The 109,992-nt window shown below is 50.0% G+C and overlaps 1 protein-coding gene across 1 annotated transcript; it reads left to right on the forward strand.

The window, feature by feature from the left end:
- The first annotated feature begins 4,434 nt into the window (after positions 1 to 4,434).
- On the forward strand, positions 4,435 to 74,185 carry slc5a2 (solute carrier family 5 member 2). The gene is made up of 15 exons (XM_072469432.1): positions 4,435 to 4,616; positions 26,063 to 26,134; positions 26,745 to 26,849; positions 28,727 to 28,786; positions 29,316 to 29,420; positions 29,976 to 30,081; positions 34,635 to 34,715; positions 37,441 to 37,670; positions 41,441 to 41,576; positions 48,892 to 48,999; positions 56,947 to 57,097; positions 57,320 to 57,488; positions 71,104 to 71,319; positions 71,785 to 71,920; positions 73,952 to 74,185. The coding sequence occupies exons 1-15, from the start codon at positions 4,494 to 4,496 to the stop codon at positions 74,161 to 74,163; spliced, it is 2,010 nt and encodes a 669-aa protein (XP_072325533.1). The 5' UTR covers positions 4,435 to 4,493; the 3' UTR covers positions 74,164 to 74,185.
- The last annotated feature ends 35,807 nt before the right edge of the window (positions 74,186 to 109,992 follow it).

Genomic DNA, 109,992 nt, shown 5'->3' on the forward strand with positions numbered 1-109,992 from the left:
GCATGTTTTAACATCTTACCGTTTAAATAATAATCCATTCTGCTGTTATTCCTCCCAAAATGGATAGCCTCACACTTGGCAACATTGAATTCCATCTGCCAGACCCTAGCCCATTCACCTAACCTATCCAAATCCTTTGCAGACTTCCGGTACCCTCTGCACTTTTTGCTTTACCACTCATCTTAGTGTCGTCTGCAAACTTTGCCACATTGCACTTGGTCCCCAACTCCAAATCATCTATGTGTAATCAGTAGTAATCAGTGACCATCAGATTTAGCATAAAATAAAATAAAGTTTGAGTGTTTTGCTCAGAGCTTCTATTTGTGAAGATATTCAAAATGTTTATTTACTTCCTCCAAAATGACGCTTGTGCCAGTGTGGCTGTCACGTCACGTTCCCTCGTTCCAGAAATTATTCCACTGTTCTAAGAATGGGAAGGGTCCATGCCACACCAACCCTTCGCTACATGATCACCTTCATAATCTTCCTCTCACTAACCTTGGCAGTTTATTGTACAGGAAGCATCCAGAAATTAACAGCCTGATGTATTGCTTTTCAATCTATTGCCTAAACTCCTGTTATAAGAAATAATAGGATAACGGTCTATCAGACTACCTAATCCCAAGGTCCCATCCCACCCTCCATCCACACACACAAGACAAACATAAGGTAAGGGTTGGTGAGGAATAAAAACAACAGGGATTAAAGGGTAGGTTTGAGATGAGTCTTCATTGCTGAAGTTGCGGCCTCTGGGAAATAGGTTTACTCAAGAGGTTCAGCTTGGCGCAATTCCATCCTTTGACCACCAGATGGCGGTATACCCAAGCGTTCCAGGTTGGTGCAATTCCGCTCTTCTGCCACTAGATGGCGGTAGGTATGGGTGTTCAGATCAGTGCGATTCCCATCGCTGGCCACCAGATGGTGCTGTACACAGAATGCTCAGATCGGTGCTGTTCTGCCTTTGTACCACCAGGTGGCTTTTGCCACCCTGAGATCATTACAGCCTGCCTGAGTTAACACAGGTTTCTATTTCCTTTGTCTGAACTCTACACTGGAACTCTGGCTGTACTTTGAGGAATATTCTCAGTTTAAGCTTCAATATTGAGCCCCTGACACACACAGTTCAAAGATTACTGGCCTGTGGGAAACAGCTGGCACTTTCACATGCAAGATCTCTTTCCCAGTTCTGATGGTGTCACTGCCCCTTTAAACAGGAAAGCCTTCACAGATTTGGTTAGAATGCCTCTTAAAAAGGTCTGGCAGAGAGAGAGAAGGAGAGAGATTCTCCAGAGTCCTTACACTTTGGCTTTCCTCACAGAACTGAACAAAAGATGGAACTCTCCAGAACACCCGTCTTCTTTCCTGAAATTTTCTGATTGGCTTCACCAACCACAAGCAACAATAGGAGAAGGTTGAAAATTCCATATCCACCAATTGGCTGCTTGCTTATCTATCAAACATCATCACTGGTTCTGCCACAGAACCTAACGGGGAAGTATTGACCTGCCCAACAGGACAGGGGTTTTCCAGCTCTGCCTAAAATCTGTAGTTTAACAGGAATCCCGAATGGTTCAATAAGTTGTCGCAGCTAACCAGAAGACTGTAAATCAAACCAGGCAGCAGAACGGGGATAAAAAGGGGGACACAGGGCAGGCAAAAGGTTTTACAACAATATCCTAACACAACTGCAAGAAACAATGTCTATTTGCTTAACAATGGAATCTCCTACTATGTTTCTTATGATCCAAATGCCTTTTACAGTCTTCAGCTGCTCCCTTTTCCATGATACCATCTTCACCTCACAGTTGTTAAACATCATCTATCTATTGGACAATTCAATAACTTGGCTAGGCTATACCTTTGTGTCCCACCTCTGTGCTCAACCTCTGAATGGTCATTCACCTCTCTCCTTCTAAAAAAAAAAGATTTACATTCAGAATATACCTATCACAATCACCTGAGGTTCCAAAGCTTTTTTTTACAGCCGGTGAAGTACTTCTGAAGTGTAGGAAATACAGTGACTAATTTACACACAGCAAACTCCCTCAGAAGTGTGTTAATGACCATTTCTTCTGTTTTTGTGGTGTTGATTGAGGGATAATTATTGGCCAGATCATGGGGGACAACTTACCTACTCTTCTAAATAATGCACCTGAGAGGACGGATAGGGCCTCAGTTTAATGACTCATCTAAAGGTTGGCACCTCTGACAATGCAGCTCTCCCTCAGTTCTGCACTGCTGTGTCAGTCTGGATGATTGTACTCATATTCTTGAGCGGGCCTTGAAGCCACAGCCTTCTGACTCAAAGTGAGCCATGGCTGACATGCCATGCTTATTTCTTAAGATGTCTAACAACACTCTGTAAAAGGTGCATGCTCCAGTTTACCCTTACTGTTGGTTCTTGACTTTAGGATTTTATAAAGGACAAACTTGCACAGATACAAGGCTTTGGCTCAACCACAAACCTGTTTATTAAAACACTCCTAATGCCCCAATACACAAGATTTTGAACTAGTGTAAATGACCCCTTACAACTGACAGATTAGCCCAATTTAAATCCGTCCATGATTAAACTGAAGCTCCCCGCAAACATACTAAAAAGAGTGACTTATTACTAAAAGCCTCCATTGAAAAACCACAACCATAGTCAATTCAACCCAAATCCCCTCAGGATTTAGTTGGTACGCATACATTATCCTTAAACCTCAGCCCCCCCCCCCCCCCCCCCCAAGTTGTAAGTTACCAATAACCCCCTCAGATTGATTGATAAGTTACATTTCCCCCACACGGCGGGTTCGCCCAGTAACAATTGTAGGTCCACAAATCATGTTGACCATTTCTGACTCTCCTTCATGACTACAATGACAAGCCCTACGGTCTTGGCCTTTTTATTACAAATCTTTTTTTAAAATTTAAAGTACCCAAATCTTTTTTTCAAATGAAGGGCCAATTCACCAACCCCGCACATCTTTGGGTTTGTGGGGGTGAGACCCACGCAAACACGGGGAAAATGTGCAAACTCCACAAGGGCAGTGACCCAGGGCCCGGATCGAACCCGGGTCCTCAGTGCTGTGAGGTAGTAGTGCTAACCACTGTGCCACCGTGCCGCCTTTTTATTACAAATCCTATCAAAATTATCAAAACACATTGCCCGAAGGCATTTTGCTGAGTGGCGAACATATTCCCTGAGATCATCCTGTCGGGTGGTCAGTGCTTAGCACCCTTTAGTCTGTTCCATGCCTTGGCCCAGACAAACCCATTCATTGCTGAGTTGTTTCCTCAACCAAAACAATGGGCCTTCATCCAGGGGAGATATCTCTGGCCCACAGACTGATATGCATGTAGCCAGTTCATTTCTCGAGATCATAAAATCCCTACAGTGCAGAAAGAGGCCGTTCGGCCTATCGGTCTGCACCAACCCTCTGAAGGAGTACCCTGCCTTGGCCCACTCCCCTTCCCTATCCCCATAACCCCACCTAACCTGCACATCCCTCGACACTAAGGGGCAATTTTTATCATTGCCAATCCACCTAATCCGCACATCTTTGGACTGTGGGAGGAAACCGGAGCACCCGGAGGAAACCCAAGCAGACACGGGAATAATGTGCAAACCCCACACAGGCAGTCACCCAAGGCTGAAATTGAACCCGGGTCCCTGGCGCTGTGAGGCAGCAGTGCTAACCACTGTGTCACCCTGGGGCCATTTATTGCACCAACTGTTACAATCATCTCCCAGCTTCTTTAATTGAGTTGTCTGATGGTAGCTCTCTCATGCCGTTGTTGTTATAATGTCCCAAGGTCCTTACATAGTATTGGTTTGGTTTCAATATTGGCATGCTTTGAAGATTAACCACTGACAGTATAGCCTGCCTCTGTGGACTGAGGTTTGGCCTGTTTATTTGCAGTATTTGTGACCATGAGTTTGGGGGTTTTGTATTTCATAAAGTCCATTTGGAGGGGATTCATAGATTACAATGTTCTGGAGAGCTTGTAGAATGTCACTGAATATTCCCCAAAAAGAGGTCCTCAGATTCTTAATTTTCCAATACTTAAGGCAAATATGCTATGCTAAGTATGCATGTGCTTAGCTCACTGAAAAAGGTGAATGCGTTAGTACCAACCTCTGCTAGCAAGAATTATTCCTGACTCATTCAGTTTACACGTATATTGCACTTAATATCATACCACACAATATCATCTAAGCACCAAGGATGTGGCTCTTTCTGATCTGTGCATTTCAGTACCACGTAGTGTGCCATATTTATTAAGTAGGATTATTTGATAGAATCCATTGCTGAGATAATTATTGAAAAGCCTCCTGAGTGGGCATGGTGTTGAAGCGGGAGATTCTTGACACTTGGTAACCTATTAAATGTGTTTGGTTCAATCATTACTTAGCAGTCCCATATTAATAGGCAAGTCCCTCATCCTGTCAGATGTTATCTTAGCCTCTTTCATGCTCGGTGTTCTCCCTCTCTTCATACTAAGCGGACATGAAGGCATCTGCGACTCCAACATCAACCACGTCTCCACCTCAAACTGTGGCCATCAACAATGCAGCGGACATCAGTGTGATTCTCTTGTATTTTGTTTTGGTTATCGGCGTTGGGCTATGGGTAAGTGTTTATTCCTTCATGCTGTTTGCGTTCTGTTTGAAGAGCTGGTGTAGACACGACAAGGCCAATAGCCTCCTTCTGCACTGTGACATTTCTGTGACTGTGGTTCTTCTTGAACACGTCTGCTTCAACGCCCCCATTAACCCGTCAGTCATAGTTCATTGAAATATTTCCCCATTTCTGTTTCATATTGTCCTGATCATGCTGTCTATCAGTGGGTACAGTCCTGTTGCCCCATAATGGGTAGAGATTCACTGCCTCATACTGAGTCAAACTCCACTCTCCAATACTGGGGCACAAACTCACTGCCCCATACTGCATATAGTTGTATTGCCCGATTCAGGGTAAAGACTCACTGTTCCATTGTGGAGTACAGACCCACAGTCCATACTGGGTATTGTTGTACTGGGTACAGACTCACTTTCCTATATCGGGTACAAATGCATTGCTCCATTCAGGGATATAGTTGCACTGCTTTATTGGGTACAGATCTACTGCTCCATACTGGGTGCAGTCGGATTACTCCATAGTAGGGTACGTCCCACTGCCCCATAATGGAGTACAGTTACAATGTCCAGTACTGAGTCCAGACCCACCGCTCACCCATACTGGATATTTACTTCACCTCCGACCGTGTAGAGTTCCACTGCTCCACTCAGGAACAGTCCCACATTGGGGTATATTTACAATGCTTTATTTAGGATAGGGACTCACTGACCTATACTGGGTGTAGTAGCACCGATCTATAACGATAGTTCTGTTGCTCCATACTGGGTTACAGTATGCATTACACTCCTGATTCGTGCCTTGTAGATTATGGACAGGCTTTGGTGAGTCAAGCCACTGACTTGCCAGCTTCTGACCTTGTTCTTGTAGCCACAGTATTTATACTGCTGTTCCAGCTCAGTTTCTGGTCAATGTGAGCATTTAGAAATGGTAATGCCAATGAATGTCATGCGGAGATGTTGGAGAAGGTCATTGCCTGGTACTTGTGTGGCACAAATGTTACTTGCCATCTATCAGTCCGAGTCTAAATGTTGTCCCTGAAATGCTGTTCCAGTATCTGAGAAGTCATGAATGGTACTGAACACTTTGCAATCATCAAAACATCCCCACACCTGACCTCATGGTGGAGGGAAAGTCATTGTAACCTTCTCAAGAGCAATTAACAAAATGCAATGATGGCTGGCCTTTCAATACACACATCCCAAGGATGACGAACAAAAAGCAGGACATAACCATGAAAATTCCTGCGATGATGTCTTGGGGCTAAAATGACTAGCCTCCAACAACTACAGCCATTTTCCTTTTTGCTACCTATGACTCTTGCCAGTGGAGTTTTCTCCCTGATTCTCACTGATATCAATTTTGCCACACTCAGTCATATCCAGCCTTGATGTGAAGGGCAGTCACTCTCACCTCAGCTTTGGTATTCAGGTCTTTCATCCATGTTTGTACCAACGTTGTAGTGAGGTCAAGAGCCAAGTGATCCTCAGGAATGCAAACAGAGCATCGGTAAGCAGGTTTATGCTAAGTGTCACTTGATAAGTATTGTCAGTGACGCCTTCCATCACTTTGCTGAAGATGGGGAGCAGACTGATGGGCAATAATTGGTTGTCTGTGAGCGCCGACACGAACCTGTTGTTGTTGCAGATGGGGGCTTTGTCGGACATCTCAGTTAGGCCGAAATGTTGTCGAAGTTGATTCCACGACTGGAGTGTTTCCACCACCATTGGGCTGATTGAGTGCTTCTTGGGTGGGGATGGGAGTGCAGCCGTGGCTAGGGCCCAGAGGGAGGTCCCCTTGCAGGAATCCTCCTCCGTGAGCACCCACTAGGCATCCGGCTCCGTTATCCACGCCTTTATTCTTTCTGCTGTTGCTGGCCAGTGGTAGTACTGAGGTTTGGGAGGGCTAGTACCCCCATGGATTTCATTCTCTGTAGAACCTTATTTTGGATCTATGCATTCTCTCCTCCCCCCCCCCCCCCCCCCCCCCCAACCCCCCCCCACACACACACACACACAAACACCTTAATTAGTTTGTCCAGTGAGTTAAAAAAAGGCCTTGGGAATATAGATTGGGATGCATCTAAGTAGGAAGTGGTACCAGGGCAGCAGGTTCATTTTGATCATCTGCTCCCTCCCTGCCAGGGAGAGTGGGAGTGTGTTCCATCTCTGCAGGTCCTTTTTAACTGCAGGTCCATTTGTGGACCCCTATCCAGTCGTGGGCAATTTGGATTCCCAGGTAGCAAAGTTTGTGCTGGGCCTGTTTAAACACAGCCCCACCAGCTCTGACCCTCCCCCTTGCGGGTTCACCAGGAAGATCTCGCTTTTGTTCATGTTGAGTTTGTAGCCCGAGGAGGTTCCAAACTTGTTCAAGAGTGCAATGATTCCTTCCATGCTGCTTTGTCACTCCGAGCTGTAGAGGAGCAGGTCATCCGCGTAGAGGGGATAGCAGGCGTCCCTGCCTCGTGCCCCTGTGCAGTTGTCAGTACTTAGAACTGGTAGTGTTTGTCTGTATGCTCGCCATGGGGGCGTTATAGAGGAGTCTCGCCCAGGTGGTGAATCCTGTTCCAAGCCTGAACCACTCCAGTACCTCTATGAGGTATTTCCTTTCAAATCTGTCAAAGGCATTTTCTGCGTCCAGGGAGACATCACCTCTGGTGTTCTCTCCCCGGAAGAGGTCATGATTACGTTCTGCAGGCACCTGATATTCAATGTTAGTTGTCTACCCTTGACAAAGCACATTTGGTCTTCTGCGACCACCTCTGGTCCACAGTCCTCCAGCCTTTTGGCTAGGATCTTGGCCTACATTTAAGTTTAGTAGCGAGATGGGTCTGTCGGAACCTCACTCTGTTGGGTCTTTGTCTTTGTCTTTTATAGGTATCAACGAGATTGAGGCTTGTGCCAGCATGTGCGGCAGTGTGCCCCTCGCCAGTGAGTCTGTGAACATCTCCCGCAGATGCGGGGCCAGCGCATCGTTTGTAGAAGTCCACTGGGGAACCATCCAGTCCCTGCGCCATCCCTTCCTGCATGGAGCTAATGCTCTCCATGACCTCGCCCAGTTCTATCCGTGCTTCCAGGCCCCATTTCCTATCATCCCCAACAACGGGCATGTCCAGTCCATCAAGGAACTACTTCATCCCCTGCTGGGGGCTCCGAGGTTTACAGCCCCTGGTAGAAGACCTCGAAGGCTTTGTTAACCTTGTCTGGATCAGTTACTAATCATAGAATTTACAATCATAGAATTTACAGTGCAGAAGGAAGCCATTCGGCCCATCGAGTCTGCACCGGCTCTTAGAAAGAACACCCCACCCAAGGTCCACACCTCCACGCTATCCCCATAACTCAGTAACCCCACCCAACACGAAGGGCAATTTTGGACACTAAGGGCAATTTTGCAAGGCCAATCCACCTAACCTGCACATCTTTAGACTGTGGGAGGAAACCGGAGCGCCTGGAGGAAACCCACGCACACACGGGGAGAATGTACAGACTCCACACTGACAGTGACCCAAGCCGGGAATCGAACCTGGGACCCTGGAGCTGTGAAGCAATTGTGCGAACCACAGTGCTACCGTACTGCCCTAAATGTGCCTCTGCTATTCCTAATTTGGGCGGCGCGGTAGCACAGTGGGGACGGCATGGTAGCACAGTGGTTAGCACGGTTGTTTCACAGCTCCATGGTCCCAGGTTCGATTCCTGGCTTGGGTCACTGTCTGTGTGGAGTTTGCACTTTCTCCCCGTGTCTGCGTGGGTTTCCATTGGGTGTTCCGGTTTCCTCCCACAGTCCAAAGATGTGCAGGCTAGGTGCATTGGCCCTGCTAAATTGACCTTAGTTTCCAAAAAGGTTGGTGCGGTCACTGGGTTACGGGGTTAGGGTGGAGGTGTGGGCTTAAGTGGGGTTAAGGGATGGTGCAGGCTCGATGGGCCTATTGTCCTTCTTCTGCACTGTAAATCCTATGATCAATTCTATGGTCTTGTGCGATCTCTTTTCTGGCTGCCTGCTTTATCAACTGTTGTGCCGGCAGGCGGCTGGCCTTGTCTCCGTGCTCGTATAGGGTCCCCCATGCCTGGAGGAGTTGGTGCATTGCTCTCCTCGTGGAGAGCAGGTCAAAATCCATCTGTAGCTTTTTCCTCTCCGCCAGGAGCTCTACGGTCGGGGCCTCAGAGTATCCACCTGCAGTATGGAGTCAACTAGCTGTTGCCTAGCCGCCCTCTCCTCCGGTTCTCTTTGTGCTTCAAAATCAGTCGTTTCTCCCCTGATTATGGCCTTCAGCGCCTCCCAGGAGGTGGAGGGTGAGACCTCCCCGTTCTGGTTGTTATTTATATATTCAACTATGGCCTGTGATATTTTCTCACAAAAGGCCTTGTCAGCCAATAAGGCCATGTCCAACCTCCATGTGGGGCATTGGGCACTGCCTGTCTCCAACCTCACATCCATATAATGTGGAGCATGGTTGGAGATTACGATTGCGGAGTATTCCGCCCTAACCAACCCTGGAAGCACTGATTTCCCCACTACAAAGAAGTCGATCCTTGAATATACGTTATGCATTTGGGAGAAGAAGGAGAACTCCTTCTCCCATGGGTGGGTTAATCGCCATGGGTCCACCGCCCCCATCTGCTCCATAAAACGGCCAAGTTCTTTGGCCATGCTGGAGGTCCTTTTCCGTTTTGGGGTTCGAGCTGTCCGTCTTTGGGTCCTGTGCAGATTAGGTGGATTGGCCTTGCTAAATTAAGTCCTCCCCCCCCCCCCCCCACCCCCCCCAATGATGAATCTGTGCGTATCTATGCCAGAGATTTCTGCCATGGTCTTCTTTATAAACTCCGTGTCGTCCCAATTGGTAACGTACATGTTAACGAGGACTACCGGTACCCCATCCAGGACACCGCTGACCATGACGTACTGTCCCCCTGGGTCCGTAACTGTCCTTGGCGACATGAACATCGTCCCCTTATTAATTAAAATGGTTACCCCCTGGCCCTCATCCCATAGCAGGAATGGTAGGTATGTCCCACCCAGCCCTTCCTTACCCGCAGGCGGTCCTTTTCCCTCAGATGTGTCTCTCGGAGGAAGACTATGTCAACTTTCATATTCCTCAGATGGGTGAAGACTCTGGATCTTTTCACGAGGGCGTTAAGTCAACTGACATTCCAGGTGACTATGGTGGTGGGGCGTTTTTGTCCCCTTGTTCCTGTGGGATTAACCATATTCGCTTGGTGGACGTGCCCCTGCACCCTGGGGTTTCCCTTTGTTAGGGGCCGTCCAAAATGGCCACGGTCACTGTTCTCCCCATGAGGTCGGGCCCCTACACTCCAGGGTTTCTCTTTGTCCAGGGGGAATCCAACATGGCCGCCAACTGTGTGTCCACCACATGGATATGCCCCTGCACTCCGTGGTCTCCCTTTGCCCAGGGACCCTTCTAGGTGGTTGCTTGCAGCATCATTTTGTTCCAAGCCACCACGTGTGGTGTTTTTGATCTGTCCTTGCCTATTTCTTTCTCACTATGCCCCCCCCCCATCACCTTCCCCCCCCCCCCCCCAGAGTCCACTCCCCAATCCCCCTCCCCCCTGCTTCTCTCCCCAGTTACATCCCCGTCCCGTTGTCTTCCCCCCCCCCCATTGCCAGGCGCTTTCCCCCTTGCTGGGGGCACGCCGCATGAGCCCTGGTGCTAGCTATCCCGCTAGTGTGGCGGCTCCCCTCGCAGGAGTTACTGTGCTTCCTTCCCTCGCCTGCTCTCTAAAGTTCTTGCTCGCTCTATTCCCTGTCTTACCCTGTACTTGTCTGGACCCCACTCATCCTTCCCTTTATCGCTCGCTACCTCCCTTTTTCAGAATGAGGCCATGTTCTCCCACGTAAAGCAGTCTCTGTGGTGGTGGTTTGATGTTGGTTGTACAGATTGTGGTGGGAGGTGCTCTTTCCTCCCCCTTCCCCATGCTAGAACATTGCGGCCTTACAGTCTCTTTCTGTGGGCTCCTCATCGTTTTCCTTGTTGCCGCTTTTCCAGTCTGCGACAAACCTATCCAACTCCAGAGGGACTGTAAAAAAGTGTTCTTTGCCTTGGTATATGACCCAGATCTTGGCTGGGTACAGCATACCAAATCTTATGGTGCTTTTGTACAACGCTGCCTTTGCCTTGTTGAATTCGGCCCGGTACGTGTCCAGGTCAACCCCAATATCCTGGTATATATCTTATGTCCTTCCCAGCTGCAGTTCTTGGACTGTCTGGCCCAGCGCAGGATTCTCTCCCGGTCTTGTACCGGTGCAGTTTCGCTATAATCGCCCTTGGCTGGTCCCCAGCTTTGGGCTTTGGTTGGAGTGACCGGTGTGCCCTGCCTATTTCTGGTGGGTTGGGGAAGGCATCCCTTCCCACCAGGTTGCCCAGCATTTGGGTCACATAGTCTGTGGGATCCCTACCTTCGATCCCCTCCAGTAGGCCCATGATTTGTAAGTTCTGCTGTCCCGACCGGTTCTCTTAGTCCTTGACCTTTCCTTTTAGGCTGTCTGGTGTCGTGACAAGCCTCACCACATCTTTTTCTAGGGTGACAATCTGGTCACTCTGATCCGTTATGGCCCTTTCCAGCTCTGTGGTCATCGCCTCCTGGGCCTCCAATCTCTTTTCAGCTTTGTCCATGCGCCAGAGCTTTGGCTACTGTGCACTTTCCACCACCTGAATGTCCGATTTTGTCTCATTCCTGTGCTCCCTCAGTGCCCTTGAGAGGAACGTCATCCAGCCACACCCCTGGTGAGGGAGGGCTTCACGCGCGGCTGGTCGGGCCCTCTTGCCCCGGTGAAGTTCGGGTTTCACCGCTGTGGTAGTCACCACTGTTGTATTATATTGTATATATGGGTATTACGATAAGGCCCCTGTACTACAGGTACGGGGGTAGATCCCTGCCTGCTGGCTCCGCCCAGGAGGTGGAGTATAAATGTGTGTGCTCTCCAAACAGCAGCCATTTTGTAAGCTGCTGTAGGAGGCCACACATCTCTGTGCAATAAAGCCTTGATTACATTCTACTCTCGTCTCGTCGTAATTGATAGTGCATCAACCGCCTCGTGCGCCGGTCGGCTCGCCTGTTCGCTGCTGAAAATTTAAACTAAGGCAGGCCTGCCAAGTTAGGGAATTTCCTAATTCAAACTACCCACCTCAGTGGCAAAAATATGACCCTCATTGTGTAGCCTGTGACGAATGGCTAATTGGGTGAGCCACCATAGGCCAGCCAAACCTTTGAAATCTCCCACAGTAACTGTCAGCGCTCCCAAAAAGAAGAGAGAAAATGGCAGAAGTGATTTGGGAAAGTTCTGTCGACATTTCAGGTCATACTTACACTTTCAGTTTATCAAAGTTATGTTCAGATTTCCATTTCAAATTAACGTTAAACTGAAACAGGGCCTCACTTGACTTCTGAATAGAACACTTGGTTTTCTCCAACAATGCTGTACTCTCCTAGTTATGCATGAAGCATCAGCCTAAATTGAAACTGGAGTGAGTCTAATTATTTACCATTCACAGCAAAATAGAGTAAAAGTTTTCTTCCAATACCTACAAGGGAACCTGACCAAATACTCTCCTAACGTTGATGTTAATTTATTAGTGTTAAATGTGTAATTACTTCAAAAAACACAATGGTTCGACTGAAAGGGAAGAAAACCAACTTCCCCAGGAGTTTCCAGGTATCTGGGGCGAAATTCTCCGGAAATGGCGCGATGTCCGCCGACTGGCGCCCAAAACGGCGCCAATCAGACGGGCATCGCGCCGCCCCAAAGGTGCAGAATGCTCCGCATCTTTGGGGGCCGAGCCCCAACATTGAGGGGCTAGGCCGACACCGGAGGAATTTCCGCCCCGCCAGCTGGCGGAAACGGCCTTTGGTGCCCCGCCAGCTGGCACGGAAATGACATCTCCGGGTGGCGCATGCGCGGGAGCGTCAGCGGCCGCTGACAGTTTCCCACGCATGCGAAGTAGAGGGAGTCTCTTCCACCTCCGCCATGGTGGAGACCGTGGCGGAGGCGGAAGGGAAAGAGTGCCCCCACGGCACAGGCCCACCCGCGGATCGGTGGGCCCCGATTGCGGGCCAGGCCACCTTGGGGGCACCCCCCGGGGCCAGATCGGCCCGCGCCCCCCCCAGGACCTCGGAGCCCGCCCACGCCGCCTGGTCCCGCCGGTAAGGTAGGTGGTTTAATTTACGCCGGTGGGACAGGCAATTTATCGGCGGGACTTCGGCCCATCCGGGCCGGAGAATCGAGCGGGGGGGGGCCCGCCAACCGGCGCGGCGCGCTTGTCGCCCCCACTGAATATCCGGTGCCGGAGACTTCGGCAACCGGCGGGGGTGGGATTCACGCCAGCCCCCGGCGATTCTCCGACCCGGCGGGGGGTCGGAGAATGTCGCCCCTGTATGCAGTTCGAGGGTTAACAATCAAGTTTCTTACTGAATGAGGAAGGACATGGTTAATTTAAGAGTAAGGCTATTAATCTTACAAGCTAAATTTCTGAATACTCCATCTGACCCTGTAAATGTTTACGGAGTGCAAGAGTCAAAAGGCCTACATATAATTACAAGGGAAAATTACTGAGGAATTTTAATTGCACAGTCATTTAGCACAACTGTCAGTACAAGCTAAAAATTGAAGAGGAACATTATATCAAAGATCTTGTTTACTCTGTTAGTTTATTGACTGGAACCAATCATCATTTTGCAAGGAACCCAACAGTGCGTGCTCATGTGATCTGCACAGGGCTATTAGAAGGTTAAGTAAATGGAAGTATCTGATTCCTTCTTCCAGAATGCTTTAACATTGCCAGGAGGCTATCATTAGCACTGGCGGAGAGATAGGTAAGGCACAAGACATTAACACTGGTGAAGAGATAGGTAAGCCACGAGTATATAAAAGGGTTTCCAAAAATACAGCTCTCTTAATAGTGATATTGTAGTGCCCTGGATCTGGTGTATTTTCTCCCTTTATTGGGCGGGATTTACTGACCACCCCAGCAAGCGATTTTTGGCGCAGAGGTGACCCGCCAGCCGGATCTACCGGTCCCGCCATTGAGCTTCCCTTGCCGTCGGGAAACCCATGCACCGGCTTGGGACCGGAATGGTCCTGCCCAAAGTGGCCATTGTGTCCTCATTGTACTCCTGATAGATGAAGAGATTGACTAAAAGTTGTGCTTTAATTTCTTTTGAGATTGAGCACGGCATCCCTGGCACCATTCTGCCAGGACTACAAATTGGCAGACTGCCCTTACACTTTCGTTCCCTGCCCACCTCAACCCAATGATTTCAATAGAGAATAAAATTCTCTGTTGACCCAACCTTGCTGGTGGTGGGCTAGATTAAAATTGAGGTTCAGATTTTTCCACTTATATGTATTTCTTCATGGCAGACACCATTCTAGTAAATCTACATCATAATCTTTCTAAGGCCTTAATAATCTTCCTGCAATGTGGAGCACCATAATGCACACAAATCTCTAGCTGAGGTCTTATTACAGATGTACATAGAATCAGCATTATCTCCTTGCTTTTAGGTTCTATAATTCTTGTGAAAAGAGCTAAAAAGTTGCAACCTCACCAACTTGAGATGGTTCCTTTAATGTCCTGTGAACTATATGCCTAGGTTTCACAGCATGGTGGTGTTGTGGTAATGTCACTGGACTATAATCCAAGGCACAGAGTAAATGTTCTGGAATCATGGGTTCAAATCCCATCAGAACTGCTGGTGGAATTTAAATTTAATTAATGCATTTGTAATGGTGACCATGGCAACTATCATCGATTGTTGTAAAAACCCATCTGTCCTTTTGGGAAGGGAATCTGCCTACGTGTCTACATGCTTACATGGTCTGGCCTACATGATTCCTGATCCACAGCAATGTGGTTGGCTCTCATCCCTGTAAAATGGCCTACGAGCCACTCAGTTCAAGGGCAATTAGGGATGGGCAACAAATGCTGGCATCACATGAAAGCAGAAAGAAAAATAAAACTTCCAGTCAGAGTCTGTTTTCAGCTGTGTTTTGGTCAAAATGCTACAACTCACACCTATTTGTATTGAATTGCATGTCACCTTTTAGGCCTTTTCACACCACCACCCCTCTACCTTACCAATAACACCTTGTAACAACCTTTTTTCTTCTGAAGAATTAATTATACCTCCTATTTTGGTATTGTAAGTGTCCTGCCTGTTTGTTCTTGTTTATTCCCTGTCTATCCCTTGCTTTCCCTCTTTCTTTTCTTTCTGCAGTTACATTTTTTGATCCATGGATGTTTAATGGACCTGTGATCTTAAGGCAAAGCAGCCTTCACCTTTAACTCAAACAGGAAGATCCAGAAGCCTGTGCTGTTTTAGACTGGCATCCGTGATGATTCGGATTGATTGATGTGGCTGGTGGGTCAATGAATGGGCCTAAAAGGCAGTGCGCTGCCAAGTAAGAGGTGGCGATAGGACCTGTTCCCACTGATATGGTCCAGAGACTTAAAGAGCTTTCAGTTTTCCTTTTGGAAGCTAAGGGAGAAAAGCTCTCTTTTTCCCGCTGTTTTCTCCAGCAATAACCAGCGAATTCTCACCAAACGGTCATTGTGGGAACCAACTCAATGCAGTAAAGGCTGATGCAAGCAGAGACCAGGGGCGAAATTCTCCGTTATCGGCGCAAAGTCCGCCGACCGGTGGCAAAAACGGCGCAAATCCCACCTGCATCACGCCGCCAAAAACGTCGCAATGTCTCCGGCCCGGAATGGGCTCGCAGCGACACGACGCTATCCGCGCTTGCTCACGCGCTTCACGCCGTGCGGCGTCATGCACGTCGCACGGCGTTACGGCTCATTAAGGATGCGCTGCTTCCCCCACCCGACCAGAACACCCGACTGGATGGCCGCCCGCCGCTCAGACCCGAGGTTCCAGTCCCGCGACATTGAGGCGCTCCTGGACGCAGTAGAGCAGAGGAGGGAGGCCCTGTATCCCGGACATGGCCGCAGAGTCGCCCCACGCCACAGCCGGCGTCTGTGGAGGGAGGTGGCAGAGGCCATCACCGCTGTGGCCCTGACACCACAGACAGGCACCCGGTGCCACAAGAAGGTGAACGACCTCGTCAGAGCAGCCAGGGTGAGCCTCCCCCCCTGCCCGATATCCATATCACCCATATCCCCCCTCCCCCATATCCCCCCTCCCCCATATCCCCCATATTCTCCTCCCCCATATACCCCATATCCCCCCTCCCCCATATCCCCCCTCCCTCATATCCGCCTTCCCCCATTTCCCCAAGTGAATCCAGTCCTAACCTTAACCTCTGCAATACACGCGCAACCGACGGCGAGCATTCATATACCTGTCTAACATTGTTGCCTTTTACCCCTGCCACCCCCCCCCCCACAGGAGAAACGCGCACACAACACCAGGGAGCATGTGAGGACTGGCGGAGGCCCCGCTGATGAGAGGCCACTGACCGAACATGAGGGAAGGGCCCTGGAACTGGCTGGCGGACCTGAGGACCGGGAGGTTGCTGATGCAGAGGTCGGGGGCCCACCAGCAAGTGAGCCACCGACAGCCCGTCCCCATATCCCCCCTCCCCCATATCCCCCCTCCCCTATATCCCCCCTCCCCCATATCCCCTGATCACTGCCTGCGTGACTAACCATGCATGCTTCATTGTGTGTCGCAGGAGCAAACGTCGAGGCACCCATCCCCGCAGATGCAGATCGCCCGCATGATGCTCCTCGGAGACCACGGGAGACAGAGAGACCCGGACCCTCCAGCATGCGACGCCCGCAGGATGCCCCTCGGAGACCACGGGGGACGGAGAGACCCGGACCCTCTGGCATGCGACGCCCGCAGGATGCCCCTCGGAGACCACGGGGGACGGAGAGACCCGGACCCTCTGGCATGCGACGCCCGCAGGATGCCCCTCGGAGACCACTGGAGATGGAGAGACCCGGACCCTCTGGCATGCGACGCCCGCAGGATGCCCCTTGGAGACCACTGAAGATGGAGAGACCAGGACCCTCTGGCATGCGACGCCCGCACAATGTCCCTCGGAGACCACTGGAGATGGAGAGACCTGGAGCAACAGGGAGACGACGCCCCCGTCTCGTGCGGGTGCGACGACGCAGGCGTGTGCCACCCAGCGACGAGAGGGGCAGCCACAGGCCCCCGTCACAGGCTAGCCATGAAACCACTACCCAGGACACCACTACCCAGGACACCACTACCCAGGACACCCCTACCCAGGACACCCCTACCCAGGAAACTGAAATACAGGACAGTGACACAGATTGGATGGGCGGAGACGAACTGCCACCCCAAAGTGCCATGGACTCAGAGTGGGACGATGCGCACGACACAACGCCACTGATGTCACCAACACCCTCCACCATCGCAGAGACGCTCACCTCGGTTGGGCACTTTAGTGATGAGGCGTCTGGTACACTCAATGGTGCGCACAACACAGCCGTCCCGGTACAGCAGGTGGAGGTAGGAGCAGCAGAGGGGCCGGGCGGTCGGAGGGCAGCCCAGCCCAAGCGAACATCTGCCGCCCAGATGGATGCCGGGTTCCTGGAGTTACCACACCCACCCATAGGTCCGATGCAACCACCGACCCGGAGACGAGCGAAGAGGGTGACGGGCGGCTTGCGGCGGCTGCAGTCGCAGGTGGAGGAGTCCACCCGCGTCCAGGAGCTGAGAGTGGTGCCGGTCATGCATGCCACCCAGGTCGACACCGCACGGGTGGTGTCCGCGGTGGAGGCAATGGGTGCGACGGTGTCAGACATGGGGAACGGTTTGCGAGGCCAGGGGCTTTCCGTGCAGGCGGCGTCTGTGGCCCAGGACATGGCTGCCCTCTCACAGGAGGCCATGAGCCAGCGCCAGCGGCAGATGGCAGAGGCGCTCAACGCCATGGCCCAGTCTCAGCAGGCCATGGCCCAGTCTCTGCAGTCCATGGCCCAGTCTCTGCAGGCCATAGCTGAGGGCATCGGCGCCATTGCCCATGTGCGAGACGGCGTCGCACAGTCACAGACAGGGTTTGCCAATCCCTTGAGCTCCATGGCTGCAAACCTGCAGACCCCTGTCGATACCAGCACGGGCCTCCAGGACTGGCAGCGCCAGATGTCGGGGGGGCGTCGGATGGCCAGTCCGTTCGCATCCCCCACCCATGTAGAGGCCTGGGGGCCATCGGGCACCGCGAGGGAGGAGGAGGTGCTGTGGTCCGTCCCGGGTCCCCCTGTAGGGGAGGTCCCGAAACACCGCGACACCTCGGACTCCCCCCCTTCCGTCCCAGGTGCATCGGGTGGGCAACGGGCAGGACAGGCTGGCAGCGCGCCATCCCAGTCGCCCGAGCCCATCTAGGCCAGGACGCCCCAGGAAACGGCCGCCAAAGGGATCCCGTGTCAGAGGGCAGGAATCACAGGAGTCCACCTCCAGTTCTGCTGAACCGTCTGGGGAACCACTTGGACGTAGTCATAGGGTCCCTAAGGCCAAACAATTAGACACTGAGTAAGTTGGCACGGGTGCAGGGCACAGATGAGTTTTAGGGGCTAGGGCATGTGCATGAACTCCTTTGGTTATTAAAGTCAATGTTACACCTACAGAAGCTGCCTTTGTGCTCTGTCCAAAGCGTTGAGCGCAAGTGTGTGTGTGAGGGGTGGTCATACCTCAGCCCTATGTGAGTCTGCCCCTTGCCCCTGGGCCGCCATCAACATCCCCCCGGGCAGAGGACGGGACCGTGCGCTGCAGTGTCACAGCCGCAATGCAGGGATGGTCCGGGTGGATGGTGGTACTGTGGCCATGGGTCAGACATAGTCCAACGATGTGGAGCCAGGAGCTCATCGCAGGGCGGGTTGTCATCATCCTCCATGGCCTGCAATAGAAACGCGTCCACCCGCAACTGTGTGAGCCCGGCCCGTTGTGCCGCCGGTGGATCGGCAATGGGGGGGTGGTGTGCATGCGGGTGGGGTGGGTGGGGTTGGGGAGGGGGGGGGCGGTGCTGGGTGGGTGGATGGGTGGGGGCTGGCGGTGGTCGGCTGTTGCCATGGTGTGTGGTCTGTGGCCATACTACCCGATTCCCACGCCCATCTAGTCAGTGAAGCGGGCGTCTATCAGTCTGTCCCGTGCCCGCTGGTCCAGCCGGTAACGGTGGACAGCCACCCGCCTGTGTCTACCCCATCTGCCCTGACCATTGCCCCCATCCCCCTCATCTGGGGAGGACTGCGCCTCTTCCTGCTGCTCCTCCACTCCGCCCTCCTCTGCCTGCGGCACATCGCCCCTCTGCTGGGCTATATTGTGCAGGACGCAGCACACCACAATGATGCGGCCGACCCTATCTGACCGATACTGGAGGGCGCCCCCAGAGAGGTCTAGGCACCTGAAATGCATCTTCAGCACGCCAAAGCACCTCTCCATCACTCCCCTTGTCGCTACATGGGCATCATTATAGCGGTTCTCCGCCTCATTGCGTGGCCTCCATTTTGGCGTCATCAGCCTCGATCGCAATGGGTAGCCCCTGTCACCCAGCAACCAGCCCCTCAGCCGGGGATGGCGTCCCTCGTACATGCTGGTAATGTATGAGCGCGACAACACGTATGAGTCATGTACACTGCCCGGGTAACGGGCGCAGACGTGCAGGATCATCATGCGGTGGTCGCAGACCACCTGTATGTTCATCGAATAGGTCCCCTTCCTATTGGTGAACACGGCCCTGTTCTCTGCAGGTGGCCGCACGGCGACGTGCATCCCATCGATCGCGCCCTGGACCATGGGGAACCCGGCCACGGCAGAGAAGCCCACGGCCCGGGCATCTTGGCTGGCCCGGTCCACAGGGAAGCGGATGTAGCGGTGCGCCATGGCATATAGGGCGTCTGTCACTGCCCGGATGCACCGGTGCACTGATGTCTGCGATATGCCGGACAGGACCCCACTCGGTGCCTGGAATGACCCCATTGCACAAAGGTTCAGGGCCAGCGTAACCTTGACGGACACGGGGAGAGGGTGTCCCCCGCCAGTGCTACGCGGTGACAGGTGCGCCAGCAGGTGTAGGATGTGTGCCACCGTTTCCCGGCTCATCCGGAGTCTCCTCCTGCATTCTCGGTCCGTGAGGCCCTGGTATGACTGCCGGGGCCAGTACACACGGGGCGCCCTCGGGTGCCTCCGTTGCCGTGGGGCCGCGACGTCCTCCTCCCCCTCCTCGTCCTGTCGGTCAGGTGTCCCTCCAGCCTGGTCGGCTGCCGCCTGCCCCTCTGCGGCAGCCTGCGCCGCCTCTCTGGCACGCTCCTCCTCCTCCTCCTCCTCATCCAGGGCAACATAGACATTAGCGGCTGCCGCCACGTCGGCCAACATCGCTGGCTGATCGGAAAACATGACGGCCTGGGGGCGGGGGCGGGGGGGGGTGGGTGAACGGCATGTCATCATTGCCCATACCCCCTCCTCCCCCCAGCCAGGTGGCATGGACCGCATGGGTCCGACTGTTGGAGGCTGGCACCTGGCCAGGTGGACCAACTCACTTGCCCCCCCAAGTCCCTCCCCGGCATGGACCCCATCCTCCTCCCCGGCACGGACCCCATCCCCCTCCCCGGCACGGACCCCCCCCCCCCATCCCCCTCCCCAGCACGGACCCCATCCTCCTCCCGGCACGGACCCCATCCCCCTCCCTGGCACGGACCCCATTCCCCTCCCCGGCACGGACCCCATCCCCCTCCCCGGCACGGACGCCCCCCCCCATCCCCCTCCCCGGCACGGACTCCATCCTCCTCCCCGGCACAGACCCCATCCCCCTCCCCGGCACAGACCCCATCCTCCTCCCCGGCACGGACCCCATCCCCCTCCCCGGCACGGACCCCCCCCCCCATCCCCCTCCCCGGCACGGACCCCATCCTCCTCCCCGGCACGGACCCCATCCCCCTCCCCCTCCCCGGCACGGACCCCATCCCCCTCCCTGGCACGGACCCCCCCCCCATCCCCCTCCCCGGCACGGACCCCATCCTCCTCCCCGGCACGGACCCCATCCCCCTCCCCGGCACGGACCCCATCCCCCTCCCTGGCACGGACCCCATCCCCCTCCCCGGCATGGACCCCATTCTCCTCCCCAGCACGGACCCCCCCCATCCCCCTCCCCAGCACAGACCCCCCCCCCATCCTCCTCCCCGGCACGGACCCCATCCTCCTCCCCGGCACTCACCCCCCCTCCCGGCACTCCCCCGGAGCCCAGCCCTCTCTAACCACCCCCACCCCCCCGCCACACACACACTCACAAAACCCTACACACACCTCTCCCCCACACATTCAGACTGCGGCCACGCCATCGCCTCTCCAGCGGCCAACCCCCCAGGCCGTCACCCACCTCCACGCTGGTCGGCGTCAACCTTGAGCACAGGTTGACGCCGATTGAAAGGTGGTTTGATTTACGCCGACGTGACCCGTCATCACGTCGGCAGGACTTCGGCCCATCCGGACGGGAGAATATCGGCAGCCCCAAAATCCATTGCCTTGCGCCCACCCGTGCCATTCTCCGAGATGTGCGGCGCCATTGACGCCCCGCCGACTTTTCTCCCTTCGGAGACTTCGGCGGGCGGTGGAGGCAGAATTTCCGGCGGCCAACGGCCATTCTCCGACCCGCTGGGGGGTCGGAGAATCCCGCCCCAGAATCTGACAACTCTCTCTGTAACAGGCTGTTGCGAAGCCTGGAAAAGCTGTAACGTATTGTTAACTGCAAGGAAGATCATTACAGGCTACAAATCACAGACTTTAAACATGCTCATACTTTGAAGAAAGTGCACTGAAGAACTCATCATCTGAAGCAAGGACTCTTATCTTTTGACCTTAACCCTTAATATTTTACCCCTTTCCATTCCTCTGTCTGTCTTGTGTGTGGGTAGAGGGTGGAACAGTTAGCATTAACATAGAATTTACAGTGCAGAAGGAGGCCATTTAGTCCATCGAGACTGCACCGGCTCTTGGAAAGAGCACCCTACCCAAGGTCCACACCTCCACCCTATCCCCATAACCCAGTAACCCCACCCAACACTAAGGGCAATTTTGGACACTAAGGGCAATTTATCATGGCCAATCCACCTAACCTGTACATCTTTGGACTGTGGGAGGAAACCAGAGCACCCGGAGGAAACCCACGAACACACGGGGAGGAAGTGCAGACTCCGCACAGACAGTGACCCAAGCCGGAATCGAACCTGGGATCCTGGAGCTGTGAAACAATTGTGCTATCCACAATGCTACCGTGCTGCCCGTTAAAGGGGGAGTCTGGCATTAGCTTGACATTAAGCAGCTGTATTCACTGCATTTGTTACATTTGTTCTAGTTATAAGTAAACAGCAATTGTGTTTAAACTTACAAACCTGGTGACTGTAATTATGGACGGCCAAGGGCCAAAGACTTTGGGTATTTTAATCAGAATTATTGCTTAATTCACTTGTGCTGTGCCTCTGTGGTTTGTGGGGCTGGAATTGACCATGCACTAGCCCAGGGTGTTGTAACAGCATCATCCAAAATACATCCAAATCATTGATACACTCAGTGAACAGAAATGACTCCAGAATAGGAAATTGTGGGACACTGCAATCCACTTCCAACCACTCTGATAAACTGCTTTTAACCAGTGCTTTACATTTTCCACCTACTAATCATTTTTAATTTGGTTTGGTGTCCTCCCTCTAATTCTATGCTGGAAACTTTCTTGTGGCATCTTATTAATGGCTTTTCTATATTTTGCATGCACTAGATATGCTGCATTTCCCCATCTACCATGTCTGTCACCTGATCAAAGAATTCTGAGGTTTGTAAAGCACAATTATCCATTTTGAAATCCGTGCTGCTTACTATTATTCCCTTTTCATTTCAATGGTAATTTCATCTTAATTAAAGATGCTCTTTCCCTTCCACAGATATCAAGCTAACTGGCCTTTGATTATCCAGATTAACTGTTTCCCTTTTTAAAACCGGGTTTTATATTGATACTCTCCAGTCCTCAAACACATATCCACGGTCAAAGGAGCTCTGAAACTATGGGCAGGAATTTCCTACCCCCATGGCAGCAGAGGCAGCTCGCCATCGGTCGCCTGCAGGATCTTCCAGTCCCATCAATGTCTATGGTGTTTTGCGTGACTCGCCCGTCCTGCCACTGGGGAACCCGCCACGGGGAAGTCGCCTTTGGTGGGAGCAGAGACATCCCTTTCCCCAAACAACAGCCAATATTAAGTAACTCTATGAGCTAAATCCAGCAAATAATTACTACACCCAAGTTAAGATGGTCACCTCTGGGAAATAGTCTTCAGGTTCAGTGAAGGCGGAAAATGGCGATTTGTCATGGGAGACTAAGGGTGTGATTCAGTGACCCCGTTGCGCCCAGTGTGGATCTGGGCGTAATGGGTGAATGGCGCGCAATCCCAAAATTGGGTTTTGTGTCGGGCCGGTCGTGAGTCACCCAACTCGCTCTGCCCAGCGCAATCTGGATCTCGTCCTCGCTGGTTGAGACCCAGAATGACTAAATACCCGGACACTAGGTTCACCATGTCCCCGGGACTCACCTGCCTGGGAGACCTCGCTAGGGTGCCGTTTAGTACTGGCCCACACAAATGTCTCCCAGCCCATTGCAACCACCAAGAAACACCTGCTGCATGTGTCAGGGCTTTAACTTGAGTCCCCTGAATTGCACCCTAAATCTGCAACTGCTCCACTTCTAATGTCAGCTGTCTCGCCCCCCCTCTCCTAGTGTCCTACAGTTATACGATTTATTTCCCTTTGGTGTTATTCACCATGTGGAATGGGCTTTTGGCAAGTAAGTGTCAATTTCCTTACCTCTCCACTTTGAAGTTACCACCTGTATAGCCCATTATTTACTCGAGTCATATATGTTAAATACTTGTTTGCACTGATAGGCGAATTTACATCTCTTCATTTCTCCAGACGTTTGCCTCTAATTTGTTTTTTAATCTTAATTTTCCCACATTTTTATCAAATCAGGGAAAGAAATTTGCTATCCTCATCTAGCTGGCCTACATGTGACTCCAGACCCACAGAAATGTGCTTGACTCTTAAGCACCCTCTGAAATGGACTAGCCAGCCACGCAGTCCAAGGGCAACAAATTATTTCCCGGCTAGCAATGCCCATATCCCATGCATGGAGTTCATACATTCATCCTGTTTCTACGTGGATTTCCTCCGGGTGCTCTAGTTTCCTCCCACAGTCCAATGATTGGCCATGGTAAATTGTCCCTTGGTATCCAAAGGTTAGGTGCGTTTACGGGGAAGGGGAGGAGTGGGCCTGGGTGGGGGTGCTCTTTCAGAAGGTCGGTGCAGGCTCGATGGACTGAATGGCCTCCTTCTGCACTTTAGTGATTCTAGGAATTTTTAAAAATTGTGCATATGTCATGTGAGCAAGTATTTGAAGAGCATATTCCCAACAGTGCCTATTACTCATTTTTTAAATGCAGTCAGCAACTCTAGATTATAAATAGGTCAAATACGGATGGTTGCTAATTTATTCAGCAACATACCATCTGGGAAACACTTGTTCATGTATTATTTGGAGGAAGAGGAGTCGGGTGAGAAAGAAGCATTCATGATGCTTGGGAGGTGAGGAATCTTTATCTGAAGAGGTTACCTAAGAACAAAAGGGCTTTCCTAACCCTAGCAGAGGACCACCAGCTTCACAGGCAGGAGGATAGTCTGAGAATTACACTAACTGCTGCAACTTGCAACCAGATTGTAAAATTGGCACAGTACTGCCAGGAACAGTGAAGGTCACCAACCCCTTGAACTCTAATTCCTTTATTTCATCTTGGTGTTTGCAGGGGGCTACTGGTGACACGAGCAACATACATCACCAGTGCATTCAGCAAGTTACTGGTGCCTTATTTGCCAGAGCCAACCATTACATTTTCTTCACTTAGTGATCCCAGAGATAAACAGACCCAAGCAATGTGGTCCTTTAGAATGACTGGATTTCTCAACATTCAGGCCCTTCATTCAGAACTGACTAAGTTGCACTATCATTGCTTTAACAGGTCAACCAGGGCAATCCAGGCCTCCAGCACCACCTTAAACACATTACATTCTATTCACCATGTCTATTATTTCCAGTGGCAACAGGATTTTTAAAAAGGAGCTGAAAGACATGGCTGAGGAGCCAGGGGAGGCATTGTTAGGATTATTGTCAGACATAATAGGTAACTTCTGAAGGGTCCTTATTAATCTGAAGTGTTAACTCTGTTTCTCTCCACAGATCCTGTCTGACCTGCTTAATATTTCCAGAATTCTCTGTTTTTGTTTCATATTTCCAGCATCTGTAGTATTTTGCTTTAGAATAACTGATGAGTTTAGCCACATGAGGTGAGCTTGGTGTGGGCTTCCACAATGCATTGATGTAATGGGAGTGCTCATGCACAGATCAGCAAGTCCAGGAGAAGGAACAGGTTAGGCCTGGCACAGGATTATGATGCCATCTCTTCTGATATGGCAACACATCTACACCAGTCTGAGTTTCCCCCCAACTTCTCTCCACTGAAGAGACCACATGACCCAGAAAACAGGCAAGGAACAATGACCATGAATAAAAGTGCTGCAGGGTAACGGGTGGCCATGCCCATTGAATTTGAGAGGCACTTTGGTCCTCTTGTTGACATTGAATGGCCACTCAACTCACAGGCCCTTGCTACGGGGCCTGAAGTAGGAAGAAGCACCAGTTTAGGAAGCTGAACACAATGCCTGCCAACTGATAAGAAACATATACTTGTCTTCTTGTGAATATAACAGTAGATGCTATGTATGGTCAATATTGTAGGACTGCTAATTTATTTCAGATGACGGGGAAGGTGGTGAGAGGCTGTGAAAGGAGTGGAAATTGGAAGCATTCTTGAAGTGTTCATGAGAATGATTTGTCAATCGAGATTTTGTGAATGGCTCATGTGACTCAGACATAGACTTATGACACCTCGGCCTCTTCTGGCTTAATTCTGCATGTCATCTTGTGTGACAGTGCCGGAAAAGAATGTAGTGAAGCACAGATCAGTATGCTACAATATTTATCTACCTCCTAACGCCTCTTCCTATCCTTGTAATATGTGCTCTTTGAAGGAGTCAATGTCGTGAGTATCCTTCCCCACAATCTTATCGGTCGCAAAATCTGCTCATGGTTAAAAGCAAAATAGAATTGCCATAGTCCCAGATGACCATAGTCTACTTTCTCCTTTGGTGGTTTAGCCTGAGGATCACCACACCTTGGTTGAGGAGCATGGTTGAGGAGGCAGGGCCTTCCTGAATAACCACAGCTGGTACTGGTATTGAACCCATGCTGTTGGCCTTGCTCTATTTCACAAACCAGCTGTCCTGCAACTGAGCCCCCATCTTAAATGCTGCCTTTTCGATCCAAACCAGAAACAGTAAGGATAATCTGGCAATGACTGCTACGTGAAACACATCTGACGTGTTTATTAATATATATTGTGTTTTCTTTAGTCCATGTGTAGGACCAATCGTTCAACTGTTGGTGGGTATTTCTTGGCCGGGAGGAACATGCAATGGTACACAGTGAGTAATGTTTATTTTATTGATTTACTTTATTCGTCAACATTTTCTTAAATTATAGAAAGCTACAATGCTGTAAACCTGAAATCCTAAGGAAACAAATACATTTAGATAAAATAAATTTAGAGTATCCAATTTTTTTTTCCAATTAAGGGGCAATTTAGTGTGGCCGATCCACCTACCCTGCACATCTTTGGGTTGTGGGGGTGAGACACACGCAAACATGGGGAGGATGTGCAAAACAAATCAATTTTAATCCACAACTGGACCATTGTTGGACAATGGACCTCAAATGGATGGTGAGACACAGATTGCATGCCAAAATACAGATGTTTGTGATTGATTAATCCATGGTTAAAAGACTGTAAACAACAGTAACTAACATTTAAGGCTAACACCCCTCAACTAGGCATCATTTAGATGGCAGTTGAATGGATTGGTGTTTCTGAGCTGAAGGTTCACTGTGCTAACTTATTTTGATGCCCAGTGCTCTTGAAACCTTTTATAGGTTAAAGAAAAACACTTTTTTAATATCCAAGACTCCATACCTGCAGCAGAAGGTAGCTTTATTATTTCAAAACTCACTCAGTCTCTTTCTTGAATTCCCCTCCAGGTTGGAACCTCACTCTTTGCTAGTAACATCGGAAGCGGACATTTTGTTGGTTTAGCAGGCACAGGGGCAGCAAATGGCTTGGCTGTTGGTGGCTTTGAGTGGAATGTAAGTGTGTTAACGCTTTGAAGCATTATAGGAATCCTGATCAGCGTGCCTTTGGATTCCAAATTTTTCCCAAGTTGGCCATCCTTTGGATCATCACTACAGCTTGACACATTAGATGTGTATTCTCCTAATGGGGGACACAATGAGCACGGTTTAACCAAAAATTTCTAGGCATCCTTTTGGGCAAATTTAGTGGGATGTTTCTCGCCGGCCTTTTGGGTGAGATCCATAATGGCATTCACACCCGTGCCACCCGGTGGAACTCAGAGGGGTGGAACTCAGGGGAGCTGGTGGCCACCGTCGCCACTCCATGGGATGGGTAAGGGTTGGTGCCCAACGCCCCCTCCTCCTGGTTGGTGCCCATAGGGCCCTAGAGTTCACCTTGGGATGGAGAGGCAACTGATTTGAGCTCTGGCTGTCCCTGCATCATCTGGCTCACCAAAATGTGCCCCAGAAGCCTGACCACTAACATGACCTATCGGGGTGGGTGTATCTGCGCCGCTGGATGATGGGGATGACAGTTGTGACGCGACTAGTGTAACGGCATCCTCTGAGGTGGTCTCCTGGAGGCTAGAGAGGGGGCCACCCGGGATGTGCCGGTGCCGTCGGCTAGAGGACCTGCGGGCGAATGGACATGTGGTCAGTGGGAGGGATGGGTCGGTCAGTAAGGCAATAACAAATCATATTTGACAGGTCCTCTGGGAGGGGCCCGGTAGTTCCTCACTCCTGTGGCATCCGCCAGCCTCCATGTTGGTGACTGCCCTGCCCTCAGTCACACCTGTCACTTCCAGGTGCCCGCTCCTCAAAGGTGGTGAGGATCCTGATGTCTGGCACACCACCGCCACTCTCCCGGCGATTTCCTGAGGCGATAGAGAGGGGGCTTTGTTAGCCACACACGTGGTTCAAGTGGTGGGAGGGGGGTGGGGGGGGGGGGGGTGAAGGAAGGGTTGCGGGAACCTTGGATAACATCACTGCACATCATCAGTGTTTCCAAGCTCCCAGGAAGGTGAATATTATTTCCTTCAGACTACCAATAATTAAATACATTAATGGTCCCAAACCCCAGGATTCTGACATATTATTGCTTGCAGACCTCAGTGACTAGATGTGTTACAGTCTCCAGATCTATAGCAAGCAGACACATTACAATCTTAGGATCAGCTGTGTCTCAGAGACCTCAGTATCACTACTATTTACTGACCCTGAATCCAGATATTTGTTTCCCATGTGCCAGCATATCAATTGGATGAGATATGTTTGATAACATTTTATTAAAGTTTGTCGTTGATATCTCTCTCACTTCTCGTTTTCAGAATTCCTCTCTGTATCTGTATTTATCTTGACAAATATATGAATAGGATGGGAATAGAAGGATACGGACCCAGGAAGTGTAGAAGATTGTAGTTTAGTCGGGCAGTATGGTCGGCACGGGCTTGGAGGGCCGAAGGGCCTGTTCCTGTGCTGTACATTTCTTTGTTCTTTGTTCTTTGTTATCTGCCATTCTTTCTCTATCTTAACTATGCTCCTATGGTCGATGCTCCTCTGAACCTGATCTTTTACCTCCTTAAGATTCAAAACCGTTCTTACCTCCCTGCATATTGGTGAAGTCAAGGCTCATTGGGTTGTCCCCTACTCTAATTCATTCTTTACCTGGAACCATCACATTCCTCACTCCTCCTTTCATTTTGCAAGGTTCAAACATTTAGAAACTCAAGAATGTTATCACCTGACTGCTATAGCTCCTTACGGACCTCATCATCTCTTATGCCCATTTCCAACTTGGTTGTGTTTCATATTCTATGCCCTTCGCCTGGGTCTCACATTAACGAATGGAGAAACAAGTTGCACTGTATAACTTTGAGATTTGCATTCCACAGGCCCTGTTTGTTGTGTTGCTCCTCGGTTGGCTCTTTGTCCCAGTCTATTTGACAGCTGGGGTGAGTATGAGATTCTATTTCCATTGGCCTGTTCTGGTATTTATGTCATACAATTTCCAGATGGTGAGTGGGCTTATTCAACACACTGTGACACACAGTATCCTGGAGCTGGATTCAAACACAGGGATCCCAGTGATGGAAGGATACTTTATCCATCACACTATGGTGTCCAGTGCCCTGCAGTTGGATACAACCCTGGATGTCACTAGTGGAGGTAACATTGAGTTTGGGTGACAGTGTAAAACGGTGATGAATTGTGTAAAATGGTAATGCAAATTCATCTGCCTGTTATACATCTCTGATGGATTTTGTTTCCATTGACTTCAATCGTTGTACACTATCAGCCAAAGTCAAATTGGTTTCCAGCATACCAAATATCATGTGACCAGCAGTTCCAATTTATGTCTTCAGAAAACATTCTTATCTGTCAGATCTTTATAAACAAATATTTGTCTATATGGATTCAGCAGGAAGAAACTTGCAGATGAAAATATTTGCCCATTATTTGACTTCCTCTGTCCTTTCCCAGGTCATCACTATGCCTCAGTACCTAATGAAAAGGTTTGGAGGAAACCGAATCAGACTCTACCTCTCCCTCATCTCTCTCTTTCTATATATATTTACCAAGATTTCGGTAAGTATCTCCTCATATTCATCATTTCATTCAATGTTTTTTTGACTGTCTCTTCATTCAAAGGGCCACAGAAAGTGAAACCTGCCCATTAAAAGATCACCTATGGGGAAATGTCTTCTTTAACGATTCCCAATGGGCAATCTCCACCTATAAAGGGTGCTCCATGGCCAAGCACCCTCTTTACTGGTCCTCATGGGAAGTTTTAAAAAAATAAAAATTTTAGAGTACCCAGTTCATTTTTTCCAACTAAGGGGCAATTTAGCATGGTCAATCCACCTAGCCTGCACATCTTTGGGTTGTGGGGGTGAAACCCACGCAAACAGAGGGAGAATGAGCAAACTCCACACGGACAGTGACCCAGAGCCGGGATCGAAACTGGGACCTTGCGCCGTGAGGCAGCAGTGCTACTCACTGCGCCACCGTGCTGCCCTTTTCATGGGACGTTTTGAGCATCCTTAATGACCGTTCTCTCTTTAATGATCCCTGGATCATTCTTCAGTTAGATTTCACTGTTATTGATATTTATCCATGAACTTTTATCTGATTGCTTGGTAGGTGGACATGTTCTCTGGAGCAGTCTTCATCCAACAAGCTCTGGGATGGAACATCTATGTCGCAGTAATTGCCTTGCTGATTATTACCTGCATCTACACTGTTACAGGTAGGCACAGACGATCAGGCAGGTGAACGTCTTGTTTACATGGAGCATTCTGCGGGCTTCCACTTGAAAAATGCAGAACGAGAAAATAGGGGAAATTGTCCATACAGAGTTGGAAGAAACCACAACTTCAATGGCTGGTCTGTGCTCAGTCAGCTGATGTGCAAAGTAGAGAATTGAACCCCACAAGTAGGAAAGTCAGCTTCCATCTCTGGTCTATGTTGACTTAGCTGATCTCACCCAGCGTACAGTTGAACTGACAGGCAGGAAGGAACTATCAACTGGCCTGTGCTTAGGCAGCTGATCACATTTGGGGTCCCATGAGTTGGGAGAAGAAAAAAACCTGGGGCTCCTGCTTTTGATTATATTCAAAGACTCTTGTTGCAATGTTTCATTTGTGTGGCCGTGAGGTGCGGACAGGATCCAACACAGCTTGATTGTAACCTCCCCCATGCCATGAACAGGTCATGCGGCACATACTGTCTGAAATTATTGGGTGTCTTATCTTGCAAACAAACTATGGCCCTTACAAACTCCAATTATGGACATCGACAGGGATATTCCCATTGGATAAGAATCTCAGCATCTGCTTTCTCCCCCTCCTGGATCAGTTGCCATCAATCAGGCAGTTCTTGTATTTGTAAATCTTCACTGGCTAAATATATTAAAAAATCTTTTTGTTTGCTTCCATGGTCACTGTAATTTAGGATCATTGTGTTTTCATCCTCACCCCAATGTTACTGTGAGCATTGACATTAATTGTGGAAGAAAGGATTAGATCGAGATGGAACAGTTCCCTATCTTTCCACGTACCCAATAAGTGGACAACATTGCTGGGCTCTTTCCAAAACAACAATCTGTTCCGGTCAATAAACTAACATGTTAAGCACTGTCCGCAATGCGATGTTCTTCCTTTCATTTTTAGCTGATACTGACAAAAGTGCTGAGTTGCTGGGCAATTAAAATTCCTCAGTCATGTTCTTGTTGTAATTATTCTTGAGGCCTTTGACTCTTTTGCTCTGTAACTCTTTACAGGGTCAGTTGGAATATTTTGGAATTCCAATTGCCAATGCTCTTGCTCTAATATTTACCATGTGCCTCCCCATTCCAATCATAAAATTACATCTTGAACCCTTATGCAGTGGGAGGATCTAAGAAAATTCCAATATCCAGTGTTATTCATTTGCAGCATGCCATTATGGCCTTGAAAAGTACATAAATACTACAGCGATAGAGGCGGCATGTAGCACAGTAGTTAGCACTGCTGCCTCACAGCATCAGGGACCCGGCTTCAATTTCAACCTTAGTTGATTGTCTGTGCCAAGTTTGCACATTCTCCCCGTGTCTGTGTGGGTTTTCTCCAGGTGCTCTGATTTCCTCCCACAGTCCAAAGATGTGCAGGTTAGGTGGATTGGCCATGCTAAATTGTCCATCATTGTCCAAAGGTTAAGGTGGGATTATGAGGTTTCAGGGATGGGGCAGGGGAATGGGCCGAAGTACGGTTCTCTTTCAGAGGGTTGGTGTAGACTTCAGTATGAAGGGATTCAGTGAATAATTACATGTAAACTTTAGGAAAATTGTTCTAAAATCAGGTCCTCCCACTTTCATCCCCATCCCTATTATTCTAGTTTGCACTGTTGTAGGTGCTGAATCTGTATATATTAGGGATAGAAATCAATGGGTAGAAGTCATAGAATTTACGGTGCAGAGGAGGCCATTCAGCCCATCGAGTCTGCACCGGCCCTTAGAAGGAACCCTACTTAAGCCCATGCCTCTACCATATCCCCGTAACCCAGTAACTCCACCTAATTTTTGGACACTTAGGGGCAATTTTGCACCTAACCTGCACATCTTTGAACAATGGGAAACTGGAACATCCGGAGAAAACCCACACAGGCACGGGGAGAAAATGCAAACTCCACACAGACAGTCACGTGAGGGTGGAATTGAACCCGGAACACTCGAGCTGTGAGGCAGCAGTGCTAACCACTGTGCCACCATGCCGCCCATGCTTCAGCTACACAAGGGTGGACAACACCTGGAGCAGCGTGAGCATTTCTGAGAACCACACCTTTAGAAGGATACTGGCCTTGAAGAGAGTGCAGGTAGATTTACCAGAATAATACCTGGACTCCAAAGGTTAATCCACGAGGAGAGATTAAACTAACTAGATTTAACCTAGAATTTAGAAAGTTTGGGGTGACATGGTCAAAATATGAAATGAAATTAAAATCGCTTATTGTCACAAGTATGCTTCAAATGAAGTTACTGTGAAAAGCCCCTAGTCGCCACATTCCGGCGCCTGTTCGGGGAGGCTGTTACGGGAATCGAACCGTGCTACTGGCCTGCCTTGGTCTGCTTCCAAAGCCAGCGATTTAGCCCTGTGCTAATATTCAGCATATTATGAGGAAAAGGTGAAGTAGCTTGGGAGGAATTATTTCCACTTGTTGGGGAATCATGGGCCTGATTAACAGATTAGAGCCAGACCTTTCAGTAATGAAATTAGGAAATATTTCTACATGCAAAGGCTGGTAGAAGTTTGGAACTGCAAATTGATGCTCAGTCAATTGTTAATTTTAAAACTGAGATTGCAAGATTTTGTTGTTAACCGAAGATATGAAGGGATATGGTGCAGAGGCAGGTCTATGAAGTTAGGTCACAGATCAGTCTTGATCTCAACAAAATGGCCTACGCTTGTTCTATATTTTACTGGTGTAGAGACACTGGGTGCGATTCAACCAAAAGATTTTAAAGTATTGGGCGCGATGTAGCCCAAAAAAATTGATTCATTTTCTGGGTGGTAATTAATAGTTCATTCTCAGCACTTGTCGTGGCAGGAATGAGCCCACTATCTAACTGCACTCTGTTTTATTTTGGTGACCCCCCAACTCCCACCCAAAGCCGCACTCAGTCGCATCCTGCACTAAAGAGCTGCGCCCGCCAGAATGTCTCAATGCGGAAGGAGATTGGGATGCCATTTTTAAATGGCACCCCAATCTCTCGACCCTCCCGACGTGAGCGCGGACTCCCCCAATGTCCTAACCCACCTATAAGGGGGTCCTCCGCACCCGACCCACCCCCCCACACCTTACTCTCACGGGCAGGACACACAGGTCTGTTTCCCAGCATGGACAAAATGCCAGCCTGGCACCCTGAATGTGCCATCGGAGCACCCTGGCAGTGCCAGAGTGCCAGGCTGGCAGGGCCAGACTGGCAGGGCTAAGATGTCCAGGTGGCACCAACAGTGTCAGGGTGCCACCCTGCCTGGAGACCAACCACCCGGGGGCCTCTAATCCCATGGGAAACACCCCCAGGTGCTGTTGAGTTAGTTGTCCGTGACCAGTTGGCCAGAATTTTGGCGAACGAGAGGTAGGGTAACTGTCGTCACCACCTCCTCTCAATCCGTGAAACCTTTCTTCCACCTCTTTCTGCCCCTCATTGCCATCATCATCCTTCTCCTCCCACATTTGGCTGTGGGACAGCTGCGGAATGAGGATGTACAGCATTCAGGCAGGATGACAAGAGAAAGACAACATGGAATTCAATGGCGGCTAGACCCTTTAAAATACTTCAGTGGGAACAGATACTGCTTATCTTCTAATCATCGGCTACTGCCACTGACCCAGCAACCTTGAGTATTCATTTGTCCTGGATGTCAATAGTCTGCTCCACAAAATATGTTTCTCTACATCCCCCCACCTCTGAACTGTTTCCCGCAGTCATTGTGAGTCAGTTTCTCCTGAAAAAATATTAACAGCTGTAGGTATAGATAAGTATCTGAAGGGAATCTCCAACATGGTAGCCGAAAGCGAATGTAACATATGTTGGCAGGATTTGAGAATGTGAGAGGTGGAGGAGTGCAAGTCTTTTTTTTATTCGTTCATGGGATGTAGGCATCGCTGGCTGGGCCAGCATTTATTGCCCACCCCTGAGGGCACTTAGGAGTCAACCACATTTCTGTGGATCTGGGGTTACATGTAGGCCAGACCAAGTAAGGACGACAGATTTCCTTCCCTAAAGGACATTAGTGATCCAGATGTTTTTTTTAAATGACAATTGACAATGGTTTCATGGTCACCTTTAAACTTTTAATTCCAGATTTTCTTTTATTGAATTCAAATTTCACCGTCTGCCATGGCAGGATTCGAACCCAGGTCCCCAGAACACGACTATGGGTCTCTGAATTACTAGCCCAGCGACAATACCACTGCTTGTGACTGACACCTCTACAATTCAAGGTGGAAGAAGACATTTATTGAGTCATGATGAAATATATAATAAGACTTCACATCCTATTTAAGAAGGGATCCCATAGTACTGAAGTGAAAAGGCATGTTTTTGTGCAATGCTGACTTTTTTCATTAGTTCAGGGAGATATAGACGTCGCTGATGGCCAGCATTTATTGCCCATCCCTAATTGGCCTTGAGCAGGTGATGGTGAGCTGCTTTCTTGAACCGCTGCAGTCCATGTGGTGTAGGTACAACCAAAGTGCTGTTAGGAACGAAGTTCCAAGTTTCTGACAGTGAAGGAACTGTTTCTTTCTGATTGGTTCTAGGAGGCCTGGCTGCACTGATGTACACGGACACAGTGCAGACATTTGTGATCATCGCTGGAGCTTTCGTACTGATGGGATACTGTAAGTGAGTTGCTCTCTGCACCTTTCAAACAAGAACAATTTAAAAACTTGATGCCTCACTGACTTTAAACCGTACAGAGCAGGAAGGGCCCAGGTTGCGTCCTAGTCTGGGCTGACTTAGCTGATCTTATACAAGGCAGGGGATTGGTGTATTTAGACTCTTGTGCCTGTGGCTTTGGGAAGAAGGAAATCAGCCAGCACTCAAACTCCTCAACAATCTCCAGGAACATCTCCTGGAACGTGCATGTGAGTGGGTGGTAGTAAAAAGATGACTGTGAATATTTTCCACAATTGAGTACCCTGCTGACGCTATCAGGACTTTTCTGGGAATGTACGTGAGACATAAGCGGGTGTTTAATTTTTCTGGGATCTGTTACCAGAAATAATCAGCAACCTGAGTTGAGGATGGGAGAAAACTGAGAGGAGAAGACAAACCTCTTTGCTCCGCAAGTGGCGCACATGTGCCTATCTACTCAACACAACAAAAATACTACTACTCATTTTAATCATTTTTGTTTGGCATCATTAATACTTGTCTTGGTTCAGGATGCTTTGGGCCCTTTCCCACAGAACAGAATTATCATAGAATTTACAGTGCAGAGGAGGCCATTCGGCCCATCGAGTTTGCACCGGCTCTTGGAAAAAGCACCCGACCCAAGGTCAACACCTCCGCCCTATCCCCGTAACCCAGTAACCCCACCCAACACTAAAGGCAATTTTGGACACTAAGGGCAATTTATCATAGCCAATCCACCTATCCTGCACATCTTTGGATTGTGGGAGGAAACCGGAGCACCCGGAGGAAACCCACTCAATTAGACTGAACAAAGGTTTACTAAAATGCACGGTCCCATGTAGACTGTTGGACGCAAAGGCAGATTGGCAGTGTTTAAGATGCAGCATGGTCAATTGTTTTTGCACAGATGCCAAGCTATGTTCTTGTGACAATGGTCAATTCATCAATAATGTCTGACCATTCAGGAAGGCATCTAACAATGCTGACAAAACTCTTTGGATGTCAGTTAGTGTTTGATGAAAAACTATCAGGCATCAACACTAGGAGCCAATGGGGTTCCAGAGAGGTTGCAAAAAGTGGTAACTTCAGTCCTGATTTACAGGCCAGGTAGCTTTAAGTTGAACAACCAACACTGTGCGGAGTCTGCACGTTCTCCCCGTGTGTGCGTGGGTTTCCTCCTGGTGATCCAGTTTCCTCCCACAGTCCAAAGATGTGCAGGTTAGGTGGATTGGCCATGATAAATTGCCCTTAGTGTCCAAAAAGGTAGGCTGGGGTTACTGGGTTATGGGGATAGGGTGGAGGTGTGAGCTTAAGTGGGATGCTCTTTCCAAGGGCCAGTGTAGACTCGTTGGGCTGAATGACCGCCTTCCGCACTGTAAATTCTATGGTTCTATGATAACACCAAAGCAGACTCATAGATTTTTTGTAATAGTACATAAACAGAGAGTATATCAGTGATACCAAATATCTCTCAGTGTTATGTATGTTTTGCCTATTATGAAATAAAGCAGCTTACAATGGAGTTGAACATCTCTTCCATTAATAATACAGTCCGCCTTCAGAGTGATTGAAGGCGTGAACATGCTCAAGATATGGAGAATCAGAACACAAGCACATTTTGTTGTTAAATTCCTGGGTCTAATAGATATCAGGCAGTGGGAGTCAAAATCCATTAACATCAACTGTTTAAAGAGGTAGTTGACACCTCTAAATCTAAGTGGGATTGGATAGTAAATGGGATTGAGGAGACGATTCCTCTAGGGGATTTATGTGGTGGGAGAAACTGCTGTGTGGGTGCACTGGAGCTCAGTGTTGGAATCATTACAATCATTTATTTACACAACTGGTGTGGATTCAGAAACGTAATAGAAAGGGATCAAATTTGCACAGTATCTCAAACTAGATGGGGCATTGGAATCGAAAGGGGCAGTTCATAAATTACAAAAGGAACTGAACTATTTGTGTAGGTAGGCAGAACAATAACAGATGAACTTTAATGCAGACAAGTGTAAAGTGATGAAGGAAAAATAGATGATCGGCATTCAGTATGGATTGTTTTGTAATATCTAGTGAAGGAACTGAAAGAAACCTTGAAGCCACTGAGATCCAGTCATGAATAGCCAATGAGAGCTGCATTTGTAGGGCGGCATGTGGTTAGCACTGTTGCCTCACAGCACCAGGGACAGAGGTTCAATCCTGTCCTCAGGTGACTGTCTCTGTGGACTTTGCACGTTCACCCCATGTCTGCGTGGGTTTCCTCCGGGAGCTCCGGTTTCCTCCCACAGTCCAAAGATGTGCAGGTTAGGTGGATTGGCCGTGCTAAGCTGCCCCTTGGTGTACAGGGATGTGCAGGTTACGTGGAGTTACAGAGATAGCGCGGGGGAGCAAGCCTCGGTAGGTTGCTCTTTCAGAGGGTCGGTGCAAACTTGATGCAGAATGGCCTCCTTCTGCACTTTAGGGATTCTATGATTCAACAAAATCAACAGAATGTAGAACTACATAGCTTAAACATCAGAATGTCAGTCAAGATCATTAGATTAAACTAGACCCTGGATATTATGCCCAATTCTGGTTGCCAGAAACGAAAGAGCTATTTAGGCATTGAAGACAGTGCAGGTAAGAGTTATGAAGGTAAATCCTAGTCAGAGAGGTCTAAGTTATGAGGAAATATTACCATTAACCTGTGGATTTCTGTTACATCTTCCGCAGCTTTCCATGAAGTTGGGGGCTACCAGGCTTTATTTTCCAAGTACAAAGATGCTGTTCCAAGTCTTCATGATACATTAAATCCTCTCCTTTATAACATCTCTGACAAATGCTACCTGCCTCGCGCTGACTCATTCAACCTCCTACGAGATGCCATCAGTGGTGACCTACCCTGGCCAGGATTAATCTTTGGCATCACCATCATTGGGGTTTGGTTCTGGTGTAGTGATCAGGTAGGCTGGTGACTGACCGTGATCCACAGCCCTCGGCAAGTACTTTGTTTGAAAAATGAACACAAATATGAGACGTGTTCTTTATGCTGTCCTTTCACCTCTGCAAGTGGGAGCTGAGTCCAGCCTCGGAGAGTCACGGTTTACAGTTTACATGTCTGTGTGGAGTCTGCACATCCTCCCCGTGTGTGCGTGTGTTTCCTCCGGGTGCTCCGGTTTCCTCCCACAGTCCAAAGATGTGCAGGTTAGGTGGATTGGCCATGATAAATTGCCCTTAGTGTCCAAAATTGCCCTTCATGTTGGGTGGGGTTACTGGGTTATGGGGATAGGGTGGAGGTGTTGACCTTGGGTAGGGTGCTCTTTCCAAGAGCCGGTGCAGACTCGATGGGCCTATTGGCCTCCTTCTGCACTGTAAATTCTATGATTAGGTTAACTGTTCTTTGAGCCCAGAATGGTGGAATTGAAGTTTCCGTTCTCTGATGGCTGAGCATATTATTGGACTTTACAGCATCATCGTAGTCACAATTATCAAATGCTCATCCAGGCTTTATAAAAACATAACTTAGAGGGACCAATCAGACACTGTTACAATGATGAGATTTCCAAGATTGTTATGTTTAGCAACTATGTCTTTATTTTAAAGTAAAATGAAGGGGTTGATGTGACCTGTTCTGAAGTTAGTCCGACAGCAAGCCTAGGTGGTTTAATTGTCAGAGATTAAAGGAGCCCAAATAGTTTTACAGTGAATAAAGTGCAAGGTGTTTACACTTGGAGGCAATGACATTATTTATTAACAGTGGATAGGTCATGAGACTCCAAAGACTCAGAAACATTTTGAAAATATTGGGTTGTAAACAATTGTGCAACTGTCCATTTGACTTCGAAGATAACAGAGTGGGGTTGCTAATCAGCATTGTTATCTGGGTATAAGGCCCATGTGATTCACATTGCCATGGAGATGGGCTTTGAGAGGGGTAGGGTGTAAGATATCCTGAAAACTCACAAGGTTTGTCTGCTAGATCCTGGAGAGAGAGAGAGCAACTATCAGCAGCAAGATGTTCTGGTTCACCATGCAGGAATGTGGGTAGGAGCTCGCACTGAGATTGAAAAGACCAAATTCATGAGTAGTTAAATCAAGGCTGGAAGATTCACCTAGTTTATGCTAAAGGAAGAATCTCCAGGAAATAAACTTAACTGTGAAAGACAATTGTAAGATTAAAAGTTTCCAGGCTGTGAAAGGAAAAGAACAAACGTAAACCTTTGGGAGCTAAGAATCACCTTGGACTGATTCTGAGACTTGAAGGACAGCATAAAGTATACCTGAGAACTGGGTTTTCGGTTTTGCTAAAAGTGAAAGGAGAATGTTCTGTTTTGTGGTTAAAGTTTTAAAAAAAAATTAAGAATACCCAATTATTTTTTTTCCCAATTAAGGGGCAATTTAGTGTGGCCGATCCACCTAACCTGCACATCTTTGGGGTGTGGGGGTAAAACCCACACAGACACGGGGAGAATGTTCAAACTCCACACAGACAGTGACCCGGGGCCGGGATCAAACCTGGGTCCTCAGCACCGTATGCAGCAGTGCTAATTACTGCGCCACCATGCTGCCCATTGTGTTTTAATTATACATTGCTTACAAAAGTAGTGTTTAGTCAAGTGTGCTTTCAGTATTTTGTTACAGTACAAGTTTAAAATTTGGAATCTTGCTGTGTCATCCTTTCACCATTAATTGGAAGTTTCAATTTCTTTTTGAACATTATGAAGATCATGGAGTTAATAACAACACATGTGTGAAAATGAATTATAGTGAATATTGATATTTGGCGCAAGAGTAGAAAGGCAACTGTGGTCAAACCATGGCTTACAAGGGAAATTAGAGGTAGTATTAGATTCAAAGAAGAGGCAAGCAAATTAGAAAGAAAAAGCAATAGACCTGAGGATTGGGAACAGATTAAAATTCAGCAAAGGCAGACCAAGGGATTGATTAAGTAGGGGAGAATACAATTTGAAAGTAAACTAGCAGGGAACATAAAAACGGAATATAAAAATTTCTGTAGGTATGTAAAAAGAAAAAGATTGATAAAAACTAATGTAGGCCCCATGCAGTCAGAAACGGGGGAACTCATAACAGGGAACAAAGAAATGGCTGAGGAACTAAAATTGTACTTTGATTCTGTCTTCACAAAGGAAGACATGAATAATGTACTGGGAGTTCTGAGAAACACAAGTTTTAGTAAGGAGCTGAAGGAAATTAGTATTAGTAAAGAAATGGTTTTGGGGGAATTAATGGGATTGAAGGTGAACAAATCTCCAGGGCCTAATAATCTTCATCCTAGAGTACTTAAGAAAACGGCCCGAGAAATAGTATATCTACTGGTGGTCATTTTCCAAAATTCTTTGAATTCTGGAATGGTTTCTACAGATTGGAGGGTAGCAAATGTAACCCCACTATTCAAAAAGGGAGGTAGAGAGAAAACAGGGAACTACAGACCAGTGAGCCTAACATCGGTAGTAGAGACGTTGCTGGAGTCCATTATCAAGGATTTCATAGCACAGCATTTGGTAAGCAGTGGTGTAATCAGACAAAGTCAGCATGGATTTACGAAAGGAAAATCATGCTTGACAAATTTACTAGAATTCTTTGAGGATGTAAGCAGTAGAGTTGACCAGGGAGAACCGGTGGATGTGTGGTTTATTTAGACTTTCAGAAGGCTTTCAATAAGGTCTCACATTGCAGATTAATATGAAAAATTAAAGGGCATGGGATTCCGGCTACTGTCTTGAGATGGATAAAAAGCTGGTTAACAGACAGGAAGCAGAAAGTTGGAATAAATGGGTCTTTTTCTGATTGACAGGCAGTGACTAGTGGGGTACTGCAGGGATCTGTACTAGAATCCCAACAGTTCACATTATATATTAATGATTTGGACGAGAGAACTAATAATAATAATCATAATCTTTATTGCCACAAATAGGCTTACATTGACACTGCAATGAAGTTACTGTGAAAATCCCCTAGTTGCCACATTCCGGCGCCTGTTCGGGTACACAGAGGGAGAAGTCAGAATGTCCAATTCACCTAACAGCACGTCTTTCAGGACTTGTGGGAGGAAACCGGAGCACCTGGAGGAACCCACGCAAACACAGGGAGAACGTGCAGACTCCATTCTTGTAAGGACAGATGAGCCCTAAGGCCAGGGACATTAGTAAAGACAGAGGTGGTGGACAGGGGTGAGAGCAGTGACGATTGAAGATAGGTGAGGGAGACAGGACATGGGTAGGGGAAGCCTGAATGAATTGGAGTATGTCTAGAGAGGAGCATAGGAGCCAATGAGAAGAGTGCTAGAATCATCAAACCTAAGGTTTTCATTGAATTTGGAGAGTGAGTAGGGCAAAGGCTGGAAATATTGCAAAAGACTAATTGCCTCAAATTTTGTATTAAATTTATAAACTCACTTTGTGTGGATGGGAGATGGTAAGTTAGGTGGGGAGGCCTGGGGGAGGGTACAATTCTATTAAATAGGGCTTCTCTGCCAACAATAGGGTCACTCTGCTTGATGGTACAGAGTAGAAGGAGTCCTACCTAACCGTTGCTGTACCTTAATGCAAAGTGTTTGACAAGGTAATGCAGAGAGAGTTTGAATCTGTATCTAACCCATACTATGTATGTGCTGGGAGTATTTGATGCCAACAGTTAATTTTGAATACTCCAAGAATAACATTTAAATGCCTGCTGCTAAGTTATTTCTAATATTCACTGTGTACTTTTCCAGGTTATTATCCAACGTTGCCTTGCTGCTAAGAACTTGACGCATGTGAAAGCTGGTTGTGTCCTATGTGGCTACATAAAGCTGTTACCCATGTATCTGATGGTCTTGCCAGGCATGATCAGTCGAATACTTTACCCAAGTAAGCTTTCTGAATCAAATGTCTATTTGTTCCAAGGCAATTATTCTTGTTGGTGCGCATGAGAACCAATATTCGTGAATTCTTGAAGTGTACTTGTAGAAACCCCAAATAAATTATCTTTGTATAAAACAATTTGAATAAATATGGCTCACCAACCTACCTTCAACCCCCCACCCATCCACGCACACACACTATCACAGAATTATAATAGTGGGAGCTTGCATCACCTTCATCAGATCTGTGACTTTCTAATCTCAATTTTTCTCTTTGGTGCAGTCAATTTCATAGGATTTTTAATGGGAGCAGGGAGCTTTACAGATGGGTTCAGTGCGGTGTGGCGATGTTTGAGTCTAAGTTCCAGTGGGATCTAAGTCTTGTATTGGGTTATCTGATGTCAGGCCATCTGCTACTGTACGGAGCAGGCCAAGCCCAGAGGCCTGAAATGACATACAAAGCCTGAAAGGACACACCCATCTCTTACAAGTGGAAGGAAATTTCACATTTTTATCCCTACCACAGGAGATGCAAGACGTTTGCGTTGCTCCATGGGGTAAGCTTAAAATTTGTATTTGTTCAGTGTGTGTCAGGCATGATCAGGCTTCTCCAAAATATGCATTGCTATGTATTGTTGCTGTGGTACACTATAATAGCTATGAAATGAAAATCGCTTATTGTCACAAGTAGGCTTCAAATGATGTTTCTGTGAAAAGCCCCTAGTCGCCACATTCCGGCGCCTGTTCGGGAGGCTGTAACGGGAATCGAACCGTGCTGCTGGCCTGCCTTGGTCTGCTTTCAAAGCCAGCGATTTAGCCCTGTGCTAAACAGCCCCTTAGCTATGTCTCGAAGGGGATACAGCTCCTGAAAAATGAAATGGGTAGCCAAAAGAGAAAATGCTGGAAAATCTCAGCAGGTCTGGCAGCATCAATCTGTAGGTAGAGAAAAAAGCTAAAAGACATAAAAAGTGGGAAATATTTATAGTGTGGGGTGAGGAAATGAAAGGTGAGTCATATTCACAGAAACCAAGGGAAAATAATGCTAATAGCCACAGAAACCTAGGGAAAAGAGTGCTAATGTCAGTCCCCAGAGAGAATAAAAGATGCGAAAGGCCAAACAGCAGAGAAACTAAAATCAGAGGGTAAGCTGTGACAGATGTAGGGGAGAAGGGGGAAGCAAAGGGGAAAAAAGGTAAGGAAAGGGGGGGGGGATCAGATAGGGGGGAATATATGTATAAAGAAAGACAAGAAAGAAAGAAAATGTAAAAGACAGTTAAAATGAAATGGAATCTCTTTGAGGGGATAGAAGATACTCTTTGAGGGGTTAGAAGAAGTGTGTGAACGTTGCGGGGGGGGGGGGGGGGGCGCGAATCACGTTCATATGTTTTGGTCCTGTCCAAAGCTGGAGGATTACTGGAAGGAGGTTTTTAGGATAATCTCTAAAGTGGTGCACATGAAACTGGACCCGGGTCCCCGGGAGGCCATATTCAGGGTGTCGGACCAGCTGGGGTTGGAAATGGGTGCGGAGGCAGATGTTGTAGCCTTCACCTCGTTGATCGCCCGAAGGCGGATCCTGTTGGAATGGAAAGCAGCCTCTACACACTGTGCCCTGGCGTGGCAGGGGGGCCTGTTGGAATTCTTGACTCTTGAGAACGTTAAGTTTGAACAGAGGGGAAGGATGGAGGGGTTCTACAATTCATGGGCATTATTCATCATGCATTTTCAAGAATTGGATAACATCGAACATTGGGGGGGGGGTTTGGGAGGGTTGGGAGGGAGGGGGACTGTATGTGTTAATGGTGACTATGGGTGATTCCTGATTCGTTTTTTTTATTTGTTTATGTTAACATGCGAGCTGCTGTTTGGAGGTTTGGTGGGAGGATGGGATTGTTGTTGTTGATATGTGGATTGACATTGTATTCGTTACTGCTTATGGTTTATTGTTGGTGTAAATTTGAGAGAAAAAGGAGGAGAATTTTTTTAAATTTCAAATGAAATGTAATGAAAACAAAGGGGTCGAGGTAGGGTAGAGCTAATCATCTGAAATTGTTGAATTCGATGTTGAGACTGGAAGGCTGTAGCGTGCCTAACCGGAAGATGAGATGCTGTTCCGCCAGTTTGTGTTGAGCTTCACTGGAACATTGCAGCAGGCCAAGGACAAACATGTGGGCATGGGAGCAGGGTCTTGTGTTAAAATGGCAAGCAACGGGAAGGTCAGGGTCCTCCACCCCCCCCATTCCCCAACTCTCCCACACCACCACCGCACCTCCCCCTCCTTCCTGCCCCGAGTCTCCGCCGGCTATCCTGTTCCACCCTTGCAGCATCTATGTAACATCACCCAGGGTGATGGGTCTGTCTCAGTGGGTCAATATACAAGGCAGAAGAGTATGGTAACTCACTGTGAGGTAAGCTCTGGTGCTCCTTAGTATGTGTCAAAGTCTGCTGACAGCGCGCTCATACCCATCCTCTAAACTAGGTCTGCACCGGGGGCATTTGATCTTGGACCACTGTGTACGAAGCATGGGGGGGGGGGGTGGAGGAGGAGAGGGCAACAGGAGGTGGGGGTGTAGGCTGGCCACTGTGAAGATTAACATGACAGAGGCTTCACATGTATCAGGTGTAACATGTTTTAATATGTTTGTGGTGTCTATAGGTGTAATATGTAGGTGCAACATGTTTTAATAGTTTTAACCTGGTTTTGTAAGACTTCTTACTGTGTTTTAATAGTGACATAGTCCATTCTCCCTAGCTACAGACTGTGCCCTCCCCGCCCCTGCCTCCCAACCCTTCCTCCCCCCACAGCGCCTATTCAGTGATCCTCTCTGTTTTCAAATTTAGATCACGGCAATTATGAGGGCCTGAAAGCACATTTGGCTGGGGTGAATTGGCAAATTAGGTTAAGGGGAAGGTCAAAAGAGCTGTGTCGCTATTTCAGAACACGCAGAGTAGATACATCCCAACGAGTAAGACAAAGTCGGAGGGACGGACACGCCATCCGTGATTAGCTCGAAAGGTTAAAATCGTGTCGAAGGTGAAGAAAAAGCATATAATTGTGTAAAGATAAGGTCAGTGTTGTGTTATGTAATTTGGAATAACACAAGCTGCCACTTGATGCAGTTTTGAGTAAAAGATGCTCCAGACTTTGAAGTGAGTTCAATGTGTTTTATTGAACTATTAGCACAGTTCTCAATGAGTTCAACTCTCTGCTAATCTATCTGTAGTAACTCAGTCTAACTGAACCAGCCTTGCTCTAAGCCATGTGCTGAGGTGTGATGCTGAGGATACAGCCTGTCTCACTCTGTAGATGTTGGTCTGTGGAAAGAGGTGGGGTGTGAGTGCCTCAACCCTTTTATAGTGAGATGCCACCACGGAGTGTCCTGACTGCTCATTGGTCGTGTCCTATTCTATGTGTTCATTAGCTGCATGTTTGCATATCATGACAGTCAGAAGATTGGACAGAATACAAGGACAGCAAAGGATGACAAAAAGATTAATAAGGAAGAAAACATTAGAGTATAAGCGAAAGCTAGCCAGAAATATAAAAACAGACAATAAGAGCTTCTATAAATATTTTTAAAAGGAATGAGTTAACCAAGTGAACATTGATCCTAAAAGTGAGTCTGGGGAATTGATCATGGAAAACAAGGAAATGCAGATGAATTGAAGAGGCATTTTGCATCAGTCTTGACTATAGAGGATATAACTAATATCCCAGAAATAGCTATAAATCAGGAAATGGAAGTGAGGGAGGAACTCAGGAAAATTACAATCACCAGGTACTGAGAAAATGATTGAATCTGTGGCTGAAAAGAGCTTGGGTCCTGATGGACTTTACCCTAGGATCTTGAAAAAAACTGGCGAGCAAGATAGTTGATGCATTATTTTAATTTTATGTAATTCCCAGATTCGGGTCAATCCTATTAGATTTGAAGATAGCAAATGTAACTCCATTATTCAAAAAGAGAGGGAGACAAAAAACAGGAATCAATAGGCCAGTTAGCTTAATATCTGCCATAGGGAAAATGTTAGAGGTTATTATTAAAGAAGTTCTAGCCGGGCACTAAGTTAAGTTCATGTTAATCAGGCAGAGTCAACATGGTTAGTGAAAGGGGAATCATGTGTAACCAACTTATTAGAGTTCTTTGAAGAAATAACATGTGTCGTAGATAAAGGGGAACCAGTGGATGTACGACGGCAAAATCGTGTTCGGCGATCGGCCGCAAATTCCACGTTGGCGCCGGAATCGGGGGCAGCGCTCCTCCAAAACGGTGCACTCGCAGAGTATGCCACACGCCGTCGGGACGTCCTCATGACGTTATCTGAGGCCCTCCCCCCCTGAAGCACCGCCCCTGAAGGGTCGAGTTCCTGACGGCGTCGGTCACTCATGGTATCTATTTTCGGGAACTCGCAGTGGCGGCTGCGGACTAAGAAAAGTAATCCAAAATTAAACAACTTTTGAGAAAAAAAGGCTCCACAAACATCCCCACCCTGTGTGGCCGAATCCAATACATCAGTGCAAAAACAAGGCTGAAGCATTTGCAAACATCTCCAGTCAGAAGTGTCAAGTGGATCATTCATTTCAGCCTCTTCCTGAGGCCCCTTCCCCCACCTCATCGTCGATGTCAGCATTCAGCCAATTTGATTCACTTCATGCGATATCAGAAAATGGCAGAAGACACTGAGTACCACAAAGGCCCTGACAACATCCTGAGCTCCAGAACTAACTATGCCGCAAGCCAAGCTATTTAATTCAGCTACGACACTGCCACCTGCCTGACAATGTGGAAAATTGTCCAGGTATGTCCGATCAATGATAAATCTAATCCAGCCAATTTTTGCCCCATTAGCCTCCCTCCATCATCAGTAAATAAGGTGTCATCAACAATATGAGCAAGAGGCACTCACACTGCCATGGTCTACACACCGATGCTCCGTTTGTGTTTCTCCAGGACCACTTGGCTCCAAACCTCATTACTGTTTTGGTCCAAACATGGACAAAATAATTACAAAGGCGAGGTAAGATGACCGCCCATGGCATGAAGACAGCATTTGACCGAATGTGGCACCAAAGAGCCCTTGCAAAATTGAAGTCAAGGAGAATCGGAGGAAAAACTCTCCACTGGTTGGAATTATACCCAGAACAGAGGAAGGTGGCTGGGGTTGTTGGTACTCACTCATCTCAGCCCTGAGATATCGCTGCAGGTGTTCACCAGGGTAGTGTCCTAAGCCTAACGTTCTTCACCTGCTTCCAAATATGGCCTGAAGCTTCTGAAGCCATCACTGCCTTCATATAGCAAGACCGTGGCAGCATTCAGGCTTGGGCTGATTTGTAACAAATAACATTTGTGCCACACTGGGCCTGTTAATAACATTCTCCAACAATGGAGATTCTAACTATCTCCTCTTAATGTTCAATGAACTTACCATTGCTGCATCCGCACAATCAACATCATAGGAGTTACGGTTGACCAAAAGCTTAAGTGGACCAGCCATATAATTACTATGGGTGTGATCTAACGGCCTCATGCCACCTGACTTGGTGTTGGGATGAAGGCATTGAATCTCACAAGAGGCCTCTCGTGAGATTTGCGCACTTGAATCGCCTTGCGGGATTTAACGGAGTCGCAATCAGGATCTCGCTCTCAATGGGCGTGATCCAGATTAGTTTATTTAAATGATCCATCAGGCTAATTTAGATATGCACTTGCCGGGTTTTCCCGGAGCTTGAGACCTAATGGCCGCACCTACGAAACCCCACCGGGGCACCATTTAGTACTGGTTTCCACAAAAATGGTATCGGGAGGGGTCTCCCAGTCCATTGGAGATTCCAAGGTGGTCGGGTACAGGCCAGAGTGACACCATGGCACTCCCTCAAGCACTGCTAGGCTGTCAGGGGCACTGCCAGGTGGCAGTGCCGGGGTACCCGAGTGCCAGGTCGGCACTGTCAGGGATCAGGCTCAGGAGGGCCTTACCAGTTGGATGGGGGGGGAAGTGAGGGGGTGTTCCCAGGGGCCTCCCCGAGGTTGCGGGGGAAGGGGCGTCAAAAACAGGGAGGAGGGTTGAAATGGGGGGGATGGGGGGGGGTGGAGATTGGAGCAGCCAGACAAAATGGCTCCCTGATTTACAAGGAGCCTTTCTTGTTGGGCTCGCCAATCACTCTAAATCCGACCACAGCGGAGAGAAATTCTCCGAGGCCAAAAAGCCAGCAAAGTACAGTTAAATAGTGAGGTGTTTCCTGGCTGCAACACCTCGCTAAATGCGGCCAAAACCTGGACATAGATTTTTCTTCCGGTTAAATTGCACCCTATAGCTACAAGAGCAGTTCCTGTGATATCCCGCCAGCGTGAACAGCTGGCAGATTACACCCATGTTTCTCATTCCTGAATATGTAACAGCAGAAGATTCAAAAGCAGTCCTGGTGAACTCAGTCCAAAAATGGAGTCAACATTTCGCACTCTTCCCTTGCTCAACTGGGGAGAGTGCAGCCAAATAGCATGTAACAGAGCCGGCTACGCAACAAGACAATCCCAGAGAACACTGTGCTTGGAATTCCTGAACAACATATGTCTGATTATAGTTATGTGAATTGAGCGAGGAAGGTGCAACGCACAATGAAGAGTCAGACCATTTGAGGCTTTCGCCCACAGAGGGCAGCATTCTTTTCCGGAAGGCACTTGATTAATCATTTCCCAGGCTACTTTCAGCTTTTAATTAACCATTCCCACCGTGCCCCCCACCCCCCCCACCCCCCCCCCCCCCCCCCACCCCCACCCCCGCCACCCCCAACCCAACCGCTTTTGCTCATTTCTGCATGTTTTGGTTTCGGTTTCCTTTTGCTCTTGACTCCTATTTCCCATTTTCATTTGGTCCCTGCAGATATTTTTCAATGTTCAGTCTTACAGATTTCACACCATCTCCGCATTTTTACAGCTTTTCCCAGTCTGCCAGTTAACCATTTCCCGTTCCAGATTGAATCACTGAATGGTTATTTTCAGCCTGTTTGGTTCATTTTTTTCCCATTTTTGGCTACTTTTGTCGACAATACCACCATATCTTGCCAAATTTGACGCTCAACAAGATCAGCAAATTTTATATTGAGAAAACAAAAATGCTAATCAATATATATGTTTAGTTGAATAGCTTTTATTATACAGGAAAATTACTCGTGTTGTGTTACATGGGGGTCTATGGGATTTTTTATTACAGGGAGGGTAAGCCTCAAAAACAAAAGTATTGAGAACCCTTGAATTCAAAGAAATTAATTTTGGACAAATTTGGGAAACTGACGCAACTCATTCTGCTGCTTCAATCTTTTCCCGCAGATGAGGTTGCGTGCATTGTGCCAGAGGAATGTAACAGAATCTGCGGCACTCCAGTTGGCTGTTCGAACATTGCCTACCCAAAACTGGTGGTTGCCCTCATGCCTAATGGTAAGCAATCTATATCGCTCTAAAACCAAGCTCCAAATAGCCCGCCATCTCAACCTCCTCTTCCCTGTATCCTCTCTTCATTCAGAATTTATCCCACCAATTCCTCTGGTTGTTTCTTCCCTGTTTTCACCTGTCACTGGCTCCACGGCCATTCACCACCTCAGAGTATCTTGCCTAAGTGGTCATGTGTGGGGAAGGTTATTCCATTCTGGGGAAAATCGCAATTGACCAGGATCCTCTCTGCTCACCCAATGTTGACACGCAGAACAGTTACCGGCAGGGGCCATTGGGCGGCACGATAGCATAGTGGTTAGCACAATTGCTTCACAGCTTCAGGGTCTCAGGTTCGATGTCCGGCTTGGATCACTGTCTGTGCAGAGTCTGCACGTTCTCCCCGTGTCTTCGTGGGTTTCCTCCGGGTGCTCCGGTTTCCTCCCACAGTCCAAAGATGTGCAGGTCAGGTGGATTGGCCATGATAAATTGCCCTTCGTGTCCAAAAAGGTTAGGTGAGGTTACTGGGTTACGGGGATATGGTGGAGGATTCAGTGCTCTTTCGAAGGGCTGATGCAGACTCGATGGGCCGAATGGCCTCCTTCTGCACTGTAAATTCTATGATTGGACACTGATCAAGAGCAAGGTCTCATCACATCCCTAGCAGAAGGACACGAGAGCCAATCGTAACACCGCTCCCCCATACCTTATGTAAGATCAAAGAACTCAACCCAGACCAAGGATGTAACTTTGACCCTGCCCAATCTGCTTGGCAAATCTTATTGCTGAGAATAACTTGCTCAATCTCTAATTTACATTCATTCTTTCATTAGCTCAAACCAGGGACTCTTAACTTTGGTTTTAGCCCCCTCTCTAATAAGTCAGACATTATTAAAATCCATACTTGGTGTCACCAAATTAACAATTTCGAATTTACATCATCCTCTGATATTTTTTTCAATCTCAGTCATGCATTCTGAGCTTGGTTTTTGCCTAGGTTTTGAACCTAAAGGGAAATTGGTGCTCTCCTCTATAAATTCCACTGTGACCCCTGTGTATATTCCACTGCTGTCAGTTAACACACACAATATGCAGTTTTGATCTTCTTTCATATCTCCCATTGTTTCTCACGTGTCTCCTCTGTAAATCCCACTGTTCCCCACTGTATCCTCTCTATAGATCTCACTGTTCCCCAGTGTGTGCTCTCTATAGATCTCACTGTTCCCCAGTGTGTGCTCTCTATAGATCTCACTGTTCCCCAGTGTGTGCTCTCTATAGATCTCACTGTTCCCCAGTGTGTGTGTGGTAGTATGTATTGGGGGTCATGTGGGACTGGAAGCCCTAATGTCATTGGCTGACAGATCCCGGGTCCTGGTTGGCCGTTGACCTCTAGCTCCGCCCTGAAGGCGGAGTATAAGAAGCCGGAGTCCTCCCCCGCAGGCCAGTCTACTATTGAGCTGCGGGGGAACTGACACGCTTAATAAAGCCTCATCGACTTCACTCTATTCATCTCACGGAGTCTTTGTGCGCTACAATTTATTAAGCGTGCCTAAAAAGGACTATGGAGCTCAGGATCATTCCGGAATGCCTGAGGATCAGCCCCCACGCAGTGAACGCGGCAGCAGCCTTCAAGCACTGGCAGACTTGTTTCGAGGCCTACCTCAGAACGGCCACCGGCCGGGTCACAGAAGACCAAAAACTACAGGTCCTGCACTCGAGGGTGAACACGGAGATCTTCTCCCTCATCGAAGACTCGGAGGATTTCCAGACGGCGTTCGCAGCACTGAAAAGTCTCTATGTCCGCCCAGTTAACCAAATCTACGCTCGCTACCAGCTCGCGACGAGACGGCAAGGTCCCGGAGAATCGATGGACGAATTCTACGCCGCGCTGCTGATTTTTGGACGAGCCTGCAGCTGCCTTTCGGTGAACGCAAATGAACACACGGACATGTTAATGCGCAATGCTTTTGTGGCAGGTATGAATTCCTCCCAAATCCGCCAAAGACTTCAAGAAAGAGAGTCGCTAGGACTCTCAGAGGCCCGGGCCCTAGCAGCCTCCCTAGACGTGGCCGCGCGTAATACCCGCGCCTACGGCCCCGACCGCGCGGCAGCCCATTGGGCTCCGTACGTACCCGTCGTGACAAAACCCCCCCCCCGGACACCCCACAGGCTTACGCGATCCAAACGCCGAGTCGCACCGGGGGCGCCCGCTGTTATTTCTGCGGCCAGGCGAAACACCCCCGGCAGCGCTGCCCGGCCCGCGCAGCTATCTGCAAGAGCTGCGGGAAAAAGGGCCATTACGCGGTTGTGTGCCGGTCCCGCGAGGTCGCCGCTGTCCCGGGAGAACAGGGAGCTCTGCAAGCCGTTTACGCGCCCCAACCCCCCCAGCACGTCATGTACGACCCGCAGGCGCAGCCGCTCTGGGTCCCGACCACCGCGGTCCCGGGTGAACAGGGAGCCCTGCACGCCGCTTACGCTCCCCAACCCCCCTCCCCGTACACCATGTATGACCCGCCGGCGCTACCGCTTTGGGTCCCGCCCACCACTCTCCACGGAGAAGAGGGAGTTTTGCGCGTCCCTAACCCCCCCTAACCCCCACCCCGCGCCCCACGTCTGACCCGCCGGCGCCACCAACTTGGGTCCCGACCACCGCTGTCCCCGGTGAGGGAGCTCCGCGCGGTCCTAGCGCTCCCCAGCCCCCTCAGCGCCCCATGTGCGACCCGCAGACGCCGCCATTTTGGGTCCCGGCCACCACGAGGGGAGGAAGGGCGCCGCCATCTTGGACCGCCCCAGACCTGTACGACGCGTGGGGGCGGCCATTTTGTCCACCCCCGTCGCCATCTTGTGACCCACCAGCCACATGCGATGTATGGGGGCGGCCATTTTGTCCATCCCCGACGCCATCTTGGACGGCAACAACGGACCCCACTCCACTACAACAACCACGTCTCGCTTCAATTACGCTCGATCAAGCTTGGCCCCGGACACTCCAGACGACGACGACAATGGAGCTAATAAACGGCCACGAGACGCCATGCCTAGTCGACTCCGGGAGCACAGAGAGCTTTATCCACCCCGACACGGTAAGACGCTGTTCCTTGACCACCTATCCCAGCGCACAAAAGATTTCCCTAGCTGCAGGATCCCACTCCGTACAGATCCAAGGATTCTGCATAGTTACCCTAACGGTGCAGGGGAGGGAGTTCAAAAACTACAAACTAAACGTCCTTCCCCAACTCTGTGCCCCCACCTTGCTGGGATTAGATTTTCAATGCAATCTACAGAGCCTTACGTTCAAATTCGGCGGCCCAATACCCCCACTCACTATCTGCGGCCTCGCAACCCTCAAGGTGCAACCCCCGTCCTTGTTTGCGAACCTCACCCCGGATTGCAAACACGTTGCCACTAGGAGCAGACGGTACAGCGCCCAGGACCGGACCTTCATTCGGTCCGAAGTCCAGCGGCTACTAAAGGATGGCATAATCCAGGCCAGCAATAGTCCCTGGAGAGCGCAGGTGGTAGTAGTGAAGACAGGGGAGAAACAAAGGATGGTCATAGACTATAGCCAGACCATCAACAGGTACACACAACTAGACGCGTACCCTCTCCCCCGCATATCCGACATGGTCAGTCGGATTGCCCAATATAAAGTCTTCTCCACCGTGGACCTCAAGTCCGCCTACCATCAGCTCCCCATCCGCCCAAGTAACCGCAAGTACACAGCCTTCGAGGCAGACGGGCGATTATACCATTTCCTACGGGTCCCTTTTGGCGTCACAAACGGGGTCTCAGTCTTCCAACGAGAGATGGACCGAATGGTTGATCAACACGAGTTGCAGGCCACGTTCCCGTATCTCGACAACGTAACCATCTGCGGCCACGACCAGTAGGACCACGACGCCAACCTCCAAAAATTCCTCCAGACCGCCAAAGCCTTGAACCTCACGTACAACGAGGACAAGTGCGTTTTTAACACCAATCGGCTAGCCATTCTGGGCTACGTAGTGCGCAATGGGATAATAGGCCCCGACCCTGAACGTATGCGCGCCCTCATGGAATTTCCCCTCCCGCACTGCCCAAAAGCCCTGAAACGCTGCCTGGGGTTCTTTTCATACTACGCCCAGTGGGTCCCCCAGTACGCAGACAAGGCCCGCCCCCTAATACAGACCACGACCTTCCCCCTGTCGACAGAGGCTTGCCAGGCCTTCAGCCGCATCAAAGCGGATATCGCAAAGGCCACGATGCGCGCCATCGACGAGTCCCTCCCCTTCCAGGTCGAGAGCGACGCCTCCGACGTAGCTCTAGCGGCCACCCTTAACCAAGCGGGCAGACCCGTGGCCTTTTTCTCCCGGACCCTCCACGCGTCAGAAATCCGCCACTCCTCAGTGGAAAAGGAAGCCCAAGCCATAGTGGAAGCTGTGCGACATTGGAGGCATTACCTGGCCGGCAGGAGATTCACTCTCCTCACGGACCAACGGTCGGTAGCCTTCATGTTCGATAATGCACAGCGGGGCAAAATCAAAAACGACAAGATCTTAAGGTGGAGGATCGAGCTCTCCACCTTCAACTATGAGATTTTGTATCGTCCCGGAAAGCTGAACGAGCCGTCCGATGCCCTATCCCGCGGCACATGTGCCAACGCACAAATTAACCGCCTCCAAACCCTCCACGAGGACCTCTGCCACCCGGGGGTCACTCGGTTTTTCCATTTCATCAAGTCCCGCAATCTCCCATACTCCTTAGAGGAGGTCCGTACAGTCACAAGGGACTGCCACATCTGCGCGGAATGCAAACCGCATTTTTTCAGGCCAGATGGAGCACACCTGATTAAGGCTTCCCGCCCCTTTGAACGCCTCAGTCTCGATTTCAAAGGGCCCCTCCCCTCCACCGACCGCAACGCATATTTTCTTAATGTGGTGGACGAATACTCCCGCTTCCCTTTTGCCATTCCCTGCTCTGACATGACCGCGGCCACAGTCATTAAAGCCCTGAACATCTTCACACTGTTCAGTTACCCCACATACGTCCACAGCGACAGGGGGTCCTCTTTCATGAGTGACGAGCTGCGCCAGTTCCTGCTCAGTAAGGGCATAGTCTCAAGCAGGACGACCAGCTACAACCCCCGGGGGAACGGGCAAGTAGAGAGGGAGAACGGCACGGTCTGGAAGGCCGTCCTACTGGCCCTACGGTCCAGGGACCTCCCAGTTTCACGGTGGCAGGAGGTCCTCCCGGACGCTCTCCACTCCATCCGGTCGTTATTATGTACGAGCACTAATCAAACGCCTCATGAGCGTCTCCTTGTCTTCCCTAGGAGGTCCTCCTCTGGAACGTCGCTGCCGACCTGGCTGGCGGCCCCAGGACCCATCTTACGCCGAAAGCATGTGCGGGCACATAAGGCGGACCCGTTGGTCGAAAGGGTTCGCCTCCTCCACGCGAACCCGCAGTATGCTTACGTGGAGTACCCCGACGGCCGACAGGACACGGTCTCCCTGCGGGATCTGGCGCCCGCCGGCAACACACACACACCCCCGACACCATTCACCCCCCCCTTCCTGCCACCGCCGCACCCCGCGACCACCCCCTTCCCAGGAGGATCGGTTCCCCTCCCCTCAGGCCCGACCAAGAATAAAGCCCAAGCTGAAACCGTAAGGTTCCCGGAGACGACAACACCGATACAAGCACCACCACCACCACCAGGACCGAGGCGATCGACACGGACGACCAGACCGCCCGACCGACTCGTGGCGTCGATCTAAATCAAAATATGGACTTTTCACAAGAACATTTTGCTTTTCTCCCTATACCCTCTGTAAATAGTTGAAACAGGACAAAATTGTACAATACTGTATTGCCATGTGAATGTTTTTTTTCCTCCCAGGACCAGCCCTGTAAACCCTTACCACCATACGAAGCATCACCCCGCCGGGTTCATTTTTGACAAGGGGTGAATGTGGTAGTATGTATTGGGGGTCATGTGGGACTGGAAGCCCTAATGTCATTGGCTGACAGATCCTGGGTCCTGGTTGGCCGTTGACCTCTAGCTCCGCCCTGAAGGCGGAGTATAAGAAGCCGGAGTCCCCCCCCCCCGCAGGCCAGTCTACTATTGAGCTGCGGGGGAACAGACACGCTTAATAAAGCCTCATCGACTTCACTCTATTCGTCTCACGGAGTCTTTGTGCGCTACAGTGTGCAATCTATAGATGTCACCGTTCCCCAGTGTGTGCCCTATATAGATCTCACTGTTCCCCAGGGTGTCCCCTCTATAGATCTCACTGTTCCCGAGAGTGACCCTCTATAAATCTCAGTATTCTCCCAGTGTGTGCTCTCTATCAATTTCACTGTTGCCTTGTGTGTCCCCTCTATAAATCTCAGTATTCCCCAGTGTGTGCTCTCTATTGATCTCACTGGTCCCCAGGCAGAACTAGGGGGCATAGCCTCAAAATAAGGGGAAGTAGATTTAGGACTGAGTTTAGGAGGAACTTCTTCACCCAAAGGGTTGTGAATCTATGGAATTCCTTGCCCAGTGAAGCAGTGGAGGCTCCTTCATTGAATGTTTTTAAGATAAAGATAGATAGTTTTTTGAAGAATAAAGGGATTAAGGGTTATGGTGTTCAGGCCGGAAAGTGGAGCTGAGTCCACAAAAGATCAGCCATGATCTCATTGAATGGTGGAGCAGGCTCGAGGGGCCAGATGGCCTACTCCTGCTCCTAGTTCTTATGTTCTTATGCCCCCTCTAACTGTCCCACTGTTCCCTGGTGTGTCCCCTTTATCTATCCCACTGTTCCTCAGTATGCCCCCTCTATCTATCCCACTGTTCCCAGTATGTCCCCTCTATCTATCCCACTGTTCCTCAGTATGCCCCCTCTAACTGTCCCACTGTTCCTCAGTATGCCCCCTCTAACTGTCCCACTGTTCCTCAGTATGCCCCCTCTATCTATCCCACTGTTCCCAGTATGCCCCCTCTATCTATCCCACTGTTCCCCAGTATGCCCCCTCTATCTATCCCACTGTTCCCAGTATGCCCCCTCTATCTATCCCACTGTTCCCAGTATGCCCCCCCTATCTATCCCACTGTTCCCCAGTATGCCCCCTCTATCTATCCCACTGTTCCCCAGTATGCCCCCTCTATCTATCCCACTGTTCCCTGTATGCCCCCTCTATCTATCTCACTGTTCCCCAGTATGCCCCCTCTATCTATCCCACTGTTCCCAGTATGCCCCCTCTATCTATCTAACTGTTGTTCCCAGTATGATCCCCTCTATCTATCTCACTGTTCCCAGTATTCCCCCTCTATCTATCTCACTGTTCCCAGTATGCCCCCTCTATCTATCTCACTGTTCCCAGTATGCCCCCTCTATCTATCACACTGTTCCCAGTATGCCCCCTCTATCTATCTCACTCTTCCCCAGTCAGTTAGGGGCAGCACGGCGGCACAATGAGGTGGCACAGTGGTTAGCTCTGCTGCTTGACAGCACAGGAACCCAGGTTCAATTCTGGCCTTGGGTGACTGTCTGTGTGGAGTTTACAGTTCCTCCACGAGTCTGTGTGGGTTTCCTCTGGGTACTCCAGGTTCATCCCACAGTCAAAAGATGTACTAAATTACCCCTTAGTGTCCAGGAATGTGCATGTTAGGTGCATTATGGGGATAGGTTAGGGGAGTGGGCGTTGTTAAAGATGCTCTTTCAGAGGGTCGGTGCAGACTCAATGGGCCAAATAGCCTACTTCTGGACTGTATGAATTCTAATGTGTACCCTCTATCCATCCCACTGCTCCCCAGTGAGTCCCCTCTATCTATCCCACTGTTCCCCAATGTGTCCCTTCTATCTATCCCACTGTACCCCAATGTGTCCACCTGCCTATCTTGCTGTTGCCTACTATGTCCACTCTACAAATACCTGGCTGTTCCCAGGGTCCCAACTCTAAAACAGGTTTGATATGCTGTGTGTCTCCGGACAGGACTACGTGGCCTGATGCTTGCCGTGATGTTAGCAGCTCTCATGAGCTCACTAGCTTCCATCTTCAACAGCAGCAGCACTCTCTTCACCATGGACATCTGGGCAAGGTTCCGGAAGGGAGCTAGCAACAAGGAGTTGATGATTGTTGGCAGGTGAGAAATCATTATAAAAACCTGAAAAATGTTTCACATGATCTTTATGGACTAGCATAGCATTTGGCCCATGCTGCAAGATGTGAGCCTGCAGCCCAACCCCTACCCGGCCCCAGTTTGCCGAATCCAATCAGTTGGATTAATTGGTTGTCATACAACCAAAATGGAAACTGACCCACTGAAGCACTCATAATTTACTTGTCACCTTCCTCTCTTCCTCAGGGTCTGGATTCTCTGTATTGTTGCAATCAGCATTGGTTGGATCCCTGTGGTTCAGGCAGCGCAGAGCGGTCAACTTTTTGACTACATCCAGTCTGTCACCAGTTACCTAGCACCACCAATTGGTGCAGTTGTCCTGCTGGGTGTCTTCGTAAAGAGAGTCACCGAACCGGTAAGAAGCTATTCTGATTCCTGTGTGGGTAGAGGTGAGGAATCACAAAGGAAAAAAGATCCTGATGGGAGTTATGTACAGGTCTCTGAGCAGTAGTCAGGATGTGGGGCAGGCGTATATGAAATGCAATACGACAACAATCATGGGACTTCAATATGCAGGTGGACTGGGAAAATCAGGTTGGTACTAGAACCCAAGAAAAGGAATTTGTGGAATGTCTACGAGATGTTTTTTAGAGCAGCTTGTGACAGAGCCCACTAGGGGACAGCCAATTCTGGATTTGGTGATGTGTAATGAGGCAGGCTCGATTAGGGAACTTAAGGTGAAGGAACCCTTAGGTGGCAGTGACCACAATATGATAGAATTCACCCTGCAGTTTGAGAGGGAGAATTTGGAATCAGATGTAATGCTATTACAATTGAGTAAAAGTAACTACAAAGATATGAGGGAGGAGCTGGCCAGAGTTGTTGGAAGGGGAGTCCAACAGGGAAGACAGTGGAACAGCAATGGCAGGGGTTTTGGGGGTTATTCGGGAGGCACAACAGAAATTCATCCCAAGTATAAGAAAACACATTTAGGGGAGGCTGTATAACGTTCTTGTCAGACCCCATTTGGAATATCGTGAGCAGTTTTGGGCCACGTATCAAAGGAAGAATGTGTTGGCCTTGGAGGGGGTCCAGAGAAGGTTCACAAGAATTATTCCGGAATGAAGGGCTTGTCATATGAGGTGTGGTTGAGGACTCTGAGTCCGTACTCGATGGAGTTTAGAAGGATGAAGGGGGATTTCATTGAAACTTACAGGATACTGAGAGGCCTAGATAGAGTGGACGTGGAGAAGATGTTTCCACTAGTAGGAGAGACTAGAACCTGAGAGCACAACCTCAGACAGAAGGGACGCTCCTTTGAAACTGAGATGAGGAGAAATTTCTTCAGCCAGAGGGTTGTGAATCTGTGGAACTCATTGCCGCAAGAGGCTGCGGAGGCCAAGTTGCTGAATGTCTTTAAGACAGAGATAGATAGATTCTTGATTAATGAGGGGATCAGAAGTTAAGTGGAGAAGGCAGGAGATGGGCTGAGAATCATATCAGCCATGATTGAATGGCGGAGCAGACGCGATAGACCAAATGGCCTAATTCTGTTCCTATATCCTATGGTCTTATGGATATAGTCTTCTGATCCAATTTCAAAGCAATTGAAGGAGTGAATTTTCAAATTCACTCAGACTATCTGACTGTCTATACCTAGCATTCCTGGGTCTGGGGCGGGATTCTCCGGCACCGGAGATTCGGCGGGGGCGGGAATCGCGGCGCGCCGGTTGGCGGGCCCCCCCCCCCCGGCGATTCTCCGGCCCGGATGGGCCGAAGTCCCGCTGCTGGAATGCCTGTCCCGCCGGTGTGGACTAAACCACCTCTCTTACCGGCGGGACAAGGCAGCGCGGGCGGGCTCCGGGGTCCTGGGGGCGGGGGGCGCAGGGCGATCTGGCCCCAGGGGGTGCCCCCACGGTGGCCTGGCCCGCGATCGGGGCTCACCGATCCGCGGGCGGGCCTGTGCCATGGGGGCACTATTTTCCTTCCGCCTTCGCCACGGTCTCCACCATGGCGGAGGCGGAAGAGACCCCCTCCACTGCGCATGCGCGGGGATGCCGTGAGCGGCCGCTAACGCTCCCGCGCATGCGCCACCCGGCAATGTCATTTCCGTGCCAGCTAGCGGGGCACCAAAGGCCTTTCCCGCCAGCTGGCGGGCAGAAATCAGTCCGGCGCGGGCCTAGCCCCTCAGGGTTAGGGCTCGGCCGCTCAAGATGTAGAGGATTCCGCGCGATGCCGGACTGATTTGCGCCGTTTTTGGCGCCGGTCGGCGGACATCGCGCCGATTACGGAGAATTTCGCCCCATGTATAGCACCTTCACTGAAGTTTAGAAAAATGAGAGGCAAACTTGATTGAAACCTTTACGATCCTCAGGATTTTCGACAGGGTGGAAGGGGAGAGGATGTTTCCTTGTGAGGGAGAATCCAGAACTAGAGATGACTTTTTAAAAATAAGTGTTTGCTCATTTAAGACAGATGAGGAGAGTTTGTTTTCTCTTAGTGGAAATGAGTCTTTGGAATTCTCCCAAATGGAAGCAGAAGGCAGGATTCTCCCCGGGTCCCCCATGGTGGACTGGCCCGCGATCGGGGCCCACCGATCTGCGCGCGGGCCTGTTCCATGGGGGCACTTCTTCCTTCCGCGCTGGGCCCCTATCGGGTTCTGCCATGGCCGGCGCGGAGAAGACAACCCCTCGCGCATGCGCAAAAATACGACGGCTGGTCTGCGCATGCATGGAATCACGCTGGCGATTCCGCGCATGCGCGAGATCACGACAGCCATTCTGCGCATGCGCAAACTCGCGCAGTCCCTTCGTCGCCGGTTGGAGCGGCGCCAACCCCTCCAGTGTCCACCTAGCCCCCTAGACAGGTGAGAATTCCTCACGTTGGGGGCCCGTTGACGCTGGAGTCGTTGGCACCAGTTTTACCGCCAACATGGGGACTTAGTCCCCGGAAGGGAGAATCCCGGCCCAGAGTCTTTGAATATTTTTAAGGCAGACGTAGCTAGATACTTGATTTTAAAAAAGGGGGCGGGAAAGATTATCGGGGGTTAGCGAGAGGTTACAGTCAGATCAGCTGTGATCTTTTTGAATGGCGGAGCATGCTCAAGGGGCTGAGTGAGCCACTCCTGCCTCTAATTCATATGTACATGTGTTCATAGATTTCTCCGGTAATTCATTGCCTCGGGTCCGCCCCTATATGATAGACATCTCACACAGAGTAACTCAGGCATGCCAAACACACCCTTCCTGTGGCCTCTGGTCCAAAGCATAGCACAAATCTTTTTAATGTGGGAAAAAGTCAACTTACCTCCATTGACTGCTCCAACTCGAATGAAACTGCCAGCTTTTAAGCCTGATTACACTTGCAACCATTTGTGCATTCCCCCACTTTACGCTCCAATCAATAACAGGAGTTGAAAACAATAACCGGCCCCCAATATTAAAATTCATTGATCCCGGAAATTCCCCTCAAGATCAATGTCCAGGTTTCTGTAACGTATGTAAGTCCCGCTCCATGGCTACCTAGAGAGTTGGGGTTCCCAAACTTTCAGTGTTTCAGTACATTAGGATTTACACTTCTTAATGGAGGTGACAGGAGAGTGCATCCATCATATTCTGATACTTAATCACTTGAAACTGGATTGAAACACAGGTCCTAGAAGTGACAGGACAGTGTGATTAATACACTGTAATAGCCAGTCCCCTTGTACATGAGCATAATGATCCAAGTTGCATCAAGAAATTATTTCCTGACTTCCGGGTGCGGCAATGACCAGCTGAGTCGCACGTTTCGGCATCTCCCGTTGGAACGGACTTTTGGGCTCTTAATAGGAGCCCCAACGGCAATTTAAACGGCCAAAAACACTGTGCTGTAAACCAGAAAGGAATCCCCCCCGGACACGCATGGAAAAGGGAGAGGATAGCGGCCGGATTACGGAGGATCCTCTGGAGCAGCGGCAAGGAAGTGAAGCTCAAAGCAAGATGGCGTCGGAAGGTGGCCGTTTGTTATGGGGCCCGGAGCAACAAGAGTTCCTGCGGCGCTGTGTGGAAGAGCTGAAGAAGGAGCTGAAGAAGGATGTGTTGGCCCCGATATTACAGGCGATTGAAGGGCTAAAGGAGGAGCAGAGGACCCAAGAGCTGGAGCTTCGGGTCGTGAAGGCAAAGACTGCTGAAAACGAGGATGAAATACAGGTGGTGAAGGCAGAAATGCACGAGGCACAGCACAAAAGATGTGTGGAGAGGTTGGAAGCACTGGAGAATAACTCGCGGAGGAAGAATTTAAGAATCCTGGGTCTTCCCGAAGGCGCAGAGGGGGCGGACGTCGGGGCATATGTAAGCACGATGCTTCACTCGCTAATGGGATCGGAGGCCCCGACGGGCCCTTTGGAGGTGGAGGGAGCTTATCGAGTTCTGGCGCGAAGACCAAAGGCTGGAGAAATACCTCGAGCTATAGTGGTGAGGTTTCTCCGCTACAATGACAGAGAGACGGTCCTCAGCTGGGCGAAGAATACTCGGAGCTGTAGGTGGGAGAACGCGGTGATCCGCGTATACCAGGATTGGAGTGCGGAGGTGGCGAGAAGGAGGACAAGTTTCAATCGGGCTAAGGCAGTGCTTCACAAAAAGAAGGTTCAATTTGGAATGTTGCAACCGGCGAGACTGTGGGTCACATACCAAGGGAAGCACCACTACTTTGAGACGGCAGAAAGGTGTGGACATTCATTGTGGACGAGAAGCTGGAATAGTCTGGCGAGAGAAAGAGTTTCTGGGACAAAGTGGTGGAGTGATTATGTGGGGCGAGGAAGGGGGAGGGGGGGTGATGATTTTTCAAATTGTTAATTCTGTGATCCTGTAACTTTTCTCTCTTCCCCATGTTGGAGGGGTGGGGGGGGCGGGGAGTATGAGGAACTGTGGGTGCCGGTGGGACGGAAAGGGGAAGGAGGAGAGAAATGCGCCATTAGGGGCGGGGCCGAGTGGGAAACGCGGGCTTTGTTCCCGCGATATGGTAATTGTGGCGGGAACGGGGACGCAGGAAGGAGGGGGCCTCGCACAATGGGGGCCGAGGACAAGGGGGGAAGCCGAGGTTAGCCAGAGTTCGCTGACTTCTGGGAGCAACATGGGGGGTGCAATTACTCTAGAGGGGTGTGGTGGTATGTATTAGGGGTCAAGTGGGACTGTGGAGTCATGATGCTATTGGCTGACAGATCCCGGGTCCTGGTTGGCTGCCAACTCCTGGCTCCGCCCTGAAGGCGGAGTATAAGAACCCGAGCTTCTCCCCGCCGCTTCATTCTGTTGCTGAGCTGCTGGGGACAAGTCTCGCTTAATAAAGCCTGAATCAACTTCATCACTTCTCGTCTCTCTCGTAAGTCATTGTGCGCTACAATTTATTAAGCGAGCTTAAAAGACTATGGAGCTCCGGATCGCCCCGGAATGCCTGCGGATCAGCCCCCACGCAGCGAACTCGGCAGCAGTATTTAAACACTGGCAAGCATGTTTTGAAGGCTACCTCCGAACGGCCCCCGGCCGGATCACAGAAGACCAGAAAATGCAGGTCCTGCATTCGAGGGTAAGCCCGGAAATTTACCCTCTCATAGAAGACGCAGAGGATTTTCCGACGGCGCTCGCATTATTGAAGGGCATCTACGTTCGGCCCGTGAACCAGGTCCACCAACTCGCGACGAGACGGCAAAGTCCCGGAGAATCGCTAGAAGAATTCTATACCGCGCTGCTAATTTTGGGACGGGGCTGCAGCTGCCCGCCGGTGAACGCGATCGAACACACGGACATGCTAATTCGCGATGCATTTGTGGCAGGTATGAACTCTCCCCAAATCCGCCAAAGACTTTTAGAAAGAGAGTCGCTAGGACTCTCAGAGGCACGGGCCCTTGCAGCTTCCCTAGATGTGGCCTCGCAAAACGCCCGCGTCTACGGCCCCGACCGCGCGGCAGCCCCTTGGGCTCCGTGGACCCCCGTCGCGACAAACCACCCCCCCTCACAGGCTTGCGCGGTTAAAGCGGCAGACCATCCCGGGGGGGCCCGCTGCTATTTCTGCGGGCAAGCGAAACACCCCCGGCAGCGCTGCCCGGTCCGCGCAGCTATTTGTAAAAAGCTGTGGCAAGAAGGGCCATTACGCGGCAGTGTGCCGGTCCCGGGGGGTCGCCGCAATCCCCGGAGAAGAACGAGCCCAGCACATCCCAAACGCTCCCCAACCCCCCAGCGCCCCACGTGCGACCTGCGGGTGTCGCCATTTTGGGTCCCGGGCACCACGAGGGGAGGATGGGCGCTGCCATCTTGTGACCCCCCAGCCACATGCGATTCATGGGGGCGGCCATTTTGTCCACCCCCGACCACATGCGATCCATGGGGGCGGCCATTTTGTCCACCCCCGGCTGCGTGCGATTCATGGACGCCACCATCTTGGTTGACAACAAAGGACCCCAGATTCGACGGTTCCACGGGGTCCGAAGAAGATGCTGCGACACTACTACCACGACTGGCTTCGGTGACACTGGATCAATCGCGGACCCGGACGCTCCAGACGACGACAACAACGGTGCTGATCAACGGACACGAGACACCATGCCTGATCGACTCCGGGAGCACTGAAAGTTTTATTCACCCAGACACGGTAAGACGCTGCTTTCTGACCATCCATCCAAGCACGCAAAAGATTTCCCTAGTTGCAGGATCCCACTCCGTAGAGATCAAAGGATTCTGCATCGCGAACCTAACGGTGCAAGGGAGGGAGTTTAAGAACTACAGGCTCTACGTCCTTCCCCAACTCTGCGCGCCCACATTAGATTTCCAGTGTAACCTGCAGAGCCTAACATTTCAATTCGGCGGCCCAATACCCCCGCTCACTGTCTGCGGCCTCGCAACTCTCAAGGTTGAACCGCCGTCCTTGTTTGCAAACCTCACCCCGGATTGAAAACCCGTCGCCACTAGGAGCAGACGGTACAGCGCCCAGGACCGGATATTTATTCGGTCTGAAGTCCAGCGGTTGCTGAAGGAAGGCATAATCCAGGCCAGCAATAGTCCCTGGAGAGCCCAGGTGGTAGTAGTAAAGACCGGGGAGAAGCAAAGGATGGTCGTAGACTTATAGTGAGACCATCAACAGGTACACACAGCTAGATGCGTACCCTCTCCCCCGCATATCCGACATGGTAAATCGGATTGCCCAGTACAAGGTTTTCTCCACTGTGGACCTCAAGTCCGCCTACCACCAGCTCCCCATCCGCCCAGGTGACCGCAAGTACACAGCCTTCGAGGCAGACGGGTGTCTATACCACTTCCTAAGGGTCCCATTTGGCGTCACAAACGGGGTCTCGGTCTTCCAACGGGAGATGGACCGAATGGTTGACCAGCACGGGTTGCAGGCCACGTTCCCGTACCTCGACAACGTAACCATCTGCGCCCACGATCAACAGGACCACGACGCCAACCTCCAAAAGTTCCTCCAGACCGCTAACGCCCTGAACCTCACATACAACGAGGAAAAGTGTGTTTTTAGCACAAACCGGTTGGCCATCCTGGGATACGTAGTGCGCAATGGGATAATAGGCCCCGACCCCGAACGCATGCGCCCCTTTATGGAATTTCCCCTCCCCCACTGCTCCAAAGCCCTGAAACGTTGCCTGTGTTTCTTTTCATATTACGCCCAGTGGGTCCCCCAGTATGCAGACAAGGCCCGCCCGCTAATACAGTCCACTACCTTCCCCTTGTCGACAGAGGCTCGCCAGGCCTTCAGCCGCATCAAAGCGGATATCGCAAAGGCCACGATGCGCGCCATCGACGAGTCCCTCCCCTTCCAGGTCAAGAGCGACGCATCCGACATAGCTCTGGCGGCCACCCTTAACCAAGCGGGCAGACCCGTGGCCTTTTTCTCCCGGACCCTCCACGCCTCAGAAATCCGCCACTCCTCAGTGGAAAAGGAAACCCAAGCCATAGTGGAAGCTGTGTGACATTGGAGGCATTACCTGGCCGGCAGGAGATTCACTCTCCTCACCGACCAACGGTCGGTAGCCTTCATGTTCGATAATGCACAGCGGGGCAAAATTAAAAATGACAAGATCTTAAGGTGGAGGATCGAGCTCTCCACCTTCAACTATGAGATCTTGTACCGTCCCGGAAAGCTGAACGAGCCGTCCGATGCCCTATCCCGCGGCACATGTGCCAACGCACAAATAGACCGCCTCCAAGCCCTCCACGAGGACCTCTGCCACCCGGGGGTCACGCGATTCTACCATTTCGTAAAGTCCCGCAACCTCCCCTACTCTGTGGAGGAGGTTCGTACAGTCACCAGGAACTGCCACATCTGCTCAGAGTGCAAACCGCACTTTTTCAGGCCCGATAGAGCGCACCTGATTAAGGCCTCCCGCCCCTTTGAACGCCTTAGTCTGGATTTCAAAGGACCCCTCCCCTCCACCGACCGCAACATATACTTCCTTAATGTGGTGGACGAGTACTCCCGCTTCCCATTCGCCATCCCCTGTTCTGACAACACACACACACCCCCGATACCGATCATCCCCTCCCTGCCACCGGCGCACCCCGCGACCGCCCCCTTCCCGGGGGGATCAGTCCTCCTCCCGTGCCCGCCCAGGAGTAAAACAGGAACAAACACCGAAACGCTCCCGGAGACGACAACGCCCGAACAAGCACCTGCACCACCACCGGGGCTGAGGCGATCGACGAGGAAGACCAGACCGCCCGCTCGACTCGTGGAATCTGTGTGACACCAAGAATGTTGTTGTAACAAAAAAAAGAATTTTTTTTGCTAATATTGTAGATAGTTTTTCTCAAACTTGTACACAGCCCAGTGTAGGGCTAAAACTGTAGTAAAATGTCCGAAATTTTCCTTCCAGGGCCAGCCTTGTAAACCCCTACCACCATGCGAACCACCACCCCGCCGGATTCCTTTTTAACAAGGGGTGAATGTGGTGGTATGTATTAGGGGTCATGTGGGACTGTGAAGCCGTGATGCTATTGGCTGACAGATCCCGGGTCCTGGTTGGCTGCCGACTCCTGGCTCCGCCCTGAAGGCGGAGTATAAGACCCCGAGCTTCTCCCCGCCGCTTCATTCTGTTGCTGAGCTGCTGGGGCCAAGTCTCGCTTAATAAAGCCTGAATCGACTTCATCACTTCTCGTCTCTCTCGTAAGTCATTGTGCGCTACAAGGGGGATCTAGCGGAGAAGGGGGGGTTTAACTGGGTTGCTGCTGCTAAGGAGAAGGGGGAGCTGTTATGGGATGGGGTGGTCGAGGCGGGAGGGCACCGTCGGTGGGATATACGGGTACGTGGGAACCGGGTGAGGAGCTGGGTTAAAAAAGGGGATGGCTAGTCGACAAGGGGGGGGGTAAAGAGCCCCCCAACCCGGTTGATCACGTGGAACGTGAGAGGGCTGAACGGGCCGATTAAAAGGGCACGGGTACTCGCACTCCTAAAGAAATTAAAGGCAGATGTGGTTATGTTGCAGGAGACGCACCTGAAACTGATAGACCAGGTCAGACTACGTAAAGGATGGGTGGGGCAGGTGTTTCATTCGGGTTTAGATGCAAAGAATAGGGGGGTGGCTATCTTAGTGGGGAAACGGGTACTGTTTGAGGCAAAGACCATAGTGGCGGATAGTGGGGGTAGATATGTGATGGTGAGTGGCAGATTGCAAGGGGAGGCGGTGGTTCTGGTGAACGTATACGCCCCGAACTGGGATGATGCAAATTGTATGAGGCGCATGTTGGGACATATCCCGGACCTGGAGGCGGGAAAGTTGGTAATGGGGGGAGACTTCAATACGGTGCTTGATCCAGGGCTGGACCGGTCGAGGTCCAGGACCGGGAGGTGGCCGGCAGCGGCCAGGGTGCTCAAGGACTTCATGGAGCAGATGGGAGGAGTAGATCCCTGGAGGTTTAGTAGGCCTAGGAGTAAGGAGTTCTCATTTTTCTCCCATGTTCACAAAGTATACTCTCGGATAGACTTTTTTGTCTTGGGAAGGGCACTGATTCCGAAGGTGACAGGGACGGAGTATACGGCCATAGCCATTTCGGACCACGCTCCACATTGGGTAGACCTGGAGGTAGGAGAGGAAAAAGAACAGCACCCACTCTGGAGAATCGATATGGGCTTATTGGCGGATGAGGGGGTATGTCTAAGGGTGAGGGGGTGTATCGAAAGGTACTTGGAGCTTAATGACAACAGAGAGGTTCAGGTGGGAGTGGTCTGGGAGGCGTTGAAGGCGGTGGTCAGAGGGGAACTGATATCCATAAGGGCACATAATGGGAAGCAAGAGGGTAAAGAAAGGGAGCGATTGTTGAAAGAACTTCTGAGGGTGGACAGGCAATATGCAGAGGCACCGGAGGAGGGACTGTACAGGGAAAGACAAAGGTTACATGTGGAATTTGACCTGCTGACCACGGGTAAGGCAGAGGCACAGTGGAGGAGGGCACAGGGTGTACAGTATGAGTATGGAGAGAAGGCGAGTCGGCTACTGGCCCACCAATTGAGGAAGAGGGGAACAGCGAGGGAGATAGGTGGGGTGAGAGATGAGAAGGGAGAGATGGAACGGGGAGTGGAGAGAGTGAACGGGGTGTTCAAGGCATTCTATGAGAGGTTATATAAGGCTCAGCCCTCGGAAGGGAAGGAGGGAATGATGTGTTTCCTGGATCAGCTGGAATTCCCGAAGGTGGAGGAGCAGGAGAGGGCGGGACTGGGAGCACAGATTGAGATGGAGGAGGTGGTAAAGGGGATTGGGAGCATGCAAGCGGGGAAGGCCCCGGGACCGGACAGATTCCAGGTGGAATTTTATCGGAAATATATGGACCTACTGGCCCCGCTTTTGACGAGAACCTTTAATGAGGCCAGGGAAAGGGGGAAGTTGCCCCCGACTATGTAGGAGGTGATGATATCGCTCCTTTTGAAGAAGGAAAAAGACCCGCTGCAGTGTGGGTCCTATAGGCCCATTTCCCTTTTAAACGTAGATGCTAAGCTCCTGGCCAAGGTGATGGCGACGAGGATAGAGGACTGTGTCCCGGGGGTGGTCCACGAGGATCAAATTGGGTTCGTTAAGGGGAGACAGCTGAACACGAACATATGGAGGCTGCTTGGGGTGATGATGATGCCCCCACCAGAGGGGGAGGCGGCGATAGTGGTGGCAATGGACGCCGAGAAAGCATTCGACAGAGTAGAGTGGGACTACCTATGGGAAGTGTTGAAGAGATTTGGTTTTGGAGAGGGGTTTATTGGATGGGTACAGCTGCTATATAGGGCCCCGGTGGCAAGTGTGGTCACGAACAGGCAGAGGTCTGACTACTTCCGACTTTATAGAGGGACGAGGCATGGGTGTCCCCTGTCTCTGTTAATGTTTGCATTGGCGATTGAGCCCCTGGCCATAGCACTGAGGGGCTCCAGGAAGTGGAGGGGAGTACTCAGGGGAGGAGAAGAACACCGGGTATCATTGTATGCAGATGATTTATTGCTGTATGTTGCGGACCCAGTAGAGGGGATGCCTGAGATAATGCAGACACTCAGGGAGTTTGGGGAATTTTCGGGGTACAAATTGAATATGGGGAAGAGTGAGTTGTTTGTGGTGCATCCGGGGGAGCAGAGCAGGGGAATAGATGATTTACCGCTGAGGAAGGTAACAAGAGATTTCCGGTACTTAGGGATTCAGATAGCCAGGAGTTGGGGAACCTTACATAGTCTTAATTTAACACGATTGGTGGAACAGATGGAGGAGGATTTTAAGGGATGGGACATGGTGCCCCTGTCACTGGTGGGTAGGGTGCAGGCGGTTAAAATGGTAGTCCTCCCGAGATTCCTTTCTGTGTTTCAATGCCTCCCGGTGATGGTCACGAAGGCTTTTTTTAAGAAAATCGAGAAAAGTGTCATGAGTTTTGTGTGGGCTGGGAAGACCCCGAGAATGAGGAGGGGGTTCTCGCAGCGTAGCAGGGATAGGGGGGACTGGCACTACCGAGCCTAAGTGAATACTACTGGGCCGCCAATATCTCAATGGTGTGTAAGTGGATGGGAGAAGGGGAGGGAGCGGCGTGGAAGAGATTGGAGATGGCGTCCTGCAAAGGAACCAGCCTACAAGCACTGGCGACGGCGCCGTTGCCGTTCTCCCCGAAGAATTACACCACAAGTCCAGTGGTGGTGGCAACACTGAAAATTTGGGGGCAGTGGAGACGGCATAGGGGAAGGACGGGAGCCTCGGTGCGGTCCCCGATAAGAAATAATCATAGGTTTGTCCCGGGGAGAATAGATGGAGGATTTGGAGCATGGCAGCGAGCTGGGATTGTGCAACTGAGAGATCTGTTCGTAGACGGGACGTTTGCGAGTCTGGGAGCGCTGACGGAAAAATATGGGTTGCCCCAAGGGAATGCATTTCGGTACATGCAATTGAGGGCTTTTGCGAGGCAACAGGTGAGGGAATTCCCGCAGCTCCCGACGCAGGGGACTCAAGATAGAGTGATCTCAGGGACATGGGTGGGGGATGGTAGGGTGTCAGATATATACAAGGAAATGAGAGATGAGGGGGAGAACATGGTGGAGGAGCTGAAGGGAAAATGGGAAGAAGAGCTGGGGAAAGAGATTGAGGAGGGGCTGTGGGCTGATGCCCTACGTAGGGTAAACTCGTCGTCCTCGTGCGCCAGGCCTGATACAATTCAAGGTCTTGCACAGGGCACATATGACCGGAGCAAGGTTAGTAAATTTTTCGGGGTAGAGGATAGGTGTGGGAGATGTTCGAGAAGCCCAGCAAACCACACCCACATGTTTTGGTCATGCCCGGCACTGCAGGGGTTCTGGGTGGGGGTGGCAAAGGTGCTTTCGAAGGTGGTGGGGGTCCGGGTCGAGCCAGGCTGGGGGTTGGCTATATTTGGGGTTGCAGAAGAGCCGGGAGTGCAGGAGGCGAGAGAGGCTGATGTTTTGGCCTTTGCGTCCCTAGTAGCCCGGCGAAGGATATTGCTTATGTGGAAGGAAGCCAAACCCCCGGGCGTGGAGACCTGGATAAATGACATGGCAGGGTTTATAAAACTAGAACAGATAAAGTTTGCGCTAAGGGGTTCGGCTCAAGGGTTCACCAGGCGGTGGCAACCGTTCATTGACTACCTCGCAGAACGATAAAGGAAATGGGAAGGTAACAGCAGCAACCCAGGGGGGAGGGGGGGGGGGGAGGGGGGGGGGGTCCTCAGGGGTGGTTTTGGTATAGATATTTGTACTTGGTTATGTATATCGGATTGTTTGATTTTATTATCTGGAGAGTTATTATTTTTGTTATGGCAGTTGCCATTTAGTTTATATATTATTTATTTACTTGTTAAAACGGTCACTGTTATTTATATTGTTTTATTGTTGGAAAAAGGAAAAACTTTTGTATTGTTTTGTTTGGCCGAAAAATTGAATAAAATATATATATTTTTAAAAGAAACAGTTCACGTTTTAGGCTGATGGCCTTTTATCAGGTCATTGATCTGAAACAATAACTTTGTTTCTCTTTCCACGGACACCGCCTTAGTTGCTGAATATTGCCAGCATTTTCTGTTCTTATTCACCTTTACCTGTTAACACTTTCTGTTGGGGCTTGCTGGACAGAGTTCAACAGTAATACAAGAAAAGACTTCTGTTTATCTCAGGCTTTTCACGGCCACCATGCAAACAGCCATTGAAGTGCTGTTGAAATGCATTCACTGTCGTAATTAGGAAATGCAGCAGCTAATTTGCACACAGCCAACTCTCCCAAAAACAATGTGACAGTGATTATCTGTTTTCATGGCATTGGAAAAAGAATAAATGTTTGTCGGGACACCGAGGACAACTCCGCTTTTCAAAACACCGCAAGAAATCTTTTGCTTCCACCTGATGTATTTATTAAAATCAGTTAAATTGTCCTTCCCAAAAAATAAATAAATAAATAATTTCCTGAAATACATTACAAACTAGTTATTAGATTAAGTAGTAGATAGTAAATTAAGTGTTAGTTACCTGTTGGTTTACATGTTCACTGGTATTTGTGAGTGAGTTCTTGTTTATTATCCCCACAGGGTGCTTTCTGGGGTCTGATCGGGGGCCTAGCCATGGGGCTCTGCCGGATGATTGCTGAATTTGTCTATGGCACGGGCAGCTGCATCTTCCCATCCTCCTGCCCTTTCGTCTTCTGTGGAATCCACTACCTGCACTTCGCCATCATCCTGTTCAGCTGTACATGTTGCCTCGTCCTCATTATCTCCTTCTGCACTTCACCGATCGATGAGAAACATGTGAGTTCTGAGGGGACAAGTACTGGCGGTTACCAGTTCATAACAAGGAAAGGATGGGAATGCATTTCTTTATACTTTTTCTCACCCAGTTTCTCTTTCCTTCTGTTTGTCTCTGTCTGAATTGCCCCTAAGCATGGGGGGAGCCTAAAGTTCCATGTTGCTTTCTCCGTGGCAACACCTCAGCCAATCAAAGTGACTTGCTAACCAATCAGCATCCACTTTTCTCCTCTACCATGAATTGTTGTGATTATTTGAAATTTGACATTCTTGCATTTGTCCTGACGACTGCAGGATGATAAGCTTGGGCAACCTGTCTATCTTTCAAGCAATTTTCAAGGTCTATACGACCAAACAATTGTACAAGAAGGATGTTGAGACAATAGACGGGGCACATTATTGTGGACTGCACTGCCAGAATTAATGACCAAAACAAGTTACACTAACAGTAGCTAATTGACCCTCCAGCTACATCGCCTGGTTTACAATCTCCGCTATAGCCGTGAGGAAAGGATTGACTTGGACATTGTGGATGAGGTCAAGCCAAGGATCAAAACACAAGAAGAAGTGGAAAACGGCGCCATCGACAACCCAGTAACCAAAGGTACTCACTCTGGAGGTCAGGAGTTGCCAACACCCCATGGTTGAAGGGAAAGGAAGGGAGAAGGTTGTGGAAAGCATTTCTTTTAATGCTGAGTGAAATGAGTTTTCAAAAATACAACTTGCACGATGCCAAAATAAACAGAAAATTTGTACGATGAGTCCCTAATGAGACAAGGGGCAAAATTCTCCGTAATCGGCGCGATGTCCGCCGACCAGCACCAAAAACGGCGCAAATCAGTCCGGCATCGCACTGCCCCAAAGGTGCGGAATCCTCCGCATCTTGAGTGGCCGAGCCCTAACCTTGAGGGGCTAGGCCCGCGCCGGGCTGATTTCCGCCCCGCCAGCTGGCGGGAAAGTCCTTTGGTGCCCCGCCACCTGGCACAGAAATGACATTGCCGGGCGGCGCATGTGCAGGAGCGTTAGCGGCCACTCACGGCATCCCCGCACATGCGCAGTGGCGGGGGTCTCTTCCGCCACCGCCATGGTGGAGACCGTGGCGAAGACAGAAGGAAAAGAGTGCCCCACGGCACAGGCCCGCCCGCGGATCGGTGGGCCCCGATTGCGGGCCAGGCCACCGTGGGGGCACCCCCCGGGGCCAGATCGCCGCACCCCCCCCCCCCAGGAACCCGGAGCCCGCCTACGCCGCCTTGTCCTGCCGGTAAGAGAGGTGGTTTAATCCACGCCGGCGGGACAGGCATTCCAGCAGCGGGACTTCGGCGCCGGAGAATCGCCGGGGTGGGGGTCCGCCAACCGGCGCGCCGCGATTCCCGCCCCCACCGAATATCCGGTGCCGGAGAATTCGGCAACCGGCGGGGGCAGGATTCACGGCAGTTCGCGGCGGGGGGGTCGGAGAATCTCGCCCAAGACATTAAAAGGAATATGGGGCGCGATTCTCCGACCCCCCACCGGGTCGGAGAATTGCCGGGGGACGGCGTGAATCCTGCCCCCGCCGTGTCGCAAATTCTCCGCCACCGGTGATTCGGCGGGGGCGGGAATCGCGCCGCGCCGGTCATCCCCCGGCGATTCTCCTGTCCGCGATGGGCCAAAGTCCCGCCACTGTTAACCCACGCCAGCCAGCGTGGATTGAACCACCTTTGGGACGGCGGGTCACGGCTTCGCGGGCGGGCTCCGGGGTCCTGGGGGGGGGGCGCTGGGCGATCTGGCCCGCGATCGGGGCCCACCAATCCGCGGGTGGGCCTGTGCTGTGGGGCACTCTTTTCCTTCCGCCTTCACCATGGTCTCCACTATGGCGGAGGCGGAAGAGACCCCCTCCACTGCGCATGCGCAGGGATGCCGTGAGCGGCCGCTGACGCTCCCGCGCATGCGCCGCCCGGCAAAGTCATTTCCGCGCCGGCTGGCGGGGCACCAAAGGCCTTTCCCACCAGCTGGTGGGGCGGAAATCAGTCCGGCGCGGGCCTAGGCCCTCAGGGTAAGGGCTTGGCCCCTCAAGGTGTGGAGATTTCCACACCTTTGGGGCGGCGCGATGCCGGACTGATTCGCGCCGTTTTTGGCGCTGGTCGGCGGACATCGCGCCGATTACGGAGAATCCCGCCCAAGATTACACAAATAGCAATGGACGTAGAGCAGTCTTCAGCTAAATAACTGAATGTTGCGTCCAACTACATCTTCAAATCAGAGAAATGGGTACCTAGTCAGTGATATTCTGAAGATTAGTTGCACACAGAGAAAGTTGTGTGGAATATGATGGGTTTCTAAGCTGATGGAACCATAAAAATGTTATCAGAGGAATTTGGCGAGCTAGTGAAGTAGATGACAGGAGGTTACATAATGTGGATGAAAGCTAAACGAACCTGGGCTGGATATACTCCATGCCAGCTAGATTAGCTCAACGCAATGAAGTTGGATATAAGGTGGGACCAACACTCTAATAGTCAATATGAGAAGTATCTCCTAAATGGACTCAATCATCTAAGTTTAGAAATGAAAAACTCAATTTGAATGGGTCCAATGTTTGAACTTTAAATTTAAACATCAATCTATTTGTAATTCATTATTTATGTTTCATTTGCAGAACCAAAGAAGAAAAATGCCTTTCTCCGTTGCTTTGCCTGGTTTTGTGGCATTAGCTCCGAGCCAGAGCCAGAGCCAACAGAAGAGGAGAAGGTAGATGCCATGAGAAAAATGACAGACATCAGCGAGAATAAGACCTGGAGTACTGTAGTTAATGTAAACGCCATTATCATGATGTGTGTCGCCATCTTTCTCTGGGCCTTTTACGCTTAAAAATTAAAATATAGTAAGCTTATTGTCTCTCAAAACTATAGTCTCTTAATTTCAACTATGTAACAATTGTTGATCAGGTTTGATTTGATTTGATTTATTGTCAGTACCGAGGTATAGTGAAAAGTATTGTTTGCACACAATTCAAACAGATTGTTCGATACATTAAAAAACATAGTGTTATGGGCCAGGGTTTAGAGAATCCCAAAGTGTATCATGGAGTTCACCTGACCCACAACTTTTAATTGATTGTGGTACGGGGAGCACTGGGCTTACTCTACAGGTATGGTACAGCAGAAAATGGACCAGTGGTTTTTAAAACAAAATAATGTTTATTCTATGAACTCAAGTTAACCATTTTAAAACAAACAGTGAATATCTTAGCAACCAGTAAATCAAACCCACCCCCCCCTTTATTCCCTTTATTCTTCAAAAAACTATCTATCTTTATCTTTAAAACATTTAATGAAGGAGCCTCAACTGCTTCACTGGGCAAGGAATTCCATAGATTCACAACCCTTTGGGTGAAGAAGTTCCTCCTAAACTCAGTCCTAAATCTACATCCCCTTATTTTGAGGCTATGCCCCCTAGTTCTGCTTTCACCCACCAGTGGAAACAGCCTGCCCGCATCTATCTTATCTATTCCCTTCATAATTTTATATGTTTCTATAAGATCCCCCCTCATCATTCTAAATTCCAACAAGTACAGTCCCAGTCTACTCAACCTCTCCTCGTAATCCAACCCCTTCAGCTCTGGGATTAACCTAGTGAATCTCCTCTGCACACCCTCCAGCGCCAGTACGTCCTTTCTCAGGTAAGGAGACCAAAGCTGATCACAATACTCCAGGTGTGGCCTCACTAACATCTTATACAATTGCAGCAGAACCTCCCTAGTCTTAAACTCCATCCCTCTAGCAATGAAGGACAAAATTCCATTTGCCTTCTTAATCACCTGTTGCATCCGTAAACCAACTTTTTGCGACTCATGCACTAGCACACCCAGGTCTCTCTGCACAGCAGCATGTTTTAATATTTTATCATTTAAATAATAATCCCTTTTGCTGTTATTCCTACCAAAATGGATAACCTCACATTTGTCAACATTGTTTTCCATCTGCCAGACCCTAGCCCATTCACTTAGCCTATCCAAATCCCTCTGCCGACTTCCAGTATCCTCTGCACTTTTTGCTTTGCCACTTATCTTAGCGTCGTCTGTGTTTACAAGAAGCAGTTAGATATAACACTTGGAGCGATTGGATCAAAGGATATGGGTGGAAGGTGGCATCAGTTGAGTTGGATAATCAGCCATGATCATAGTGAATGGCAGAGCGGCTGGAAAGACTGACTGGCCTCGTCCTGCTCCTATTTTTATGTTTCTGTTGATTATCATAATTTTATGCACATTAGTTCCTGACTTACCAAACAATTAAAAATATTTTCCACATTTTCCTTTTTTAAACAAAAATATTTTTATTGAGACTTCCGGTTGTGGTGAGGATGAGCTAGCCGCACGTTTCGGCGGCTCCAGCTCCGACGGACCTTCGGGCTCTTTTAAGAGCCCCAATGGGGATTTTTTTGGCCGAGCAACCCGGTGTGGGGTGTGTGGGAAGGGAGTCCTCCCCGAACGACGAAGGAAAAAACCGCCGGCGGCGGCTGCAGCCTGAAGAATCTTCGACCATAAGGTCAGAGGGAGTGGAAGACAAAATGGCGGCGGAGAAATCGCAGGCGACATGGGGGCCTGAGCAGGACGAGGTCGTGAGACGGTGCGTGGACCTGCTGAAGAAGGAGGTACTGACCCCGATGCTACAGGCAATTAAGGGGCTTAAGGAGACTTTAAAGACCCAGGAGACTGAGCTTCGCGTGGTGGAGCAGAAGGTGTCAGGTATTGAGGACGAGGTCCTGGGACTGGCGGTTCAGATTCAGACGCACGAGGCACTTCATAAAAAGTGTGCTGAAAGGATCGAGGCCCTTGAAAACGGAGCGCGAAGGAAGAACCTTAGGATACTAGGTCTCCCTGAGGGTGTGGAAGGAGTGGACTGTGGAGCGTACGCAAGTAAGATGCTGAGCTCACTGATGGGTGCTGAGGCCCCTGCGGGCCCCATGGAGGTGGAGTGGGCAGGTTGGATCCCGGCGAGAAGACCAAAAGCGGGAGAACCACCGAGGGCGATAATCGTGCGATTCTACCGCCTTAAGGTCAGAGAAGAGGTCCTGAGATGGGCTAAAAAGGTGCGGAGTAGCAGATGGGAGAATGCGGTGGTACGGATATACCAGGATTGGAGTGCGGAGGTGGCGAGAAGGAGGGCGAGCTTCAACCGAGCCAAAGAGGTTTTGCACAAAAAGAAGGTGAAGTTTGGGATGCTGCAGCCGGCAAGACTATGGGTCACGTATCAGGAGAGACACTATTACTTCGAGACGGCGGAGGAAGCATGGACCTTTATTCAAGAAGAGAAACTGGACCGGAACTGAGGGACTGATGCTGCAGGGAATTGTTATTGTTATTGTTTTGTTAATGTTATGGTGAAAGTTAATCGAGAAGTAAACAGGGAAGGGGGGAGACACTGGGGAAATGTGGGCGCCGGTGAGGGGGAAAGACGGGACATAGTTGGAGAATGGGGAAGGGGAGGGGGAGGGGAAAGGGAGCTGCGCCATAAGAGGCGGGTCAGGTAAAGGGATGTTCCCGCGCCAGAAAGAATAAGGCGGGAAAACAAGCGCAAGGCGGATGGGAGTTCCCTCACACCGGGGGGGTCGAGTAGTGAGCAGGAGTAGCCGGGGTCAGTTGAAGTCAGCTGACTTACGGAAGCGATATGGGGGGAGCAATCAAGCTAGATAGGGATCTAGCGGGGGGGGGGGGGGCAACTGGGTTGCTGCTGCGGAAATCCAAAAGGGAATGGCTAAAGAGTGGATGGTCGGTGACGGTGTGCGACGCTGGGGGAGCGAGCGGGAGCGCGGAGGCGGGATAGGGGACTGGCCTAGAGAAGATAATGGCTAGTCGACACGGGAGGGGGGCAGGTAGCCCCCTAGTGAGGCTGATCACATGGAACGTGAGAGGCCTGAATGGACCGATAAAAAGGGCCCGAGCGCTCGCGCATTTGAAAGGACTAAGGGCAGACATGGCTATGCTCCAAGAGACGCACCTAAAGGTGGCGGACCAAGATAGGCTAAGGAAAGGATGGGTGGGACAGGTGTTCCACTCAGGACTGGACGCAAAGAACAGAGGGGTGGCCATTTTGGTGGGGAAACGGGTAGCATTTGAAGCAAAGAACATCGTAGCAGATAGCGGAGGTAGATATGTAATGGTGAGTGGTAGGCTGGAGGGAATGGAGGTCGTGTTGGTTAATGTGTATGCCCCAAATTGGGACGATGCGGGATTCATGAGACGGATGCTGGGGCGTATACCGGACCTGGAGGCAGGAAATTTGATTTTAGGAGGGGACTTCAATACGGTGCTGGACCCGGGGCTAGATAGATCCAGCTCAAGGACCGGAAGAAGGCCAGCAGTGGCCAAGGTACTTAAGGGGTTTATGGACCAAATGGGGGGAGTGGATCCATGGCGATTTCTAAGACCTAGGGCTAGGGAGTATTCCTTTTCTCCCATGTCCATAAAGTGTACTCCCGGATAGGTTTTTTTGTTTTAGGAAGGTCGTTGATCTCTAGGGTGGAAGAAGCTGAATACTCAGCCATAGCGGTTTCGGATCATTCCCCACATTGGGTGGACCTGGAAGTAGGAGAGGACAGGGAGCAGAGAACACTCTGGCGATTAGATGTGGGACTGATGGCGGATGAGGGAGTGCGTGCAAGAGTGTGCGGGTGTATTGAGAGATACCTGGAGGTCAATGACGACGGCGAGGTCCCTGTGGGAGTGGTCTGGGAAGCACTAAAAGCGGTGGTCAGAGGAGAGCTGATCTCTATTGGGGCCCACAAAAGGAAAACAGAGGCCAAGGAAAGGGATAGATTACTGGGGGAAATTTTAAGGGTGGACAGGGAATTTGCAGAGACCCCGGAGGAGGAGCTGTACAGGGAGAGGAGACGACTCCAGACCGAGTTTGACCTTCTGACCACCAGAAAGGCGGAGGTACTGTGGAGGAAGGCACAGGGGAGGAGGTACGAATATGGGGAAAAGGCTAGTCGCCTGTTGGCGCACCAACTGCGAAAGAGGGCAGCAGCGAGGGAGATAGGAGGAATTAGGGATGATAGGGGAGACACTGTGCGAAGGCCAGGAAAGATAAATGAGGTGTTTAAGACCTTTTATGAGGAACTGTATAGGTCTCAACCCCCAGGGGGAGAGGAGGGGATGCGGCGGTTCCTGGGCCAATTGAGGTTCCCGAAAGTGGAGGAGCGGGAGGTGGCAGGCCTGGGGGCGCCGATTGAGGTGGATGAGGTTATTAAGGGACTGGGAAGCATGCAGGCAGGGAAGGCTCCGGGGCCGGACGGGTTCCCGGTGGAATACTACAGAAAATATGTGGACTTGTTGGCCCCGTTGATGGCGAGGACGTTCAATGAGGCCAGGGAAGGGGGGACTCTACCCCCGACGATGTCGGAGACGACGATATCGCTAATTTTGAAGAGAGACAAAGATCCGTTGCAGTGCGGGTCCTATAGACCTATTTCACTATTGAACGTGGACGCCAAGTTGCTGGCAAAGGTACTGGCATCGAGGATAGAGGACTGTGTCCCGGGGGTGGTGCACGAAGACCAGACAGGGTTCGTAAAAGGGAGACAACTGAATGTTAACGTGCGACGACTATTAGGGGTGGTAATGATGCCCCCAGTGGAGGGGGAGGCAGAGATAGTAGCGGCAATGGACGCAGAGAAGGCATTTGATAGGGTGGAGTGGGAGTATTTATGGGAAGTGTTAAGGAGGTATGGGTTTGGGAACGGGTTTATTCGCTGGGTTAGACTTCTTTATGGGGCACCAACGGCAAGCGTAGTTACAGGTCGACATAGATCGGAGTATTTCCGATTATATAGGGGAACAAGACAGGGATGCCCGCTGTCTCCATTGTTGTTTGCGTTGGCAATTGAACCTCTGGCCATGGCGTTGAGAGACTCCAGGAAATGGAGAGGGGTGATTAGAGGGGGAGAAGAACATCGAGTCTCCTTATACGCAGATGACCTATTGCTATACGTGTCGAACCCAGCGGGGGGGATGATAGAGGTTATGCGAATTTTGAGGAGTTTCGGGGAATTCTCGGGGTATAGGCTAAATATGGGGAAGAGTGAATTATTTGTGATACATCCAGGGGACCAGAATAGAGAGATAGAAGGCTTACCGCTAAGGAAAGTGGAAAGAAACTTCCGATACCTGGGGATTCAGATCGCTAGGAGCGGGGGAACCTTGCACAGACTTAATTTGACACGGCTGGTAGAACAAATGGAGGAGGACTTCAAGAGATGGGACATGCAGCCTTTATCGCTGGCGGGCAGGGTGCAAGCAATTAAGATGATGGTCCTCCCGAGGTTCTTATTTGTATTTCAATGTCTCCCTATATTAATCACTAGGACCTTTTTTAATAAAATAGACAGGAGCATCACGAGCTTTGTGTGGGCAGGGAAAGTTCCGAGAGTAAGGAGGGGGTTCCTTCAGCGTAGTAGGGATAGAGGAGGACTGGCACTACCAAACTTGGGAGATTATTATTGGGCCGCCAATGTGGCAATGATACGTAGATGGATGATGGAGGGTGAGGGAGCGGCGTGGAAAAGACTGGAGAGAAAGTCCTGTAAAGGGACGAGTTTAGAGGCGGTGGTGACGGCACCGCTACCGCTCTCACCTAAAAAGTATACCACGAACCCGGTGGTGGCGGCAACACTGAACATATGGGGACAGTGGAGGCGACAGAGAGGGATGCGGGGAGCCCTGGTGGGGTCCCCTATCAGGAACAACCATAGGTTCGCCCCAGGAAGAATGGATGGAGGATTTCAGAGCTGGTACCAGTTGGTAATTAGGAAGGTGGGAGATTTATTCATAGATGGGACTTTTGCGAGCTTGGGAGCATTGGAGGAAAAGTATAAGTTACCCCGGGGAAATTTCTTGAGATATATGCAGGTGAGGGCGTTTACTAGACAACAGGTGAGGGAATTTCCGTTGCTCCCGACACAGGGGATACAGGACAGGGTGCTTTCAGGGGTGTGGGTCGGAGAGGGCAAGGTGTCAGAGATTTACAGAGAGATGAGGGAAGAGGGGGAGGAGTCGGTGGGAGAACTAAAGGGAAAGTGGGAAGAAGAATTAGGGGAGGAGATAGAAGAGGGTATGTGGGCTGATGCCCTAAGCAGGATAAACTCCTCTTCCTCATGCGCCAGGCTTAGCCTGATTCAATTTAAGGTGCTACATAGAGCACACATAACGGGGGCAAGATTGAGCAGGTTCTTTGGAGTGGAGAACAGATGTGGGAGGTGTGGCGGGAGCCCGGCAAACCACGCACATATGTTTTGGGCGTGCCCGGCACTGGAAGGATATTGGAAGGGAGTGACGGGAGTGATCTCGCAGGTGGTGAATGCCCGGGTCAAACCAAGCTGGGGGTTAGCTCTATTTGGAGTTGTGGAAGAGCCGGGAGTGCAGGAGGCGAAAGAGGCTGTTGTCATGGCCTTTGCGTCCCTAGTAGCCCGGCACAGGATCCTACTTATGTGGAAGGAGGCAAAACCCCCTGGACTGGAGGCCTGGGTAAACGATATGGCGGGGTTTATTAAACTGGAGCAGATAATGTTTGCCCTGAGAGGATCGGCTCAAGGGTTCACCAGGCGGTGGCAGCCATTTCTCGACTACCTAAGGGAACGTTAGAGGGAAGACAGATGACCAGCAGCAGCAACCCAGGGGGAAGGGGGGGGGGGGGGGGGGGAGGGGGGAGGGGGGGGTTAGTTTAGTATAGGTCAATAGATAATGGGGTTTTGTTACTTGTGTATTGTTAAAAATTTCTATTTTGTTATCGTTCCGTTTGTTTTGTAAGAGGGAAATATGTTGTTTCGAAAAAAATTTCAATAAAATATATTTTAAAAAATATATATATTTTTATTGAAGCATTTGCAAAATATTTATAACAATAACAAACAAAACAATAATAACATAAACATCAACATGGTAAACTCGACATTTCCCACCCAACCCCTTCTGTACATCCCTTAACCATATTGCACCTACCAGCCCCCATCCCCCTTCGGAATGCTGCTTCTGCTGACATTTTAATTTTCCCCGAGGAAGTCGACCAACAGCTGCCACCTCCGAGAGAACCCCAGCATTGACCCCCTCAAGGCAAATTCTCCAGCTTGAGAAACCCAGCCATGTCACTGACCCAAGTCTCCACACTCGGGGGTTTCGAGTCCCTCCACATTAAAAGGATCCGTCTCCGGGCTACCAGGGAGGCAAAGGCCAAAATGTCGGCCTCTTTCACTCCCTGAACATCCGGGCCTTCTGACACTCCAAAGATCGCTATCTCTGGACTCGGCACCACCCGCGCACCTAGCACCTTGGACATTGCCTTGGCAAACCCCTGCCAGAATCATCTGAGCTTCGGGCATGCCCAAAACATATGGACATGGTTTGCTGGGCTTCCCGTACACCTCACACATCTATCTTCTACCCCGAAAAACTTGCTCATCCTCGCCGTGTCATGTGTGCCCGGTGGACCACCTTAAACTGTATTAGATTGAACCTAGCACATGATGAGGAGGAATTCACCCTGCTTAGGGCGTCCGCCCACAGAGCCGCCTCTAACTCCCCCACCTAGCGCCTCCTCCCACTTGCCCTTCAGTTTCTCCACCGGGGTCTCCTCCACCGCCAACAACACCTGATAGATATCCAACACTTTCCCCTCCCCCACCCAGGTACCGGACACTACTCTGTCCTGTATTCCCCCATGGTGGGATCAACGGGACAGCCAACAGCTGTTTCCTCAGAAAGTCCTAGACTTGTATATATCTGAAACCATTCCCCGGCGGCAGCTTGAACTTGTCCTCCAGCGCCTTCAGACTGGGAAAACCGCCGTCTATGAATAGATCTCCCATCCGTCTAATTCCTGCTCTCTGCCAACTTCGGAACCCGCCATCTATCCTACCTGGCGCGGACCTGTGGTTGTTGCAAATCGGGGAGCAGACTGACACACCCTCCACCTTCTTATACCTCCTCCATTGCCCCCAGATCATCAATGCCGCCACCCAAAAGGAAAACAGAGGCCAAGGAAAGGGATAGATTACTGCGGGAGATTTTAAGGGTGGACAGGGAATTTGCAGAGACCCCTGAGGAGGAGCTGTACAGGGAGAGGAGACGACTCCAGACCGAGTTTGACCTTCTGACCACCAGAAAGGCGGAGGTACTGTGGAGGAAGGCACAGGGGAGGAGGTATGAATATGGGGAAAAGGCTAGTCGCCTGTTGGCGCACCAACTGCAAAAGAGGGCAGCAGCGAGGGAGATAGGAGGAATTAGGGATGAAAGGGGAGACACCGTGCGAAGGGCAGGAAAGATAAATGAGGTGTTTAAGACCTTTTATGAAGAACTGTATAGGTCTCAGCCCCCAGAGGGAGAGGAGGGGATGCGGCAGTTCCTGGATCAGTTGAGGTTCCCGAAAGTGGAGGAGCAGGCGGTGGCAGGCCTGGGGGCGCCGATTGAGGTGGATGAGGTTATTAAGGGACTGGGAAGCATGCAAGCAGGGAAGGCCCTGGGGCCAGACGGGTTCCCGGTGGAATTCTACAGAAAATATGTGGACTTGTTGGCCCCGTTGTTGGCGAGGACGTTCAATGAGGCCAGGGAAGGGGGGACACTACCCCCGACAATGTCGGAGGTGACGATATCGCTAATTTTGAAGAGGGACAAAGATCCGATGCAGTGTGGGTCCTATAGACCTATTTCACTATTGAACGTGGACGCCAAACTGCTAGCAAAGGTGCTGGCATCGAGGATAGAGGACTGTGTCCCAGGGGTGGTGCACGAAGACCAGACAGGGTTCGTAAAAGGGAGACAATTGAATGTTAACGTGCGACGGCTATTAGGGGTGATAATGATGCCCTCAGTGGAGGGGGAGGCAGAGATAGTGGCGGCAATGGACGCAGAGAAGGCATTTGATAGGGTGGAGTGGGAGTATTTATGGGAAGTGTTAAGGAGGTTTGGGTTTGGGAACGGACTTATTCGCTGGGTTAGACTACTTTATGGGGCACCAACGGCAAGCGTAGTTACAGGTCGACATAGATCGGAGTATTTCCGATTATATAGGGGAACAAGACAGGGATGCCCGCTGTCTCCATTGTTGTTTGCGCTGGCAATTGAACCTCTGGCCATGGCGCTGAGAGACTCCAGGAAATGGAGAGGGGTGACTAGAGGGGGAGAAGAACACTGAGTCTCGTTATACGCGGATGACCTATTGCTATACGTGTCGGACCCAGCGGGGGGGATGATAGAGGTTATGCGAATCTTGAGGAGATTCGGGGAATTTTCGGGGTATAGGTTAAACATGGGGAAGAGTGAATTATATGTGATACATCCAGGGGACCAGAGTAGAGAGATAGAAGGCTTACCGCTAAGGAAAGTGGAAAGAAACTTCCGATACTTGGGGATTCAGATCGCTAGGAGCTGGGGAACCTTGCACAGACTTAATCTGACACGGCTGGTAGAACAAATGGAGGAGGACTTTAGGAGGTGGGACATGCAGCCTTTATCGCTGGCGGGCAGGGTGCAGGCAATTAAGATGATGGTCCTCCCGAGGTTCTTATTTGTATTTCAATGTCTCCCTATTTTAATCACCAGGACCTTTTTTAATAAAATAGATAGGAGCATTACGAGCTATGTGTGGGCAGGGAAAGTTCCGAGAGTAAGGAGGGGGTTCCTGCAGCGCAGTAGGGACAGAGGAGGACTGGCACTACCGAACTTGGGAGATTATTATTGGGCCGCCAGTGTGGCAATGATACGTAGATGGATGATGGAGGGTGAGGGAGCGGCGTGGAAAAGGCTGGAGAGAAGGTCCTGTAAAGGGACGAGTCTAGAGGCGCTGGTGACGGCGCCACTACCGTTCTCACCGAAAAAGTACACCACGAACCTGGTGGTGGCAGCAACACTGAACATATGGGGACAGTGGAGGCGACAGAGAGGGGTGCGGGGAGCCCTGGTGGGGTCCCCTATCAGGAACAACCATAGGTTCGCCCCAGGAAGAATGGATGGAGGATTTCAGAGCTGGTACCAGTTGGGAATTAGGAAGGTGGGAGATTTATTCATAGATGGGACTTTTGCGAGCTTGGGAGCACTGGAGGAAAAGTATAAGTTACCCCAGGGGAATTTCTTGAGATGTATGCAGGTGAGGGCATTTACTAGACAACAGGTGAGGGAATTTCCGCGGCTCCCGACACAGGGGATACAGGACAGGGTGCTTTCAGGGGTGTGGGTCGGAGAGGGCAAGGTGTCAGAGATTTATAGAGAGATGAGGGAAGAGGGGGAGGAGTCGGTGGGCGAACTAAAAAGAAAGTGGGAAGAAGAATTAGGGGAGGAGATAGAGGAGGGTATGTGGGCTGATGCCCTAAGCAGGGTAAATTCCTCTTCCTCATGCGCCAGGCTTAGCCTGATTCAATTTAAGGTGCTACATAGAGCACACATAGCAGGGGCAAGATTGAGCAGGTTCTATGGAGTGGAGGACAAATGTGGGTGGTGTGGCGGGAGCCCGGCAAACCATGCACATATGTTTTGGGCGTGCCCGGCACTGGAAGGGTATTGGAAGGGAGTGACGGGAGTGATTTCGCAGGTGGTGAAGGCCCGGGTCAAACCAGGCTGGGGGTTAGCTCTATTTGGAGTTGCGGAAGAGCCGGGAGTGCAGGAGGCGAAAGAGGCCGATGTCGTGGCCTTTGCGTCCCTCGTAGCCCGGCGCAGGATCCTACTCATGTGGAAGGAGGCGAAACCCCCCGGACTGGAGGCCTGGGTAAACGATATGGCGGGGTTTATTAAACTGGAGCAGATAAAGTTTGCCCTGAGAGGATCGGCTCAAGGGTTCACCAGGCGGTGGCAGCCATTTCTCGACTACCTAGGGGAACGTTAGAGGGAAGACGGATGACCAGCAGCAGCAACCCAGGGGGGAGGGGGGGGGCGGGGGGGGGGGGGGGGGGGGGGGAGGCAGTTGAGTATAGGGCAATAGGGTACGAGGTTTTGTTACTTGTATATTATTACTACTATTATTACTATTGTTAAAAATTTTAAAAATTTCTGTTTTGTTACTGTTATCGTTTCGCTTGTTTTGTAAGCGGGAAAAATGTTGCTCAGGGAAAAAAATTTCAATAAAATATATATTTTTTAAAAATCAATGCCGCCACCACCACCGGGCTAGTGGAGTACCGGGCCGGCGATAACGGCAGAGGTGCCATTACCAGTGCTCCCAAACAGGTGTCCATCCGCTCCCATGCCGACCCCTCCCCCATTACCCACTTCCTAATCATCGCTATATTCGTCACCCAGTATTAGTTGCAGAAGTTCGGCAGCACCAACCCACCCTCCCCCCGACTGCGCTCCAACAACATTTTCTTCACCCACGGAGTTTTATTCATCCATACAAAGCCTGAAATAATCTTGTTTACCCGCTTGAAAAAGGCCTTAGGGATGAAGATGGGGAGGCACTGGAAGACAAACAGAAATTTTGGGAGCACCGTCATTTTCACGGTCTGTACCCTCCCTGCCAGTGATAGCGGGAGTATATCCAATCTTTTAAAGTCCCCCTCCATTTGCTCCTCCAGCCGGGTTAGGTTGAGCCTCTGTAATGCCTCCCATTACCGAGCCACCTGTATTCCCAGGTAGCGAACGCTCCTCTCTACTATCCTGAATGGCAGCTCCTTCAGTCTCCTCTCCTTCCCCCTTGCCTGGATCATGAACAATTCACTTTTTCCCATGTTCAATTTGTACCCCGAGAACCTGCCAAATTCCCCCAAGATCTGCATAACCTCCCCCATCCCCTCCACCGGGTCCGAGATGTAGAGGAGCAAGCCGTCCACGTACAGCGAAACCCGGTGCTCCACCATCTCTCCCGCCCCTCCCTCTTCCCCCCCCCCCCTCCTCTCCCCCCCCCCCCCCCTCCGAACCAGCCCCTGCCACTTCCTTGGCGCTCTCAGCGCCATGGCCAATGGCTCTATAGCCAGAGCGAACAGCAACGGGGAGAGGAGGCACCCCTGCCTCGTCCCTCAGTGTAGCTTAAAGTACCCCGACCTCAGCCAGTTCGTGCACACACTCGCTACCGGCGCCTGGTAGAACAATCACACCCAATCGATGAAGCCCTCACCAAACCCAAACCTTCCCAGCGTCTCCCAAAGATACTCCCACTCCACCCGATCATAAGCCTTCTCCGCGTCCATCTCCGCCTCCTCTCCTTCTGAGATCATCATAATTACACTCAAAAACCTCCGAACGTTAGCATTGAGCTGTCTACCCTTAACAAATCCGGTTTGGTCCTCCCCTATCACCCCCGGGACACAGTCTTCTATCCTAGTAACCAAAATCTTAGCCAGCCACTTGGCATTTACATTCAAAAGCGAGATCCGCCTATATGACCCACATTGCTCCGGGACTTTTTCTCATTTAAGAATGAGTGAAATCGAGGCCTGCGACATCGTTGGGGGGGAGGATTCCCCTTTCTTTAGCCTCATTAAAGGTCCTCATCAGCAGTGGGCACAACACTTCTGAGAACTTCTTGTGGAATTCTACTGGGTAACCGTCCGGCCCCGGAGCCTTTCACTACTGCATGCCCTCCAGTCCTTTAACAATTTCCTCTGCTTCAATCAGGGCCCCCAGCACCTCGATCAGGTCCTCCTCCACCCTCGCAAACCTCAACTGATCCAGGAACTGCCTCATCCCTTCTACACCAGGCGGGGGTTCCGACTCATATAGTTTGCTATAAAATTCTTTAAAAACGTCGTTCACCCCCCCTGGGTCCAAGACCATGTTACCCCCCCTATTTCTTACTCCCCCAATCTCCCTGGACACTTCTCTCTTCCTAAGCTGGTGCACCAACATCCTGCTCGCCTTTTCCCCATATTCATAGACCGCCCTCCTCAACTGCTCCACCTGTCTCCCCATGGTCAACAACTCAAACTCTCCGTGTAGTTTCCGACGCCCCCTCAAGACCCCCATGTCCGATGAAGCCCTCACCAAACCCAAACCTATCTCCTATATCCTATCCTCTCGAAGTAGCTCCTCCACGAATCTCTCCCTCTCTGCTCGTTCCACCTTTTCTCTGTGGGTCCGAATCAAAATTAGTTCCCCTCTTACAACTGCTTTCAGAGCCTCCCAAACCACTGCTGCTGATACCTCACCCGTATCGTTTGTATCCAGGTAATTCTGAATGGACTTATTCACCCACCCGCAGACCGCTTCGTCCGCTAACAACCCCACATCCAGCCTCCACAGCGGGCACTGCCCTCTCTCCTCACTCAACCGCAAATCCACCCAATGCGGGGCATGATCAGAGACTGCAATCGCCGAATATTCCGTCCCCGCCACCTTTGTAATTAGCACCCTGCTTAGAACAAACAAAATGCGAGAGTAAACTTTATGGACATGAGAAAAAAAATGAAAGCTCCTTCGCCCTCGGCCGTTTGAATCTCCACGGGTCTACCCCCCCCCCCCCCCCCCCATCTGCTCCATGAAACCCCTCAGCTCCTTCGCCGCAGCAGGCCTCCTTCCAGTCCTGGATTTTGACCGGTCCAGATCAGGATCAATGACCATGTTAAAGATCCCCCCCATGATCAAGCCATGTTCCACATTTTCCTTATAAAGATTACTGATAGTTTTGAACCCTGCTTAACCTTCCAGGCATTTTTGAACAGATATAGGTCATCGACTGCACAGCTGCTGGGTGAACAGGACCTGTTTATGAGTTAGGATAGAGACAGCAGAGTTTTGGGTAAGCTCATGCTCATGGAGGGTGTAAGACGGGCGATTGGCCAGGAGAACATTGGAATGGTTGAATCTGTCAATAATGAATGTATGAATTAGAATTTCGGCTGAAGGTGGGCTGAGGTAGCATTGGGTGAGCGTTATTACATATGTAAAACTGGATCTAGACTGAAGTGCATTCCAGAAGGAGCAGGTGATGAGCTATGTAAACTTGTTTTGAGCCTAAGCCAACAGCCAGGATGATGTTACAATGATAGGCTCCAAGACAGCTGGTGAGTGCAGTTGGTTGGCTCTTTGCAGTATGGTCACGTATCATTGCCCCATTGACCTGCATGGAACGTTGGGTTATACTAAAGTCAGAGAGTTGGGTTTTTCCACAGAGCTTTGGGACCCCAACATCAGGGCCAAATGGGGGGTCCCGGGTCTGCCAATGGTACAATCTAATTGGCCGCCTCCATGTTTGTCATCCAATAAGGCTGTTTTGATGTTACCAGACCAATTAGCCAGGCCCACCTCAACATAGAGGCGCCCATGGTGGGGTGGACCTAAGAATCATAGAATCATAGTATCCCCACAGTACGGAAAGAGTCTATTTGGCCCATCGAGTCTGCCATCCTACCTAGGCCCAATCCACTGCCCTGTAACCTACCCTTAAGGGGCAATTTAGCATGTCAAATCCACATAACCTGCAAACCTTTGGACTGTGGGAGAAAACGGGAGACCCGGAGGAAACCCACGCAGACACAGGGAGAAAGTGCAAACTCCACACAGGCAGTCACCCAAGGTGGGAACCGAACCAGGATCCCTGGCACTGTGAGGCAGCCGTGCTAACCACTGTGCCACCATGCAGCCCAGTAACAATAATGAGGGCTAAAGGCCAGTAGCCTCCTCAAAGCATAAGGGAAAGCCCTGCAGAGTAACTGTTTGGGCCACACGCAAGACCTTTCATTCCTGCTGCCAGCCCTGTCTTTGTAGCATTGAGCCTCTGGCTCTGATAACGATGAGCACAGACTCCCACCCTCCTTGGCCTGCCCCCACCTCCATTTGAAATGGCAGCTGCCTCATACAGTGGGAGGCCACTTTGTTGGCAGAAAAATGCTGGGGCTCGGGTGAAATGGCTGCTAATTGCGGCCTTAAAAATCTTAAATTAGCTGCCCACCTCTGCAGTGCCTGCAGCCGCTACCATTTCTTGCCCACCCCTCAAAAGCTCTCTGGCAGGAGGAATAGGCTCCTTACATTTTCCTGGCCTCCATTACCCGCCACCACAAGACTTGGAAAATTCAGGAGTGATGTGTTATATATGTTGGATTAACACGGACTGCAACTCTATGCAGTATCACTTGAAAAATGGTTCAAGACTGCTTTATTGAACTTGCCGAGTAATGTACACAGTTCGCTGTGGGTCAACACTCTATTAATCTAAGCTTGCTAACCTTGGTCTGGCTTGCCCAGACTTGCTCTGTGCCATGTGTAGTAGGTGCTGACTGTACATTGCACCCTGCCTGTTGCTACAGTTATCACCAGTACGAAGAGGCCGAGCCTTCCTGCCTCCTGTGTTTTATACTGGTTGTAATAATCCACAGGAGGCAGGGGTTCCATCACCACACCAGTATTTATTTGCAATAACTTATATACAAGAACAGCTCCAAACAGTGCTGCTAGCATCCCAGTCAACTTAAGACTGCCTCACAAAGCCTACACAGGTGCTTATATGGGCCCCCTCAATGAGCTATCATTGAGGGAGCTCATACTCCAATTGGCCAACCAATAATGCCAATCGGAGGTCATTACACCCCCCCCCCCACCCCCACCCAAGGTCCGAGGAATTCCTGCCAGCTGGCATTCCTCTGAGCTTCTTCCTGCTCCTCCTGTCAGGGTCTGTCACCTCAGTGTCGTCCGCCGGGTCGATCTCCGACGTGGGTGGGGTGTACCTTAGGTGCCCGTTTTTTCCTTGACGACCTCCTTGGAAGTTGTACTTCCTCCTCCTCGGGGAGGAGTGTCGCAGCGGCCTCGTCGAACGTGTCCATCTCCGACTGACGACTGGATGATGGGGTCTGGAGAAATTGCTCGGGGCTGGGGTGTGGGTATCTTTCCCGTCTGAGCTATCCCAGCTTGAGGCGGTCCTGCTTCGACTGCCTCCAGGTGTGGTTCCGCTGCCCTTATTTGGTCTAGGTGTTTCTTCAGCACCTTACCTCCTATCGAAACTTTATATGATATGGGCCCTGTTTGGGACTCTACCGTGCCTTTGACCCACATTGGTCCATTCCCATAATTCTTGACCAAAACCGGTGCCCCCACCTGGAAATGTCTCTGCTGCCGACTATTATCATGCCCCCTGCGTTGGACCTCCTGTTGTTTCTCCACTTTCCCCATTAAATTTGGGAAATTCCCGCCTTCCCATTAAGAGTACAGCTGGCGGTATGCCCGTTGTGGTCCTGTAATCAAACAGCCAGCGGGAGAGCTTTGTGTCCATTGGCGCTACCGGCTGCTTCTTGAGTCCCGCTTTTAGTGTCTGAACCGCTCTCTCTGCCAGGCCGTTGGATGGTAAGGGGCCGTTTTGATGTGGCGGACTCCGTTTCCCTTTAGGAATTTTCCAAATTCCCCACTTGTGAATGCCGTTCCGTTGTCCGACACCAATACCTCCGGAAGTCCATGTGTTGCAAACGAGGCCCTGAGCTTTTCAATTGTCGATGCTGTGCTTGCCGCGTTTCCCGGTGGACGTCCAACCATTTGGAGTGGGCGTCCACTATCACCAAAAACACTGAGCCTATGAAAGCGCCGGCGTGGTCAAGATACAGGCGGGTCCACGGTCTGCCTGGCTATTCCCACGGGTGCAATGGTGCAGCTGGTGGCACTCTTTGCCCCTGTTGGCACTCCTGGCACCGACGTACCAAGGCTGCTATGTCTGTGTCCAATCCTGGCCACCAAACGTAGCGTCAAGCTAGCATCTTCATTTTAGACACCCCTGGGTGTCCGTGATGTAACTCGGTTAAGATTGCCTGTCGGCCCTGAGCTGGGACTATTACCCGGGCTCCCCATAATAGGATACCATCTTCTACGGTTATTTGGTCCCTTCTGCTCCAGTATGGGTGCATCTGGGGCTCCACTGGTCTCTCCAGTTCTCCTGTTAGCAGTAAATGCTACATCTTGGCTAAAACTGGGTCTTTTTGCGTCCACAACCGAATAGGTTGTGCATCCACTGGTAGGGTGTCCAAAAAATTTAGAGTCATTACTGACTCCTCTACTTTCGGTCTTAGCGGCGGGGTGTCTGGGAGGGGACGTCTGCTCAAAGCATCTGCATTTGCCACTCGCGTTCCCGGTCTGTGCTCCAGAACGTATCTATACGCCGCCTGTAGCAACGCCCAGCGTTGGATTCTAGCTGATGCAATCGGGGGTATTGACTGATCTTCTTTTAATAACCCTAATAACGGCTTATGGTCCGTCACTATGGTGAATTTCCGCCCGTACAGATACTGGTGAAATTTTTTAATTGCAAATATCACCGCCAGTCCTTCCTTCTCGATTTGGGCGTATTTTCTCTCAGCCATCGCCAAGGTCCTCGAAGCATAGGCTATTGGCCGTTCTTCCCCATTCCTTCCTCTATGGGCTAAGACGGCTCCTACCCCATAAGGTGATGCGTCACACGTGACCACCAACTCCTTCCTTGGGTCGTAATGCTCTCGGACACTTTCGGATGACAGCTGTTCCTTAATGTCCCTAAATGCTCAGTTTTGGCGGGCGGACCATTTCCATTCTTGTCCCTTTTTTAGTAGCTGGTGGAGGGGTTCTAGGATGGACGCCCTATTTTCAATAAATTTACCATAATATGTTACCAATCCTAGAAATGATCATAGCTCCTGGACCGTGGTGGGAGCTGGGGCTTCTTTTATTGCCCTTACTCGGTCTTCCAATGGGTGTAAGCCCGACCCGTCTACTTTATATCCCAGGTACGTCACTTGTGGGGCCAGAAAAACACATTTTTCTCTTTTCAGCCGTACGCCTGCCTTTGCGAAATGCCTGAGCACTTCCTCCAGGTTCCTTAAGTGTTCCCTGTTTGTCCTACCCGTGATTAAGGCATCGTCCAAATAAATCGCCACCTGCAGTAGTCCCTGCAGAATATTTTCCATCGTATGCTGGAATATAGCGCAGGCTGATGACACTCCGAAGGGTAGCCTAGTATAACGAAAAAGTCCCTTCAGGGTGTTGATCGTAGCGAACTTCTGGGAGTCCTTGTCCAGTTTTAACTGCAGGTAGGCGTGGCTCATGTCCAGTTTCGTGAACAAAAGCCCACCTGCCAATTTGGCATATAGGTCGTCTACTTTCGGGTATTTGTCCAGCAGTGTGTATTTGTTTACCGTCAGTTTGAAATCTCCACAGAGACGTATCGAGCCGTCTGGCTTCAAAATTGGTACCACCGGCGCTGCCCATTCTGAGAACTGTACTGGTCTGATAATGCCGTCGCGCTGTAACCTTTCTATTTCGACATCTACTTTCTTCCTTAATGCAAAAGGTACCGGCCTGGCCTTACAAAATTTCGGAAGGGCTTCTGGGTCCATGTGCAAAGTTGCTTTGGCGTCTATAATTTCCCCCAAACCTTCTTGGAAGACCTCCGGGTATTTTTGGAGTACTCCACTCAACTGCCCGCTTCCACTCTGGAAAATTTTCATCCAATCTAAGTTTAAGTCTTTCAGCCAGTTCCGTCCTATTAAGTTCGGTCCGGAGCCCTCTACTATCGTCAATGGTAATCTGAGCAATTGTTTGTCATATTCCACGGGTACATGAGTCGTGCCTAGAAATTCCAGGGGTTCCCCCGTGTAAGTTTTAAGTTTTGTCGATGTTTTTGTTAGGGTTAGTGGCTGGAGTCCATCTTTGATTTTTTTAAAATGCTGCCACTCCCATTACTGATACGGCCGCACCCGTGTCTATTTCTATTATTGTCAGCCGACCGTTCACCCGTGGGGTAATCTTAATAGGTTCTGCTTTCTTCGTCGCAATATTATATAATTGTTCCCCTTCGGAGGAGGATGGGGCATCTAGGTTGTGTACTTCCCTGCGTCCCCACCTGCTATTCCTCTTTTGCCACCTCCTTCTAGGGTTTCTGTCGCTGTTACCCCACTCTGTCTGGTGCCAGAAACGGTCCTTCTCTGTTGGGGGAGCCTCAGCCGGTAGTTCCCTCTGGCTCCAGTTAGTCTGAGCAGACTTGGGGGCAGTTCTGGGGTTTTCCTTTGGCCCTCTATTCCTCAGGCTTTTCCTGAGGGCGGCTATCTGGTAGCTGGACCCATTGTGGTAGTCCCTCTCCCAGGTATCTCCCTTCATTGGCGTGCCCTGTAGTTTCTGCGCCCCACTCGCTGCCTTTTCTAGGGACAGTGCGAGCTGTAACACCCACCTGCAGTCTAGCTGTGTTTCCGCCAACAGGCGCTTCTGTATTTGGAGGTCATTTATGCCACACACTAACTGGTCCCGAAGCATTTCATTTAGCATCGGGCCGAACTCACATTTTTCCGCCAGCCTTCTCAGGTGGGTCAAGAAATTCGTGACTGACTCTCTATCTTCCCGCTTCGTTGTGTAGAATCTGTACCTACGCAAAATGAGGGGTGGTTTTGGGTCATAGTGCTCTTCCACCAATTTTGTTAATTCTTGGAAAGGTATCGTGTCCGGCGTATCGGGATAAGTTAGACTACGTATAATGGCGAAGGCTAAGGGTCCGCACGCCGACAGCAGTATAACCTGTTTCCTTCCGTCCTCCGTTATCTCATTGGCCTGGAAAAATTAACACTTCTCTCCACATACTGGGACCAGTCCTCAATAGTCGGGTCGAATGCATCCAACTTCCCAAAAAGAGGCATTTTTGAAAGAGCAAGGCTTACCCTCCGAGTGCGGCAGCTGGTCTCCACAAGGTTCTTTGTTTACCTCGTCGCCACTGTAATAATGCACAGGAGGCAGGGGTTCTGTCACCACACCAGTATTTATTTGCAATAACTTATATACAAGAACAGCTCCAAACAGTGCTGCTAGCATCCCAGTCAACTTAAGACTGCCTCACAAAGCCTACACAGGCGCTTATATGGGCCCCCTCAATGAGCTATCATTGAGGGAGCTCATACTCCAATTGGCCAACCAATAATGTCAATTGGAGGTCATTACACTGGTAATGTACCCTGCAGTGTCCTGCCTGGTGATTGGTTGTTCTGTATTCTTTGTGGTGATTGGTTCCTGTGTGAGTCCATCACTGCCTGTCTGTATCTCATTATGAACATGAGTGCATATTATGACAAGGAGTCTATTCAGTGGGCCCTAGGAGCAGTTTCTCTTGTTTATCAGGGAATACGGGCCACACAATCTTCACATTTGCTTCTTCCTGGCTTTCAGCTGCTCCATTAAAGGTGGTGCCAGCATTTCCCATTTGGTATCAGTTAAATGAAAATATACTTATGGCTGAATCTCCCAAGGAACGGCTATTGCTGGGGGATGCCTGGGTGGAGAGACAGAGTCTGGCTGCCGCTGGTGGGATAGACAGCTGTGGGGTGGTGTGGGACGGGGAGAGCATGGCTGTGGGTGTGGGGAGAGTTGGGGTGGTGGGCGGAGGGAGAGAAGCAGGCTGCTTATGGGGAGAAGGAAGAGACTGGCTGCTGGTGAGGTTGGGGTGGAGACAAGGCCCCCCGAGACCAGTCCAGGGTGGCGGCATGGTGATTGCCAGGACAGCCAGAGTGTTAGACAAGGCAGCAAGAAAGAGGCCTGTTCCGAATGTCTCTCCTCAATGTTTTAATCTCCAAATGTCCTGGACCAGCGGGCAAGAATGAATGCAATAGAGTGGGAGAGTGAGATAGTGAGAGAGTGTGTGAGAGAGATTGTGTGAGAGAGAGAGTATATGTTTTTGTCTGACTCACTCCCACTCTCAGGGTTCACATTCATCCTCATCTGTCACCCCGTCACCCCCCCCCCCGAAAAAAAAAAATGGGTACTCTAAATTTTAAAAAAAATCATTATTAATTGTTCACTTTTTAAAGCTATCAATTTATTGCTTTGACATTGTTTTTTCTTGATCAGCAAATTGTTTCTCCATATCTCAACTTTGTTTTTGATATTCACACTTAATGTTGTGCCAGACATCGTCTTTCTGAAATTTGGTATCAGTCCTTGAGTGAGAGAAAAATTGAAATGTGGCACCTTGCATGTCAAGGTTAGACAAACTTGTGCCATCGTCTCTGACTCTAACTCCGAGTTGGAGACTCTTTGGATGGTCCCGGGGATCTCGGGAATTGCCTATTGAAAGTTGAAAATTCCAGGGAATTTCCCACGGGGTCAATGCGTGGGACCTCTGAGGGATCCCGTAGCGCATCCTCCATGATACGCCCATGCTCCAACTATCCACTGAGCTCCACTCACACTTATTCTAAATGTCGGCTGAGAAAATCTCACCCGAAAAGTCAAGGTCCCCAGTCTGGTGTATCCGAGAACTACTATTCAATCTGCAGTTGCTCAATTCAAGCAAAGCTAGCTCTGACCAGTAACCGAAGAACTATTGAAAAAGGTGAGGTGATATTCCAATTGTTTTCATTGATATCAAAGAATGCCGATGCCAAGGCTCATTTCAAATAAAAAAATATAGTTGCGGCAACAGAGGTGTGTCTGTTTTATTCGTTCATTTAAGTTGGGTTTTTGCAAATACAACCCATTTTTGAAATATTTAGTAACATAAATCAAGTTATATTGAGCCTAAATTACACAGGGGGTTGATTAGCTTCATTCGCTGATTCGTGATGTGGAGTGACGCCAACAGCGCAGGTTCAGTTCCTGTACTGCTGAGGTTATTCATGAAGGCCCCGCCTTCTCGACCTTGCCTCTCGCTGGAGGTGCGGTGACTCTCAGGTTAAGTCACCACCAGTCAGCTCTCAAAGGCGAGAGCAGCCTCTGGGACTGTGGCGACACTTACAGTAGAGAAACAGGGCAAGTGAACTAATTGGTCAATGCTGGCATTTATGCTCCACATGAAGTTGTTCCCACCCCTCTTCATCCAACTTTTAAAAAATTATTTTCATCTTCATGCGCTAATCTAGCTTCCTCTTAAATACAACTTTGCTACTGGCCTCAAAACCCTTGTGGTCTCTCTTCTGCATACTTTCCACTATTTGGGCAAAGAAGTTTCTCCTGAATTCCCTATTGTATGTGAACATCTTTTATTTATGGGCCTAATTTTTGAATCCCCTCCAAGTGGGAACATCTCTCTGGCTACCCTATCTAGCCTGTTCATAATTTTAATAAACACCCTCAGCCATCTGCTTTTCAGGGCAAAGAGCTTCTGCCTGACCCGCCTTTCCTGACAGTTACAACCTCTCAGTTCTAGCATCTTGGGGAATCTCCTTGGCACTTTCACCCTTAAATCCTTCCCACGACATGGAGATCAAAACTGCACCCAGTACTCCAGGTGTGGTCCAACTAAGGATCTATATATGTTTAACATGACTACCTGTTTTTCAATTCTATCTCCCTAGAAATAAACCCCAGAGCTTGTTTTGTTCCTTACATGCCAATATTTATCTCTGTCACTACCTTTAGCATCAAAATTGAGCCACTCTTCCTGGACCTGAAATTCAGTTTCTAATAAACCTGCCATACTGCCAGTTTACTAATTATCTTCTTGTATTTCATTATCCTCTTACTTTATATTAACTACATCGCCCAATTTGATGTCATTCTCAAATTCTGAAGGTACAACTGATTCCCGAATCCCAATCATTATGGATGGAAATTGTCCCATTGGGCAGACGCAGCATGGGTTCATAAAGGGCAGGTCGTGCCTAACTAATTTTGTGGAATTTTTTGAGGACATTAACAATGCTGTAGATAACGGGGAGCCAATGGATGTGGTATATCTGGATGTCCAGAAAGCCTTTGACAAGGTGCCACACAAAAGGTTGTTGCATAAGATAAAGATGCATGGCATTAAGGGGAAAGTAGTAGCATGGATAGAGGAGTGGTTAATTAGTAGAAAGCAAAGAGTGGGGATTAATGGGTCTTTCTCTGGTTGGCAATCAGTAGCTAGTGGTGTCCCTCAGGGAATCAGTGTTGGGCCCACAACTGTTCCCTTTTTGGCCCAAGGCACAGACCATCGATTTGACGCTGAACGGATCATTTGGCCATGACAGCAGCACCAGGATGTGTTCTCTGGCTAGAGAGGTAGGGTGTCAGTGTGTCTTTCCGCTGTCCATTTTTATGAATGGCAGAGATTTCCCTGTCCAGATAACAAAGAACAAAGAAATGTACAGCACAGGAACAGGCCCTTCGGCCCTCCAAGCCCGTGCCGACCATGCTGCCCGACTAAACTACAATCTTCTACACTACCTGGGTCCGTATTCCTCTATTTCCATCCTATTCATGTATTGTCAAGATGCCCCTTAAATGTCACTATCGTCCCTGCTTCCACCACCTCCTCCGGTAGCGAGTTTCAGGCACCCACTACCCTCTGCGTAAAAAACTTGCCTCGTACACCTCCTCTAAACCTTGCCCCTCTCACCTTAAACCTATGCCCCCTAGTAATTGACCCCTCTACCCTGGGGAAAAGCCTCTGACTATCCACTCTGTCTATGCCCCACATAATTTTGTATACCTCTATCAGGTCTCCCCTCAACCTCCTTCGTTCCAGTGAGAACAAACCGAGTTTATTCAACCGCTCCTCATAGCTAATGCCCTCCATACCAGGCAACATTCTGGTAAATCTCTTCTGCACCCTCTCTAAAGCCTCCACATCCTTCTGGTAGTGTGGCGACCAGAATTGAACACTATACTCCAAGTGTGGCCTAACTAAGGTTCTATACAGCTGCAACATGACTTGCCAATTCTTATACTCAATGCCCCGGCCAATGAAGGCAAGCATGCCGTATGCCTTCTTGACTACCTTCTCCACCTGTGTTGCCCCTTTCAATGACCTGTGGACCTGTACTCCTAGATCTCTTTGACTTTCAATACTCTTGAGGGTTCTACCATTCACCGTATATTCCCTACCTGCATTCGACCTTCCAAGATGCATTACCTCACATTTGTCCGGATTAAACTCCATCTGCCATCTCTCCGCCCAAGTCTCCAAACAATCTAAATCCTGCTGTATCCTCCGACAGTCCTCATCGCTATCCGCAATTCCACCAACCTTTGTGTCGCCTGAAAACTTACTAATCAGACCAGTTACATTTTCCTCCAAATCATTTATATATACTACAAAGAGCAAAGGTCCCAGCACTGATCCCTGTGGAACACCACTGGTCACAGCCCTCCAATTAGAAAAGCATCCTTCCATTGCTACTCTCTGCCTTCTATGGCCTAGCCAGTTCTGTATCCACCTTGCCAGCTCACCCCTGATCCCGTGTGACTTCACCTTTTGTACTAGTCTACCATGAGGGACCTTGTCAAAGGCCTTACTGAAGTCCATATAGACAACATCCACTGCCCTACCTGCATCAATCATCTTAGTGACCTCCTTGAAAAACTCTATCAAGTTAGTGAGACACGACCTCCCCTTCACAAAACCGTGCTGCCTCTCACTAATACGTCCATTTGCTTCCAAATGGGAGTAGATCCTGTCTCGAAGAATTCTCTCCAGTAATTTCCCTACCATTGAAGTAAGGCTCACCGGCCTGTAGTTCCCGGGATTATCCTTGCTACCCTTCTTAAACAGAGGAACAACATTGGCTATTCTCCAGTCCTCCGGGACATCCCCTGAAGACAGCGAGGATCCAAAGATTTCTGTCAAGGCCTCAGCAATTTCCTCTCCAGCCTCCTTCAGTATTCTGGGGTAGATCCCATCAGGCCCTGGGGACTTATCCACCTTAATATTTTTTAAGACACCCAACACCTCGTCTTTTTGGATCTCACTGTGACCCAGGGTATCTACACACCCTTCTCCAGACTCAACATCTACCAATTTCTTCTCTTTGGTGAATACTGATGCAAAGTATTCATTTAGTACCTCGCCCATTTCCCCTGGCTCCACACATAGATTCCCTTGCCTATCCTTCAGTGGGCCAACCCTTTCCCTGGCTACCCTTTTGCTTTTTATGTACGTGTAAAAAGCCTTGGGATTTTCCTTAACCCTATTTGCCAATGACTTTTCGTGACCCCTTCTAGCCCCACAGGTGGAGGAGTCCAACCCTATGCAGCAGCAGGAAGTGGTGCCGGCCATGCGTGCCACCCAGGCCAACACCGCGTTGGAGGCCTTGAGGGGGAGGGGGTGGGGGGGGAGGGGGGGGCGAGGGTTTCGGCATGTCCAAGGCCTGTGGCAATCTGTGCAGGCAGTGGCCGAGGCCCAGGACAGGGTTGCCCTCTCCCACAACCATACGGCCGGTGGCACTTTGCATAAACAGGGGAGAAACAGGTGGGTGGTGAGTGGGCAGCAAGGTGGCTGTCTTTAATAATAATCTTTATTAGTGTCACAAGTAGGCTTACATTAACACTGCAATGAACTTACTGTGAAAATCCCCTAGTCACCACACTCAGGCACCTGTTCGGGTGCACTGAGGGAAAATTCAGAATGCCAACTCATCTAACAAGCACGTCTTTCAGGACTTGTGGGGATTAACCGGAGCCACCCGGAGGAAACCCAAGCAGACACGGGGAGAACGTGCAGACTCCACACAGACAGTGATGCAAGCCAGGACACAAACCCTGGTTCCTGGCGCCGTGGAGCAACAGTGCTACTGTGGCGGTCCATGCCTGGACACCACCTCAGTCCGGTGGCGGGTCACCCTGGCCACACAGAGAATTGCAATTTGGTGTGAAACCAGCGCCTGCCACGATTTCGGAGTCAGAACCGATTCTTCACCCAATCGCGTTTCCCAATTTCGGCGTCAACCCATGGAGAATCAGCCCACGGTGCCAAGGACATCGGCCAAGGTGCAGGAGCAGGGTGAGAAACTGAAAGGAGTGGAAGAGGCCTTGTCGCAACACAGTGATCAACTCACCTGGTTGGGTGAGGAGTTGCAGAGAGTGGTGGAGTCCAATAAATGTCTGCAAGTCAAAGTGGAGGACCTGGAAAACAGATTTAGGCAGCAAAATCTGAGGATCATGGACCTGCCAAAGGAGTGCAGGGCCCGAGGCCGACAGAGTATTTTGCCAAGATGTTGACGGAGCTGTTGGAGGAGGGGGAAGATCGGGCTCATAGGGTTTGGGGGCCTAAACCAAAGGCGAATGAGCCACCAAGAGCAGTGATTATTTGTTTCTGTAGGTACCACGTGAAGGAGAAAGTCCTGTGTTGGGCAAAGCAGAAGTGGGAGGTGCAGTAGACTGGAGCTGATATATGTATATACCAGGACTTTACTGTGGAGTTGGCGAGGTGGCAGGTGGCCCTAGGCCGAGGGAAGACGGCACTGTATAATAACAGGGTGCAGTTCGGCGTAGTGTACCCAGCTAAGTTGAGGGTGACCTACAACTCCAAAGACATTTCTTTCAAGACGGTGGAAGCGGAAGCAGAGAGGGAGCAAGCATTTTGTATTTGAAATAAGCCATGATTAGCGCCCGTGCCTTGGGACTTCCTAATTTAGCAAGCCCTTTACTCCTTATGTGAATGAAGCAGGGGGATTTGCAACAGGGGCCTTGGTGCAAGAGCATGGAGGAGGGAAAAGACCCCTTGCCTATTACTCGGTGGCCCTATGTGCAAAGGGTATGCCAAGTTGCTTAAGAGCAGAAGCAGCCACGACGGCCATAGTAGAAAAATAAGTTTTGCTGCTGCTTAATTCATCCGCAATGCAGCATTTTACTGCGGCTCGACACACTGGGTACAAAGTAATCCTCTCTAAAACCAACTTTACCTACAAGCGAGCGCCAGCTGTCAACCCTGTTACACTTTTGCCCGCGCCCTCGGAAGCAGAACATCTGTATGATCATTGTTGTGTTATGCTTCTTCACGTAGCATAAGCTGTTTCCTTGATGTATACTCTGACAAAGGAAGGTTCAGACTTGGAGATGGATTTCACACATTTATTGAACAGTTAACAATTCTCCTACTTGGGTTCGACTCTCCTGCTAATCTTACATATAGTAACTTCATCTAATTAACCAGTCTGCTCTAATCCATGCGGTGGGTGTGATGCTTCGCTGATCTGCCCCTGTCTCTCTGAGTGTCGCCTACGGAAAGAGAAAGAGCATGTGTGCTCTGTCCTTTTATTTTTGTTTCTTTAAATTTAGAGTACCCAATTCATTTTTTCCAATTAAGGGGCAATTTAGCGTGGCCAATCCACCTAGCCTGCACATCTTTGGGTTGTGGGGGTGAAACCCATGCAAACACGGGGAGAATGTGCAAACGCCACACAGACAGTGAGCCCTGTCCTTTTTTTTGGGTAGCCCCCTTGAGGTAGTGTCACCTCTGGGTGTGTCTTGACTGCCCATTGGTCGTGTCCTATCTTACTGACCTATTGGTTGCATGTCTGTGTGGCATGATGTCTCTAGTGCTCCCTCTAGTGTTTATTTCGTTCTAGTGTATTTACCATTAACCCCTTGTGTATTTACAGTGTCCTAGTGCATCTACATTAACCCCTTGTGTATTTACAGTGATGCATATCACCACATACCCCCTTTTTTCGTGTTACATATTTTCTGTACAGTATTAAAGAAAATTGAACAAAATAGGTAGATAAGTGATGACTTGTACAAATCATGATGACAGTGATTATCATATAATAAGTCCAAATCATATGCATGAGTCCAAAGTTTATGAATTAATATGGTCGAGTGGCTTTCTTGTTTTGTTGGTGAAGTGGTGATGTTGATGGTGACATGTCCTTGTGAACGCCGTCAGTGCCCCTGTGCTTAAGGAACCAAGAAGCTGCCGGGGATGAAGGAAGGGTTTGCAATTCATGGTGGCTGTTGTTGCTCTGTTTCTCTGGTTATGAATATGGCGGTCAATATGGTCGCCTTCCTTAATCCTAATTATGTTTGCTTTAGAGTCGCCAGGTATCTCTCGATACCGCCACAAGGTTCAAACCCGAATACTGATCAAAGAGCCAATACACCAGTTAGTTAGTTCAAAGTCAATATTATTTATTCATACACACAGTAATATCTACTCATGCACAAAATACTACAAACTAAACTATCTCTAACGCTAACGCCTATACTTAGCTTCGGGTGCCCACTCAGTCAGAGGAACAATGGCCGTTGTTCGGATCTGAGGCTGTTGGGTTCGAAGGTATACGGGAGAACAGCTAAGGTTGTTCATCTGGTAGCGAGCGTTGACCTTGGACTTACTTGCTTCTGGTGCAGCTGGTGGACGGGTCTCTCTGCTTTGAGAGCCATGTCCAAGAGAGCAATTCTCTCATGGGGGTTCCTTCTTATATCCGGAGGGGCTTTGCGTGCTTTTAGGCGGGCCTTAAACTTGGCTCCAATTAATTGGGTCGTTTCTTGATCACTGGTATTGATCTTGACCAATAAAGGGGTGGGTGCCCTGATTGCTGGGCGTGTTTTTGGTGGCCGTTTGCCTAGCTTTGTTTGTGCTTTTGATTTGGGGAACTGGCGCCGGGATGTCTGGAGCAGTATCGGTTGCTTGAGTGTCTTTCCTTTGTTCCGGGAGGTGGCCCATCAATATGTTAATTGACCTATAGTTTCAGCTCCGTCTGGGAGCTGTCTTTCCAATATGCATACAGGCTCTGTGTCTGCTTGCTTTCTTAACATTGTCCACAGTTCCCTACATTCTTTGCAAGCGTCCATTTTGTATTCTGGAAGTGGCCATCCCAGATGGCTACACGCCCTCCTTGTGATCCTCAACGCGAAGTGTAAAGGATCATATTACTGCATCTTCCTTGTTCTCCTCCTGAGTCAGGCACCCATAAGCAAAGACAGGCTCTATGCCACTCTGTCCTATGGATTGGAACTTTTACCGAAATTACTTTTATGTACACACATCATTATAAAATTTTATGGGGCGCTATGACATTCAGGCCTGCATTACAAAATAAAACACGGGAACCGCTAACTATCCTTAACTAAACTATCCTTAATCAATGAAAAGCACGTACAACATTTTAAACTATACGGTAGCAGCAACACATGTTTCTGTGGCTTGGCAGTCAAGCACAGAGTTTTACATTTTTATTAGAACAAACAAACACAAAAAAAACAGTCGATGCACTTTAATTCACTTAAAAGGAGTGGGAGGTTTGTTGAAGTCCAAAAATAGGGGATCTGAATGTGTATACCGGAGTGCGGCAGGCTTTCCTCCGCCATTTCCTAAGCCTTAGTGTCTGAACGACAGAGTATTGCAAGCACTAATAGTGCTTCTACAATGTAGAACAGGGAATACCAGGTAATGAACTTGTCACACCAGGTTGGTGTATCGGTTGCTATCTCTGGGTACAGTATATGGCTGGGATGGGAAACATTTACGGCCTGTGTGGTAGGGGTCAGGGGAACCGTGTCCGCGCGCAACTGTAGGAATCCATGATGGTTGTCTTCATGTTCTTCTTTCTTTCGTAGTCCTCTTGAGGCTTCTGTGGTTCCAGATTTCTGTGGACACAAGCATAATTCTTGTTATTATCTTGTTTAAGATCTTGTATGTCTATCTGTCTGTCCTTTTATTGCCAATTACCCATTATAATTAGTCACCATCTGTGACCCCACCATGTTTTTTTTTTAAACCACATATTTGGGACAAGACATCTGAGAAAAGAAAATACTGACACAGCACGCGCAGTCTCACAGCCTGTGCGATTGATGCGGTGAATGTACCATCCCAGTGTTTGAGGATGTAAATAGCATATGGAAAGCAAGCTGAGGGTCGCCGGAAAACAAATAAAAGAGTTTTGAATTAAAAGTTCCAAATGGGGTGCGTATGGGCCGCGGCGGGTAAGAATGGGTGGAATCCACGGGTAGGACGGTTACCAGTGCCGTATGTGCTCTACCCGAGCGTAGCTGACCAGATGGGGGTCCTCAGGCAGGGCGGGGACCAGTGCCATTTCTCTACTGCCTGAGTGATCGGGCAAGAACGGTAAGAATTTGTGATCATCGTGGGGGTTGCCTTTTGTGGCTATCTTCTACCTTCAAAGCAGAAGATTAGCTATGATCGGTTGTCTGCGGACAAACTTGTTCCTCTAACAGCCATTTGGCATCAAGAGGGTAGTTCTGACTGCATCAAGGTGTGGCATGGGGCCATGAAAACTTTAAATGAACAAACAACATTCAACATTCACAATAAGAAACATTTAACGTAACACACAAACATAACAAAAATCATGCAGGTTCCATTAGAAAGGACACCGTAACTCTCCATCTGTTCGTTTTTACCATCATCTAGACACCTCATTGCTCTATAGCGAACAGAGTCGCAAAGGGGCTCGTTTGGTGGGAGTCAGACTCTAAGTCATCATCTTCTCCCGTTTGCCATACTCGTGACTGGAATAGTTGTGCCAAAGCTGCTTGGGGTGAATTGGGGTCCATCTCATCGTTCCGGATGAGCCTGAACGAATTGTCTCGGTGCCAGTGTTTCATGTCGAGGTTGGAGCTGCTAGGGGGCAATCCGTAATCGTCGGGCAGAGGCTTTAAGGTACGTGATCTCAAAGGGGTCGCTGGAATCTTGTTCGGAGTCGCTGGGAGTGGGGCCTGGTGCAGGGGTGTAATCGTGGCGTGGTGTGCTGGGGCTGTCGCTATCGCTATCGCTTTCGCTGTCGCTGTTGGTTGGAGGAAGGGAGAGGCGGAGTCGTGCCTCTGGGGGTGGAGTCCTAGTCATGTCTGAGGATGGACTGGACTGGTTGGGGGAGGGTAGGAATAGGTCGTTCGTGGGCGGGGCGTGTTCATCTGTTGCCGTAAGTGAGATGTGGTGTGAATGGTTGTTCTGCGAGCCATAAGCCTTAAGCTGGTTTATGTGGAACCACGCAGACTTGCCATTCGGATATGTGATTTTATACACAGAGGGGCTGACTTTATCAGAGATGGAGTACGGTCCGGCAAATTTGGGGGAAAGGAATGAATTGAGGTTGTCTAGGGATAGCATGACTTGCTGCCTACTACAAACTCTGTGGCATGTACTGTCTTATCAAAGCAAACTTTGCTTTGCTTCTTGCGTGTCCCAAGTCTAATAGCTGATGCAAGCTGGGCTGCTTTCTCTAAAATCTGTTGAACTGCTTTCTCATGGGTGAGGGCGCTGACTGGGGGGCTGGCCAAATCCAGTCCTAACAAATATTCTGTCCCTTTCATGGGGCGTCCGGTCATGAGGGTGTGGGGGGTGTATCCTGTCGACGTGGATACCGTGTTTCTTATGAACATTAGTGCAAAGGGGAGAACTGAGTCCCAGGTGTTGTTGTGTTGTTGCACCATTTTTCTGAGGGTCGCTTTTAAAGTCCTTTTCATTCTTTCTACAATGCCGCTTGACTGGGGGTGGTGGGCAATGTGGAATTTTTGTTTGATTCCGAAAATTATAAGGACGTTTTTCATCACTCGTCCTGTAAAATGGGAGCCTTGGTCGGACTCTATGCTGTGTGGAAGTCCCCATCTTGTAAAGATGTGCTGAGTGAGGATTTTGGCTGTCATTTTAGCTGTGTTTGTTCTGGATGGAAAGGCTTCCACCCATTTTGTGAAGGTGTCGATGACCACCAACACATATTTAAAACCATTCCTGCAGGGGGGTAGGGGTCCTATATAACCAATTTGCAAATTTGTCCAGTGGCCATTAACGGGGCGGGTGTGGCTAAGCTGACTTTTCTTGCATATCTGTCCGGATTGTTCTGGGCACAGATTAAGCAGTTCTCAATGTAGTGTGTCACATTGGCTTTTAAATCGGGACACCAGCAGAGAGGTCTGAGGTGGGCTAGGGTAGCTTCTATGCCTTGATGTCTATGGTTGTCATGGAATTGGCAAATAATCTGATTCCTGTCCTGGCTGGGGACTACATAAATTCCATCTTTTAAAATAACACCGTCATGTGTTGTCAATGTGTTTTTGTACTTATCATAGGGGGCTGCGAAGTTGCCTTTTAAAACTTCCCTGAGCTGTGTGTCTTCTTTTTGGGCCTTTGCTAAATCCTGAATGTTGGTCTGTGAGACCTGAATCGCGTGTACTGGGGCGCTCTCGGGGGGGGGGGGGGGGGGGGGTTTCAAAGGTGACCGCGTCTGGAACCTGTCTTTGCTAGGGCGTCAGCCTTAATGTTACCAGGGGGGGAAGAACGATGGTGGCTACGGACTTTATTAATGCCACATTTCCTATCTTTGGCTGTCTTTAGGATATGCCGGAGTAATGGGGCTGAGGGTAGGGGTTTTCCGTCTGCGGAAACGAGTCCTCTAGATTCCCACAGGGGTAGAAATTCGGTCATACTGTTGCAAACAGATAAAATGTCAGAATATATATCAGCTGGGGTCGGGAACGAGTCGGCGTGCTCTACAATATAAGCTATTAGTTCTGCTGCCTGTGAGCCTAAATGTCCTGGCAATTTCAACGATATTTCTTCTAATGCGCATCCCTGCGCGTCCTCTACATATATACCGCAACCGGTAATCCTTTTTCCGTTCAAAACTGTGGAGGAGCCATCCACATAAATTCTAAGGGGTGCGCCTATGTCTGTGGGCTGGGGTCTCTGGGGTGTAGTACTTAGTACTTGGTTTCTGGAGAGCTGTCTTTGGTACAAAGGGTCCTGTATTGTGTTTTGTGGTTATTATTTTGCACTCATGTGGGGTACCTGCATAGTGTAAATTATCGGCGAGGAAAGTGTGTGTCTTTGTCCTCTTTACTGTTATGTCCCGTCCCTGTAAGAGAAGGGTCCAACGGGCTGCGCGGATCTGGCTGACTGTGCCATCCTTAAATCTACCATCAAGTAGGAGTTGTGTTGGAGTGTGCTCAGTTAAAATGGTGATGGGGTTGAGTCCTGTAATGTAGGCGAAGTATTGTACTGCCCAAAAAACTGCGAGCAGGTGCCTTTCGCAGGCAGAAAATCCTTGCTCATCTGGATCTAATACTCATGAGGTGTATGCCACGGGGCCTAATCCATCGTGGCGTTCTTGGAGGAGCACGGCCGAAAGGGTTCGGTCGGTGGTTGCAACTTCAATTGCGTACGGGGAGAGTGGATCTGGCACCTGTAATGCGGGGGCTGTGCTGAGGGCTCTTTTTAAAGCATCCACGGCATCCGTGTGCTGTGGAAGCCATTCCCAAGGTACCTGCTTCTTGAGAAGTTCGGATAGGGGTGCTGCCTTTGTGGCAAAACCGTTGATGTGGTTTCTACAGTATCCAACTAGTCCTAATGACCGGAGGGCTGTGACATTATGGGGCAGGGGTAATTTGACACTCAAGTCGATTTGTTTCTGCTCGATCTCACGTTTGCCATGTGTGATTACTGTTCCTAAGTAAATCACTCTCTCCTGTACAATCTGGGCCTTTTTGGGGTTTACTTTACAGCCAGTTTGTTGAAGGAGTCCTAATAGTTCGGCGAGAAGTGAAATGTGCTCTCCCTTTGTGTCCGTCTGTAAAAGCAAAACATCTACATATTGGACCCGACAATCGGGTCGGGAAAATTTTGCTAAACCATTTGCCAGCTGTCGGTGGAAAATGGAGGGGGAATTGTGGAAGCCTTGTGGAAGGCACGCCACGTATATTTCTGGCCCTGGAAGGTGAAAGCAAATTTATATTGGCACGCTTTATCCAATGGAATGGACCAAAAGCCATTGCTAATGTCCAAAACAGAAAAAAAATTTGACTGGAGTCCCTGTTTGAGCATTGTCTCGGGACTCGTGGCTACGGTGGGGGCTACTACTGGTGTTACTTTATTTAGTTCCCGAGAATCAATGGTCAGTCGCCATGAACCATCGGGTTTCCTGACGGGCCAAATTGGGGCATTATTTGTTGCGGCTGCTGAATGGAGTATGCCTTGGTCAAGCAGACTCTGAATAACTTTTGAGATTTCTCCCTCTGCTTCTTGGGGAAAACCGTACTGCTTTTGGGGTCTGGGGTCGGGACCTGTAATATTCACCAAGCCAGCGATTTTGCCACAGTCGTGATTGTGCTGTGCAAATGTTGCTTTGTGTCACTGCAGGACTTCCCTAACTTCTTTATTCTGACTAATGGCTCGAGGGTCGAACCAGAAGCCTCCTACTGCGCCAATTCTGTTTTCATAGTCTCCAACTGTGAGTGTGGCGGGGGCTCATGCTGCCTTTGCCATTCTCCACACACATTTGTTCACTGGATCGAATAATAGATTGTGGGTGCTCATAAAATCAATATCTTATATCTGTTCGGCTGTCTGGGGTAGATCAGCCAGAGCTATGGGGTGTTTAGTCTTAATGTTCCCTATCTGGATTGTTACGGGGGCTGTGATGTGTCCCTGCTGTAAATTACCTGTAAAACCGCTGAGTGTAATGGTGTCCGTGGTGGGCCATGTGTCTTGCTGAAACATGGCCCACCCACTCCATGTGGAGGAATTGAGTGTGGTGCGGGACCCTCCTGTGTCCCAAAGAAATTCTAAGGGGTGTCCCGGACTGTGCCTGCCACTACCGGTCTGCCGGACTTGTCCCAAAGGGTGTCGCAGACCCAAGTTGGGGAGCCCGAACACCGTCAGTCGGTGCCGTTCATATCTGCGTTATCAGAACGGGCGCTAACACTGTGAATTGGCTTTGCCCTATTCTTATTTAGGGTGCCTGTCTGCTGGTTTCTCTGGTGCTTCTGGGGCGCATTGCACTCTCCTGCCTAGTGTCCTAATTGGCCGCAATTATAACACTCTTGGGATTTGGTTTGCTGTGGGCTGTTTCTTCCCTCATTTACCCCTGCGGGGTTCTGGTGCGTCCTAACTGGATGCATGTTCGCATCTGCCTGCTCCTACTCTGCTTTACCATAAGCTGTTTTACCTTGAATGGACTGTCCCCAAGCGCGGGACAATCTCTTTAAAACCCATTTCTCGTTGTGGGCCTCGTCTGAGGTGTCATAATTTGCGCAAGCTCTCTGTCCTGCCTCTGTTGCATGAGAGACTAGGATGCGGGTCCATTTGGCCATATTGTCTGGGGTCAAATGGGCGCGGGCTAACTCTCCAAACACCGCTGTAAAATGTATTCACAAGCGTCCAGCAAACGCTGTGGGGTGTGTGGTGGTATGTATTAGGGGTCATGTGGGACTGTGAAGCCGTGATGCTATTGGCTAACAGATCCCGGGTCCTGGTTGGCTGTTGACTCGTGGCTCCGCCCTGAAGCCGGAGTATAAGAACCCGAGCTTCTCCCCGCCGCTTCATTCTGTTGCTGAACTGCTGGGGACAAGTCTCGCTTAATAAAGCCTCATCGACTTCATCACTACTCGTCTCTCTCGTAAGTCATTGTGCGCTACAATTTATTAAGCGAGCTTAAAGGACGATGGAGCTCCGGATCGCCCCGGAATGCCTGCGGATCAGCCCCCACGCAGTGAACTCGGCAGCAGTTTTTAAACACTGGCAAGCTTGTTTTGAAGGCTACCTCCGAACGGCCCCCGGCCGGATCAGAGAAGACCAGAAAATGCAGGTCCTGCATTCGAGGGTAAGCCCGGAAATTTACCCTCTCATAGAAGACGCAGAGGATTTCCCGACGGCGCTCGCAGCACTGAAGAGCATCTACGTTCGCCCAGTGAACCAGGTCTACGCATGCTACCAACTCGCAACGAGACGGCAAAGTCCCGGAGAATCGTTAGAAGAATTCTACGCCGCGCTGCTAATTTTGGGACGGGGCTGCAGCTGCCCGCCGGTGAACGCGATCGAACACACGGACATGCTAATTCGCGATGCGTTTGTGGCAGGTATGAACTCTCCCCAAATCCGCCAAAGACTTTTAGAAAGAGAGTTGCTAGGACTCTCAGAGGCACGGACCCTTGCAGCTTCCCTAGATGTGGCCTCGCAAAACGCCCGCGCCTACGGCCCCTACCGCGCAGCAGCCCCTTGGGCTCCGTGAACCCCCGTCGCGACAAACCCCCCCCTCCCTCACAGGCTTGCGCGATTAAAGCACCAGACCATCCCGGGGGGGCCCGCTGCTATTTCTGCGGGCAAGCGAAACACCCCCGGCAGCGCTGCCCGGCCC

The sequence above is a fragment of the Scyliorhinus torazame genome, chromosome 12, assembly GCF_047496885.1.
Source record: "Scyliorhinus torazame isolate Kashiwa2021f chromosome 12, sScyTor2.1, whole genome shotgun sequence".
Classification (NCBI taxonomy): Eukaryota; Metazoa; Chordata; class Chondrichthyes; order Carcharhiniformes; family Scyliorhinidae; genus Scyliorhinus; species Scyliorhinus torazame.

What these genes read in the sequence shown, in the direction of transcription:
- slc5a2 (XM_072469432.1), top strand. Translation starts at nt 4,494, where the DNA reads ATGAAGGCATCTGCGACTCCAACATCAACCACGTCTCCACCTCAAACT. An exon ending in TTTCGTACTGATGGGATACT is followed by an intron (nt 34,716 to 37,440) that starts GTAAGTGAGTTG and finishes CATCTTCCGCAG; the next exon opens with CTTTCCATGAAGTTGGGGGC. An exon ending in CGACAACCCAGTAACCAAAG is followed by an intron (nt 71,921 to 73,951) that starts GTACTCACTCTG and finishes TTTCATTTGCAG; the next exon opens with AACCAAAGAAGAAAAATGCC.